The 144,179-nt window shown below is 36.9% G+C and overlaps 1 protein-coding gene across 2 annotated transcripts; it reads left to right on the top strand.

Annotated features, from left to right (window-relative positions):
• The first annotated feature begins 58,596 nt into the window (after positions 1-58,596).
• MTX2 (metaxin 2) lies at positions 58,597-122,407 on the top strand. 2 transcript variants are annotated; one of them, XM_082658687.1, is made up of 10 exons: positions 58,597-58,830; positions 82,072-82,119; positions 83,166-83,212; positions 105,184-105,256; positions 110,262-110,338; positions 111,587-111,679; positions 112,199-112,225; positions 112,611-112,736; positions 113,956-114,032; positions 121,814-122,407. In XM_082658687.1, the coding sequence occupies exons 1-10, from the start codon at positions 58,791-58,793 to the stop codon at positions 121,986-121,988; spliced, it is 783 nt and encodes a 260-aa protein (XP_082514813.1). In that variant the 5' UTR covers positions 58,597-58,790; the 3' UTR covers positions 121,989-122,407. The 2 variants fall into 2 exon arrangements, with proteins under 2 accessions (XP_082514813.1, XP_082514812.1); XM_082658686.1 differs by having other exon boundaries at positions 112,187-112,225; positions 121,814-122,398.
• Positions 122,408-144,179: the final 21,772 nt, after the last annotated feature.

Below are 144,179 nucleotides of genomic sequence, written 5' to 3'. Positions count from 1 at the left end.
GTGGGAGCTCTGTCTCATCCTGGAGGTTCTTTTCTGGTGTGTTTCCTTCTCAATGATACAAAGAGAAGAGAATTGTAGAGCTAAAGATGACACAGCTGCACTGCTGACTTCTAAGCATTTCCTGGAAGGGTGGAATCACTGAGGCTGAGGAAGAGGGCTGGGAAAATAAGAACACTGTTCTTAAGGAAGGGGACCTGGATTTTAGCAGTAGTTGTATTTTCGGATTAAATGGGAAAATAACTTCCCTGGTCTCGGTTTCTCCTATAAAACGAAGGGGGCTGGTCTGGATGATCATTACATTTCCTTATCATCTTAGTATCCTTCCATAATCCTTTGCTGGTTATTACTGAAAAGTTTATTTAACTATAATGTAGCTCTGTAAGATTAGCATCCACAAGAGGCACTTATTGAAGTAATATCTGAGTCTTTGGTAAGTTAACCTACGGAGCTTTAGAATGTATGTGTGGTGTGTGCGAACTGGGTAATGTTTCTCATGGGTCTCGATGCACAAAAAAGTTAACAATGAACAATGGTGATAGCCCCCTCCCCTGAAGTTACCACTTTGCTCTGAACAGATAAATTAGGGTCTACTGAGAAACTTCAAATGGGTGTCAGCGCTTTACATTCAGATTCTCAATCTCCTTGTTCTTAAGTCCATATTTCAAGCTTTCAGAATAAAGAAGTAATTTTGAATTTGTCTTCTTTGAAGATATGTGGGACTCCAAAGTAAATGCTTCATTCTGTTGAAGACAAGAGATATGGATAACCAACTCACTCCTGCTTTCCATTAGTCACCAAGTTCTGCCTATTTTTCCTTCACGGGCTCCATCATCATTCATCTGTGCAATGGATGCCTTCCTTGTCTCCTTGCCTTCAGTCTCTTCGGCCAATCCATTTTAAAGCCACTTCTTCACCATGTTGTTCCACTGTTGGTTGTTTTTTTTTTTAAATATTTATTTATTTATTTAGGCTGCACTGGGTCTCAGTTGCGGCATGCGGACTCTTAGTTGTGGCATCCATGCGGGATCTACTTCCCTGACCAGGGATCGAACTCGGGCCCCCTGCATTGGAAGCATGGAGTCTTACCCGCTGGACCATCCTGTTGTTCCACTTTTAAATCCTTGGTAGCTCCTGGTTGGTTGTCAGTGGGAGAAACTCAAATGTCTTTAGCCTGAGACTCAAGTCCCCCAACATCTGTATTCATCCATGTTAATCTCATACCATTGCCTGACATAAAAACTTAACCCCAGGTAGTGTGATCTGTTCATTCTTTCCCCAAGGCAATTTATGCTTTACTGCCTCTGAACCACTTCTCATTACATTCCTCTCTTGTAATTTTCTCCCACCTTCTCTTTGCCTATCCTACGTCATCCTTTATGGCACAGCTCAAATCCTATCACTTCTGTAAAATCTTTTTGCATCATCCAAGTTTAAAGTGAGCTCCTCTGAGCTTCTGTAGCATTTATTGTTTGTATTACTTGTTCAGCACTTACAACCGCCTGCCATTTTATGAGACCTCTTTCTCGTTCACTTTCTCTTTCCTTCTCCCTCTTCCTCCCTGCCACTGTCTCCCTCTTCCCCCTCCCTCATTAGTTCTCTCTCTATACTATTTGCTGGAAGTTGAATGCAGTTTTAGTAGATGAAGCATACAGTGCTACTTGTTAAGTGCCTCTTCTACCAGGTGAAGAACACTATAACCACTTATTTGCTAAGTACTCTTTATATTTTATTATTTACTGTAGAAGACAAGCTATTCTTGACCACAGGATAAAATACCAATAGCAGGCCAGCAGGTGAAGGAGGGAGAACTATAGACTTCTTTCATTGTGCCCCGAGGCACATTCTTTTGATTGAATACATTGTAAACTAACGAAGAGTGTGAATGTTGTCTAAAACGATCCATTTTATTCTTTCAGACTATAATTTATAATGCACTTTGGTTGTTGTTTGAGGCTTTCTAATATATTGTGTTAATTACTACAGTTACAGTTACTTGAGGACCTTATGGGAGCAGAACCTTTAGAGGAGGATTGTTGAAACCAAACAAGATCTAGTGTGGAGTTTATTAAGAAAGGTCTGGAAACAATTAAATGTAGTGGTTACAAGAGTGGAGGCAGATAGGCTTGGGAGCAAATGCTGGGACAGATGACTCAGTAACACTTAGCTTCTACATTCCTCCCTTAAGAATGGCAATAATAACGGGACTTCCCTGGCAGTCCAGTGGTTAAAATTTCAGGCTTCCACTGTAGGGGGCATACGTTCGATCCCTGGTGGGGGAACTAAGATCGCGAATGCCACGCAGCGCGGCCTAAAAACCCCCCAAAGTAACCATAAAAATAAAATAAGAATAAATAAAATAAAATAAAAAGCTTCTGCACAGCAAAAGGAACAACGAACAAAATGAAAAAGAAAAAAAGAATGGGAATGATAACGTCCTTACTTCATTGACTTTTGGAGATGAACAGAGATAATACATGCAGACTGCTTAGCACAATGTCTGATGCTTAATAAACAACCACTAATTACTAACACAGAATGAATTATGAGAGTTGTAATAGGCAGCCAGAACGAAAAGATGCAGGCTAAAGGAGAGAAATAATTTAGATATACCACAAATATTTATTGAGCTCCTGGGTGCCAGGCACAGAATATTAACAATCAGAATTGAAGAGATATTGAGAAGAAAACAAGAATTGCAGAGAATCAGTTTGGAGAGAATAAGTAAAGTCCTAGGGTTATTGATAAAGTTAGCAAAATTTGGTGGCACATGGTAACAGACTAAGGTAAAACAGCACTTAATGGATACCTGATGAGAGCAGTGGCTGAGAACTCTCTGAATTAAGTAAGAGCCCAGGACCTTAGAAGAAGCCTGGGGGAAATAAAAACCAAAAGGGGCATTAGGGCTTCCCTGGTGGCGCAGTGGTTGAGAGTCTGCCTGCCGATGCAGGGGACGCGGGTTCATGCCCCGGACCGGGAAGATCCCACATGCCGCGGAGCAGCTGGGCCCGTGAGCCATGGCCGCTGAGCCTGTGCGTCCGGAGCCTGTGCTCAGCAACAGGAGAGGCCACAACAGTGAGGAGCCGGCGTACCGCAAAATAAATAAATAAATAAAAATAAAGGGGGCATTAGGCCATTAAACACTGCTTTCAATTTACTGGATCATTCCAGGCGACGCAGAAAACTTAAATCCATCACACTTCTGCTCAATTTTTCTCTATCCAAAGGACATGTGAATTGACATGCATGGTATTTTAAGGGTCAGGTGTCATAAATTAGAAACAAGTGCTGATTTACATGACTTTCCTACATTGGGACACCTCCCTGTGTTGAATGGATCATCCTTAAAAATAGACTCTGGCTGCTGTGTTCTGTTGACTTCAAAGTTAAAATATGATCAACCACGTTTTTTCCTTTGTTACTGCAGAAAGGAGGAATTCCTCTCTTTACCTACTCTGCCAGTGGGGAATTGTGAATTTCTCAACTGTGCATAAACCTATAACTATTTCCATTGTGGGTTTAAGAAAGCCTGCTCTTAACCTAAAACAACAACAACAAAACAAAACAAAACAACTTGCTGCGAAAAGGACACTTTGAGGTCTTATATAAAGTCCTATATAAATAGAAAGTATTTTATTTTTCCTAAATGCCTAGGACCTAATTGTCAAAATAGTGTTAGTATTCAATTGCTTGCATGAGTTATTATTCTACCATATATAAATGTTTATATCTTCTCTTCCATTTGAAACCTGAGCTACATTTCAAATTCATGAATTGTGTTGGCTTCACTATAGGGGGCAAGAAAGAAATTATCAGCTTATGAAAGAATTGTAGAAAAGATAGATTCAATGTAAATAAATAAACTGAGCTCCAAAGGACAAATTAAACTATAATATTTCTCATTCAGATGAAGATAGCATACTATTTGTCCCTAACATCTTCAATTGACTTTAAAAGCAATTTGCATTTTCTTCAGTTTACCTGACAAAAAGCCCAATTTATTCTTCTGTTTTGACTGCAAATAAAATCCCACATGCAATCAGAATAATCTATTTTTCTAGCAGCATATGGTTCGTTTGCAAAATTCAAAAGCAGCTGTGTTTGTACCTCTGAAGACGCTTTGGAATTTGTCACATGTTTACACTATCCAAGAACTAAGTCCACTGTTATCGAAGGTTTGTGATTTTTGCCTTGGCCCTCGATTTTGAAAATGTATATATTTTATAAGAAAATGTTACAGGTTCCTTAACTCATCCCACATAAACACAGGCTATTGTAAGTTACATATTTTGTTATACCACTGCACTGAATAATCTTCATTCTGAATGATCAAAGATAATAAAAGTATTGTTTTATACCTGTCCCTAACTCAGTATGCATCACAAGGACAAAGGCAAGCCAGCCCCGGGTTATTCATAAGTAACAGTTTCATATTTTCCAATTCTGTCCTCTTTCAATTTTAGTTATAAAACATAATTATCATTTGAACTCAGGACAAATAGAATTAACTTAAAGCTTTCTCAATTAAGGTTATGTGGCATTAGGGACACTTTAATAAAATTCAAAAACACATTTGGGTCACTAAAAAATCCAAACTTTTAAATATTTTCTTCCCTTAATGTCAGAAGGCTCTATTAGAAGCTGCTCTCTTAGTGAAGAAGAAACAGTTATCTGTTAGTTTTACCTGTTTCTCTCTTTTGTTAAATTTAATATTTTTATTTAAAAAATAATATGCATGGTATGTAGCCAGTTTTATAAAATTATTTCTGTGTACCAAACTATCTCTCTATGTGTTCATCTATCATTCCTCACATCTATGTATATATAGATGTTAATATTAATGATGATTATTTCTACATAGTAGAATTTTGTTGATTTGTTTTCTCTGTAGTACATTTCTATATTGCTTAAAATTTTCAAATAATGAATCATTAAATGTAGAGATAATAAAGTCGTTACTTTAAAATATATGAAAAAGGGAAAAATGCGTTTGGTAGCCACATTCTTTGCATTTATTTTTGCCGGTGGAAGACCCCAGAGGAATTAGATAATGCATCTCATGTGCCAATTCCTGAATAATTAAATAAAAATGTCTGTAATATACATGGGTGTACACACGAGTCAAATAAATGATAGATAAGGTCTATCATTCATTTCTTCAATAGGGAATTCAGTACTTGGGTGTCACATATGTTCAATTTTCATCCTACCAGTTGGAAACCAGCTCTGAATTGTGCTGATAAAAGCAGAATTCATGACTAGCATAAGAATACCTTTAGCCTAAGGAAAATGGAGAACCAAGAAATATGGAAAACTACACTTCAGAGTATCATTTTTTCCGTACTTATAAAGCAAAACTAAAGAAATATTGGCTTTTATTTTATTATTATTTTTTTTTTGCGGTACGCGGGCCTCTCACTGTTGCGGCCTCTCCCGTTGCGGAGCACAGGCTCCGGGGCCATGGCTCATGGGCCCAGCCGCTCCGCGGCATGTGGGATCTTCCCGGACTGGGGCACGAACCCGTGTCCCCTGAATCGGCAGGCGGACTCTCAACCAGTGTGCCACCAGGGAAGCCCCTGCCTTTTATTTTAAAAGCAAGTTTATAAAGATACAAACAAACTTTTTATAAGAATGCGTATTCTTTTTTTTTTTTGGCTTCGTTGGGTCTTCCTTGCTGCGTGCGGACTTTCTTTAGTTGCAGAGAGCGGGGGCTACTCTTCTTTGCGGTGCGCAGGCTTCTCATTGCGGTAGCTTCTCTTGTTGCGGAGCACGGGCTCTAGGCGCGCAGGCTTCAGTAGTTGCAGCACACAGGCTTAGTAGTTGTGGCTTGTGGGCTCTAGAGCACGGGCTTAGTTGCTCCACACGGGCTTGGTTGCTCTGCGGCATGTGGTATCTTCCCGGACCAGGGCTCAAACCCGTGTCCCCTGCACTGGCAGGTGGATTCTTAACCACTGCGCCACCAGGGAAGTCCCTATGAATGCACAGTTTTAATGAGCTTTGCATTTTCCTGGAGAGCAACACCAAAATATTCTTTAATTTCCTTCTTTCATTTCTGTTGCAGAAAGACAAAATTTCATAGTGGTCTGTGAGATAAACACACAAAAGAACGAGTCTAGTTAAGCCTCTAAGAGGGTAGTTAGGAATTAGATAACCATGATGAGAAAATGCTAGTTCTTTCACTGTTTTATTTCGAAGTTGGCTTATTTCATTAGCAACTTGATACCTCTACGTATGTGTGAGAAAACTTAAAATAGATGCCTATGTTTTTCAAACTGTGTTGGATATCTCCATTTGCCTGAAATTGTGAACATTCTGTGGAGCCTCTGCTCTACAACGGCTGCCGTCGTTTGGTTGTTCTGGGCTGCCCAGTATCCACTTTTCCTTCCCGTAACAGCCCTTCACTTTTCCTTAAGGGAAAGGAACGGTTGATTCTAGTGGCCGTGGTGGTGATGCCAGCTCTGGGGCCTGAGCCTGACTTACTTTCAGGGTGTTCTCAGCCGCCTGTGGAGCCACCTGCAAGCCTAGTTCCATGGCCCTCCTGGAGATATAACTAAAATTAATCTTTTTTGTTTTCTGTTTAAACTGGCTTGAATGGGTGCAATATTTGTCTCTCAGAACCCTGTGTGATGCACTGCCCTCAAGGAACTTATAAACTCAGGAGTAAGGGAGATCAGACGAGTCCAAAAATAACGTTAAGTGCTTTAGGGGAGCTTCACATGCTGCGGACGGTGTCTACACAGCACAAAATGAAGTGGCAGTTGGGCATGCATCCAGTTGCTTTAATAATTTTGGCAGCCCATTGAATACATAAGGCTGCAGGGTGGATCATGAGATCTCTGGAGAAGGGGATCCTACAACCCCTGGGAGCTTGCTGGGAGTTGCTTCACAGACTCTGGCAATGGAGAAGAGTGGGGTTTTTTCCTTCGTCTCTTTTGGTTCTGAAGAACTTTCTGAGCTCAAAGTGGGAATTTTGGACTAAATGATAACAAAGCTCTCACTACCAATTGCTTCTTGCTTGGTTTCATAGTTTGATTAATTTTAATTCCTTCTGTTTCCACACCCTTCTGTGCTCCACTCTGTACTTCATACACATCTTTATTGTATTCGGATTGCTGGTTATTGCAATGATCTGCGTCCACGTCTCTCTCCTCCAGGGCAGGAACTGTAATATGCTCATCTTCCTAACTCTGGATTCTCCACCACACCCATTTTTGCTATGTTTGGTGTTATACTGATTTTATGTACCATAATTACTGGAGAGATTTTTTCTTTTAGAAAGTTGTCCATGTGCTCCACTCTTATCCTTTTAGAAGGTGCTTCCTTCCATGCTTGGGTTAGAATGAAAAAGTAAGACAAGTTTGTCTCTGTATCTCCTTTTTCTGAGGCTCCTTCTGTCATAACTCCCCTGTGGGTCTACCCACACCTTCCAGTCAGTCGTGGATTAAGTCAGCTCTAAAGCACTCACTGGCAATGTTCTGTCTTAACCTGGTTACATGAGTGGTCTCTTTTATTGTTTTTTAAACTGTACCCAAAATTTCAATGCGCCCTTCTCCAATCAAAATAAGTGAAATAATGCACATTAAGAACATGTATCTTGGGACTTTCCTGATGGTGCGGTGGTTAAGAATCCACCTGCCAATGTAGGGGACATGGGTTCGATCCCTGGTCCGGGAAGATCCCACATGCCAAGGAGCAACTAAGGCCATGTGCCGCAACTACCAAGCCTGCGCTCTAGAGCCCGCGAGCCACAAATACGGAGCCCATGTGCCACAACTACTGAAGCCCACGCACCTAGAGCCCATGCTCTGCAACAAGAGAAGCCACCGCCATGAGAAGCCCATGCACCGTAAGGAAGAGAAGCTTCCACTCGCCGCAACTAGAGAAAGCCCGTGCGCAGCAACAAAGACCCAACGCAGCCAAAAATAAATAAGTAAATAAATAAATAAACAATTAAAAAGAAAAAAGATGGGATGCCCAGTTAAATTTGAATTAAAAAAAAAAAAGGACATGTATCTACCACTACATATACTGGGTTTCGCTCTGTGTGAGAGAGAAGACTGTTTTACTACCTTTTAAGCTTCTTCTAGAGGCAAGAACGAGACACTGAGAGTATTAAGCTCTGAGATGACATGGAAAGCAGTGTTGTAAGATGGATTAGATGGGAAGAGATGGAAGTCATCCAGGCCATTTCAGGGTTCATTTCCATAGCATTGGTGAGAGATGTTGAAGTCTTGAGGCAAAGAAGACAAAAACATAAAACAGGCACTTTGGAGGAAAAATGGGAAGGCGTTAGTGACTGATGCAAAAGAGGAGTGATAAGACCAGATATAGACCTTAGAGCTCTAGAAACAGAAATGACTAAAACAATTTTTTTTTATCATGGTAATGTACATAAATTAAAAGTTACCATTTTACCCATTTTTAAATGTACAATTCAGTGGTGTGAAGTACATTCATACTGTTGTGCAATCATTACCCCATCTATCACCAGAACTTTTTCATCTTCCCAAACTGAAACTCTGTACCCATTAAAAACTAACTAACTCGCCATTACTCTTCCCCTCAGCTCCTGGTAACCTCTACCCTACTTTCTGTCTCTGTGAATTTGCCTATTCTAGGCACCTCACATAAGTGAAACATAATACCTGTCCATTTGTGTCTGGCTTGTTTAAATTAGCATAGAGTTTTCAAAACAGATGAGTTTGCTGTGCCTCACCTCCATTACAAGTCACTTAAAGATAAAGTTGTATTTTTCAAAATGACATCCATTATGTATATGCTTAAATTTAAAAAGCCTATTTCTGGGTTTTCTGATTGCAAACTTCTGGATAATTGAAGCCAAACTTTTCTCTCTCTGTGTGTCTGGGGTGAGTGGGGTGTGTGTGTGTGTGTGTGTGTGTGTAGGGGGTACTCTCTGCTCACCTACTAAGCACTCCTCCACTGCTCAGGAGGCCTTCCAACACCTGGAGATGCTACATTTTCAGATCTTCCTTGGACTCACCCCAGATTCAAATGTATCTGGCCAGTCTCCTATTCCCTTTGGGCTCTGTTCTCTGCTAATAGGTCAAGGAGGGTAACAACAGGTTGGTGTGCATTTCCCAGGTTAAATATTTACACTTTAACCAGGAGTATTTTTAATGGACCTTAATGAATCCTGGAGAAAATGTGGAAATGGAAATGTCAGAAGAGAGGCAAGCTGGTGGAGAAGAAGGTGAGACTCATGTGGCCAGGGCAGGCGTGGGGCTCTCCCAAACCTCCCGTGCAGATGAGCACCCAGGATGGCTGCAGGGCCCTGGCACACACCTAAATGTGGAGGTGCTTTAAGTGCCATGAGGTAGGGTGGAGGAGGAGCCCCTCATGGCACAGAATCCTAACTGTTTGGGCTGGAAAAAGCATTAGTGATTGCCTAGTCCAGTTCCAGAATATGGGCTTGGAAATTAGAGGGCCTGAGTTTGAATTTTGGCTTCATGGCTTCGTGCCTAATTTTGGGCATGTCATTTGACCTCTTCTGTGCTTTCCCCACAAGTTGCCTTGTGGGGAAATGAACAAATGGTATCTACCTCATAAGATTGTTGTAAGGATTAAATAAAGACAATCTATTAAAGAGTATTTAAGAATGTTTTTTGGTATATAGTAAGCATTAAATCTATGTTAGCCATCCTTCACTTTACTCTTGAAAAAGACTGAGGCCCAGAGGTATTGCCTGACGGCTCAGTGTAGAGCCAGGGTTGGAGCTACAGGAATAGGAAACTTTATGTGCCCATTAGCTCTCTGGGTTTCTTTTTTTTTTCCTATTGAAATATAGTTGATTTACAGTGTTATATTAGTTTCAGGTGTACAGCATAGTGATTTAGTGTTTTTACATCTCTGGGTTTCTTAAAGCCAGGAGGAGGAAGAATAGCAGGTCATAATCAAGAATGTTTTTATCCAAGTCTGAGGGAGAAGGTGACCTACTGCCCAAAGCACTGCATTTTATTTTCCCACGATAGAAAGAAGGCACGGGGCGGGGGGAGCCTGGTGACGCAGAGGCTGACTGCCAGTGAGACTCTTACGCGCGTGCACGCACACGCACGCACACACACACACACACACACACACACCCCTACCTGTTATTTCGGCATTTTTTTTAAGTGAGAGATTCTGGTTAAAGTATAAATGCCCCTCAAGAGGGGTTATATATTAACCTCCTGCATTAGTTATCCATTGTGGTGTAACAAGTCACTCCCAGACTTAGTGGCTTAAAACAACAATAATCATTCATTAGACCCCCAGTTTCTGGGGGTCAGGAATTCTGGAGCGGCGTGGCCGGACGGCTCTGGTTCAGGGTCTCTCACCAGGTTATGGCCAGACATCAGCTGGGCTGCATCAGCCTGAGGGCCTGACTGAGTCTGAGGATTCAGTCCCAACCCGGCTCGCTCACGTGGCCGGCAACTCGATCTTCTCACGTGGGCCTCTCTGTGGGGCTGCTCGAGTGGCCTCCTGACATGGCTACTGGCTCCCTCCAAAACAAGCAGTCCAAGAAGCCAAAGTCTTTCTGAACAAGCCTCTGAACTGACACACTATCACTTCAGAATGTTCTGTCAGTCGCACAGTCAACTCCACTCGGGGTGGGAGGGGACAGCAAGGTATGAAGACCAGGAGGTGAGGATCTCAGAGGCTGGCTACCACGCCCATCTTCAGCTCCCATCCCAGTCGTGAATTAACCCAGGAATTGGAGAAACATGGAGGTGGTGTGGCGTCTGGAGGGAGGCCTTAAATTGGCCCTGAGGGGGAAGACAGGAAGACAGGAAGACAAGCTTCATCCACCTTTCTCCGCCCTAATAAAGGGTCCGAAAGGCAGCTTGAATCACGAAGGCGTAGCCCCTGAAGGAGGCGACAGACGTCAGAAGCACACTCATCACTGATAAGTACCGATAAAATGTTTCCTCTTTGAAGCAAAGCAGTTAGAACTTTGAAGCTTTTGACAAATGTCCTGGTACTCACTGTCACCTGGCTGGACAGCAGTTTGAGATAGCTGCTGTCGCTTCTGCCAGTCTAATGTGTGTGACATCAAGTCAGTCTCTTCATGTGTTACTGTCTCCATCCCTAGAATGGGTTTGACAATATTAATTCACTGGTGGTTGTTTTGAAGAACAGGTTTATTATTACCAATACACATTATACTTATTTTCATGTTATTATTTTGCTTTAAAAAATTCATTAGTATGTTTAAAAGATAGTACAAAGATTCTCATAGATGCATTAATCAACACACTTACTTGCTCATTTTTCTTTTAATTTTAGTTTTCAAAAATGCCCAAAGGCTACATCCATTACAGGGTAATGGACTGCAAAATGTTATTTAATTGCAGCGAACATATTTACTGGAGTTACGGAAAAGAAAAAATATATAATTCTATGAACTTCTATCAATTTAAAGGAATCAAAACAACCCCTGGAAAGGGGTAAGGGAACGCTTCCTCATGTTCTCACTCTCCCTCTCGCGCCCTTCTCTGCTCATTCACCTTAGCTCCACTGACCTTGAGAAAGCAGGAGACCTTGGGCCAGAGTATCTTCTACACTCAGAAGGCCCGAGACCCGTGGCTCAGAACTCTTGGGAGATGGATGTATCTAACACCCTCCTGGTTTGATTCTGATACAGGGCTTTAGAAAATTGCTCCCCACCAGCAATTTTCCAGAGCCTTCCTCCTCTGCAGCCTGAGAATGCTCAGCAGATAGATCTTCCAGGGACTGGCGGGGGGCAGGGGCTGGTGGGGGGGTGGGGTGAGGGTGGGTGCAGCAGCCACAAGCAATCCCACTCGTTGTGAGTTATTCCAGCGCTTTCCTCACTCACCTCACAGATAGTCTGAGCATTTTTTGGAGGTGACTAACCATGGCCTTACACCAACAATCTTATTTATGATTCTTCAATTATAAAATATTTTAAGGGAAGATTTTCCCCATAAATTTAAAACTGATAATTAAAAATATCAATAGATAAAACACATAAGTTCAGGTATACTTAATATACCCAAATTTTTCCAGCAGATCCTGGTACCATTACATATACGATTATATTTAATTCCATCGAAGATGATTACTTTGAACTGGATTCGCCTGCTGTCTATTTCTTGTTCCTCAGGGATCCTGTGAAAAATCCAAGGAAATTCCTTGCTGATTGGGGAGATATTAGATGCAACATATGGCCCACACATGTGATTAGTATTCCTCCAAGGAGAAACGCCAAGGGTTATATTTAGAATATGGGGTATGTGTTCAGTGGTTCTGGATGACCCAGGGGATTATTAGATTCTTCGTGTGGAATTTTCTGTAGTTAAAAGAGGAATCTGGAATTCTGACTGTGTGTTGGAGCTCATCTGTAGGTTTTGTCAGGTGTGAGGCCTGCCACATTTTCACTATTGTGTAGTTTCTTGAAAGCTATTCCTATGGCTCTTCAGAGATTTTCTGAGTTTCAGGGTCTCTACCATGTATTTTAGAGGAGGCTAAATTTTTACTTTAGAAAGTACACAGGTACTTTCTAAAGTAAAAATTAATAATTCACGAACAGTGTTATTGGCCCCCAAATAAAATGGATTGAGCCTATAATAGCATTGCCAGTTTTGCGCCTACCTTAAATGAAATAATTCTACATTTTATTTTATTGTTTGTCCTGATGTTTCACCACAATGGTGTTTTACTATGCATTTGATCACGGCACTAGAGAATGGGATAGGATTTCTGATAAAATTCTGATGTTCATGTCTCCGTCCTGGGAGGCCACATGCTGGTAAGTCGGGATTTCTGCTGCCTTGGTCCAAGGCCTTGGCTCATCTGAGCACCTCAGATGCTCCACATTCCCTTCTCCATCTCCTGGTAGGATGTCATCTACTGTACTATGAACTCCTAGTTTTCTGTGTACCCTACTTAAGCCACTGAAGTCCTGAAGAATGTAAGGGCTGCCTATACTTGACTTTTCCACCTGAATATCCTACTCTCAACTCAGAATCAATACCCCTGACCAATTTACTCCTCAGAACTGGAGGTTCCCTTTCCCAGTTACCTGACTGCTGTCCCTGTGGTGACACCTACTTCTCTTCACTTCCAGTCAGCCAGATGAGAACTCTTGGGAAGTATACTTTTCTTCCTTGTCTTACACTAATGTCTAAGTCCCTTTACTCACTTTTCTCTTCAAATGTTTGGATTCACTTTCCATGTTCTCATTTGACATTGCATGGGAAGCTTTGATTCTAGCTATTTGCCGTGACTCCTGTGTCCTCTCTCTCTCTCTCTCTCTCATTTGTGCTGCTCCCCTGGCCTCTAGGCAAACTGCACCAAGCTTAACTAGTTTATCTCACTCTCAAGGGCCACCTCTAGTAAGAATTTGCTTAACTCATCCAGCCTGGTTTTCCACTACTGCCAAAAAAAGCTTCACTTCTCTCAGGTTAATTTCCTTTTGTCTTTTATTCATATTAAGATTTTACTTGCTTTTGCTTATTTTTTCAGGCATTTTTTTCTTCCTGAAATATTCCTTTCCCCATCTTTCAGTTCTCCATATTCAGACCTCTGATAACCCCGCCTCACAGTACTTTCTTCTTATCCGGTACTTAAAATTAACGAAACAGATCAAAACCATAAAAATGTGTTCATACTCTTTGATCCAGTAATACCATTTCTAGAACTGTATCCTAAGAAATGAAAAATTAACCAGTGAGAGAAAGCTCTTGGGCACAAAGTTTCCTCTCCCGCACAACATTATTGATGATAATATTGAAGAACTGGAAACAAACTATATATCCAATAATAGAATTAAATAATTATCATACATCCCTCTGTGGAAATTTTGCATGCACAAAACAAATATTATAAAGACTGGAATTATATGAAATTTTATTTAAAATATAAAGTTAACTAAACAATAGAAACAGAATGCATAATATTGTATGTATATAAACATTTAAAGTCAGTCCTTAATGTGCAAATTTTAAACAAGCTTGGGTATTCCTCTTTTTTAGATAATTTAACACTAAAGACGTTACTGACAAAAGAAAAACACATCCATTTACAAGTTTCTATGTAAATAAATTTGAATTTTTGTTAAAAAGAATCTAACATCTCTTATGTGCATATGACATTCTAGTTACTTTATAATCATTTAATCCTTAAAACGTACCCAGTGAGGCAGGTATTATTAGCTCCATTTTGAAAAAAACAAGCCAGGAGAGGGTAAATAATTCTCCCAGGATCACACAGCTAGGAAATGGTAGATTCAGAATTTTCCCAGACTCTGATGCATGATAATCTGAAACAAAACATTTCAGAGGACTTCAATATTAGATAATGTGACTATTATCATCCTTAAAAAGTAGGGGACAAGAGAAAGAGAAAGAGAGTTTTGGAATTACTTACATGGACTTCTTCCTAAGGAGTAGTGGAAAACATCACAGAGGTTAATGACAAAGGCCATGGTGGTGGACAGGGTGTCTTCTGGGAGTCCTTGTTCACCATTCTTAGCTTAAGGTTTATGATTCAGAGGTGACAGTGCTAAAATTCTTCAAGCACTTGAATGGTTTGATTAGGATGCAACCCACCTCAAAATCAGATAGAAGATTGGATGCTACTGTCTCGCTATAGATGGCAATTCAGCTTGGTCCTTCATGAGACTTTGGTTGTAAGTAATCTGTCAGCTTTCCAAAGGTAGTTGGAGCTCCAGACTCAGGGCTGTTTCTGGAGCACAGAGGATCCTGGAGTTATCTCCCATGTATAGGTCATAAGAAGCTGTGAGGTTTGGGCAATCTTTGGCTGCAAGGGATACCTTGATCTGCAGAGAATTTTGCAAAAATAATGTTGGCAAAAAGCTAATTTTACTGAATTCATGGAACTGGTAGCCACCTGGAAACGGGTATTTCAGAGATTCATACATTTTCCTCTGGGACTTAACAGTGTGGATTCCTGATTGAAGAGGACAGGTAAGATGTAGTTTTTGAGCTTCTTCCATGCTCTTCGAGCTATATGGGGGTGGCCTAGGCACCATGGATGCAGCGCTAGCGAGAATTTTAATCTCACAGTGATTCGGTTATTAGGTCAACCTTTGATTCTACCCAAACTGTGCTGTACTTGTCAGAGCCTATGGATAAATAACGCCATTAGTTAAAAAGATGAGACTGTTCATACCTAAAAAACTCAAAATTTGTTTCACATGGCTATGGGCAGAAAAAAGGTCAGTGGCTAGTTTAGTTACTCATAAGCACCATCAGATAATTTTCAGAACAGTCCATGGGGTTAGCATGAATTGGGGAAATAATGCTTAGAGACAGCGCTTTGTTACTAGAGTGACCAAGACAGACAAGGATGGAGTGTACATTTGTTGTGTGGGAGGAGGGTCGAGGTAGGATGGCTGAAGATCATGTACGGCCAACTCTTATCAAGGTAAAAGGGAATGGAACTGCCTTTCCCCCTTTCCCCACACACATTTCAGACTTCATATTATTCATATTGCATTTATATATAGTATGATTCATATATATTCATATTGCATTGTTTTGACATTTTGTTTGCTTTCAAGTCTGCCCATACTGTGTATTTTAACTTGAAATCCACTGTGCAAAAATTCTGGGGTGCGGGAGGTAGTGAGGAAATTTTAACTTCCCCAAGCATGGTGCTAGCTTTTGTATCTCCCTCAGGGTGGCATTACTTTGGTTAAAATTTGCAGTTTTGTGAAATCTGTTCCCTGTTGAAGAGTGAGGAGTCCAAAGTTTAGAAGTGCCTCATGTCCACCAGTAGCCTTAGCATTGTTACCAACATGTTGTTAAATAACTCGGTTGTGTGGTATTTGCTAATGTGGGTATTAAAATTCCAAACAATTAAAAAAAATTAAAGCTTTTAGCGTGAGCAGCTTCAGGGGACAGAATATGCTGAAATTAGCAGAGGGGCATGGAATGACTAAGAAGATCCACCAACCCTTCTACCTGAAAATCTTAATGCCAGAGTAGAGAGGCCTCTTGGATCTTTGTTTTTCTTTCTTTTTTTTTTTTTTAAATTTTATTTATTTATTTATTTATGGCTGTGTTGGGTCTTCGTTGCTGCACGCCGGCTTTCTCTAGTTGCAGCGAGCAGGGGTTACTCTTTGTTGCGGTGCGTGGGCTTCTCATTGCGGTGTCTTCTCTTGTTGTGGAGCACAAGGTCTAGGCGTGCGGGCTTCAGTAGCTGTGGCACGTGGGCTCAGTAGTTGTGGCTCACAGGCTCTAGAGCTCAGGCTCAGTAGTTGTGGCTCATGGGCTGTAGGCACGCGGGCTCAGTAGTTGTGGTGCACAGGCTTAGCTGCTCTGCGGTGTGTGGGATCTTCCCGGACCAGGGCTCGAACCCATGTCCCCTGCATTGGCAGGCAGATTCTTAACCACTGTGCTACCAGGGAAGCCCTGTTTTTATTTCTTTTTAAAAGTACTTTTAAGCTTACCTAAAGTCTCTTTTTATTATGGAAATAACAAATATGCAGTCTAAACTTATATTGAGAATTCTATTCACTTGGATGATTTTCAAGCTAGATAACTGTGATGCAACTTGGATATTTTCTTAGCTTATGTTTTCTGAAAAAAAGATTCAATATTTTGCTTTTGATGTACATCAGATGAGCAAAGAATAGAATATCATATCTCGATATGCTACTTAGGGATTCTATTATGAAGAAATTTTGGAGTTTTCATAGTGGTTGTTATATGAGTGGTATTATTTTTAATAAAAGCATGACTTTTGGCCATCATTTTATTCCCCTTTCACTGAGCTATAAGCAGCATCAGATAACTTTCTTAAGATTGTGAAGAAAAAACCCTATTATTCTATCGGTGACCTTTGCCAGGCACCTGCTCTCTTGAACTGCTTATGTCTCTGGAGTGTCTGACTAAGGTTTCTTCTGGTCAAGCCATCGACAATCCAAATGTCAAACAACAATGTGGCCATTTTTCATCTTGAGATAAGCGTTTCTCCGGTAAGATGATCAATTAGTCTCATTCACATTTTAACACTCCTCCCCATGTATTTTTATGCCATACAAGGATCTCTATAGTCCTATTACCTTCTTATTAGAAAACCTCTTCATTTAAATTTCAGGCTATTAGAACACATAATCAATCCAAACACACCTCATGTATGACCTATACGTGTATTGACAATTTCATTATACCAAAACATCCTGCAAAGGTGGTATTATGAAAAAAAAACTCTCTTCTTAAGGATATGAACTAAAGTCTTTCATAGAAAATGTCCTACTTTATTTCAAGTTCTGGAAATGTTTTTTTTCCTGAAGCAAAACTTATGTTTAATTAATTACAAATAGGATTTTTTTTTACTTGGAAATAAAGCATTTCATGGAATGCTATGTAAGAAAAATTCCAAAATGTATTTGCTTTTTGCTGTAAAGACACTTAAGATGCTATATTTTATTCTAAAGAAAAGTATAATGTGGGAAACATTAGGTGTACATTTTGAGAATAATTCTCAGAGAATCATTACATATTACTTTTGGAAAGTTTGAGTGCTGTCTGGGTTTGCATATATATAGCTATAACCACTGCTTCAAATGCAGCCAGATTTTAAATATGAACTGTTTTTTTCTTAATTCCTTGTTAATGGTTCATCATCCACATCTACCCAAGTTTTTGAAACTGTTTTACATTACAGCTGGACGATTTATAAATCCTGCCCAAGAGATACCTATGTTTTAGAGAGACTTATGAATGCTCTCGTTTTCAGAGAGCTAATTTTTAATTAATGAAATTTAAAAAGACCCTTTCAGAGAATGTTACTTGGGAGCTCAGAGTGCTTACACCTCTGAATATAAACTGTTTCAAGTCATTTTAGGAAGCACAATAAAAATATAGTACTAAATATATATGCATATGTGTGTCTGTATATAGTGAGAGAGGAAAAATAGTTCCATGTCCAGAATCAGTCTTTAGTAACACACTTCAGAAATTTGGAATAGTTAACATAATCAAAACAGCTGGCTTAAAATAAGAAGATACTTTTCGACATTTGAAAGTGAAACAGCAGTTCCAATAGGCATTATAAATAGAATGATCTTCATTGGTTTATTAATTCATTCTTTCCTAAGACAAGCCAGTGACAAGCACCTAATCTGGGCCAGGTAATGTACAAGGCACTAGAGATACAAAGATAAATGACAATCTGTGCCCTCCTAGAGATTTTTTTCCTCTTGGAGTTTTAATGTTTAATTTCTTTTGTGCTTTTATTAGGAAGGAAAGGCAGAAGAGGAGGAAAATGATTGTCTAAAATAGGAATGGAAGCTTGAGTCAGAAGCCTGAACTCATTCCATTATTAGAATGGTCTCAGTTCTCCAACTGAAATGAAACATACACACTCCTTTTCTCTCATGCAAAGGGAGGATGAATAGTAACAAGAAAAGGGCATGGGTTCTGGAGTCAGGAAGGTATGGGCTGGAATACTAACCCTGCTACCAGTTGGATTGTGCGTTTCTGTAATTTACTTAACTAGCCTCCTCGTAGATTGCTTTCTTCATTGCAGAATGGGAATAGAAATATAGGTTGGTCCTTGCTAAAAGCCAGTTCTTTCCCCTCCTAGTGCCTTCCTTTCCCTTCAAGCACTGAATATCACTGATCTGAAAACAAGGCTCCAAACAAAAAAAATTAAAATAATTTGAAACCTGGGAATTATAACTTTCAAACGATGTAGCTTAACTGCTAACCTTGATGTTTTATAAGTTACTGGAGTAAAAATGATGTTGGGGACCCCTAATTTCTTGGTTTGGCTGTGCATGCTTGGCACTGGTCCCAGACTAAATATAGCACATCTTGCTCCTTGGGTCAATATAATTTCTAATCCCTAGGTTGAATGAGCAAACCTTCCCAGACAAAATTTAATTCTCAAATGCATTTAGGTAGACAGTGGATATATCTAACAGTGCATCACCAAGTGAAAACAGGTCATCAACATTAGCTCAGCTAACTGAAAAGAAACTTGCATTAGGAAGCCAGCAATCTCACCAACAATCCTGCTGGGGATTGACTAAACATAACTGTTAATTGAAAAAAAAAAACGAAACATAGAATATTAGGGATATATTCTCCCACATAATTCCCCGAAGTGTAAATGGAAGCTCAGCAAGTGCATCCTCAGAAGAGAATCTACCTCTTAACATCCATGTTTGTCGCTCAAGCTCCATTCACAGACTCTTGAAGGGGGGTGAAAAAGGAAAGAAAATCCCATGGAATTTTCAGGTAAGAGTCCATCTCTTTGCACTTACCAGTTCATCACAACATAGCCTTAGCTTTAAAATGGCTGAACCGTTTAGAGTCACGTGTTCTCATCTCTGGAGGATGGACTTGGCCCTTTACCTTTCTAGAATAGATTAATGGGTTTCATCTCACTTACCCACATGAAGGACAAGGTTTAAAAAGCCAGGCCCCTCTGATTTAGATGGACTGTAAAGCACTTTTTTTTTTTTTTTTTTTGGCCTTGGTCAAAATGTCTCTGAACTCTTAGACTTAAAGCTGAAAACAGGCTTTATGCTCTCAGAGTGTCAGGAGAAGTTAAACGTCTTTATTTTTCCATTCATTTCCCTTGAAATAAACAAGCCTATATTTTCCAGTTTCTTCACTAACTGGAATCAATTTCTGCGGTGGATGAAAGTTACTATCACAACTGAGTGTGAAAAATCAATGAGAAATTTAAGACTGCTGTTTCTGCCACCACTTGTAATGATTACGACAGCAGGCTTAGACTGCCTACACAGTAGTCCTATAAGCCAGGCCCCAAAGAATCCTTATATCTCTGTGCAATCCTTCCTAGTAAAACAACCATTTTAATCTAAATGAGACTGAAAAAGGTATCCTTTAGCAATTTGTTGTTTGGCTTGTGGCTGGTATTAGTTTTCTGTAACTGCCTTAGCAGAGTAGCACAAACTTAGTGGTTTAAAACAATCCAAACTGATTACCTTACAATTCTGGAGGTCAGAAATCTGATGTGGGTCTCACTGGCCTAAAGTCAAGGTGTTGGCAATGCTATATTCCTTTCTAGGGGCCTTAGGGGAGAACCTGTTTCCTGGCACATCCAGGTTCCAGAGGCTCTGTATTCCTTGGTTCAGAATCCTCAAAGCAAGCAATAGTAGGGTGAGTCTTTGTCATATCACATCACTCGACACTGATTCTTCTTCTGCTTCCTGCTTCCACTTTTAAAGACCCTTGTGAATACTGGATAACCCAGGATAATCTTTTTATTTTAAGCTCAGCTGACTAGCAACCTGAACTCCATCTGTAACCTGAATTCTTCTTTGCTCTGGAACATATATCCACAGTTTCCGGGGATTAGGACACAGACATCTTTGTCTGCCACGGGCTGAATAAAACCTCCTCTCAAAACAAATAAAAACAAGCAACAACAAAAAAGGCAATACATTTCCCTTTTTCAGAAGAGTAGAATAAAAACCTTTTTCAGATGAAGACATTTGTCATTTGGTTGGAGCCTTGGGAGCAACTATGTTTGAATCACAAACCCCGAGTGAGCCTTGTCGAGCTGGAGGAGTTCCCAAACTAGTGACAGTCGGAGCTAAAATAAAGTTCTGAGTCCTCTGGGGGTTCACCTCCTGTTTCAAACAGTAAACTGGAGTAAACAATTACTTTCTTACGGGTGTCTGGAGGAAACAGTTTAAATATGTATCATTCTAATCTGAACTGGGCTGAGAGAGCTAGCTGTCTCCCCTTTCCTAAAAGCTTACATTACAAGTTCCTGTACTAGGTGTGAAGACCCTGACTACCGTACTGGCAATCCAGGGTGGGCAATTTTGTAGAGAATGGCTTTGATTGGCAGCTGGCGCATAATTAGATACTTACTATCATTCCATAATTGATACATCTTTCTCTGTCTTTTTCTGATAATTTGGGGATAGGGAGTCATCTTTATTTCCTCTTCTTCCTCCCACCCCTCATTTCTGCCTGATTGTGTCTTTACCCAGTGCCTCGCAAATGGAAGGGTGTAAGTTATCATTCTGTGAAATGTGTGAAGTTTTAACAGCAGAATCCTATGTAACTGAGGCAAATCACCAGACTGGGCTTGGTTTTTCTCTATTGCCTTCTCATTCTTCCTCTGACCGTTTAAAAAATGTGATATAAAGGATCTTTCCCAAGTCAAAAGATTCAAAGTATTTCCATATTGCTATAAAAAATCTTTGTACTTACAACTTTTTATTTATTTACTTATTTTTGGGTGTGTTGGCTCTTTGTTTCTGTGCGAGTGCTTCCTCTAGTTGCGGCGAGCGGGTGCCACTCTTCATCGCGGTGCGCGGGCCTCTCACTATCGCGGCCTCTCTTGCTGCGGAGCACAGGCTCCAGACGCGCAGGCTCAGTAGTTGTGGCACACGGGCTTCATTGCTCCGCGGCATATGGGATCTTCCCAGACCAGGGCTCGAACCCACGTACCCCTGCATTGGCAGGCAGATTCTCAACCACTGCGCCACCAGGGAAGCCTTGTACTTACAACTTTTATTGGCGGCATAATATTCTCGTAAGTGGAAGTACAATAACTTACCTGATTTCCTCGTTCTCTTTGGGCATGTTGGTTACTTTCTATTTTGTTATTTCAATTTGCAGTTGAAAATAACAGCAATTATCGTCTTGTGTATCTCGTGCTGTCTTCTTTTTTTCTTTCACCACTTTGGTTTTTCCTTGGTACAGTTCTCCGTTTGTTGTAGTAAGTCCTCAGATAATCCTCAGTGGTCAGTGGATGGCAAAATTTCTGAGTCACTTCATGTCCAAAGTTATCTTTGTTTTTCTCTTCATTAAATATTAATTTAGATGGCTGTTGATTTTGGGTTGAAAATTGCCACACGCAAATATATGGCAATATCAAACAAGAGAAATTCCATCTCCTCAATAAGAAGATAATTTAAAAGTTTTCTGCTAAAATTGAATATACAATTTTATACATGCAAACAAAATAGGTAATGTATATTTATAATATTTAACTTAATCTTTAATTTCATAACACAAGCATTTAAAACAACATATTAAAAAATTACTTGTTCTTGTTTGAAATACTGCTTTCTTTTTTCTTGTTGAATTCTTTAATATTTTTGTTGTGGTAGAATATACATAACATAAAATTTACCATTTTAACAATTTTTAAGTGTACAGTTCAGTGGCATTAGTACATTTACATTGTTGTGCAACCATCACTACTATCTATCTCCGATTGGTGTTATCTTCCTTCTGGATTAGGAATTTATTATAGGTGTGATTACGTGGTTAGAGGGTTTGAATCACCTGCCTGCTTTGAAATTCAATAATATTGTAGTGTCAAGCGCATGGATTATAGCGTTAGACAAATCTAGATTTGAGTCTTGAATCTGAGTAATATTTTACAACATTGGGGAAGTTATCTAACCTCACTAAATCTCACTTTCTTCTTCTCCAAAGTGGCGGTAATAATGGGACCTAATAATACCTAATAATAATCTGTCTGAAATGATATATATAAAGTACATAGTATGGTGCCTGGCACATAGGAAACACCCATTATTTATTTAATAATATGTAAACATATGTAGTATGTAAACCTATTATTTATCATTATTATCATCATATTCACAATCATATAGAATCAATTATTCTTTGAATACTGTGGCTTCTGGCATTTTACCTCCATATTGTAAGGATATTTAAACAATATTTGCATTTTGAACAAGTTGTGATAGTATCAGGATTATGTAAGGTGCCATTGGGGTGATTCTTGTTAGACTTGAAGGATCACCTTTTTACAGAACATGGAATTAAACCACAGAAGTATTCACAGCACACCACAAGGCAGATTTCAATATCAGATGAAGTGCGGTGGGAAAGAATATAAAACAATGAAAGAGAGAGACAGAGAGACAGGGAAATAGATTGATTTTGAAAAAGTCAATAACTAGGGAAGCTTCTAGTTATTAATCCATTAAGGAAAGCAATTGTAGAAAAAAAGGGGATCAACGTATAATCAAGTCCTGCAAATATCCTCACAATACACTCATGAGACAGTGAAGAGTGTCTAAGCCTACATACAGGAAAGCTTACTATTCCCAGCCTCACACAGCCATTCATTGGCTGATTAGAATTTAGGTTCCCAATCCCATGATTCCATTTGCCTGTGGCTCACTGATTAAGGACTGATTTTAGAAGGAGGTCCTTTTTACTTGGAACAAGTGGGTCTTTACACAGACACAGACTCATGGAGAATAGACAGAGCACAGCTGAGTGGCAGAGCTGACATTTGTCCTATGAGATCCCTGCCTACCCTTCTCCACCTTGCTCCCTGCATCAGAATTGGCAGGCAGAAGTTGCACTAAAGGGCTCTCTCTTTTTTTTTAAATATATTTATTGGAGTATAATTGCTTTACAATGGTGTGTTAGTTTCTGCTGTATAAAAAGTGAATCAGCTATATGCATACATATATTCCCATATCCCCTCCCTCTTGCGTCTCCCTCCCCCTCTCCCTGTCCCACCCCTCTATGTGGACACAAAGCACCGAGCTGATTTCCCTGTGCTATGCGGCTGCTTCCCACTAGCTATCTATTTTACATTTGGTAGTGTATATAAGTCCATGCCACTCTCTCACTTCATTGCAGCTTACCCTTACCCCTCCCCGTGTCCTCAAGTCCATTCTCTATGTCTGTGTCTTTATTCCTGTCCTGCCCCTAGGTTCTAAAGGGCTCTCTTGCCCTCCAACTTTCTGCTGGTTTTGCCCAAGGAGACTGGAGGGAGGAGAGTTTTATCCTTCTTGTCTCCTCCCTGTGGGCTTGGGTCAGGCTGGCTGTGTCCTAGCTTCTGTCTGGCAGCCCTCTGGGCACAACCCCTCAGTCTTCACGTTCCGGTAACTTCTCTACACTCTTGTTAGTGCAGGGTAAAAATAACCCCAGTGCACTATCGTATTGTTCCTTGTTCATTCCTTATACCTTGATCATAACCTTGTAAATAGTCCTTTTACCAAAATCTCCTCAAACAGTCCCCATATTATCAGCTTTCTGCTGAGACTCCAACTGATACACAAGCTTTATTGCTGCTAACCAGAACTTTTGGGGAAGAAAGAGGAGGTGACCTAGCCTAAGAGGGATCTAGATGCTTACCACTCCAGACTGGGTTTGGCCCATGCTGATGGGGAAAGAATGTGAGTGGAGTTATTCCAATAGCTATGAGTCCTCCAGAAAACTGGATCCTTCCTCTTCCAGTCAAAGGGGATATGACATTTGCATTGATGGGGTCTCACCAGGACAAGAAAAGAGACCTGGACTGGGTTGTGTCCTGTTGTCCTGGGCTGTCCTGGAGACTTGGCCATGAGGCCCCTCCCCTGGGTATAGCCTTTTGTCTAGAGTGGCCAGGCAATCTGGAGCTGGGCAGCCCAGGCATTTACTGATTCTTAAAAGTCATAGAGCTAAAAGGCAGCCGAATCCTTACATTTCAGACCTATCATTGGCACCTAAATTACCGTGATTTTTTTGGCCACACTGTGTAGCATGCAGGATCTTATTTTCCTCACCAGGGATTGAACCCATGCCCCCTGCAGTGGAAGTGTGGAGTCCTAACCACTGGACTGTCAGGGAATCCCTAGTATATATAATCAATATAATATCCCAGTATTATAATCAAGCTTTATATCTAAGGCTTTCAGGCTTTGGATACTTTAAGGAACAGTTTAGTGACCAAATAAAGTCATTTGTTTGGAGGTCTCTAGACTCCTGAGAAGAGATTATCCTGGGAAGCCCTACCACAAGACCAATGTTGTCCCATATGGGGACAGCAGCTTTGACGTTGGAGTTGCTGCTTTATGCTCTCTCTTGGGAATGCTTTACACATTTGATAGGCTGCCAGGCTCTAGCCAACAGGGAGAGCTTCTTCTATTCTGTACGAAATGGGAAAGCCCAATTCTAACCTTACCTCCAAACCCCTTGACTATCATTTAGCTATCTTCGCTTCTCTAACTGCTTCAGGCTTTAATTTTCTACCCCTCACTTTGGTCGCTGACTGTGTAGAGGCTACCTTTTGTTGTTACTTCAAAGGTGTATGTTCATTTATTTATTCAATTATTTATTGAGTGGGCAGGGACTGGGCTATAATGGGCAACTGTGAATATGATGAATATAATCTCTGCTGTCCTAGAATTTATAGTCTAGTGGAAGATACAGATACATGGAAAGATAATTACACATGCTTGTTCCTTGTTTTGCCAACTTTATTGTAAACAAGAGGCAGAATTCATACCTACTGTTTTGTGTCCATCAAGTACTAAGTACATAGTAACATTCAGTAAATACTTTGTTTTATACATTTCCTGTTAATAGTTCAAAGTTTGTTACTCTGTGTATTCTTTGGTGTGAAAGGCATCAGATCTGGCCTCTAGGCAAGGAAGGAAATCAGATTGCAAACTGATGCTTTCTCAGCACTCTCTCTACACTCCGGGACATCGGTCAAAGCAGACTAGCTCGCTTCGGGTGTCTGCTAGACCTGGCCAGCTCCCCCATTCTAAGCCTTCTTCCTGGAGGTACCCATGCTCCCTCACTGATGAGCCTGCCCACCACACTGGGAAGAACTATTTTACAGTAAGGAAAAGAAAAAAAGAGGAAAGAACAGAAAGCTCTGTAGCTAAACCAGTTTCATCTCTCAGGGATAAAAAGCTGTTCTCCAAATGACTTCATTGTAGGGAATGGGAAAGGAGTCTATCTGAGGCTCACTGGAGTTCAGCCACTATCTCTTACTTTGGTTTTCTTGCTACATTCTGGATATGTATTTCCACTGCTTGATGTATTTTACTATTGCTCTTTTAGGAACTAAAGCCCAGTTATTCCAACTAATATATTCTAATATTGTTTGGGAATGGTTAGTTTCAATTATTAATTTAATTTCCAACATTCTTGACATTTTAAGACTTTTAATTAAGATGAATTTGTTAAATGCATCAGGATTTGCATGATGGAAATGGTTCTTTGCGAGGTTCTTTTTAAATTGAGTGGTTTTAAATGGACAGTAGCCCTTATATTGGTCACTATCATTTAGTATTAGTACTAGCCTTTCCATCTAGATCAAATTAAAGACTTAAATCAAATGCAAATTCAAAAGTTAAATCAATTATAGTTATAATTACATTCATAAATTTCTTCAAAATTTTATTTTTATGAAGTTACCCACTTATGTAACTTAATTTTCATTCATCTTAACCAGTTATGATTTTTATTTAAGATTGTTACCTTAACCTGCCAGCATGTCCATCTTATATTTGTAGTAATTTGTTCATGATCTTAGGCTTTATTATGTATGTATTTATTTACAGTTTTATTGAGAAATGATTGACATATAACACTGTATAAGTTTAAGGCGTATAGCATAACAGTTTGATTTACATATATTGTGAATAGGTTCAGCTAACATCCATCTTCTCATATAGACACAATAAAAAGAAAAGAAAGAAGAAAAGAATAACGGAAAAAATATTTTCTCCTTGTGATGAGAACTCTTAGCATTTACTGTCTTAACTTTCCTGCCTATCACACAGCAGTGTTTGCTATAGTCATCATGTACATTACGTCCCTAGTACTTATTTATCTTATAACTGGAAGTTTGTACCTTTTGAAAACTTTCCTTCAATTTCCCCTCACAAGTCTGATCTCTTTTCTATGAGCTTGGTTTTTTCTTTTTTTTAGATTTCCCATGTAAATGAGATCACATAGTATTTGTCTTTCTCTGTCTGACTTATTTCACTTAGCAAAATGCCTTCAAGGCCCATCTGTGCTGTTGCAGATGGCAAAATTTCATTCTTTTTTACAACTGAATAGTATTCCATTATATACACACACACACACATATGCTGTATCTTCTTTATCCATTTATCTGCTGATGGACATTTAGGTTTCTTACATATCTTGGCTATTGTAAATAATGCTGTTATGAACATTGGGGTGCATGTATCTTTTTGAATTAGTGTTTTTGTTTTCTTTGGATATATACCCAGGAGTGGAATTGCTGGATCAAATAACTGTTCTATTTTTAGTTTTTTGAGGAGACTTCATACTGTTCTTCACAGTTGCTACACTAATTTACATTCCCATCAACAGTGTACGAGGGTTCCCTTTTCTCCACATTCTGGTCAACATTTGTTATTTGTGGTCTTTTAGATGATAGCTATTCTGACAGGTGTGAGGTGATGTCTCGTAGTTTTGATTTGCATTTCTCTGATGAATAGTGATATTGAGCATTTTTTCATGTGCCTGCTGGCCATCTGTATGTCTTCTTTGGAAGAATGCCCATTCTGGTCTTCCGGGTTAGACTTATTTATAATTTTGAGGCCACTGGAACTTCTTCTAACACTGTCTGCAGGGAACGAGGTAAAAGGCTCCTCTGCTGTTTACTCTGCTGCTAGACTAAATCCTAAACTACTCTTCTAGACCCAATCTGGTGCTCGCCGATCCCACTGAGACTTTCTCCACAGGTGACTATAACTCATTTATCCATATAGTTCATTTATCCATCTAGTTCTTACCTTGTCCTTCTGTCTGGAAGTGCTCCAGTTGTCTTCTGGCTTACAACTTCAGCATCTCCTAACTTCCCCATTCCAGCAACAACTTCAATGGCTACCACAGGAAATGTTCTCCCAACCTCCACATTGGAAGGGAAACGATGCTTCCATCAGACTTGTCCCAGGCTTGAGATGGAACCCAGATGCCCTGTTCCTTAAAAACAAATTTTTTTTTTTTTGCTAATTAAATGTTGAATTGTGGAAACTGGTGGGATGGATTGGATCAGAAACCAACCTAGAGGTGGGCTTAGGGCTGAATGCTTTAGATAGAATTAGAATATAGCACGCTTTAGCAGAATTAGAATATGGCAGAAAGCCAATAACTGGTATTTTCAGCTATTACTTTAATGTTTGCAGCTATTCTGCTGTTTAAATCCTTTTTATAACTAGGATGAATTAACCAGAGCTGTGAAAAGCATAATTTTTCTCAAGGAATCTCTAGGAGAAGGAGTAATGATTTTCAAGGTAGAGAAAAAAGTATTAAGTATTAAGAATGAATTCACCTAAGATGGAATAAACCAGGAATCTATAAGAAAATACATCAGTTAGGTTTAGACCTTGTAGCAAGTAACAGGAACCCAAAATAATAGTGGCTTTACTTAAGTGGAGCTTTATTTCTCTCCATGTAAAAATATTTCTCGATTTCTTGATTTCTACTTCTGTAGACAGTCCTTGAAGTCATCAGGGATTCAGGCTCCCCCGTCTTTTGGCTTTACTGTCTCTAGTGTTCCATTTCCTGGCCCAAAGTGGCTGCTAAAGCTCCGGCTGTCACGTTTGCATTCCAGCCAACAGGAAAGAAGGCTATTACATATATATATTACTTTATCACATTAGATATAACTTAGTCATATGGCCATACCTAGCTGCTAGGGAAGCTGGGAAATGTCTTTTACCAAGTGGCCACATGCCCAGCTAAAAATCAGTACTATTGCAAGGAAGAAGGAAAGATGTTGGGGAATAGATAAATATGATGTAACTGGGGACTGTTGGGGGTAAAAGGATCCATGAGCATTCTATGAAAACAACTGCCGAAGAATTTCTGCCTTCTAACATTAAGCAAATAATTTAAAATAGATGTGAAATCATTTTCTGGAACATTTTTATAATAGAACTACAGCACAACTCTCAAGAGCCCAGTAGTAAAAGCACATGACAAGTTATAACTCTTAATGTAGGTGCTGAGAATGAAGAAGAGTGAGTGACTGTTGAAAACAAAGACCTCAGAGACTTTCGGATGAAGGGACACCAGAAGTGTAACAGCAGCCTGTCACAACGTGAGGAATGGTTTTGATCATTGTCAGAAGAGTACCTCTGAATCGCAGATTTGGGACTTGCAGAGTTTTATTTGGGTCAGGTTCTCATGGGAAGCATTTCTGTACTTAGATTTTCAAATCAGAGAAACTGAAATCTCAACTCCAGAGGATACCAATTATTTTCAAAGTAGCATTTTCCTTCCAAATGAGTCAATTTCAGTCCCTTCTTGCCATTTCCTGAAGCAATAATATATTTATCCAGTGTACTCCAAGTTAACTTAATGTGCTTAATTTGTCATGAGGGAATGATTCATGTACCCTGAAAAATAGAATTCACTAGTTTGAGTGTGGGGAAAAAATCCAAAAGAATGTTCCCTATGAACCACCAGATCACTTACCATCACATTTGGCCTAATTTGTTCCCTCTGGAGGACTTTCAGATCAAAATCTCTTGAGGCTAGGGAATCTTTCTATTTCACTTGGTATCCCAAGTGCCTAGCACAGTGGCTTTCACAGAGCTAGCTCTCCATAAACATTTGTTGAAATAGTCTGAAGATGGTTCATCAGAGACATTGACAGAAAAGCACAGAATCAAAATTAACAACACAGCTCTTAGTTAGTCTTGGGTTGTTTTTAGTACTTCTAAGAGAAAAGAAAATTCACAGCAAGACGGCCCTGGGAAGTCTTGAGCTTTTGTAAAGAAGTGATGAAGGAAAAATATTTATTTGACAACTGCTCTTCAGTGTGAAAAATCCACAGCTGTAAACCACAACGAAGCAAAGAAAACCTAATCTATAAGAGCTTAAGCATTTTTCCATACTACATGTCAGGATACACGATTATTCCTTTTGCTACTTCTGTTTGCCAGTTCTGCCCATTTGCCAAAATAAAGACGTTCTTTCTCCAGCCAAACCTCAGCTGTGAGAGTGAACTAATGACTTAAGAATGGAAAACATGTTTCCTGCAGGAGGATTCCTGGGGAAGACAAAAATCATGTAACTAGGACCAGTTATAGAGTTTGTGAGGCTCAGGGCAAAATGAAGATGTTGGGGCCCTTTGTTCAAAAGTCAGGAAAAAAGTGCCATTAAAGTTACTAAAATATAAAGCTTTTTCCTTTCTTCCACCGCCTCTCTCTTGACTTGTCACATTGCTTTTTTATTATTACTTAGTTTTGCTTTAAGTAAAGAAGAATTAGACAGTTTAAATTACTGGTATGATTTTTACCATTCATCTTTTTATCGTGGAATTCCAGTTTTTTTTTTTTTTTTTTTTTTTTTCCGTTACTAGGGCCTCTCACCGTTGTGGCCTCTCCCGTTGCGGAGCACAGGCTCCGGACGCAGAGGCTTAGCGGCCATGGCTCACGGGCCTAGCCGCTCCGCGGCATGTGGAATCTTCCCGGACCGGGGCACGAACACGCGTCCCCTGCATCAGCAGGCAGACTCTCAACCATTGCGCCATCGGGGAAGCCCTCAACTGTTTTTTATTTCACTTCTCGATACATGCACATTCTACCAACACTCCACAGAAGCCAATGTCTTCCATAAAATGCTTACCTTGTACTTGCTTTGAGTCCTGCTGAACTCCCATGCTGAGTCCACTAGAATTCTGTGCTCATGCAGCACCAGGACCGCTACATGCAAATGGGCTGGCAAGGAACTATGGACACACATATATTGTGCATATCTGCTTATGCTGCACTATGCTGTGCCTTTGGACTTCACTTACAAAACACAAGTTCAAAGATAAAATTATTATGAATTTCAACACAGTGACAGTAGCACATTAAACCAAGTATGGGGCCCTTCTGAATGTGGGGCTATGTGACTGCCCAGGTCACACATCCATGAAGCCAGCCCTGCAAGTAACCAAAGTAAGAGTTACTCTTTCTTTTTCAATAAGTTGAAAAATGTGTAATCATAGGAGGAGCACAAACAAAATGAGCACATGGCAATAGGGGCAATATAAAAAAATAGTACTGTGATGGGTAACTCAAGCATGAGGTGAATCTTGAAATATTTAAAAGAGTTAATAGGAAAAAAAGAATCTGAAGGCAAATTTCAATTGAGAGACATCTGAAGTGCAATAATAGTTGTGTGGAAAATTGTGGATTAAAAATTTTTAAAGAATTAAACATTTTTGTTTATTGCTGCAAACCTTACAACTTTTAAGAACTGAAGTTTAAAAATTACAGAGCGGTCGTATTAAAAAACTACTCACAATTTTAATATATTTTGAAAAATTTGTTGCATATATCTCTAACATAACCATGTTTACTCCTAAATCAGGGAGATGACTTAAGAATAAACAGTCTTGTTCTTTTCATGCACTCAAATTTTGTATAACTTTGTCGATGAGAGTCAGCGCCATAACAGCCCCAAAGGAAAATCCATCTAAACATTTTCAACTTGAAGAATTTAAAGAAACAATGATAAAGAAGCCATTAATTTGTTTTCATTTTAATGTATCTTGTTTTATATTAGGGTGAAAAATTCATCTATATATTCAAATGATCAATAAAAATAGAAATAGCTATATTAGAATGATACAGAAAATCATTTGTGACAAGAGGGCCATGATTAAGTTGTATGAATATACAGCTCTGTGAGTATTAAAGTGTTGCTGCCAAATAAAGATGTATTATACACTCACTAATAATATTTTATAATAAAATTAACCAAAAGCCAGATTGTTCTTGTGCTTAATCAAATATTCCTTAAAAATAACTCTTCCAAACACATACGCATGCGTGCACGTACACACACCCACACCCACACCCCCACACACTTGACTATGCATTGAATATTTCTAAAAGAACGTTCAAGAATGTGTAGTTAGGTGGTTCCACACCTCTGGGAGTGAGATTGGGTGTTGAGAGAAAGACTTTTACTTTTCACCATTTCCCTATCTTCTATGCTATTTGGATTTTTTGTCAGGAACTTGATTTTGTTTTAATAATTTAAAAACTGGTTAATTAACAAAGGTAGTCATTCAGTGTGTATACACTAAAACACAGTCTACAGGCACACAAGGAAGATACATGTTTCTACCTTGCCTTCATTTCTTTCTTAAGTTGGTTGCAGCCAGCCTCTAGCCAGGGGGGCATCTCTGCATGAATAATGTCATTGGGGGTCCCCAGAGAAACAAGCGTCTGCAAAGGAGAGGCACTTCTTGCAATAGAAAGGCTTAATTGTCAATCATGAGGAAGAGCAGTATCCATGAACCTTTTCCTGTCATATGTTGTATGTAAATGATATTCTCTCATACTTTTAAAACATTTTTTAAATGGAAAAATTCAGATATATACAAAGGTAGAGAGAAACGAGGCCCCACGTATCCATCACCCAACTTCAGCCATGGTCAACTTACGCACAATCTTGTTTTGTTTATACTCCCACCCATCCCCTCCTCCCAACTGAATTATTTTGGAGCAAATCCAAATATCCTATCTTTTCATCCATAAATATTTCAGTATGTATTCCTACGAGGACTATAAAAAAATAACCACAATACATTATCACATCTAAGAAAATTCTCAGGAATTCCTTACTATTGTTAAGTATACAGTTACTCTTAAAATTTCCCTGATTGTCTCATAAATGTTTTTTATGGTTGACTTTTGTCTCTGTTTTTTTCCTTACCCTTTATTTGTTGAAGAAACCAGGTACTTTGTCCTACAGAGTTTTCCGTAGCTTCAATTTTGCTGATTGCATCCCCGTTATCAACATGTTTTCTGTCCCCTGTATTTCTTGTAAATTAGTAGTTAGATCTGGATGTTTGGTCAGAGCATCTCCTATTATTGGGGAAGACTACTTCATAAGTGGTACTGTGTACTCCCTGCTACATTACCTCGGAAGCTGCATCATGCCTGGATGTCTCTCTCTGTGTGAGGTTAGCATTGACCGGCAGTTTAGGGGCTGTCAGTAGAGCGCACTGTAGTATCCTTCTCACTGGTCTCCCCACTTTGCCCTTGCTCCCACTCCATAAGGGGTATTTTCTGGGGAGACTGAGCTGTAGGTTGGCTCGGTGATTCTACTGATCTCTGTGGGTCGGCTGGGCTTGGCTGGGTGATTTTTCTGGGCTCATCTAGGGCTCACACACTAGTTGATCAACTAGCAGTCTGATCTAAGGTGGCCTCCAGTGGGATGGGATGAGCCCAAGCATGTTCTCATGGGTAATTACAAAGGTCCAAGAGCTTTCCATATTTGATATAATCTGAGTCATTAAAAAGAGCAATCTTTCTTAGAAAATTCTTCATTGGGCTTCCAGTTAGTTTTCAATATGAGCATTCAATACAGATATACTATCTGATAGAGCTGACCTTTCTGAAGTTTCGGCAGTTCATTTTGTTTCTTATGTAACAGGATAAGGTTTATCATTAACGTTTTCTTGTTCTTGTACTTACATAGTTTTATAGACTTTCTGACGTGATTAAAGGTCTTTATCATTTTATTCTTGAGCTTGTCAGTTCAGTCCGCACCAGAATTCTTTATTTCCTTTAATTTGTCTCATTGACTCTTTTACTTCCTGAACAATTCTTTTTCTTTTGGAAGCCCAAGCAGATTTACAGACATTCCTGTTTTAGCTGTGCTGGCCTGTTTATTCAATTTATCCTTAGGAGATTCAGGTGAAACCTGTTGCAGTTAGCTTATAAGCTTCTGTGATATTTACTTAACAAATGTGGCCTTTAGGAGATCAAGGTAGGCATTGACTGAGTTGACAAATAAGAAAAATAGTGGGATGGCAAACTCAGGCACAGGTAGAGGGGACAGTCACTCTGGTATGATGCTTATATGAGATGAGGGATATTTTCCCCCCCAATGTTGGAAGCAGCTCTGCCAAATCATTCATTTCTTCAATAATTTACAACTTCTTGGGCCTCTTAGAGTATAAAAATTATATCTATATCTATTTTTGCCCCCTTGGCTTGACCAAATATATCTTATTTGTTGCTTCATACTCTTCAAACAATTTTAAAAGTAATAATTCACTTCATAGTGACAAAACCTTGTGTCATACATACTTCAGGAAGTATTAATTCAGAGGCAAAAAAAAAAAGACCCTAAAGCTCAGGAAGATGGCTTTCCTCTAGCTCATGGCAGAGACGAGAGCACACAAGCCTAACTCTGTGCTTACAGGCAACCCCTTACTCACCCCATATGCAAAAGCAGGTAACTTACAGCCTGAACTTGAAGGATGTTGCATAAGAAAGTATTTTGCTGGAAATTAAGAATTGAAAGCCTTGGATGGATTTTGCTAAACAACACAGTGATCTGTGAATGCTAAAGAAGTGGAAAAGAGAAGCAACTCTTTTTTCAGAGCTTAGCCAGCCTTATGTGGACCCTAAGGGACAAGCTCAACAATAATTAAAAATGAGAAAGAGCTTGAGTGTCTTACGTTATAAACAACCTTACAATCTGGGAACTTCAAAAAGCCTTCTGGAATACCATTATGACGAATCAGTTAAAAATATTATCAGTTTAACACTGATCAATAAAACACTCTCAGTTTAAAAATATTTCTTGAATGTCTTAACACTGTGTTTGGTACTTCCAGGGAAGGCAGATGAAAAGAAATTGGCCCTCATAACTTTTTAAAGAGACAGTAACCTCTTTTGAGTCACAGACTACTTAAGGATCATTTGAAAGCTATGAATTGTCTCCTCAGGAAAATGCACATCTGAACATACACTCCAAATTTTACATTTGGTTTTGGGGAGTTTAGTGGGCTTTCCAGAAGCCCTTTCATGGATCCTCTTGGGGTGAGTTATGGACTTCAGTTGCCCCTAGTGCACTGGGAAGAAACTAAGTAGGAGTCAGATATTCCCCTAACTTGCCATTTGATCTTGGTGAAGTCATTCATCATCTTCAGGACTCAGTTTCTCCATCTGTGGAAAAAAGAATAATGGACTCAATAACCTTCTTTACATAACGTCCTCTGTCTTTTGGACAGTAATCTGGCTGGAAAGTTAAAATGAACGCTCACAAAAATTCAAGGCAAAATTTTCCCAACATTTATTATGAAAACTGTTAGACAAACAGTGAGAGAGAGCGCCGAATCCTAACCACTAGACCACCAGGGAAGACTAGACAAACAGTGAAAAGGGGAGAATTTTATAGTGACCACCCATATCTCCTTCATTTGAATTCTACCATTAAGTTTTATCACATATTTATGCACTTAGTAATTCCTCTATTCATCTATCAATTCATCTCTTTAAAAATGCATTTCAGGGCTTCCCTGGTGGCACAGTGGTTAAGAATCCACCTGCCAATGCATGGGACAAGAGTTCGAGCCCTGGTCTGGGAAGATCCCACATGCCACGGAGAAACTAAGCCCGTGAGCCACAACTACTGAGCCCTCAAGCCGCAACTACTGAAGCCCATGCACCTAGAGCCCGTGCTCTGTAACAAGAGAAGCCACCGCAATGAGAAGTCCGCACACCGCAACAAAGAGTAGCCCCCGCTCACCGCAACTAGAGAAAGCCTGCGCACAGCAACAAAGACCCAATACAGCCAAAAATAAATAAAATTAAATAAATTTTAAAAAGTGCATTTCAAAGTAAATTAGACATCCCTACTTTCTAAGTTCTTCAGTACACATATCATTAAGTTGAATTCAACATTTGTTTGCAGTTTTCTTCTTTTGGTGTGAAATTTACATATAAGGGAATGCACAAATCTTAAGTTTACGTTTGTTGAGTTTTGACAAACTAGTCACTCTATAATTGATCACTTGCTACACCCCAACTCTTCTGTCCCTTCTCTGTTTATTGTACTCAGCTGGAGAAACAAAACTCTGCTTAAATCCAGCTCTCCAACCAATAAAAACTTATCTGTGATGCTTAATGAGATGAGACAGAAACAACTATGTTGACTGTGTGTTTTAAATTCATGATTACTAGCATCAAGTGGGGGCATCATGCTTCCTAGCAGTTACACTGTTTGCTTAGTCAGTTTCTCCCACATTTTAAACAAGTGTTTTTCAAACTATCTGTGGTGAAGGGCCAGTTTCTTATAATTTAAAATTCATTTTAGAATAATACTTTTTTTTTTTTTTTTTTTTTTTCGGTACGCGGGCCTCTCACTGCTGTGGCCTCTCCTGTTGCGGAGCACAGGCTCCGGACGCACAGGCTCAGCGGCCATGGCTCACGGGCCCAGCCGCTCCGCGGCATGGGGGATCTTCCTGACCGGGGCACAAACCCGTGTGCCCTGCATCGGCAGGCGGACTCTCAACCACTGCGCCACCAGGGAAGCCCTAGAATAATACTTTTATAAAATACAACTGAAATGGGTTACAAGAAAAATGAAATAAAGACATGCAAAATGCAAATTCTAAATTTGTCTAAAAATTACTCTGTCAAATTGCTATAAAAGATTCTAAATGCTTACTCTTAATTTCTGTATTTATCCTTTCATGGACAGGTAACAGAGAATTTGCAAGAAAGCACTGGTCTGCGTGCTACCCTTTGAGTAGCACTACTGTAAGTGTCTAGACTATTTTGTACCTTCTCTCCTCAAACCGCCACCACCTCCTTGCCTTTTTTTACTCTCAGTTGATGACTTCCCTTCACCAAGACACTTGAATGAATCAGAAGAGAATTTTCACAGTTCTCACCATCTACCTGTATCCGCATCCACATGCACTGTCCTTTCTCATGTTACTGTGGATGAAGTGCCACATTACTTGAAAAGGCCAATCCTTTCATCCATTTACGGCGTCACACTCTGAACTCAAGGGTGTTGCAACGGCAATTCTCTCCCTCTCTTCTGCATCGTTGTTCCCCCTCCCTATCTCTATATATCATTCCCATCAGCACACAATCATGTTGTTATTGCTCCCATCTTAGAAAACCTCCCTTGGCCCTCTCTTCCTGTCCAGCTACACACTTATCTCTCTGTCCCTTTCCTGCAAAACTCTATGAATGAGTTGTTTATACCAGCCCTCTCCAATTTCTCTCCCTAATTCTCTCTTCGACCCACTTCAGACAGATCTTCACCCCCAGCACTGCATTGAAACTGCTTTTTTTAATGTCACCAAAGGCATTCGCATTTCCAAACCAGTAGTCATCTCTTAGGCCTCATCTTCCTTGACCAACTGGCAACATTTGACAGTTGATCCTGTTTCTTAGAACACTTTCTACCGTCTTCCAGGACATCACTCTAGTTTGCCTTTCCTCCGACTTTTCTGGCCTTTCCTTTGGAAATGTTTGAGTATCCAATCCTTGGATTTCTCCTTTTTCCTGTCTCCATTTATTCTCTATATGATCTTAGTCAAATTCATGACTTTAAATATCATCTATAGGCTGATGAATCTGAGGTTCTCGGAACCTCTCCCCTGAATCCCAGATCACCTGCTTATATCTCTCATTGGGTGTCTAGTGAGCAACTGAGCATTTCAAACTTAACATGTTCAAGCATGGCTCCAGATACATCCTTCTGCCCCCAAATGCTTTCTCAGTCCTCTGTATTTTAGTTAATAGCAACTCCATCCTTCCAAAGCCCTAAAACTTTGGCATCATCATTGGCATTTCTCTTTCTCACACACCACATCTAATCCCTCAGCGATTCTTGTTAGGTATCTCAGTTTATCCAAATGATTAAGAGTTTTTGCATAAAGATTGAAGAGTAATACTTTTTAAAACAGAAATACTAGGAGAATGCCAATATAGCCTCTGTGCCCATTGCATATGGGGATGGAAAATGAGCAGCCTCCATTCCAGAGGGCTGCAGAGGGTTGCTGGGGCACAGAATGTTCTCAGATTCTCCACAGGCAAGAGAGGAGTCAGATTTTGTAAACAGACTGAGGATGAGAGGAATTTGCTAACGTTAGAATTACTGTTCAGAGGGCACAAAGGAGAAGACTCAGGAGATAACACTGGGAGGTTATGTCATCGCCATCATCATCACCATCATTGTCGTCATCTCCGTGTAGTCTAACAGCCTATTAGAAGAGTAGTAGGGATACGTATACATATAGATGCATTGGGTTGGACCCTAACATCTTAAATGTGATATACATGTGGCAATGTTAACTTAATAATTTAATGCCAAGGCCAAGTAATCAATAATGAAGTCCCAAATTGTAGCTAATTTATAAGAATTGAAGAAAAAGGACAAATATTGCATGATTCCACTTACCTAAGATACCTAGAGTAGTCAGATTCATAGAGACAGAAAGAATGGTGGCTGCCAAGGGCCACGGGAGGAAGGAGGGGAGTTAGTGTTTAATGGGTAGAGAGTCTCAGCTTGAGAAGATGAGAAAATTCCGGAGATAGATGGTGGTGGTGGTGATGGTTGCACAACGATGTGCATGTACTTCATGCCACTGAACTGCACACTTAAAAATGGTTAAAATGGTACAGTTTATGTCATTTATTTTTTACCACAATAAAAAAATTGAAGCAGTGTGCACTTTAATCCAAGTGAGTTCACAGAATGTCAATTGCACACACTAATAGGGGTCTAATGCTGTGGAAAGTGTTCTACTCAGTTCCTTTTGTTTAATCCTCACTCAGCCTCATCAGGGAAGTATAACTATCTTCATAGAAAAGGGAAAACAGAGAACCAGAGAGTGTTCCTTTTTTTTGTTTGTTTTCTGTTTTAGTTGATTTATAATGTGTTAGTTTCAGCAAAGTGATCAGTCATATGTATATATATATATATATATACACACACACACACACATATAAAATATATATATAAAAGAATCTGAAAAAGTATGTATATATAATATAGATTATTACAAGATATTGAATATAGTTCCCTGTGCTATACAGTAGGTCCTTGTTGTTAGCCAGAGAGTATTCTTATCCAGTCATATAGCTGGTAAGCAATGGAGCTGGGAATTATATCAAAGCAAACGTGTCTCCAAAGTGTATGTGCTTTCTACATGCTAATCCCATCACACTGCAATAGGGGAGATGTCAGTTCTGTTTTTAAAATGTTCTGAGGTCCACATTTAAGCATGTGGCACAGTAGCGGACCGCTGGCAAACACTAGCAACAGACAGTTAAGTCAGCTTCTTGTAGACAAAAGCCAGACTGTGCTCAAGTTGAGAAGCCAGTGCTGTGAACCAGAGCAAGTTCCAGGAGAAGTGACCGAGGCTTTTAATGAAAGAACACTGCTCAGTGGGAACACTGCCGAAGGACTCACCAACATACATCGGATTCCTCAGCCATCTCTGCACACACAGGCAGTAATTGCTGTCATGGGGCATCACCTCTGGATAACGCACAGCCAAAACACGATGTGCTCAGAGGGAAAATTAAAAGTTTATATCTGTACTTTATAAATATAAGCATTTCATAAATACAAGGCATGAAAATGATTTAGATTTCACAAAGCAGTGTGGGAACAGGAACGGTTTTATCAGATGCGTGTCATAAAGTTCATGAACTGCCAAAACAACGGTGCCCGAAAGGAATTAGGTACAGACCACTCAGGGAAGCTTTGTATAATGCCACCTTGATTTTTTTTTTCTTTTTCCCGCCAAAGCATGTTTTGGAAAATCTATGCATGTATCCTATTGTATAGAAAACTTCAAAAGACTAAAGTGGACCACTGCAGAAACCTCAGAATACTGTCTTGAGAATACTTCAAATATTTTCAAAACACATCAGTATAAAACATCTGCACTGTAAGTTAAAGATGCCAATTGGGTTGCCAGTAAGGGCAAAGTTTAATATTCCCAGATGTTATTATACAGTATCTGTGATATGCTGGCTGAGTAGGGTATTTGAATACCCTGTACCACATGTACACTGTGGTATTTTTTCAAAATGTAAATCTAGTCCCTGGAGATATAACAATAGCAAGACTGAATAAATTGTCTGAAAAGTAAAATTCATATTTCTTTTTTATTGTTAGTTTGAAAGATGGGGGAGGGAAAGAGCAAGAGAGCTAATTCCGCTATTAAACAATATACTTTTCTTATCAAAATTATAAGTAAATTCTTAATAAGCATAGATGTGAAATGAATAGTTTTTAATTTTGGCACTGAATATTCCTATTACAGATCTTCAGGAGGAAGTAATGGAAAGTAAATATGCTAATTTACTTAATAAACTCTCTTGTTGTGGTATTGACCGTGTTATAGTATACTCCATTTTTAAAGCTTCCTATATTTTAAGACAATTGATTGAATTCTATCTAAGATGTTCAAAACAAAACAAAGCATGGTGATTTCACAACATCAAAAAGCCACACCTATATTACAGAAGTATTTTGGAGAATCCATAACATCCTTCCCCTTGTGGGAGTTGGTAGCGACGATAGAATAGTAAAAGCAGTTTCATTCTCGAAACTTTCTCCTACTTAACTCCATTCAGAGTTGAGATTCAGTGATAATAACCACAAAGAACATTTTTAAGTGCAAAGTTATTTTGGTTAACCCAAAGAAAAATTTTTATCCAGTCACTGTCTCATTCAATTATTCGATAGATTTTGAACTCAAAATATCATTATAGAAAGCAGAAAGGGAAAGTTATCAAGTTGTCCTTCATAAAAGTAATATAGCTAATGTACCAGTCTCCAAATATTCTGGCATTATGCAAAAACCTTCAAGGTATAGATCAGTAAACAAGATTTCTAAACTCTAACAGTGGGCAGTTGTGCAACATTGGAAAAGTAATTTTAGCTTTTTGGAACTATGCTTCTTTATCTTCAAAATAAGAAAGTTAGGTTAGACTGATGAAGTTAGCTTTATCATCAGAGTACCTCATTTCAGCAGTTGTCAGAGGTGTCCTAGTTTGGAACTTCTAATTAGCTTATGTAGTCAATCTGAGGACAAATGCACAATGTCTGTTTGATGTTAGGCTAGGATGAGGGGGTTTTCAAAGTTTCCTTCCATCTCTAACCACCTATGATCCTATGACTTATTTGGTGGCTATCTTTCAATCATCTTCAACAACAATGTGTTATGGGTGTTATTGGGCTAGGCAAGGAGGATACTAAAAAGTTTAAAAGATTCCTCTTCAGTCTAATTGGGAAGATAGGTTAGATAGATAAAATTAAGGGAACAGAATAGTGTGTACTGGTTGGGAATGACGCTCTAGGACCAGAGTGTTGAGGAAGGCCTTCACAGATTGGACTGGGAAGAGTTAACAAGGTAGAAGAGGGTGGACCTGTGCGAAGGAGTGATAAAGCCTTTCTAGGTGGGATAAACAGAGTCACTGGGAACATAGGAGCAGGAATATTTAATGTCTGTCTTGGAATAATGCGTAGGCCAGTTCAGCTGGAAAGAATTGTGTTATTATTTAATGAGTGTTTAATCCCAAATTGTGTACAGCAGCTTAGCTGTTATTTTAGCAAATGTGGTAGTTATTATTGCTATGTTTAGCCAGCCTGTGGTGCATCAGACTATCCAACTGTTTACAATTACTTTTATTAACCCTAGGGAAATTATTGATGTGTCTCAAAATCTAACATTGACACAATGGAACAATCGACAAATATTTATTGAATCCATATAGCGTGCAAGTCTTTATGGGGCCTAAAGCTGGATTGGAAAGTTTCTGGCCCTAAGGGAGAACACTAGCTGCTGTTATAAAATGCCCTCGAGGAAAAGCAAAATAAAATACAAGACAATATAGCCAGTTTAGCACCTTAAAAAATAAACCTTCAAGCCACCTATACTTACAAAAATGATCTTACTCATACCCACGATGCGAATGATTATCTTGGTATGCTGATCGGTCTAAACCTCTAGCTCTGGTCCAAGTCACTTTTTTTTTTTTTTTTTTTTTTGGCTGTGCTACATGGCTTGCGGAATCTTAGTTCCATGACCAGGGGTTGAACCCAGGACCTCGGCAGTGAAAGTGAGGAGTCCTAACCACTGGACTGCCAGGGAATTCCCCCAAGTCACTTCTTACCCTCATAAGCTCTGAAACAGCATTTCCTTTATTTTTTTCTACGGATCTCTACCTGGTATCTCACAAGCATGCCAAACTTTAAGCTCCAATAGATTTTGACATAATCTTCTCTCCCCAACACAACATCTCTCTCCCAAACAAAATATAACAAAAGCAGAAACCACTACCATCATAAAAAAGCAGCCACTAAAAAACTCCAAACCAAACAAATCCAAACCCATCCTTTCTCTGGCAATTCCCACCTTGGTGAATGGCACTACTTCCAATAACCCAGTCACTAGGTCAGAAATTTTGGACCCTGTAAGAAGGGCATGATGAGATGAGGGAGTATGGCATACACGAAGGGGGTAGGGATAAGGAACCATTATGAGGCCAAGGGATGTGCCTGTCTTAATCACTGTATTTCTACAGAATCTGTCACTTAGTAATTGTCCAATAAATGTTTGTTAAATTAAGTAGAAAGTTGCCCAAGAGCAGAAATTATTGCTTTATCAAAAGGGAGGAGTAAATTGTTATTCATCTTTTTGCTTTTTTTGGACAGCATAAAATTTTGACCCACAGATTCTTAAACTGGTCCTGAGCTCTTGGGTTCAGTTTCCTTAAAGGCTAAGTAGACTTCTGTGAGCTAGCTTCAAAATCTACACAGATAAAAATGAACTTATTTACAAAACAGAAATAGACTTACAGACTTTAGAGAACGAATTTATGGTTACCAGCGGGGAAGGGTAGTGGGGAGGGATAGTTAGGGAGTTTGGGATTGACGTGCACACACTGCTCTGTCTAAAATGGATAAACAACAAGGACCTACTGTATAGCACAGGGAACTCTGCTCAATATTATGTAACAACCTAAATGGGAAAAGAATTTGAAAACGAATAGATACATGTATATGTGTAAATGAATCACTTTACTGTACACCTGAAACTAACACAACATTGCTCATCAACTATACGCCAATATAAAATAAAAAGTTAAAAAAAATCCAACCAGCATTTATAATCTGACTTCTGAGGGAGATCGTATTCAGCATTTCAAGCAGCCAATTTATAAAGATATCTTTGGAATACAACTTGTTTGTAAATTGGGGATTCTTTGTACTCTATGTGACAATGATGGGTGAATATTTGAGATGCTAGAACCTAATGGTGTACTCAGAGGGGCAAGATTCCTTCCAGGGTGTAGGTGAGAGAGCTTTTCAAGATGAAAGATTTGAATAGAAACTTTAAAAAATGGGCAGGGATTGAAAAGGAATAGAGAAGGAAGACGGGCATTCTAGATGAGAGTAAAATTATGAACAAAATCAAGAATTAACAAGGAGTACAGGCGGATAGTGAGTAAATGTCTAAGTTGTATAGGGAAGTATGAGAGAAATGTAGAAAGCATGTCACTCAAAGAGCAGCTTTTTAGGAAGATTAATCTGGTGGTTACCTGTGGCATGATTTGGAATTGAGAGAGACTGGAAATGGTAAAATTGGTTGAGTCTATTTTATAAATTCCGGCATGAGGTACTGGCCTGAACCAGGGTGATAGTAGATGTACAAGGAATATGAAAAAAGATAATAGGAAATGAATGATATTTTATTATTTCACAGAGCAGAAATTATATCCTAAGCCTTCTGATTTATAACTAATATATAAACTATAGTGAGACGTTCTCTGAAATACATCACTGTAAGATCTTGTATTATTTTTCTTGAAGGTACTTTTAAAAAAAAATTATTTATTTGTTTGTTTTTTTTGGCTGTGTTGGGTCTTCGTTGCAGTGCCCAGGCTTCCCATTCTCGTGGCTTCTCTTGTTGCAGAGCACGGGCTCTAGGTGTGCGGGCTTCAGTAGTTGTGGCACAAGGGCTCAGTTGTTGTGGCTCACAGGCTTAGTTGCTCCGCAGCATGTGGGGTCTTCCCGGACCAGGGCATGAACCCGTGTCCCCTGCATCGGCAGGCAGACTCTCAACCACTGCGCCACCAGGGAAGCCCCTCCTGGGCCTTTTGACTCCATTGGTTTGGTGTTCTCCCTAACCCTCAACAGCGTCCCTCTCGTCTTCAGAGCACCCTCCTGCTCCCCCCAAGCTCACAGGTGCCGGCTTTAGAGTAATTCTCAGCATGCTGTTCAGCTGGGGCTGCGGTGTGTCAACACTAGGAGTACTCTGGCAATCTTCCAGGGTAGGAAAGTTCTGTTTCCTGTAAAATAAAAATAAAATTCCTAGATTCTGTGTTTGACTTTGAAGGCAGAGAGGAGGCTGAAGAAAATTGGTTTACAGTGTGCTCTAAAATTTCCAAAGTGTATTCCAAGATACATCTCGTCCTGAGGATCCCTTTGGAAAAAAAGATTGGTTAGGGCATCATTAGGTGGGACTTCCCTGGTGGTCCAGTGGGTAAGACTCCGTTCTCCCAGTGCAGGCGCCCGGGTTCCATCCCTAGTCGGGGAACTAGATCCCACATGCATGCCTCAACTAAGAAGTCTGCAGGCCACAACTAAGAACTAAATATACTGCATGCCACAACTAAACATGCTGCAGTGAAGATCCCACTTGCTGCAACTAAGACCCGGCGCAGTCAAAAAAAAGGCATCATTAGGTTAATTTACTACAAAACGTATGCAAAATATTTCTTTTTGCACATAGTATGACCTCTATTAAAATGAATGCTACAACTCAATGAACAGATTTTTGAGAAATCCATCCAACTCTTTGTTATCTGGCTTCCACTGTTACTATAATTTCTTTAACTTTTAGTTGGTTAAAAAAAAAGTGTAGAGATCTGCATACTGTTCTCTCTTATGGGAATTCATAATCCATGGAAGTATGTTAACAGCTCTGAGAAATCCTGTTTAATTTTGATTAATCCAATGTTTTTCAAAACTTTTTGCTCTCCATTAACATTTTTCGAATAATACCTGTTATCAGCCTGAAGGAACTAGAATGCTGGGAACTGAGCTTTGGGAAACACCAGAATTACCTGCATTCAATGGCGTTTGCTCAGGCCTCACTGACTTTGCAGCTTCTGCATAGAGGCTCACTTTTACTCTCTGGATCTTTCTTCTTTCTTGGCCTCTGTGACTTCCCTTAGTCTGATGTTCCTCCTACCACTGTGTGTCCTAGGCCTGGGTGTTCTTCAAAGTTCAGGCCTCAGCTTCCAGTTTTCATCTTCTTTTTAAAAACTCTCTTCCTTTGGTATTACATTCCCTCTCCTGGTTTCAATTATCATCCATACCTAGATTAAAAGAAAAAAATTCAGTCCCTAATACTTCTCCTAGCTTGAGTCCTGCATCTCAAAATGCCTCCAAAACATTTTCACTGCCACCTCAAATTCGACATGTCTACACTTCTCTTCCCACAATATGTGCCCCTTTCTGTGTATATACACAAACAATAACCAGTTACAGTTTATAAATTTGGAGAAAACCCCATTTTAATAGCAATAAAGAAGATTAAATACTCAGGAATAAACATAATAAGAAATGTGAAAAACCTAGATGTGAAAAATTTAAAACACTCCTGAAAGCCAAAAATGTAGACTTGAACAAATGGAAAGACATTCTCTATTCCTGGATAGGATGAGTCAACATTATAAAGATGTCAGTTCTCCTTAAATCAGTGTATAGATTTAATGCGATTCCAATAAAAATACCAACAAGCTTTTTTTTATGGAGCAATATAAGTTGATACTGAAGTTCATGTGTAAAAATAAACATGCAAGAATATACAGGATAACATTCAAAATTTATGAGAAGAGAAAGACACTGAAGAAGATAAGTTACTTCATGTAAAAAGGAAGGAGGTTTTAAGAAAAGAAACATTTATCTGCTAACTTCTACAAAAGAAATGCAGGAACAATAAACCAGAAATAATGAGATTGGTTACTTATAGGGAGTGGATGAGAATGGGTAGAAAGAATGTGTACTATGAATGAGGGAGACTGACATTTCTCTGTGACCGTCTTTTTATATTGCTTTGACTCTTAGAACCACGGTAGTGTTTCACTTGCTCCCCCCTCCCCAAAACAAATAATTGAAATAAGCCAGGACTTGGGGGTAACCTCAACTAGAACATGAAGAGCCATAAATGAACCTAAATGTATTAAATGAATAACATAGTCACACTGAAATGTGTGGGGAAGAAAAGAACTAACTTAACTAACCTGGGAAAAATAGTTTTTTAGCTATAAACTATAAGGCTAAAGCCAAAAATCCTGCACAGAAATATTGTACTCTATTTAGTAAATTTGTTTCCCATGGAGATATGGCTTTGCAATTCTGAAACTACTTTATGTGTACACTATGATTGAACAAATAAGAAAATATATTGTGGATAATGCGAGCCAGGCTTCTCACTGTCAGAGAAAGAAGTTACAAATAAGGAAAGGGAGGAAGGCTAAAATGAATTTTGTGGTGTTGAATTAAAATTGAAGGTATCAGTATGAACTCATGGTTTTATATATTTATAATGTATATTTTATATAATGTATACATATATGTATTGTGAAAATAAAGGAAACCTCATTTGAACTGGAGTGGGGAAGTCCTGAAGGAGGAGCTCTCATATACTACCATTTGCCACTCCTTGCAGACTCCAGCAGGAAGAAGCTTGCTTTACACCTCTGCAGAAGGTGGAAAGATTTTTCTCCTTCCCTAGCCAATGAGAAACCACTACACTCAGCCAACCAGAAGCTACCACCACCCTGAACTCCTGCTCCCCTCCAATAAACTTTTGTGGCAGACAGCCCCTCCTAACCTCCTCTTTTTCTCTGTAAAAGAAGATGGCTTCTCCTCTGTTCTCTAGATTTGTCTATGTATGGTTCACCATGGTTTGCATGTCCCGAACTGCAATTCCTCTGCTATTCCTGAATAAACTTAATTTTGCTAGCTAAACCACTTACCATTTTGTTTATATATGTTGATATATATATATATATATACATACATACAGATATATGTGTTGATATATTCACACACACGGATGAATAGTTTTAGAAATAAATATAGGTGTGTGTGTGCATGCGTTACCATACACACATTTATTTCCTACCTTTGTTCACTGAGTGGGTCTGAAAGCAATAAAAACCCAGTGGCATTGGGCATACCTAGCAACCAGATCTTGATTTCTAACTACCACTCCACTAAAAGAAATCAGGCTTCCTTAGAAAATGATTGATTCCATGGCTGGAGCAGGGAAAATACAAAATGAGCCTGGAACATCTTCTAGTGCTAGAAAATAAGGAAATGCTCAAAAAATGATAGAGCCATTTTGAAAAGACACAGGAATCAACTTGAAAGATCTACCAATAGCCAAATCTGGGGAAATTTGAGCAACAAAATAAACTATGATAGCTTTGGTTTATAACCAATAGAATAAAATTAATATTCATGAATCCATACTGATATAAATGAAAAATCAAATGAATAAATAAATAAATTTAAAAAAGAGGAGAAAGCACAGCCCTTTCTCGAAGTAGGATTCTATTTATAAATGTGAGAGGAAAGACAAAAGTAGAAAATCACCATTAGGCAAACATCAAAGTAGTAATTGTTGCAGGCAAGAACCATCAATGGGTATCAAAATTAGTGGACAGAAGTATGATCAGAGACAGGATTTTGTATAGTCTCAAAGTATCTTCCACAATGTACTTATCAATTACAAAATAAAATGTAACTGTGCAGTGGAGAAAACTCAGTATCTTAACCAATGATCGGATTGAACATGACCAGTAATAAGATGTATTGATGTCTACCCCTCATATGATGTATTGAAAAAGACACAACATCACTTCTGGGAGACTCTTGCCAAAAACTCATAACCTCAATTTATCATGGAAATATCAGAGAAATTCAAATTGAGAGACATTGTACAAGATAACTGAGCAGTATTTTTCAAAAGTGTCAATGTCATGGAAAACAAAGAAAAAGAAAACCGGAGAAACTGTCACATATTGGAGGAGACTAGAGACATGACAACTAAATGCATGTGAGAGCCTGGACCAGAAAAAGTAAGTTAGTAGGAAAACTGGAGAAATTAGTATAGGTCTGTAGATTCGCTAATGGTATTATATCACTGTTAATTTCCTGGTTTCAGTAATTTTATCATGTTTTATTTTACATTTGCAAATGCACATACATTTTACAAATACATTACATTTACAAATACAATTTTGTATTTACATAAAATATAAAATTATATTTTTCTCTAAGATATTAACATTAGATAGAGCTGAATAAAGTTTATATGGGAACTCTGTACAATTTTTGTCACTTTTCTGTAAGTCTAAAATTATTCAAGACAATAGTTAAAAACAATTAGATAAAAGGACTTAACTACAGCTACTAGGAAGATATACTTCAATACTCAGGAATGGAAATTTTAAAAATACTGGGAAGGCTATGATACTAATTTTAATTTTAGGCTTGTTATTGTGTGTTTTAATCCAACTTACACTTTCCTTAATATGCTTTCTTACCACAAAATGATCAGGCAGTGCTGGTAAGCTTAAAGTGTTTTCCAGTGTGCCATTCTTTTTCTAAAAGCCTTATATCTTGCTGTTAACATACACTTCAACATGATGGACATTAAAGAAAAGTTGAAAGATATATTTTTAGCTTATCATAGGAATATATTGGCTACTTATATGACCTTTAAGTTGTTAGATACCAAAGTAAATTTATTATTATTAAAAAAAGTTCTCTTAGGTATCATCTTTTTTCATTCTGTCTTCATCGCATCTTAAGATACTGAGATTCGTTGTTTTTCACACTTGTGTTTATGTATGTGTGAAACTACATCTTTCTAGATACATTATATATGCAGGTTCTCTTTCTCAGATATGGGGGAGTTTAGCTACAAATCCTCTGGAGAAAACTGGATGAGGGAGTCCTGTGCAAAGAAACTAAATTCTCTTATCCCTCCTTAGCTAGTGAAAGGCCTTCCTATTTGAGTTTTTAATACTTCAGCTTTAGATTACAGTTGAGATGCAACTAATGTGCTTTGAGTGCTCCTCATACAGTACTTTTTCTCATGATTTTGGAGTAGTAGCCTAACACTGCTGGTGTTATAAATACGACTTTAAACAAAGCAAAGGCAGTTATTCTTTGTGATTTTATAGTTGGAATTAGGTTCTTTACTGACAGTAATATACAGACAAAACTAAATAGAAGATCTCAGTAAAGTTCACGTGGGCTCATGCGAATGACCGGGTTCAACAGCAAAGAGAGGAATATTCAGTCACTTATTAAAAACTTTCCAGGAAGAAAATGGGAAACATTGCTGTGATTGGTGAGAAGTGCTGCTTTCCAATATTAGTTGCTTCTATTCCTTTTGAGTTCCTGTGTTTTATTTCTGGGATACTGTTTTAAAAAAAGGGAAGCTGGTAAGATACCAAATGTTTCATGCTGAAATTTGAGCTGACCAACAGCTTAAAATCGTTGCTTTTAATTTTGAGGAGTATATGGTGAGATGTTTTCATTTTATCTAGAAAGGAAAAAAATAATGAATTGCCATGAACAGAAGCACGTTGTGCCCCTGAGAGACTGTGAGGTTCACACATGTGCCAAAATAAGGTTGCTCGTTACCCCTGTGAAGGCTAAGATATTTGATGAGTTTTCAGGTTACTGAAGGTGTACTACGTACCAGCCTAAGGAGTTAATTTTCAGACATCTAATTTCAGAAAGGCATTTGGTGTCCTGGCAAGGGCATTTCACTTACCCTGAAGAGTTGTGGTAGCTATGGCAACACAGCAACTTAAAATATTTCTTACGTCACATTGCCTGTGACTTTGAATGGGTTTGGACACTCATAACGCTTGTTACACTGTTGAAATGGCTTGTTTGCTTGTGCATCTTCTCAACTGGGTCCATCTCAATTAGATGGTAATTCAGAGCAGACACTGAATTTTGTTCACCATAGTATCTCCATGATCATGTTAAGGGCCTAGCATTACAAAAGGGGGGCCAATAATTACCTGATGAATGAATGAATGAGTGAATAAATCTCATGCTCTAATACAGATTCTGATTTGAAAAAAGGGCAAAGGAAAACAGTGGTGGCCATGTTGATGGACATAATCTTATAGATGCCAACTTTATATCAGAGGTGACCTATTTTTCCATAATGAGAACCTTTTCCTACAAGTGTCTCCAAGTGTTCAAGGGTCCTTTCAAATTTCTGCTGTCTTAGGCCCATTCTTTACCAGTTGTTGGTGACACACATGTTGTAGACACTCTTGCTTCAGGTTCCTTAACCACTTTCCTCTTCAGCTTTGTTTAAGGGTTATAAGGTAAAATATGAAAACTCAGACAAAGTTTAAAGTCAATGCCAAACCATCATCAAAAGCAAGAGTCTCTATAACTAGTCTACAAAGTTTGCTGGTTTCTCCCTATTCAATGCACCAATCAGTATTTGACGATAGGAGTCACGCTTTGAGATATATCTTGTCCAGGTGTGTGCAGCATTGACTAAGGACATGCAATCAAGCAGTAATGTATTTTGGATGTTGTTCTGTCTGCACGTGTTCTTTTCTCGTTACCGTAGCAGTGAATCTCTGCTATGGAACATGCAACTTGTTAAGGCAGGTTCTCAAGAGTATAATTAAGGCCGTGGAGACCTGTACTTTGAGGCCTGCATGTAGACAGGCTAGCGTGCTTGTCCTCTTAGTCACCTTCTAAAAAGTTCTACTCAGTGTGATAAAAACACTTTTTTCCTAAGTTGTAAAAGTGGTAGAAAATATGACAGAAAGTTTAGAAGACAGCCAAAAGAAAAAAGATCAAAATCCCATCCCTATGTTGCGACAGTTTTACCACATATGAGAAATCCCACCCAGTTTTTTTGTGCATATTTTTACATCGTGGTATTCACAATAAAATACATTTCACATTCTGCTCTTATTACTTAACATTGCATCATTCATATTTTCCATGTTTCCATGTTGTTATATTCACACATATTATTTATAGCTTCAGAAAGCGTATATCCTTGTTAGCCCGCTCTGGAAGGATAATATATACACCAAGGGATGAGACAATTGTGTGTGGGTTTTTCGTTTTGTTTTGCAAACCTGTAAGTTTACTGCTCTAGTGATTTAGGACTGAGTTAGCTTATTACATTTATGTAAAAGTAATTACTTTTCCGTAAGTATAATAATGTCATAATAAATATATATAAATAATAAATATAACTTGTTGAAGGTATCCTCAGCTCTTCCTTTTAGTTAACACAATCATCAGAATTTCTCTCTCTTTCCCCCACCTCAGAGACTGTAGTTAAGACGTCATTGCATTTTATTATCCCCTTTGTAGAAATAAAAAAATACCAAAGAGCTTAAATGGCTTTTCTAGTTTTAAAACAAGTGGCAGCCACAGTGTAGCACTCTTGAGTCTTACTGTAGACTGTGGTACTATGGTTTTGGCTCCTAGCATCTTTTCTTCCATTTTTACTTCTTATAACACGTCCCATTTCTCCCTGGCCTGGTTGGTCACTGAACCCATTCACTTGGACAAAATATTAATCCAGAGGTGAGAACATCCAAGCAATTATCATTCTTCCCTGGGATTGATTTAAGGAAGTTGGGGTTGCCCGACTAGGAAGGTGTTAAGTCGGTGCTGCTGGCAGCTATCTTTCCTGCCATCTGGGAGAAGGTGTGTCTTCAATTTAAAAAAAAAAAAAAGCTGAACAGAGATGAGAGGTGGTGAGACAGAGAGCTGAAGCACTAAGGTCCTGGTTCCTAGAGCTCTTCATTCAGTTCTGGGAATTACTCTCGTGTCTTTTCTGCCACTATGAGGCAAAAAACTTAAACTTTCTTATGTTAGGTTTAATTGTGTTTTTATAACTTGCAACCAGAGAAGTCCTAACTCATTCAGTTCCTGTAACTGTAGATAAGACATTTATCCACCACCAGTGAAGAGCACCCTCAGTAGATACGGTTAAGAGACTCAGCTCCCAATAATAATGGAAAGCTGTGAAAATGAGGTAACATACATATTCTGCAGAATATTTTGGAAATTAAGCATTTTCACTTCTTTTGATAACCAGTTAATGTTTGAAGAATCTAGGCCCACTAGAATCGATAATGTAGATAGTTCCCAAAGTGTAGGCCAATAGACTTGCAGTTCATATGAGGGTGTGCTAACATAAAATGCAGGAGGGTGGGATCAGAAAGTGAGAAAAAGGTAAGAACCTAATAGTCCTGGATTGACCGTGATTTCTTAGGAATTAAACAAAATGCGGGAAAGAGGGGTTGAGAGAGATAAGAACCAACGGCTGTCACATTTCTGTACCCTTTAAAAAAAAATCTCTGTAATATATTAGATTGCTTATAGTTGCCTACAGTTCCATTGTTTTTAAAGAAGTAAAAACTGTTAACAGATGAACAGAAAAGCTCTGGTGCATAACATGGTTACCTTAGTGTTTTAAACTATATTAACACTCTATTTGGATTGATTGAATTAATCATAGTTAATTCTGTTGATGGGAGTTGGGGGGGAACTAATTTGACAAAAAAGACCTGATTTATTATATCATTGTTAAGTAAATAGTATAATTTTGAAGAAATCTCAGCCTCAAATTTTCTCTTGCAGGCATTTTTGAAAAAAGAAAATATTTACATTTAAAATATTAACATTCTGCTACAGAAAAATGAAATGAAGATAAAATGCCTTAGTACTTTAAGCTTAATAAAGCATATATTCATCATGATCACTATATACTTTTAATTTAACATGGTAATATAAAATCCAGATTAAGACTTGAAAATGACATTGACAGAACAGTTTTGCAAGAAAAGTGATTTTGTTAGGGCAAACAGTAAGGCTGTTAGCGTCATGCATTAATATTTTATTTTAAATAATTGTGTGATTATCCTTTTAGTAACATATGAATTCCCTAGCACTTTTGTTTTATGACCTCATTCTTAGAAATTCCAGTGGCTTGTTTTCTTGTATGTTCCCTAATTGTGGTGATCTTAAACAGATCTTCAGTTTTAAATCTGCCAGTTGTTCTAATACAGATGCATAAATATATTTTCTCCAGTTGGCTATTTATTACAAAGACAGCTTGTTTGTGGGCACCGTCAGGACATCTGCATTTTATTGGATTTAATTTTTAGTAATAAAGACCTCCCACATTTATAGATTCTTTCCAGCACAAATTAGCCTGTGTGGGAAGCAAAGAACTATCAGTCAGGGAGAAAAAGTGAATCCATATGGTGCCAATGATTCTGTTTCCCTGGCTACAATGAAGAAAGAGTTGAGCGTAGACGGTTTCCCCTAGCAGATCTTTGTTTTTTTCTCAAAAGCTTGCTAGAACAGGATTGGTGTCAGTCCCAATGCAGTACCTTTCAGCCAGCCCAGCTCATCCATGTACCACACATCAGGTCATAGATGCTCAACTGAAATATCGAGGGTGAATTCTCCTCTTCTTCTAATCTTGTTCTGTTTCTCTTACATGTGTGCCCAGTCCCTGGCTCTTGCCATTCTCTTCCATTTTGGGGCTCACCTCTGCCCTTTGGACTTGTTTTGTTTTTGCCAATCCAAATCCTCAGCACTTTCTCAGGGCTTTGGTTCAGGTTCCCACACAGGGTCTATGATATGGAGAAATCTTTAAAAAAAAACGTGCTTGTGTCACAAAGCAGTCAAAACATTCTATCTTCAGCTTTTTAAAGGTGACAAACTAAACTTGGTAATAGAACTTGAACAGATGATGGCTATTCTTCACTTTTAAAAGTTATATATAATTCCCTGTTGTGAGAGAACAGACAGGAACTGAAAGTTTTTCTTTCAGTTGACACCAAAGTACCCGGAACAGTTCATTTCCCTTGGTCAATGTCATCCAAGGGATGAGAAGGAAACTGGGCATAGCATGCATACACTTTACTATCAGTGTTAAGTCCTTCAGCACACGAAAAAACCTATTATCTCTGCCTCTTGGCAACTCTTAATCTCAGCCAGAGAAGATGCTGCTTTTTTTTTTTTCGGTACGCGGGCCTCTCACTGTCGTGGCCTCTCCCGTTGCGGAGCACAGGCTCCGGACGCGCAGGCTCAGCGGCCATGGCTCACGGGCCCAGCCGCTCCGCGGCACGTGGGATCTTCCCGGACCGGGGCACGAACCCGTTTCCCCTGCCTCGGCAGGCGGACTCTCAACCACTGCGCCACCAGGGAAGCCCGATGCTACTTCTTAAACACTACTATGTTTATGTCTCCGTGAGATTTTGGTAAATTTAAATTTAGTTTAACAAGTTTCCTAGCTGTAGAAGGTGATACAAATATTGATGACTTATCCTTAAAAATTTATTATCTAGTACAGTGGGTAGAACTGTGTTCCCTACCCCCCACCCCCAATAAGATATGTACACATTTCTAAACGCTGGTACCTGTGCATGTGACCTTAGTTGGAAATAGGGTCATTGCAGATGAAACCAGTTTAAGATGAGGTCATACTGAATTAGGGTGGGCCCTAAGCCAATGACTGGTGCCTTATAAGAAGAGGGAAATGTGCCCACATAGATACAGAGGGAGAACACCGTGTGATGACGGAGGCAGAGATTTGAGTGATGTGTCTATAAGCCAAAGAAGGCCAAGGACCGATTGCTGGCAACCCCCGAAAGCTACAAAGAGGAATTCCCTAAGAATTCTTCCCTGCAGCTTGGAGAGAAAGCATGGCTCTGTTGACACCTTGATTTCAAACTTCTAGCTTCCACATTTTTGAGAGAATAAATTTCTACTGTTTTTAGCCACTCAGTTTGTGGTTATCTGTTATGAAACTACTGCACTAGTTAAGGAGGCAGAAATGTGAACAATAAACTGTCACACAGTTTTAGAGACCTATGGAAGCGTAAAGAAAGGAGACATTGCTTTCTAAATGTCATGGGCAATAATTTTTGGAACATCAGGTTTCTTTGCAGAAACTTAGTAAGCTATCTGACTTTTAAATGTACTGTGTGATTCTTTTTTTATTGAGGTATGATTGACATACAACATTGTATGAGTTTCAGATGTACAGCTAAATGATTCCATGTTTGTATGTACAGTTGCAAAATGATCACCACAATAAGTCTAGTTAACAGTCTGTCACTATACATAGTTACAGAAGTTTTTTCTTGTGATGAGAACTTTTAAGATTTAGCAATTTTTAAATATGCAATACATTATTGTTAACTATGGTCACCACGATGTACATTATATCCCCTTGACGTATTTTATAACTGGAAGTTTGTACCTTTTGACTCCCTTCAGCCATTTCACCCAATACTTACACCCCACCTCTGGCAACCACCAATCTGTTCTCTGTATCTATAAGCTTTTTTTCTTTTCTTTTCTTTCTTTCTTTTTTTGAGATTTCACTTACAAATGAGATCATATGTTGTCTTTCTCTGACTTATTTCAGTTAGCATAATGCCCTCAAGGTCCATCCATGTTGTTGCAAATGGCAAGATTTCATTATTTTGTATGGCTGAATAATACCCCATTGCATGTATAAACGAATACCACATTTTCTTTATCCATTCATCTGTTGATGGACACAGGTTGCTTCCAAATCTTGGCTATTGTAAATAATGCTGTGAACATGGGGGTGCATATATCTTTTCGAGTTAGCATTTTCCTTTCTTCAAATGAACATCCAGGATTGGAATTGCTGGTTTGTATGGTAGTTCGATTTTTAATTATTTTGATGAAACTTTATACTGTTTTCCATAGTGGCTACACCAACTTACATTCTTATCTACAGTGCACAAGTTTCCCTTTTCTCCATATCCTCACCAACAATGTTATTTCTTGACTTTTTGATGATAGCTGTTCCAACAGGTGTGAGGTGTATCTCATTGTGATTTCGAATTGCATTGCCCTGATGATTTGTGATGTTGAACGTCTTTTCATGTTGGCCATCTGTATGTCTTCTTTGGAAAAAAGCCTGTTCAAGTTGTCTGACCATTTCTATTTTACTTTATTTTATTTTATTTTGGCTGCACTGCACAACCTGTGGGATCTTAGTTCCCTGACCAGGGATTGAGCCCGGGCCCTGAGCAGTGAAAGCACAGAGCCCTAAACACTGGACTGCCAGGGAATTCCCTCTGCCCATTTTTAAATTATATTTTAAAAAATATTGAGTTGTATGAGTTCTTTATGTATTATAGATATTAACCCCTTAACAGCTATATGATTTGCAAATATTTTATCCCATTCAATAGGTTGCCTTTTCATTTTGTTGATTGTTTCCTTTGCTGTGCAGAGCTTCTTAGTTTGATGTAGTCTCACTTGTTTATTTTCACTTTTTTTTTTTTTTTTTTTGTGGTATGGAGGCCTCTCACTGTTGTGGCCTCTCCCGTTGCGGAGCACAGGCTCCGGACGCGCAGGCTCAGCGGCCATGGCTCACGGGCCCAGCCGCTTCGCGGCATGTGGGATCTTCCCCGACCGGGGCACGAACCCACATTCTCTGCATCAGCAGGCGGACTCTCAACCACTGCGCCACCAGGGAAGCCCTATTTTCACTTTTGTTGCCTTTGCTTTTGGTATCAAATCCAAAAAAATCATCACCAAGATCGATGTCAAGTTGCTTACTGCCCATGTTTTCTTCTAGGAGATTTATGGTTTTAGGTCTTATATTCAAGTCTTTGATCCATTTTGAGTTAATTTTGGTGTATGGTGTAAGGTAGCGGTCCAGTTTTATCCTTTGCATGCAGCTGTCCAATTTTCCCAGTATCATTTATTGAAGAGATTGTCCTTTCCCCACTGTATATCCTTGGCTCCTTTGTCATAAATTAACTGACATATACATTGGTTTATTTCTGAGCTTTCTATTCTGTTTTATTAATCCTTGTGCCTGTTTTTATGCTAATACCATTCTCTTTAGATTACTACTGCTTTGTAATATAAATAGTTTGAAACCAGGAAGCATGATGCCTCCAGCTTTGTTTTTCTTTCTCAAGATTACTTTCGCTATTTGGAGTTTTTTGTGGTTCCATACAAATTTTAGAATTGTTTCTTCTATTTCTGTGAAAAATGCCATTGGAATTTTTATAGGGATTGCATTGAGTCTGTATATTGCTTTGGGCATTATGGACATTTTAAAAATATTAATTCTTCCAGTCCATAGCACAGAATATTTTCCATTTATTTGTGTCTTCTTCAATTTTTTAAAATCAATTATTATTATTTTTTATAAGCTTATTTATTTATTTTTGGCTGCGTTGGGTCTTCGTTGCTGCACACGGGCTTTCTCTAGTTGTGGCGAGTGGGGGCTACTCTTCGTTGTGGTGCGTGCGCTTTTCATTGCGGTGGCTTCTCTTGTTGCGGAGCATGGGCTCTAGATGAGTGGGCTTCAGTAGCTGTGGCATGCGGGCTTAGTTGCTCCGCAGCAGGTGGGATCTTCCTGGTCCAGGGCTCGAACCTGTGTCTCTTGCATTGGCAGGCCAATTCTTAACCACTGTGCCACCAGGGAAGTCCCTATTTTATTATTTTTGATGGAATTGTAAATGGGATTGTTTTCTTAATTTTTCTTTATGACATTTTGTTGTTAATGTATGGAAACAACAGATTTCTATGTATTTATTTTGTATCCTGAAACTTCACTGAATTCATTTATTAGTTTAAAATGTTTTTGGTGGTCTTTAGGGTTTTCTACATTTAATATCATAGCATCTGCAAATAGTGACAGTTTTTCTTCTTCATTTCCAAACTGAATTTCTATTATTTCCTTTTCTTGCCTAATTGCTATGGCTTGGATTTCCAATTACTGTGTGATTTAAAATGAGTCACCTCATCACTCTGAACCTGTTTATCATCAGTTAAAGAGGGGCTTTGGCCCTCCAGATGATCTCTGAAGTCTGTTTCACTTGTAATATTTCATTCCTCTAAATCTGTAATATAGTCTGAGTTTTCTTGAATTGTTTATGTATAATTTAAAAAGTTATTAGGTTAAGGGGTAAAAAGTCATCTATGGGATTTAGGTGTCTCCACTTCCTGCCCCTTTTACCCCTGAAAGGGATGAACTGAAGTGTGTGACTAGAGTATTTTATTCTCCAAGATGAGCTTCATTTCAGGTGCACAGAGATGAAGGGCAAACTTTTAGCTTAGGTGCTGCTCAAGCCGCCTTCTCTCTGGCAAGCATGTTTGAATAAAGAAATAAACACTAACGTCTGTCCATGGACTAATCAACCTAACAGTATAGTTGAACAGAGGAAATTAATGTGGGTTTGAATCTGGGCTTGAGTGGACTCCCTGCGCAGGCAGTTTAAAATCCCTAAGCCTGTTTCTTTATCTGTAAAATTGCAATAACATCATCTTATTGGTCATCTAGAGGATGACATGAAATAGAATACTGTACATATTTTTTAAGTGCCTAGTATCCAGTGGACACTTAAAACTGTTACTTGCCTTGATGATACCCCTTATTTGTGGAATCTAAAAAATACAACAAATATTGTATTTGTGAATATAACAAAAAGGAAACAGACTCACGGATATAGAGAACAAATTAATGGTTACCAGTGGCGGGGGGTAGAGGCAATACAGGGGTGGCGGAGTGGGAGGTACAAACTACGGGGTGTAAGATTAGCTACAGGGATGTACTGTATCAATACAACACGGGGAATATAGCCAATATTTCGTAATAACTGTAAATAGAGTTTAACCTTTAAAACTTATATAAAAAATAGAATTAAAAAAATCACCAACCTATACAAATAAGAGCAAACAAATGCTTGTTGTTTGAAACGACTTTAAAAAAAAGTTACTTGCTTACAAAATCCTCGCTTAGAAAGGAAACTGAAAACCTCTGGGGTACCCCCGCCTTCCGGGTAGGCTGGAGTCGGGAATCAAACACCCTTCTCCCCTCTCCCTCCCCTCCCCCGCCCACCGGCGGCCCCCAGCGGCCGTGAGCCCGGAACAGCACTGCCGGGAGGAGTCAGAGGCGGGGCCGGCGGAAGTGCTTGCTCGCCGCTGTCAGCTGCGCCGGAAGTTCCTGGCCTGGCCTGGAGGTAACCTTAGGGTCTTCGCCGCACGAGCAGGCACGGCCGCCGCGGGGGTGGGCTTTGCTAGTCCGAGCCTCAGCCGGTGCCAGGTCTGTTAGGTACCAGGAATCGCCGGGGTGCGCAGGAGTTCGCTGAGGTTCCCGGGGAGTAGGAACCGCGGGCGCAGGGCCGCCCAGCCGACATGTCTCTAGTGGCAGAAGCCTTCGTCTCGCAGATTGCAGGTAGCGTGCATGGCCGCGGACCCGGACGGAGGCGGGGACCGGCGTGGGGCAGTCGTGGGGAGCACTGTGGGCTTTAGGACTGCAGGTTTCCTCCAGCCTTGCAGCATTAGACGCTGAACCCAGGCCTGGGGATGGAGGTGGGCACTGACTACCAGCCGCATCTCATAGATGAGAAAACGGAGGGGGAGAAATTTGGCCAAGGTCACCCGGTAGGACTGGGAGTTCCAGCTATCTTTCCTGGGCACTGCTTTGTCCAGCTGCCCACTGGGTCTGGACGTGTTGGGGTGCGTGGAGAACGCCGTGGGTTGGAATTAAGGTAGGGGCGTGGCCACAGGGGCAGGGTTTCCGAAGGCTTCAGTGATTAAGTATGGGGGCAACCTCGGTGTGGGACCTGAAGTTTAAGGTGATTGTCACTAGTGAGTCGCCATTGTCATTTGAGTGGCCACCGAAGTTTCCTCTCCGAGCAGCACAGTATTATCATTTGCTCCGTCTCTAGGATTCGTTGACACATTTTAAGTCTACATGAATTTTTTGAAACACCTTTGACTTGACGGACTGAACATGACTGATGTAAATAGATTTATAATGTATTTCTGTTATCGAGGTTCTTATTTACTGTAGTGAAAGAAATTACATATTGTTGAGAAAGTGAGGAGACTATTGTAGGTGTAGGTTGATGGGTCATAGTTAATCTTTAAATGGAGTTAATCTTAAACAGCCTAGCAGTATTCTCACGGTGAGTATGGTAAATATTCAGTCATGAGGATACATAGGTACATTTACAATAAGGTAGTATTTTTGAAATGGAAAGTACTGAATGTGTTACAGAATTTGCCAAAATGTTTTTCATTGCATTTGTGTGAACATACACTTCTTTTTTTCCTTTTTTCACTTAAAGACTGTTTTCTAAAAGAGAGGGAAGCTCCCACTAGATTGCAAGCTTCGTGAAAACTGGGATAATACTTACTTTGTCTCTAGTTTCCTTTTTTCTTTTTAAAATTTATTTATTTATTTTTGGCTGCCTTGGGTCTTCATTGCTGCGTGAGGGCTTCTCTCTAGTTGCGGTGAGCAGGGCCTACTCTTTGTAGCGGTGCGCAGACTTCTCATTGCAGTGGCTTCTCTTGTTGCAGAGCACGGGCTCTAGGCATGTGAGCTTCAGTAGTTGTGGAACGTGGGCTCAGTAGTTGTGGCTCGTGGGCTCTAGAGCGCAGGCTCAGTAGTTGTGGCGCATGGGCTTCGTTGCTCTGCAGCATGTGGCATCTTCCCGGACCAGGGCTAGAACCCCTGTCCCCTGCATTGGCAGGTGGATTCTTAACCACTGCACCACCAGGAAAGTCCCTGTCTGTAGTATCTTGAGGACCTGTCAGTTGGTGCTCAGTAAATATTCGTGACCTGAATCAATGAATAATCTTGAGATTTCAAACAACGATATTTCTATTTATACCATTTATGTTTAAAACAAATTAGATCATTAATTTAATTTAGATTGCTGCTATGTTAAAATATTTCAGTGTATGCTGATATTAGTATACTGTATTCCCTAATGTGTGATTTCTTTTTTTTGTGTGTGTGTGTGTGATTTCTTTTAAAGAAAAAATGATGAATATCTTTTAGTATGCTTTTAATAAGTTTGGAACTTTGCTTCCATTAGTGAAATTTAAGAATTTCTAGGAATTTTATCAGTCTGTCAGCTTTTTGGAGTGGTCACTCTAGGAGGAGGCGTTTATAGATGGATAATTCAATACATGGTGTTGGGACAACTCGTAAGTCATAACATTGCTAGAATAAATTTCAGATGAATTAAAGATTTAAGTGTAAAATAAGAACAAAAACCAAATTGTAATAAAATAATTAGGAAAAAATATAGGAGATATAGCGTAGGAGGCCCAAGCAAGACACAGAATTCAGAGTTCATGGAAGAAAAAAATTATGGATTTTATTGCACATAAATTTAAAAACCTTTGTACAGTGAGAGACATAAGTTTCTACAAATTAAGAAAAAGACAGTCCAACAGAATCAAAGATAAAGGACAGGAACAGGCAGTTCACAAAAGGGGAAATGCAAATCAGCAGTGACGGTATGAAAAGATGCTCTCCACTAATTTCCACTCAGTTGGACCCTCAAAGTATTGGTGAGTCTGTAAGAAATCACTGCCTTTTGGGAACTTAACATAGCAATATTTATTTAAATGCTGTTACTTGACCCAGAAATTCTTCTTAATGAGATTTATCTGATAGAAATAGAAGGACCAGTATTTAAAGAAATATACAACAGTAATAATTGTAGTATTATTTGTAATAGCAAAAACCCAGAAATGTCCTAAGTTACGGCATGCCCACATTATTACAGATACTAAAAATGAAGAGGTATATCTGTTAAATGTATTGGTTTGAAAACTCTGATTATCTTAAGTAAAAACAAGTTATAGAATAGTGTATGTGTGTATATGTATATAGTATGAACCCACTGTTGTTAAATAAATGAACCCTGTATAAACATGTATATGTAAGCAAATAAAAATGTAGAAGGATATTCAACTAATTTTAACTAGTAATGTCAGGGTAATAAGGTTAGGATGTTGGTGGAGTGAGAATATTTTACTTTTGAATTTAAATGGTTCTAATTTAAAAAATTTGAAAGATTATATTTTGGCAACAGCGAAAAAAGGGTGGCTATACCAATAATTTATATGAAACCTTGTATTTGACTTGTAAGTGTGACTCAAATCTAACAACTAATCACAGCAGTCTGCTTCTGGCAGTAATAACGGTTTTCTTGGAAGAGATCAACCTCAAGAGATTAGAGATATATATCTACATAGTCCCGTTATAACTTAATAAGTAAATGTGAATCTGTTTTTGTAGTTGAGAGCTCTGTTTTTTAATGTGTTTAACACTTTGCTTATTATTCTTTCTTTCAGTGGGCCAACAAACTGGTATTTCTTTTGGAAACATTTAACGACTTCTTAACATCTATCTGTGCTATTCATGAAGTGCCTTCCTTGAGAACCTCATTCATAAGGACATCTTTTTGAAAGCCTTCTCTGAACTCCCCCATTTAAATGAACCTTCTGTCTCTTTACCACTAGTGTATCCCTCACCAAGCCCTCTCAGTTCTTACTCCTTATTATGACTCAGTAGCTATTCTCTCCATCTCCACTGCTATATTATTACCTTAGTTTACAGCTTTGTTATTTCTTGCTTGGATTACTGTAGTAGTGTCTGAATAGGTTTTCCTGCTTTCAGTCTGTTCTTTTTCTAGTACAGCCTCTACACTGCAAAGCCTCTGTGGGTTTTTGTCTGTTTGTGTTGTTTTATTTTTATTTTCCTAAAATGCAGATTTAACTCCTCTCGTTTTAACACCTCATTGGTTCCCCACTGTCAGTAGACTGGAGTGAGGCATACAAGAGCCTCCGTGAGTTATTCCAAGTCTGTCTCTCCAGCCTCATCTCTCATCACCCCTTTCCTTGAACTCTTGCCTTTCTAAACTATTAGTAAATAAATAAACTATTAGTAGTCTCCATTTTTGGCAAATGTTGCCTTTTCCCTGAACTGTCCACTTTGCTTGGATAACTCCTGTCTGTCCTTTAAGACTCTGAGCACATTTTAGCCTGTAAGTCTACCTGACATTTTTTTCCTGTGTAATAAGAAAGGTTTATTATTTTTTTCTTTTTTTCTCATAATAAAACTGATACATTACTACTGTAGAAAATGAAAACAATCCAAAAGAATACAAAGTAAAAATCACCTAAAATCATAAATTTAAAATCTCATCCTCATCATTAAAACTTTGGTGAACAAAGCTACCTCATTTACTCTCCCTACAAATAAAAAAAATGAACATAAATAATATATAATATGATTACTTTTTTGTAATCTATTTAGTCATGTAGCATATCGAGATCTCCTTCCGTGTCTATGAATGGACTGACATATATATCATCATTGTTAAATGGTTGCATTAGTATTTCACGGTAATGAAGAAATCATAATTAGCTTATCTAGTCTTATTATGATGGGTATTTGGGTGTTGTATTAATTCGGCCTGAGAAGCAGAAGTGGTAGGAGCTCTAGCGCTACTTCTAGCTCTGTGTACACACACACACACACACACACACACACACACACACACACACAGCCCTACCTCATGCACGCACGCACGTGGAACTGGCTTATGCTGTTGTTGTGGGGTTGGCCAAGCAAATGCTAAGTCCGAAGGCAGACAACCCTTAAGGGGGTCCAGGAGGAGGAGGGAGCACCTGCCGCAGGTGCTGCTTGCAGGGCCCGAGCTCAGGGAGGACTTAGGTCCTCTGTTGGTAAGTTGGGCCCACCCAGGATAATCTCCCTTTTGATTAACACAAGGTCAGCTGATCCTGGACTTTAATTATATCAGCAAAATCCCTTCACAGCAACGCCTAGATTAGTATTTGAATAACTGGGAGGTGTTTGCTACAAAATGGCTGTTGCCTCCCTTCTGTCTTCCCAACACCTGCTGGAGGATACCCCTTGTAGCTCACCCTAATAAACACTAGAAAGGGTATTCTGGCAGATGTAGTTTAGTCTAGCCAGTTTCATGTACCTCAAAACCATCACAGGTGTATATGACTTTGTAAACAGTGCTTACAAATACATATTTGTGTATCTGAGTAGTTTCTTTGGATAAATTTCTTAAAGTGGGGGAGAATTTTGAATTTTTCTTTTAACTCAGTGACATGGAAATAAATGGTAACTTATGATTTTGAATTAATAGCTTGGATCTCTAGATAATGATATGCTAGATTAAGAACTTTAAAAAGAGGATGAAAATAGTCCTGGATATTGAGTGGTTTTCAAAATCTTTTGTAATAGCCTATGTATTTTAAATTTTAACTTGTTTTTTTAACTGGCAAAATTTTCCAATACATTAGTTGAGTTTCAGGTTAAAAAAAAATTATTTTTTTCAGATAGTTGGGTAGGCACATATCCCGGGGAAGGATTGAGTATTCCCATTTGGGTTGTATGACCATATTTGGAGTAGTCACTGTAGCCGAAAGGACAGAGTACTGTGATGGACAGGCCTGACTCACTTGCCCATCTCTTTACCAGGAGTGACTCCAGTTTTTAGGGCTCCACAGTGCCACCAGATACACGCAAAAAGCTTAGAGAGGTGCTGAGCGCTAAACTGCAGGAATCTCCTACAGTGTTGATCACTTCCTTCACCTTGCTTTCTTCCTGTGGACTTGGAAGTGAGAGTCAGACCTGGGTTCTTATTCAGCTACTTGCTAAATGTGTGACCTTGGGCAAATTACTTGCCTTTTTAAGCCTCAGGTTTCTTACTTGCAAAGTGGTAAAGATAATTATAGATTATTTAAGGAATAGATGACAAAGGATAGAAAATGCTTGGCATTGTGTCTGGGACATAGTAAGCACTCAATAAGTGTTCATTAATATTATTAGCTCATTTACCTATCAGTTTTTCTCTTTTACTGGACTTTGCTTCTGTCTTCCTGTGTGAAGATATAAGTTTGGTAAAGCTTTTAAAATTACCTATAAATAGAATACATAATTTATTTCAATAATATAAAACATCTGTAAACAGTTACTTTTATTAAAATTACTCCTGTAATAAATTATTCTAAGATATTTGTTTCAAGATTATACCTTTGATAAGTTCCCGCCATATTTATCTTCATTATATGATTGGATCTTCAGTATAGGTCATAGGTATAAATACTCTGAGACTTTTTCAGTGGTGATTTGTTTGTTAGCATTGCCAAAAGGTTTTAGCCTTAAAAACTTAGCTGCTAAGTATCTGGTTGATGATAAGAGTAAGGGTCCTTTTTTTTTTTCCTTTTCTGCGGTACGCAGGCCTCTCACTGCTGTGGCCTCTCCAGTTGCGGAGCACAGGCTCCGGACGCGCAGGCCCAGCGGCCATGGCTCACGGGCCCAGCCGCTCTGCGGCTTGTGGGATCCTCCTAGGCTTGTGGGATCCTCCTAGACCGGGGCACGAATTCGTGCCCCCTGCATCGGCAGGCGGACTCTCAACCACTGCGCCGCCACCAGGGAAGCCCCTAAGCGTCCATTTTTGACCCACTGTGCTAGATGATATATTGATACATAGTTGCTAGTATTAACAATTTGATCATGTTAGGCATTTTTCTTGTTTTATGGATGAGGAAATTGAAACTCTGTTAGGTAATAGAGTATAAAGGTTAGGAACAAGGCCATTGGAGTGAGACAACTGAATTCTAAGCTCAGTTCTGCTTTCTGTTTTATGATCTTGGGCAGAGCTTTCTAGGCCACAGTTTCCTTATTTGTGAAAAGGGGGTAGTATATTTTATAATGTATTCTAATCACCTAGGGTAGTACATGGTATGTTCAGTATGTGGTAGTTTGTTACTGCTTTTGTTCCCTAGGTGCCTCTGAGGATGTTACCTTTGTACTGTTATCCCTTTACCATTTTGGTCAGCAAAATATCCAAAGTGTCTTTATTTTTATTAATTTCTATACCATCGTTTCTGGGGCTTCCCTGGTGGCGCAGTGGTTGGGAGTCCGCCTGCTGATGCAGGGGACACGGCTTCGTGCCCCGGTCCAGGAGGATCCCACGTGCCGCGGAGCGGCTGGGCCCGTGAGCCGTGGCCGCTGGGCCTACGCGTCCGGAGCCTGTGCTCCGCGACCGGAGAGGCCACAACAGTGAGAGGCCCGCATACCGCAAAAAAAAAAAAAAAAAAAAAAAAATATACCATCGTTTCTGAATGATCTTATTACTTCACTAACGTGTTGATATAGTTTAAGCATATTAGTTAATTTCATCATACTATGATTATTAATCTTTTGAAATCAGGACAATATCTGTTCTGTTCTTTATTTAGAAGCTCTGTAAACTATGTAAAGGATGAAAAAGAAGACTTGGAATATTTCATTTATCTCATTGTGGGCATGCAGGTGCTTAATTATTTAAATTTATTATTAATTTCATTCTCGCAGTTGCATTAATTTATGGTATGATCTAGGAAAGTAGTTTTATAGGTTCCATGGCACCGATACGTAAGCATTTTGAAAGTAAGTATAATCAATATAGGCATGTTTAAAAAATTTTGTTTTTATATCAATAATAAAGTGCTTATTATTCCATCTTTCTTCCACATGAATACTGGGAAATTTGGACTTTGAAAGCATCTCAGAAGCGTCTTAGAGGCCCAAAGTGGAAACTATGGGTTAAAGGTCCTTTGTAAGATAGAAGTGATGCTATTGCTCACAAGATTTATTAAGAGTGAAGAAAATGATAGTCAAGGCTCTTACATCTGTATATCCAATATCTAATAATTGCAACAGATATTTGAAAAAATACAATGCATTCAATTCTTTTGCTCTTGAAAATAAAGATATTTTGTTAGTTATTTGTAGTCCACATTCTGAGGATTCTCCAGTATTGAGGGAGGCACGGAGGAATTATTGAGAAGTTATTGAAGTGGCCATTACATTTCAGAGAATCTTTTTTCATTTGTATTAGTTGTATGAATAGACTCACCATAGTGCTTATCACCTTGGCACATGTAAAGTTGATATTGAAGGGGCAGATGGAGAAGCAAAACAAAGACAAAATAGGTTATACTTTAGATTAGAGGCAAAATACAGTTTATTGACAGCAGTGTGACCTATTTTCTTTTATCATATGAACAGGTTGAAAACCAAATTCTTAAAGACAATGTTTATTTCCTTTTAGAAAACTTTGGTATGCTGTTAAGATCACTTGGAAAGCTTGCTTTTGATCTTGTATAATAGTCCATATTAAGCATAATGTGAGTTTTGATTTTCTTGTGTGCTTCATTAACATTCTGTACTCTGAAATTACATGATTTTTCATTTTTAACTTAAAAGATTTTGGTGATGTATGCCCCATAAAATTTGTCAGTCTTTCTTCTGTGAAGACTTTTTTTTTTTTTTTTTTGCGGTACGCAGGCCTCTCACTGTTGTGGCCTCTCCCGTTGCAGAGCACAGGCTCCGGACGCGCAGGTTCAGCGGCCATGGCTCACGGGCCCAGCTGCTACGCAGCATGTGGGATCTTCCCCGACCGGGGCACGAACCCGTGTCCCCTGCATCGGCAGGCAGACTCTCAACCACTGCGCCACCAGGGAAGCCCCTTCTGTGAAGACTTCTGAGTTATTAATGTTAGCTCAAGCCTTTCATATATGAGTGAAAATTGAAAGAAAACATCAAACTTCTTAACATTTTTCAAACATTTTTGATATTTCTTGATAAGCAGTTTTCAGATGGGCCGAAGATGTCACATGAAGATGAGATATTAAATTCAGGCTTCTCATTTTTTGTTCAAAGACAGAAGTTATAATATTCAGCAAATCCAGCCACAGACATTTATGTGTAGAAGTTTCTGCCTTGCCAGTAAGAGAAATGCACATTTTAATTTTTTATTGCTTTGTAAATGATCCTGTACTCTATTCTTGAACACTTCTTATTTTTGTACGCTCTATAAATGAATCATGGTTTTGAACTTTCCTACATCAGTAATAAAAATGAAATTTGATTGGTTAGTAATAAAGAAGTTTCTTTTCATAAAAACAATCATTTTGTCATGGCAATTCCCATTAACTGTAACTGCATTAGCAAAATAGAAACCATAAAAAGCATTTCATTATGCTTATACACTTAGCTATGTTTTTGTACTGATTATATATATATATATTTAAACATCTTTATTGGGGTATAATTGCTTTACAATGGTGTGTTTCTGCTTTATAACAAAGTGCATCAGTTATACATATACATTGATTATATATTTTTATCTCTAAGAACTTTTATAAACCAGAGAAGTTTCTTCATGGCTTAACCTGAGATGTTATCATTCCTAATTTGGTTAGATGGTTTTATTTCCAGACTTACAGCAATTTTTTGCTGTCAGATATCTTTTAGGCTTTAGATAGCAAAAGACCTGCTTGTATTTTCCACAGAATATGTTTTTAGGTTGAGTATCTAATTTGCATTAGGTGCTCTGCTAAGTGCTGGGGTACAAAAATGAGTAACAGTTGTTGCCTTTGGTGAACTTATATTCTTGTGTTGGTCAGATCCATTGAAACAAATACAAAGTGGTGTATCCTGTAATAGAAATGCTAATTTACTGAGCCTTTTACCTCCCTTCTCTCAAACTGAATTAGGGGTGTTAGATATTTAGTGAACATCTCAACTCCTCTCCCTGCCCCTCACCTTCTGTCTAGCGCACTTGTGATTATTTTTTTTTACCCAGTTCGTATTTCGTCTCCTCTCGTGAATTCTTTCCTGTCTTCCTCAAGCTGATTGTTATTTCTTCAAGAGGATTCCTGTAGTGCTTTATACATCCCTCTGGTCTGATGCTTATATTAATAACTGTTACTGAGTACATTCTGTGAGCTTAGAGACTGTATATGGCATTTACGTAGTTTATCTAATTTTATTCTTCCAAGAACCTTACAAGGTAGATGATATTTCCCGTTTTTACAGGTGAAGTAAATGAGGCAAGAAGAGGCTATGCAACTTGGCTAAGGTCACTTAGGCAATAAGTTGTAGAGTTGGGAGGGGAACCTGGGCATGTCTCACTTCAAGACTTATGTTTTTTCCCTACACCACCTGTATTCATTTATTGTATTGTAAATGGTTATGTGCATCTCAGTCACCTCTTCTCACTCCCTCTGCTCTGTGCCCCCCACCCGCTCAACAAAATTAGATCTTAGAGAGCAATGGCAGTTTTATATTCATCTTTGTCCATTTATCATAGTCCCTGGTACATTTTCCAAGTTTAATAACCTATGGTTGTTTAGTTAAGTGCTTTAATATATTTTTTTCAGCCTCTCTGAGGATTTTCTATCCCTGTGCTTCTGTTCATGAAGGGATTCTGTGATGGTTGGTCTATGTTATCTTATTTCTTGTTTGTTTTTTCCTTTTTTTTTTTTTGTTGTTCTTGGGGAATCTGGCAATTCTGCCAAGACTTCTGCAGGTATAACAACAGATCAAATCCTCTGTAGGGAGTCATCTGTTTCACGGCTAGCTGACAGGAGTGAGGGAGGAGGAATAGAGAGTTCTTTGGTTACCTAGCTTGATATGAGAGTGAGTATATGTCACGTACTAGAAAAGGGCAGATACTTAAAATAATAGGTACTATTGTTACAGTGATTGTAATTGGTTTAGAGTAGTGGAGAGGATTGTTTCTTAGTTGGAGGGACATTTATTTTCCATTTTCTAGGATCAGATTTAGAGAACCATTAAATCTTGAAGGTTAACACTGTTAACAATGTTGAGGTCTGATACTTGTGTGGGACTGTTTGTCTTCTCTCTGTTTTTTGGCCAGATACTGCACTTCTAATCTTAACCAGCTGTTTTTGCATAGTTCTGCTATCGATCTCATATTCATCTCTATTTCTGAGAAAAGTTCAGACACAGTGTCAGTGTTTCCTCTTTTATGAATTACAGATTACCATTTTTAAAAAGAGAATTCAAATTTTGAGCCCTAGCTACAAGGTTCATATCTGTTCATAGTCACCTGGAGTTGGCCTGCTGTTTATTGGAAATTAATGAAAAATGGTGAATCTTTTTTATAATGGGGTGAAGTCTAAATATAGCCATTTGAGAGGATGACACATGAATCCTTACTAAGAATGGAAGGTTTTCAGTTTAACTTGTATTCATTTTAGCCTGAGTTATTGCCTTGCTGATGCTGTGAATTTGTTTTCTTCACCCTTGTTAACCTCCGGAAGTTTGTCAGTTTTATGAAATTGATCCTTGAATACCATTTTGAAATTGATCTCTAGTGTCACATAGATAGGTTCAGATGGCTCACGTTCAAGTCTCATAACTACTAACTTAATTTTACTTTCCTTATTGATTACATCTAATGGAAAAACTATCATTTAACCACTTTTTGGTTCCAAAGCAAGTGCAGCCTCAGTTCATTAGTCTTAAAAGCTTATTCTGGAACACTATTAAATTGCAACATGTTACTAAAGCATGTTTTAAAACATGGCTTTAAGCCATATCCACAAATACTTAAGTAGAATAAGATGGGTAAAAATCTTCTTGAATAAAATTAATCTACATAGATCCTTACTGCCACATTCTATGAGGCAAGTGAATAAAAGGGGTGAAAAGAACTTAATCTTATTTGAAGTGTACTCCATGTCCTGTGGACAGTACTTTTTTTTTTTTTTGTGATGGTGGTCGCAGACCATCTGCATCAGATTTACTGGGAGTGTGTGTGGCAAGTTTGGATTCTTGGCCCTCGTTTCTACAGTATCAGAATATCTGAGTTTAGGGTTTGGTGGAAATATGCAATTTTACAGAGTTCCTTAGCGGATTCATATACATTAATGGTTGAGAAGCATTGTTGTAGGATGATTGTAATTTCTTTAGTTATAATTAATTAATTATTATAATTATTATCTAAGAACGTTTATTTGTGGGCTTCGTAAGAAGTTAGCTAATACAGTTCTGTGTTCATTGAATCTGGAGCCAGACTACCTGGGTTCAAACCCTGGCTCTTGTCACTTATTAGTCACTGTGACTTTGGCAAATTACTTATGGTTGTTCCTTAATTTTCTTATTGTAAAATAGGGATAATAATAGTAGTGTCTACCTCATAAAGTTGTTGTGAGGTAGTTACTATGTCAGGCACTTAAGTGCACAATAAATGCAATAAGTCTTTTAAAATCTATTTCAGTTTTACTGAGGTATAATTTATATACCCTTTTAAAGTGTACAATTAATTTTTAAAATATATTTGCAGAGTTGTGATTATTACCACAATCCAGTTGTAGAAGAAACATTTTCATCACCCCCAAAAGAAATTTCTTGCCTGTTTACATTCCCATTCCCATCCCAGCCTGAATCAACCGCTAACCTACTTTCTGTTTCTGTAGATTTGCCTATTCTGAACATTTCATATAAATGGAATCATACAATGTGTTTTCTTTAGTGACTGGCTTTTTTCACTGGGAATAATGCTTTTGAAGTTCATCTATGTTGTAACAGGTATTAATGCTTGGCTCTTTTTTTATTGCCAAATAGTATTCTATGGTATGGATATACCGCATTTAGTTTATCGACTCATCAGTTGATGGTCATTTAGGTTGTTTCCACCTTTTGTTTACTGTGAATAACACTGCTGTGAACATTCTTGTACAAATCTTTGTGTGGATATGTTTTTCCATTTCTCCTGGGTGAATACCTAGGAGTGGAATTGCTGAGTCATAATGGCAATTCTGTGTTTAACATTTTGCGAAACCTCCAAACATTTTATACTCCCACCAGCAATGTGTGAGAGTTCCAAATGCTGTATATCCTCTAAACATTTGTTATTGTCTGTCTTGTTGATTAAAGCCATTCTAATGGGTGTGAGGTGGTGGCATCTCATTGTGGTTTTGATTTGCATTTCTCTAACAACTCATGATACTGAGTATCTTTTCATGTGCTTGTTTGGCCATTCATGTATCTCCTTTGGAGAAATATCTATTCATATCCTATGCCCATTGAAAGGATTGAGTTATTTGTCATCTTTGTTATTGAGTTGTAAGTTTTTTATATATTCTAGATACTAGCCATAAGGGTCTTAAGGGACTCCTAACTGCTGTCACCATCCCCCCCACCCCCCACCATTATCATCTGCCTCAGTAGCAGTCTAGGTAGTTTTTGACCAGAAAGAGGTAGATTCTCATTATTCTCTAGTTTCATTTGGGCACCGACTTTGGTTGTAAGAGAGAAGTTCTGCCCTTTACAAGTTTTCCTAAATTTTCAATCTGTTTTGCTTTCCTTCTTCTGCCTCCTGAATGGCAGGATATTAGAACCCATTTGCCTTGGATATTAATTCTAATGTATCATTCATTCATGTGCCCTCACTTTGAATCATTTTAGTCCTTTGTTTACCACGTTGTTACAAATGAATAGGTGGTTGGAGATATTGATGAGGGATTTGTGGGGTTGATGATTTGTCTGCCATGGGCTCAGTAAATTGGCATTCATTTGGCATTCTGGAGATTGTGTGCTGTTTTATGTAATTTTTTTTCTTAGCTCTGTGTAACATGTAGACAGAATTAAGCCTTGTTATGGGTGTATCAGATGATCTTTATTGTTATTTTCAGATAGGCTCCAGTATTCGTCAGAGTTTTAAACTTGAAACATTATAAAGATAACAGATAGGGAGATGGGCCATATGGTACCACTAAAGTCTAAGTGCCTTAAAGGCAGTTACTTGATTTTCTTTATAATTTTATCCCTAGTGCTTAGAATGGTACCTGGCACATTATATTCAGGGTGTGTGTGTGTGTGTGTTTGTGTGTGTGTGTGTGTGTGTGTGTTCTGTGAATATTTATTGAACGACTGATAAAACGGATTTGTAGAATGTGGCTTAATTTACTTTCTAAAATGAGAGCTATGTACAGTTTACTACACATACTTATATGCAACAAGCAATAAAGAATATGCAGTGGATTCTGATGTCAATCAACAAGTTTTTAAGGACTGATGATAACTTGTAGCCAAGGGAATGGTTCTAGTGTGAATCTTCTTCCAAAGTTTGGCAATCCCTTTGTATTTTTGTCTTACACTTCTCTAGTCTGTCTTAGAATGTCTGCTCCTTGCTTCAGGACCCTTATTTGAATCTAAGGTGTTTTTTTTTTTTTTTTTGGTGGTATGCGGGCCTCTCACTGTCGCGGCCTCTCCCATTGCGGAGCACAGGCTCCGGATGCGCAGGCTCAGCGGCCATGGCTCACGGGCCCAGCTGCTCCGCGGCATGTGGGATCTTTCTGGACCAGGGCACGAACCCATGTCCCCTGCATTGGCAGGCAGATTCCTAACCACTGCGCCACCAGGGAAGCCCTAAGGTATTCTTTAATCTTTCTATCTGCACTTCCTTGCAGTATATATTTTAAGTGGCTCCTGTGATCTGAATGTTTGTGTCCCCTCCAAATTTATGCATTGAAACCCTAATCCCAAGGTGATGGTATTAGAAGGTGGGGACCGTTGGGAGGTGATTGGGTAATGAGGGCAGAACCCTCAATGATTGGAATTAGTGCCAAGAGATCCCAGAGAGCTCCCTAGCCCCTTCCACCATGTGAGGACCCAGCAAGAAGTCGCAGTCAGTGACCTGGAAGAGGTCTCCTACCAGAACCCAACCATGCTAGCACCCTGATGTTGGACTTTGAGCTTCCAGAACTGTGAGAAACAAATTTCTGTTGTTTATAAGCCACCCAATCTGTGGTATTTCGTTACAGTAGCCCAAGTGGACTAAGACAGAGAGTAGCCTTACCACTGTGTTACAAAATACTACCTGTCAGTATTTTAAATATTGGAACTATTTTAAGTTTATGGAAATGACAGCATGGCACTACACCTCTCCATTCTCTAACATGAGCCACTTTCTTTAAAATTTTTAAAAATTGAAGTATAGTTGATGTACAATATTGTATAAATTATGAGTGTACAATATAGTGATTCACAATTTTTAAAGGTTATATTCCATTTATAGTTATTATGAAATATTGGGTATATTCCCTGGGTGTACGATACATGAGCCACTTTCTGACATGAACATTGATCTCCAACTGTTGAGGTGATGGGAGAATGTTTTTGTTTTTTTTTTAAATAAATTTATTTATTTATTTTTGGCTGAGTTGGGTCTTCGTTGCTGTGCGCGATCTTTCTCTAGTTGCAGCCAGCGGGGGCTACTCTTCGATGCGTTGCTCGGGCTTCTCACTGCGTTGGCTTCTCTTTGTTGCAGAGCACAGACTTTAGGTGTGTGGGCTTCAGTAGTTGTGTCACGTGAGCTCAGTTGTTGTGGCTCACGGGCTCTAGAGCGCAGGCTCAGTAGTTGTGGAGCACGGGCTTAGTTGCTCCGCGGCATGTGGGATATTCCCGGACTGGGGCTTGAACCCATGTTCCCTGCATTGGCAGGTGGATTCTTAATCACTGCGCCACCAGGGAAGTCTGAGAATGATTTTAAATTCTTATTGTGTGAAGAGTCATGTCCTGCTTACACATCTTTGAATTGTACTATAGTTTGCAGGCTGAATTGTTGAATCTAATATATAGCTCTTAAAATTCTAGCTTTGATAAAGTCACATGTCATCATATTTTAACTCTGAACATCTTAAAAATCTACTTTAAATGAAGGCTTCATATCATAACTGCCTAAAACTTGACAGGTGTTGAACTTAGTGTCTATGTTGATATCACTGAGATCATCAGTATAGTATTTATGTCAAACAGTAAATTTATTTCCTTCCTTTCTCTGTGTGTCTTGCAGTAACTTGTCCATGTTTAAGAGCTGTCAAATGTTCTTTGAGCATTTTGTTATATTAGTCGTATTTGCATTTACACCTTTGGCAGAACGACATCCAAATTTGGAGATAGGTTGCATGCGTTTCTTATTCCTTTAGACTGTCTAAATAGTCTTTGGAAGCGGAAGAGATAACATCAATGAGCTTTTGGAATCTAGTTGCCTAAGGATAAACTGGGTTTGACTTCATTAGTGCACAAATGATAGTTTTGTGTACAGTTATTATAGCATTAATCTACTTGATGGATTGGAAATATGACAGTACTGAAGCAGCATGTAATATTAGTGCCTATTATCCTACAAATTATGTCTTCACCTACATTCATGTGCCAGAGGAGTCATGTTGTACATTAAGAATGAAGAATTAAAAAAAAAAAACCCCGACAACAGAGGGCATCTCTTTTTATGGCCCTTCTCTTGTCCTTTTAGATTAGATCATCAAGAGATGGACTTTAGAATTAGACTTGTTTATTAGGTCATAGCACTTTCATACTGTGAAATACCCTGAATTGAATGGAATAGATAGATCATTTGCCACCAGAATGACTTATCACCCAACTTGATACTGTAGAAAATACTGCAGGTAAAATGGAGTCTTTAAGAAACCTAGGTATATACATATGTGAATTTGTTGGCCAGTAGTCATTTCTCTAAAAATTGTAATGGTTTGTAGTAGAGAATATTGATGTTTTTGTTATATTGGTTGATAAAGCTTAAAAATAATAGGTACCTGGGGCTTCCCTGGTGGAGCAGTGGTTGAGAGTCCGCCTGTCGATGCAGGGGACATGGGTTCGTGCCCCGGTCCGGGAAGATACCACATGCCACGGAGCGGCTGGGCCCGTGGGCCATGGCCGCTGAGCCTGTGCGTCCAGAGCCTGTGCTCCACAACAGGAGAGGCTGCAACAGTGAGAGGCCCGCGTACCACAAAAAAAAAAAAAAAAAAAAAGGTACCTTAAAGATAATTAAATGAGAATCAAGTATGTATTTCTGGGGGCTATGGGTTTTGCTTTATCATGTGTGTATTTCTAGCACAAATTCATTTATTTGTGTATTGTTTATTTTATTTTATTTATTTATTTATTTTTTGTGGTACGCGGGCCTCTCACCGCTGTGGCCTCTCCCGCTGCGGAGCAACAGGCTCCGGACGCGCAGGCTCAGCGGCCATGGCCCATGGGCCCAGCCGCTGCGCGGCATGTGGGACCCTCCCGGACCGGGGCACGAACCCGTGTCCCCTGCATCGGCAGGCGGACTCTCAACCACTGCGCCACCAGGGAAGCCCTGTATTGTTTGTTTTATATTAGGGCTTTCAAAAGTCCAAAAGTATGTGTTCTCTCTCTTTCTAAGCTTTTTCCTCCTCCAACATAAATACTTGTGGGAGGTAGAAAATATCTTTGAAAAATTTAAAAACATTCCTTTGCATAAAAAAAGCTATCACTAAAGGCTGAGACTTTAAGAGGAATCACCTTTGCTCCTGGTAAAAGAGACACTAGTGTAAAATACTCAGGGCAGTTTTACCTGGGCAAAATTGGAAAGAAAGTAAAGGATAAAGGGGTTAAAAGACCTTTAATAATGTTATTTGGATAGAAAGTTATGCGGTGTTCTGATATTTGCTTTATTTCTAGATGTTTTTTATTTATACCTGTAAAATGGGAATATATTTCTTCTTTATAAAAAATGATAAGCACTTTCATGGACCTTTTGCTAGGGAATAAGAAGTCATTCTAATTTTCAAGAATGAATGTAGGTCACTAAGAGTATCTTGGAGTAAGTTATTGCTTTGGTATGAAAATGATATAGTAGTTTCTGATTGTGAAAGAATTAATTTCTGAAAGGTGGGTAGTTTTACTTTGGAACTCTTGTGGTAAAGATTAGTTTTAAATGATACTTGGACCAAAAAAATTTAAATATTGCTTAATTTGAATTTCATATTTTGGCATGTATTGTACATATTATTATAAATGCCATATTCAAGTTTGGAGCAATTGAGAAGCCTAGTCTTTAATAAATAATCTCAGGACCATAGGAATTTTCACATTCTAGGAACTTAACTGCCTAGAAATGGAGATAAGATATTGACATAATAATAGAATAGAGAAGAAAGCAATATATGATATAAGACAAGTACAAACTGCTATGAGCAGTATAGATAAAGGAGAAATTAGATTTGTTTAGTTACAAAAGCCTTCTTGATAGAGGTAGCATTTTAAGCTTGGTCTTGAAAAAGGTGTAGGATTTGGGTATGTGGTAGGGAAGGAATATTCTGGACAGAGGGGAACAATTTGAGCAAAGTCACTAAGGTGAGGAAGTATGAAGTATATGGGGGAAATTTTAAGTACTCTGGTAGGATACAAGGGTACTATTATTAGGTAGATGGGTAGGCAGGTATTCCCCCCCCCCCATTAATTTGTGTGTGTTTTTTCCAAGCTTTTTTCGTGGTCAAAAAAGGTGATTTCACTAGAATAGAGGAGGACTCTTCTTTGTTCAAGGGTACGTGAATGGCTGGGTTCCCTGCTGAAACTTCAAATAAGTAGTTATTTAATTAGAACAATGTTTTCCAAGGTGGGGTGAGGTATATATACACCCTGTTTTATGCAGGACAATCCTTTGAAGTACAGGAAGAAAATATTGGAACTTAGGTTTCAGTTTATTTTTAACTGGTTTTTTTTTTTTAGTGTATGTTTTATAATGTGCATGATTTATTAGCTTAGGAATACCAGCCATATGATTTCCAAATCTATTTGGGTCTGCATACTCAAGTATTTCTTTTTTTTTTTGGCTGCGTTGGGTCTTCCTTGCTGCGCGCGGGCCCTCTCTAGCGCAGCGAGCCGGCGCTACCCGTCGTGGTGGTGGGCGGGCTTCTCATTGGGTGGCCTCTCCCGTTGTCAAGCACAGGCTCCAGCAGCCGCAGCACGCAGGCTCAGTAGTTGTGGCTTGCGGGCTCCAGAGTGCAGGCTCAGCAGCTGTGGCACACGGGCCCAGCTGCTCCGCAGCATGTGGGATCCGCCCCGACCAGGGCTTGAACCTGTGTCCCCTGCATCGGCAGGCAGATTCCCAAACACTGCGCCACAGGAGAAGCCCCCTCAAGTATTTTATTGATGGGGACATGAGATTTTAAAAAGTGATATATTAGAGTTAAAGAATATGGAAAGGGGAATAGTGAGATGACTTGTCAGATGGTTGAGGGCCTTGTGTTGGTCTTAGGAGCATTTCAACAGTAATATCCAGTGAAAATTGTATATTTGGTATAAAACATAGAAACAGATTTCCAGTTTTAGGGTCAGTGCATAGGTAAGTTTACAGGATTAGATTCTGCCAACTATTTCAGGCAGCTGTTTAATATTTTCATAGTTGTGCGATTGGTTGTAGTATTGGAGTTCTCTGGGTAAAAGTTTCCCTTTTTTTGGCCAGGTTGTGTAGTTTTCTTATCTTCCCTGATTCATTCTTAGCCTAAACAGTACAGAATCATAATAATGATAGTAGTAATAGTAAACACAAACATTTATTCAACCAGCATTTACTGATTGCCTGTTTGGTGCTAGGTTCTAGGAATTAGGTGGTAAGCAAAAGTCAGACATGAACACTGGATTCATGTGCTTATTTTCTAGTGGGGGAGGTAAACAAGTAGTCCTCAAATTCCTGTAAAAATGTTGACTGTGATAAGTGGTTCAAAGAAGTGTGCATCTTATTCAGGCTTGAAACAGAGAGGGTTTGAACTATTCCGGAGGTCACTGAAGTCTTCCCTGAGGACAGGACCAGCTACATAATTTGTAGGGCCCAGTGCAAAATAAAAATATGAGGCCCCTGTTTAAAAGAACAGGGGCCTCAAGACTGGCACAGCAGAACATAAAAGCACCCATGGAGCCCTTCTAAGTACGGGCTCTGTGCAGCTGTTCAGGTTGTAAGTCCATGAAGCTGGCCCAACCTGAGGAAGTGATGTTTTTGCTGAGATGTAAGGACACTAAAGGAGGGGAAGATAGCTCCAGGGTAGAGGAAACAGCTTAAATGAATCTCTGGGGCAGGAAGGAACGTGATGCATTCAGAAACTGGGTGAAGGCCATTGTGGCTGGTGTATAGAGTGGGTAGAGAGGAATGATGAGGCCAGAGAGGGAGAGAGGGTGATGTGTAAGGCCAAGCCTTTATTCCAAGAGCCACACAAACTACTGATGTGTATGAAGCATAAAAATTACTTTTGATATGCAAATAATACCAGTAATTGGCACCTTGACAGTGTTGGACAACGTTGTCTCTCAGTCCTCATTTTCTATCAGTCTCCTTTTCAGAAACATTTATCCTCACCTTCTATATTTATTCTAAGCCTGGCCCTTCCCTAAGGCAGGTTTAAAAAGGCTCTTCACATCAGGGAGAGATTTTGGTGGTAGAAATTGAAAATAGGATAGGTGAGTCATGAAATTTTATTCACTATTGAATTAGTCTGTGGTCTAAAACATTTTAGGTTGGCTAAAGTAAAACTAGTAAGAGATGAAAATGTTTTATTATTTATTTTTAAAGATTTTTCTTTTTAAATGAGGCAGATTTTTAAGGTCTGTTGTCAGTACTATTATTTTGAATTCTTAATCTCCCTCTCTTTTACACATGATCAGGGACAAGGGTGGATATTAACTTCCCTAACCTTGGGAAAGAGGAGTGGGGAAGAAATTGTATTTTTGGACTTTGTCTTTCACATAACAGGCATTCTCAGTGAAAAGGCTTTAATTAATATTACCCAAACCAAGAAATAGGCTTTGTACTTTGTTATGTGTAGATAATGTTCATGATTCATGGACTTACTTATGAAAGCTCATTTCCTAGAAAGAAACCTACATGGTTGATTTGTAGATCCATTGCCATGCCACACAACTTAGTATTTTCACTATTGTCTCTCTGTTGAATAACACACCAGCCATTTCTTCTCCCATGTCATTCATTCCCTGATCATTCCCTGCATACTCTGCTATTTCTTGCCTCCTGGACTATGGATATATTGGAATTCCAAGCTGCTAAAATAGCATGGTTATATAGGTTTATATCCGCCTACTTGCCTTCTCTTTTTAAATGATAGGTTCTGTTTGTGAAGATAACATCAAATGTTTTGGCAGAGTTACTTTCTGAGAATTTACTTTCAATAATAATTCCTGAGTTGGAACATAGTCTGTATATTGGAGCAAGGAAAATATACTCCGTCATCCCCATTTCCAGCTTTAGGTTCTTAATAACAGAGCTTTTAGTATTTGTAGATAACTCCTTTGTTCTTACTTGCAGTCGGGTAATATGTTGCAAGATTTCTGTTACTTTTACATATGTCGGTTGTATTATATCAGGAGAAAGGGGGTGATGATAAATGAACTTTTAACTGGAATTACTGAACACAGAAGTTCCTATTCATATGAGAACTCTGATACTGCAGAGTAGTGAAGTAGCTTCTGATTTATCAAAGAACACTTAAATTATATTCAGCATATATTTAATGCTAAATGTATGTTTTTCCATTGTTTTGAAAATTTGTAATTCATGTCTAATATGTACACAAAATAGCTAACCGAAAGTTAAAATTACCGGAATATTTAATCAGAGCACCCTATTACTTTAACATAGTTGATAATTAAGTTCAGTAAAACTTTGATTAGCCAGAATGTTTAGGAGATTGACTGGTAGGTTTCTTTCCATGCACAATTAATGATCACCAACTGTACGCAAAACATGGCACAGTGTGGCATACACAGATGCATATGACATATTTGTGTCCTCAAGGAACTTAATTTCAATGTCTTTGGAACTTCTGTAAATTTTATTCCTCTGCCTTATTGCTTTCTTTAATAAGATTAATATAATGCATATAATAGAGTCTTTGATGATGTAGACTCTTATAATGAATGAACCTCATTGTATTGTTTCTTATATAGATGTAAACAGTGTAGGTGTGCTGATCATACAGTTTATCCTAAAAGGTTATTTTTCAGTAAATTGCTGATGTCAGCTTGTTTTTGTTTCCCTGACTTTTATTTTTAAAACTGTTACACAGGTTAATTGGGTTCTTATTGAAATTTTACTTTGTTAAAAAGTTTACAGTAACATATAGTAATATTTAGTTGCACTGCCTTTTTGGTATGTGAGTTGAAATTCAGTAGCCTTTACATATATGTATACAGACAGTCCCTAACTTACAACGGTTTGACTTACGATTTTTCGACTTTACGATAGAGCAAAAGCAATACGCATTCAGTAGAAACTGTATTTCAAGTTGTGAATCTTGATCTTTGCTTGGGCTAGCGATATGTAACTAGATACTCTTGATGCTGGGCAGCAGCAGGGAGTCACAGCTCCCAGTCAGCCACGAAATCACAAAATCGAAAGGGTGAACAACTGATACGCTTACCACCATTCTGTACCCATAAAACCATCCTGTTTTTCACTTTCAGTACAGTATTCCATAAATTACATGAGGTATTCAACACTTTATTATAAAACAGGCTTTGTGTTAGATGATTTTGCCCAACTGTAAGCTAATGTAAGTGTTTTGAGCACGTTTAATGTGGGCTAGGCTAGGCTATGATGTTTGGTAGGTGAGGTATATTAAATGCATTTTCAACTTACAGTGGGTTTATCGGGATGTAAACCCATGGTAGGTCAAGGGAGGTCTGTAATACTGTGGATAAGAGTGTGCAAAACTGTGTATGGTCCATTATTTGCTTGGTGACTTCATGTATTATCCCTAAGTATGAGTTTAATTTTGTGTAGCCCAGACCAAACCAAAATTTATAATTTACAATAATACAATGTTTTTCTTTTCATTCTAAAGTGGAAGTAAAAGGAAATTAAGGTGTCCACCCCTCCCTCCCACTCCTAAGACTGTTTTAGTGCATCTTAAATGATCAGTCTTAAGAAAAAAATGCTTCATGTGTATAAATTTCTTTTTTAAAAAACCAGCTGGAAGTATATATTAAAAAAATAATTTGTTACTGTGTCACAGAGACTGTATTAATTTAAACACAGTAAGAAAAATACCAATTATTATCAAATTTCATATTTGACTTTCTTGCTGACAGCAAATATAGTTAGAATGTTAGAATTGGTGATTCTGATGTTTTATGGCTTTTACAAAGAAGAATTCAACCAATGATATACTGTATATTCTGTCAGTGGAGGCATTGCTTCTTAAGTGCAGTTGATTAGACAAATTCAATCTTAGTGCTTTTTCCAAGCACTGGTAGGTTGCTAATATTCTCTTTGTAGTTGGAGTCTTCTCTGGATGAGAGATTGAGTCAAGGTCAAGCCTGGCTTCAGGCCTAAAATTAGCTTTAGTAGCTCTATTTCACATTGTAGGTACTTAACTGCTTCATCATGTTACTTCCCTTTGTTTTTGTGAGATGGTATTGGTGAGGTCAAGGCAATGAAATGTAGACAACAACAGGATTCCTCTGTCTGTTTAAATACTACCAGCTTATGAGGAAAGATGCACAGCCTGATACAGATGTATTTGATTCTTTCATACAGTGTTGTCTTTTGAAAATTTACTTTGTTAAAAGTTTACAGTAAAATATTATAAATATTGCTTCACTACTTTTCTTTTTGATAGTGAACTGAAATTCAGTATCTTTTTATATGCATGAGTAACATTTTGGATATATCTGTGTTTGAAGGAGGCTAAAGGAATAGTAGCATTTAGGCTGTTTTATTTTTTTAATTTTCCCTTTTGATTGGGCAAGATGTCTTCCACCTCCTCCCCATAAAAAATGAAACTGCCACCAAACATTCACTTAAAAGAAATTATCTAACCTGCTTATATAGGTTCCCATAGAATCTAAAGTAGTGTGACTAGTTGCCATATTTAAGGTATCCTTGGCAATTGACTTTAAATGCTCTAGGCAAATGTATGTGATTATTAATTTGGTTGGTCATTGATATGTTTTTACCCTATGTGCCTAATTATCACTGCTGTGTTTCCACAGCTGCAGAACCTTGGCCTGAAAATGCTACATTATATCAGCAGCTGAAAGGTAGGTACTTGTTCTCAGTTAAAAATGGCTTTGTATCAAAATATATTTATTACCAAAAACACCCTTCAATAATAGAATCCTTTGCAAAGAGAACATAAAATATAAAGAAGGAATTCCCTTGTATAATTTGTCTAGGAGATTTTACCTAAATTTATATCTGCCAGTGTAAACCAACTATCATGGCCTATAAGGTCCTTAGTTTATTATTGACTCATTATATTGGCTGCCGTAGGCAGTGTAAAATGATGTGGTTGCAGGAGCAGTTGGCAGATTTACTGTGCCAATAGCTGACACAGCAGATTTTTGAAGTCCTGTGGTAAAGTGGGCTCTCAGTAAAAAGGAACTGTTAAAATGTATAGGCTAGGATGGTTCAGGCTCCCTTTAGCAGCTCTTCATATATCATCAGGTCACATTATGGACCCCATTTGGGGCTCAGCAGCCTGCTACAGTTGTCAAAAGACTGCAAAGTAATGAAGACTAATAGGCAGCAGCCCTAGTCTTCTAAGCATGGAATTTTTATTGCAGCGAACTTGTCATCTTTCTTTTGTGTGACAGACCTAGACACACTGTGTAATATTAACTGTAAGCTGGTTTTATATGATTTTGAATGCTTTTACTTTTAACTAGAGAGGTTTGAGTAGAGATACTATTTTACTTAATTTTAATGAAAAGAAGAGGAGTTTCTTGAAAACTTGGAAAACGAATTTGTTTTTAAGTGAGCGATTTTCATTATATATTGTTGATAAAATACAGTAAGTGATCAATTAGTTTTAGAGGAAATTGTTGATAATATACAATAAGTGATCAAATAGTTTCAGAGTAAATAGTTTTGTTTCATTGTTATTTACATACTATGATAATTTAATCAAAATTATAATCACACATTGATATAGACATATAGACACAAGAGCATTGATATAGAACTTCATGATTACATTTTCTTTTTAGAAATAGGAATAGTTTTTAAAAATAAAAACACTTATAAATGTATTTTACTTGTTTAGCAGTTATGCTTTTGACTCAGACCTTTCATTGTATTTCCACAGGGGAGCAAATTTTGCTTTCTGACAATGCAGCTTCTCTTGCTGTGCAGGTAAGTATGTAAATAATGTAATTTTTTAAATTTTGAGTTGCAAATTTTTTTTCCTCTCCAGCCTGATACTGTATGTTTAGAATTTTTTATGATCTATCATTATCAATATTACATCTCTTTGTGAAGTATAATTTTATTATGTAATATTATTCAGGTAATTGTTGCCAGTATGTAAAGTGAACATAAAAATCTTCATTATTCATTCTTTTTATAAACATCACTTATGTTGCGGGTGCATTTTCTTTATTTGCTGTTTTGCTTTTGGCTAGATATGATGGTATTGATTAGTTGGGGTGATATGTTCATTTATAGGCACAAAACTATTTTCTAACTTATTTGTAAAGTTTTATTCACTACATATTTTTAAGCATCATTCTCTCATTCTAGCCTTAATCCATTTGGTAATCATGAAGCAAACATATTCTTCTCCAGCCATTCCTTATATATTTATCGATTACATTAGTGTCTGTTATCCCCAGACCACTTACTGAATATAATAACTCTTCAAGTTGTATATCACAGTTGTGTAATCCAAAAGATTAGTGGCCCTGTAAACTTTAAACTGCACTATAGGAAGAATAGGGTACTTGGGAATTGTTTGCCTTAAAAAAAAAAGAGAAATGTTTATGTAGATTATGGAATTATAATTATTGAAACATTTTACATATTTAGTTGCTGTTTGGTTAGCTTACATAGTTTGAATCACAAAGAGGATTTTATTGTGTAGCACTTAAAAGAGAAATCTAAGACGTGACATTTGTTGGAGATGAGACTGTGAGCTTCTTGAGGACAGAAAGAAAAGGAAGAAGAGGGACTGCTTTTGCTGCGTTCTAGGCATGATGCTAGGCACTTGGTCATCTTGTTTTTTTTTAAATTCAACTTGATAATCATCTGGGCTTAATAACTATGTCTGATACATAGTTTGTCATTCAGTACATTTTAGTTTTGTTTAAGGGAGGGAAAGAAAGAAAAGACAGAAAGAAATGTGTTTGGACAATAATTTATTTGTATGAGTATGAGCTTTTTTAAGTTTCTTTCTTTTAGAAGATTTATATATTTTTACCAAGAATATAAATTTTGTTTATTTTATTTACTTACCTTTATTTTATCTTTAGGCACTAGTACTATAACTAGTGTATTTTCTTTCTTACGGTAATCTTTGAGAGGCAGAACTTCTTAGTTGGTTATATTTAATAAATATGGACTTTATACTGCCTTTTTGGCAGGAGGGATAAGGAAGTTGAAATTTAACTTTAGTTTTCAAATACTAATGACACAGTGCCTAGCTTATAAAATGTACTCACTAAATATTTGTTGAATGAAGGGTTTATAAGTGTGGTAGAAGCAATCTTGCTTGATAACTGATAGCACAAGTAAATTATTTGCTGTGTGTGAAATAGTGTCTTCAATCTTTATACTTTTGAAAAGATAGCTTCAGGGCACAGTGAATTTTTTTTTTTTAACATCTTTATTGGAGTATAATTGCTTTACAGTGGTGTGTTAGTTTCTGCTTTATAACAAAGTGAATCAGCTATACATATACATATATCCCCATATCTCTTCCCTCTTGTGTCTCCCTCTCTCCCACCCTCCCTATCCCACCCCTCTAGGTGGTCACAAAGCACCGAGCTGATCTCCCTGTGCTATGCGGCTGCTTCCCACCAGCTATCGATTTTACATTTGGTAGTGTATATATGTCCATGCCACTCTCTCACTTTGTCCCAGCTTACCTTTCCCCCTCCCTGTGTCCTCAAGTCCATTCTCTAGTAGGTCTGCATCTTTATTCCCGTCCTGCTTCTAGGTTCTTCATGACCATTTTTTTTTTTTTTTTTTTTTAGATTCCATATATATGTGTTAGCATACTGTATTTGTTTTTCTCTTTCTGACTTACTTCACTCTGAATGACAGACTCTAGGTCCATCCACCTCATTACAAATAACTCAATTTCGTTTCTTTTTATGGCTGAGTAATATTCCATTGTATATATGTGCCACATCTTCTTTATCCATTCATCTGTCGATGGACACTTAGGTTGCTTCCATGTCCTGGCTATTGTAAATAGAGCTGCAATGAACATCGTGGTACATGACTCTTTTTGAATTATGGTTTTCTCAGAGTATATGCCCAGTAGTGGGATTGCTGGGTTGTATGGTAATTCCATTTTTAGTTTTTTAAGGAACCTCCATCCTGTTCTCCATAGTGGCTGTATCAATTTACATTCCCACCAACAGTGCAGGAGGGTTCCCTTTTCTCCACACCCTCTCCAGCATTTATGGTTTGTAGATTTTTTTGATGATGGCCATTCTGACTGGTGTCAGGTGATACCTCATTGTAGTATTGATTTGCATTTTTCTAATGATTAGTGATGTTGAGCATCCTTTCATGTGTGTGTTGGCAATCTGTATATCTTCTTTGGAGAAATGTCTGTTTAGGTCTTCTGCCCATTTTTGGATTGGGTTGTTTGTTTTTTTGATATTGAGCTGCATGAGCTGCTTGTAAATTTTGGAGATGAATCCTTTGTCAGTTGCTTCATTTGCAAATATTTTCTCCCATTCTGAGGGTTGTCTTTTCGTCTTGTTTATGGTTTCCTTTGCTGCACAAAAGCTTTTGAGTTTCACTAGGTCCCATTTGTTTATTTTTGTTTTTATTTCCATTTCTTTAGGAAGTGGGTCAAAAAGGATCTTGCTGTGATTTATATCATAGAGTGTTCTGCCTATGTTTTCCTCTAAGTTTTATAGTGTCTGGCCTTACATTTAGGTCTTTAATCCATTTTGAGTTTATTTTTGTGTATGGTGTTAGGGAATCAATCTTCTAATTTCATTCTTTTACATGTAGCTGTCCAGTTTTCTCAGCACCACTTATTGAAGGGGCTGTCTTTTCTCCATTGTATATTCTTGCCTCCTTTATCAAAAATCAGGTGACCATATGAGGGCACAGTGAATATTTTAGCTCAAGCACTAATTCTTAACCCTTTTTTAAAAAAAATATTTATTTATTTATTTTTGGCTGTGTTGAGTCTTCGTTTCTGTGTGAGGGCTTTTTCTAGTTGTGGCAAGCGGGGGCCACTCTTCATCACGGTGCGTAGGCCTCTCACTATTGCGGCCTCTCTTGTTGCAGAGCACAGGCTCCAGACGTGCAGGCTCAGTAGTTGTGGCTCACGGGCCAAGTTGCTCTGCGGCATGTGGGATCTTCCCAGACCAGGGCTCGAACCCGTGTCCCCTGCATTAGCAGGCAGATTCTCAACCACTGCGCCACCAGGGAAGCCCCCTCTTAACCCTTTTTTAGTTGCCATTTTTGGGATAACTCTTTCAGGATCTCATGAAAGCTACTATTGAATGTTTCTCTAGGAAACATTCCAGTGCGTATAGAAGTATAAACATACCCAGGCAATTCTGCATGTGGTTTCAGGAGGCTTACTGATATCCCTGCTGAAGGTATCTGGGGGTCCCTTGTTAAGAGCCTCTAAAACTAAAGAATAGGAGTTTAGGAAGTACTGAAGTAATTTTCACCAATAGGAAGGTTATTTTGGGTAGGAATAGACCAGTAGTTCTTAACTGAGGGAGGATTACTACCCCTCAGAGGACATTTGACAGTGTTTAGACATTTATTTTTTTTTTAACATCTTTATTGGAGTATAATTGCTTTACAAACTTGTGTTAGTTTCTGCTGTATAACAAAGTGAATCAGTTATATGCATACATATATCCCCATATCCCTTCCCTCTTGCATCTCCCTCCCACCCTCCCTATCCCACCCCTCTAGGTGGTCACAAAGCACCGAGCTGATCTCCCTGTGCTATGCGGCTGCTTCCCACTAGCCATCCATTTTACATTTGGTAGTGTGTATATGTCCATGCTACTCTCTCACTTCATCCAGCTTACCCTTCCCCGTCCCCGTGTCCTCAAGTCCATTCTCTACATCTGCATCTTTATTCCTGTCCTGCCCCTAGTTTCATGAGAACCATGCTTTTTTTCTTTTTCTTTTTTTAGATTCCATATATATGTGTTAGCATACAGTATTTGTTTTTCTCTTTCTGACTTACTTCACCCTGTATGACAGATTCTAGGTCCATCCACCTCACTACAAATAACTCAATTTCGTTTCTTTTTATGGCCAAGTAATATTCCATTGTATATAGGTGCCACATCTTCTTTATCCATTCATCTGTCAGTGGACACTTAGGTTACTTCCGTGTCCTGGCTATTGTAAATAGAGCTGCAATGAACATTGTGGTACATGACTCTGTTTTGATTATGATTTTCTCAGGGTATATGCCCAGTAGTGGGATCGCTGGGTCATATGGTAGTTCTGTATCAATTTACATTCCCACCAACAGTGCAAGAGGGTTCCCTTTTCTCCACACCCTCTCTAGCATTTATGGTTTGTAGATTTTTTGATGATGGCCATTCTGACTGGTGTGAGGTGATACCTCATTGTAGTTTTTTTTTTTTTTTTTCTCATTGTAGTTTTGATTTGCATTTCTCTAATGATTAGCGATGCTGAGCATCTTTTCATGTATTTGTTGGCAATCTGTATGCCTTCTCTGGAGAAATGTCTATTTAGGTCTTCCGCCCATCATTGGTTTGGGTTGTTTGTTTTTTTGATCTGGAGCTGCATGAGCTGTTTGCGTATTTTGGAGATTAATCCTTTGTCTGTTGCTTCATTTGCATATATTTTCTCCCATTCTGAGGGTTGTCTTTCCGTCTTGTTTATGGTTTCCTTTGCTGTGCAAAAGTTTTTAAGTTTCATTAGGTCCCATTTGTATTTTGGGTAGGAATAGACCAGTAGTTCTTAACTGAGGGAGGATTACTACCCCAAAGAGGACACTTGACAGTGTTTAGACATTTTTGATTGTCACAACTGCTAGGGAGGCTGCTTTTGGCATCTATTGGGTAGACACCAGGGATGCTGTGAAACAGTGCATGAGATAGTCCCTCCACAGAAAGAATTATCCAGCCCCAAAATGTAAATGGTGTCAATGTTGAGAAACCCTAGAATAGATGGTTTAGCTAGTTTTCAGCCCAAACCAAGATATCGTTATATTACTGTTAAAAAAAATTAACATTTTAAATAATCTGGGGAAGGAAAGAATAAAGAAATCTTAGTGTGTACCTTATCTAGTAATTCTGTTTTTATGGTTCTTATTAATTTCCTTTCTCACCATGGCATCTCAAATCACAGTTGCAATTAAAACCAGAAAATAAGAACCTTTTAAAATGCAGAATTTTGCATAACTGTTTTAATTTTTTTTGTTATCCTACGTATGTCACTTAGATGATAAATTAACCAGCATATATTAAAAATTCTTGGTTTTCTTCAATATTCTTTGACTTGACAGCTGATAGTAGCCATGACTATAAATGTGACTTTTCCAGATATCTGATGTAAACTTTATGGAGTAATTTTCTTCTATATAGTGGACCAGTATCCGTTTAGAAGAATCAGTTAAATGTATAAAATTGATCAAAACAATGTGATGGGTATCCATAAACTGGTTATTTTCTAGAAGATATCAGATATCAAGCATCGGATATTTTAGTAGTCTGCCAGTTAAGCCATCAGGAAATTTAAATTTTACTTACCGCATAGAATTGGCATTTATTATATTCCTGGAACTAAGTGGTTAGATTTTTTTTTTTTTTGTTAAAGGAACTTTTATGATTTCAGTTTAAAAGAAAATAAATTTTTTTTCCCCCATGGCTGTTATTTCCTCTTAGATTTGCTTTCCTTCTTTCATCCACAAAGTATTGGTATTACCTGAAGTGTTTGCCTAGTCATAAAATAATCTTGTATGTTGAATATTTTGAAGTATTAGAGTAGCGTGTTCCTCTGGTTCTCATGAGCAGTGTGTGTGTGTATAAATATATATACACACACACACATATATGGCAAGGTGCACATACACAGTATTACATACACAAACATGGGGGAGAGAAATCTTCTATTTCATAATATTACTTCCACTTTGAAGCTTGTAATGGTTGGTAAAAGAATTTTGATAACAATTCTCTGTTGCTATCCTCTCATCCCCTAAACCTAAATCAACTGTCCAGTAAATATATAATGTATATAATGTTGCCCATATATGTAATTTAAAATTTTGAAGTAGCCCCACTAAAAGAAGTAAAAAGAAACAGGTGAAATTAATTTTAATAATATATTTTATTTAATATTATCAAATATTATCATTTTAACATGTAATCAGTACATAATTTATTAACGTGATGTTTTTTGGTTTTTTTATATTAAGTTCAAAATCTGCTGTGTATTTCACACTTACAGCACATCTCAATTTCTGCCAATCACATTTCAAGTACTCTGTATGTAGCTGGTGGCTCTTGTATTGGGCAGTACATGTCCAGAAATACTGTATGAGCAAATGCATATGGACTTCAAAGTTTTCTGCAGAAAATGTTTCATTTGATTTTTCTTCAAGAAGTTTATGTCTTTACTGATTCAGTATATGTTGTTTTTTATAGCAGATTCCACAAATGAAAATGGGTGGTTGGTCTCTGTTGCAAATACCTTAAACATTACTCTTTGTTTCAAGTTTCCTCATCTGTAAAATGGAGATGTAATAGAAGCTATCCTACTGGGTGTCATGAAGACTGAATGTGTTAAAAAATATGTAAAATATATATAAAAATTAAAGCATTTAGAAAAGCACCTGGCATATTGTAAACATGCAATGAATATTGGTTATTATTTCCTTCTTTCCTGATTCTTTGACAGAAATATACATAATCAGTGTCAGCATCAGGAATGGAAGCTTGCAGGCTTTGTAATGCCTAAAGTAATTAAAATAAATGTTAGGTGTAAGAATTATTTTTGGACATATTTAAAGCTGTATGAACATTAATAATTTTTATATTCATTGTTTCATTCCGTAACTAAAAGTTGTTAATATAGAGTGCTTGAATTCAAACAAACCATTATTTTAATAATACTAAATAAGGTTTGTTTCAAAGTTGAGTATTTATTGAATGCTTTTATTGTCTAAGGCACCTTATTGAGAGCTTTTATGTGCGTTATCTCATTCTTTACCGTAACCCTAGTGTAGGGCACTATTATTAAGCTCATTTTAAAGATGTGGAAACTGAAGCTCAGGAAAGCTCTGGCCAAGATCATAGAGCCCACAAATTGAGGAGGTAAACAGACACCAACAGCATTGGTGGAGTGCCTACTATGTACTCATCACTGTGCTGAGCACTTAATTCTTATGAACTCATTTAATCCTTATAATAACTCTGTGAGGTCAGTGCTGTTATAATCCCCATTCTGCAGATAATATTAATAAGAACAACAGTAATAACTGAAGCTAAAATTTACACAGCACTTACTCCATGCGCCAGGTCTTGTTCTGTGTACTTTAGGTATCATAGATAATGTTTACACACAGGCACCATATGAGGTAGGTAGCATTGTTATTTCCATTTTGCATATTAGGAAGTTGAGGCAGAGAGGTTAAGCAATTGGCCCAAACTTATATAATTAGTAGTTGACAGAGTTGGAATGCAAATCCAGGGAGTCTGGGTCTAGAGTCCACCCTTGTAACACTTTGCTGCATACCAGTCCAGTCCAGTGATACAGACCTTTGGAGTTTTATCCAAAAATAAGTAGACACTTAATTCAAAAATCATTTCTGACATTTCCTAGCAAATTATATCTTACAGTTTACGGATTACATTAAGATGTGAGAGATAGATATGTTGCAGCTTTTGGATCTCTGAGATGTGATAAAGGTAGTATTACCTATGTTATGGGTTATTAGGAAGTTCAAGTTAGGTAATAAATGGGAAATTCTTTTGAAAAAAGTGAAAGCAATAGAACTACAAGATGATGTTGAATGCTGAGTTAGTGCCTATTTTTGCTTCAAAGATTTATATACATATTTTGTGAATGTCTTTATATAATAAAATGTTACTTCTAGTAAGTTTTAGAAAGGATTTTTGTTTATTATATATGAAGCCAATTTAAAAAGAAACCTGTTTTCCTTTTTTGTATGGCTTAATCTAAATATTGTAAAAGTTTAGTTATTGAATTTATTTTTTAGAGAGTGTCTCAAACTGATGATTATTAGAATGCTGAATGAAAAAGTAGTCTTACTTTTTACTTCTTCATTTTTTAGTTACTTCAAGTAAGAATAACATTTAAGCTCAGGTTAAGGGAAATAATATTCTTATTTTTTCCTATCCTTCGTGAATAAATACTTAATCTCTAAAAATGAAAGGGAACACACAGAAAAAAACTATATTCTTTCTGTTGAATATGTTGTTTTTTTTCCTTCAGGTTTTGTGGTTTTTATTAACACAGGCTGTTACAAAAAAAAATTTGTTTTGCTTTTTTAAAATTATATCTAGTCATATAGATAGACTAGAAAGAATTATTTACTATTGGTACAAAAGGAAATAAACTGGGAGACCGAAGTCCTATTTTAACAGTAGGAAAATATAGTTTAAGCTGTTCCATTGAGAGCCTGCCTCTCTGTATGCTCCCCCAAGTTTAATCATTAAAAATGTCAGCATTTTTATAGGCCCCATTAATACTGGGCCATGAACACTAACATGTCAGATCTGCTGATAAGCAGTTAGCTGACCCTTGCTTTTTCCTTTTCACAATTGATGCTTTTTAGGTGGACATATTAATTTGAAGTTAAATGATAACATCCTAATGTAGTGATTGGGGAAGAACAGGAAAGAGGAGTATCTTTCCTTCAGGACTGCAGGTCAATTGTTGCATTGGAGAAAGAACTGTGATTATGAAATTACAGCTGTTGTAAACTTGTTGTGTCATTCAGATGGTCACAGTGGACAACTTACCTATAGAACTTTAGAGGAAATGATTTTGAATTTTCAGTTTGGTTTAATACATTTTCTACTTTAAACAGCTTGTTTATGGTTGTATGTAGTTTCTAAGTGTCAGTTTAAACCTGATATAAATACAATAGGTGGGAATGCAGTGATACATTCATTTTAATAGAGAATTAATAGAATACTATTTTATGTAAAACATTTTTAAATTGATATAACTTTCTTAAAGTTTTATAAAGTATAAAATTTTAGTTTTTTAAAGTATGTTTATCCCTTCCACTTGATCATTTTCTGCAAGATGAGGCTTCTGTGTTCACTTTCAGGATTTGGAGAAGGAAAGCTAAGGGATAGAGAGAATTTAGTGGATCCTTTTCAGTGTTCTAAAATGAGCAAAATAAAGGCTGCAGATGTTTCCTTGATATCACTGAATTTAAATTCTTCAGATTGAATGTGTTACATTACATTACCTTTTTTATATCAGAAGTATTATAAAGCATTTTGGTGATATATGCATATAACACCTGGAATGATTTAAATGTATAAAATGTGACCTTTAGGAGGGATGATTGTGAACTTAAAGTGCAAATAGAATTTAGCAGATTAAAAAAATTCTCAGTGTTAATATTAATCCCTCAACACATAAATGGTATGGTGTATATAAAACATTTAAATTAATCTTACAGATTTGTGAAAATGAAGTATATTCAAAATAGAATTAGGTGGCTATTAGAGTTGTCATTTTTAGTAATTAGTGAAATAATGTAAAGTGGTTATACAGGATAATGGTTTGCTAATATAAATATCTATTTAACTTAGCAGAAATTTACATTTCTGTAGTTCTGAGAGTTTGCAAGTTAGAGTATCAACCGTATACTTTTCTGTTTAAAAAGTAAATAGCAAGCAGGATTTTAAAATTTGTTGCTGTTAAACAGAACAATAAAGACATAGCAGTAAGATGAAAAAAATGACAGTCTATTTTTTAAACAGAAAAAGGCTAGAATTCTTCATGATTAGATATACAGTATCAACGTATTCGATCTAGCAGCATTATATTTGAGCTGAAAATGCACTTAAATTTGAGACCATACACTACCCCGTGTGAGCGAAACATCTTTCATATAGTTCTAAGATGAAATTACCCTTGAATGAATAGCATCTTCATTTATCTTCAAACCTCTTCTGTGCTTTTAGTGAATCTACTCTTTCAACATTCTACAACAAGAATTACATTATACCATTATACCAGAGTATTTCTACAGTGTGAAATAGATTGGTTTGGAAAATGAACCTGGCTTTGATATAAATTACATTGCCAGGTACAAAGGAATTTGTTATTTTGTTTAAAATAGTCACAAATATAATTAAGGTCTTAATTTATGTTAAACTACAAATATGGCTATTACTTTAACTGGATTAGGAACTTAATCTGTCACTTCAAGAACGATACCTAACACTCTTCATTTGTAACCTTAGATACATTATTTCAATTACAGGGTCTGCAGCTGTTTGATATAAAAAGTGAATTATTTTGTAGATAGATTTGTTCATGGTTTTTAATTTTAAAACATGTCTCTTCAGTAAGGTGGAAAATAATCCTTCAGTTGTTGTCACAGATTTTCCTTTGTGTTTGGGTAAAACAAGATATGAATTAAAATTCAGAACCATTTTTATTTTGTGCCCTGAAAATGGTATTGCGTGCTTTAGAATAGTTCTTAGTGAGTTCTTACCTAAAATATTTCAAATTTAATTATGAAATGAATAGAAGCTTTGTCCTAAAGAAGAAAACCTGAGGCCTGCTGTCTAAGGATAACTGGTAATGGTTGGACTGAAAATGGATTTTTTTCTATTTAGAATTTGGATAATTTTGTTAATGTTAAGTTTACATACATTTAGAAACTATGTTTATAATACCTTAAATTCTACAGTGTTAATCAATTTAAAGCACTCAATCTTTTAAAAGGTTATTGAGGACAATTCTTTAAAATTTTGAGTTCTTTTAATATTTTTATTGGCAAGCAATGTTGATTTTATTGCTTAAGTGCAATTAAAGAGTATTGTTATATATTTAACTTATAAGATAAATGTTCATTTTATTTTTGGAATAGAGAAAAGAAGTTAATTGGTGTTGTTCATTGGTAAATGATTCAGTATCGAGTTACCATTAGGTTATTAAAATGAAATGAATACATTTTATATTGCTGCCATCTACTATTTAACTTATACTAAGAATTTTAAATTTAGTAGGTTTTGTTGTTGTTGTTATTTTTCTCAGTTGGGAATATTTAATCTGTAAATCACAAAACTTTACAACATTCATTATAGGAACTCAGAAAAAAAGTAGTTTCCTGTCATTACTCCCAAATTGTTCATTGAGTGCCAGCTCTGTGACTGGTACTATATTAGGTTCTTGGGTTACAAGAATTATTCTTTCTGTGTCTTTGACTATTTTATAACTCTTTTACTTAATTTTGACCCTATGATTTACTTTTATTTATATTTAATTCTAACAGGGAAAGCTTATATCTTTTCCTATTCTGATTATCTTTTTTGTTGCTTTCTTTCTGCACTTGATTTTTTTCTACAGCTGTCAGATATTGATATATTTAAACTTGAGTCATATATTCCAAGAGTGGTTTTCAGGTGAGAGTTGTGTTAATTAGGAAGGTCCTATTTTCTGATGTGATGTTTCGTATGTGCTCCCAATAGCATTTCATGTTTTTGGTAACAAACTTGCTCTATTTAGAGCTTTTTGTGCATATTGAATTGTGGTTTCTGATGATTTCTGCATAGCTAATTTTTTAAGAAGTTGAATTCCTGTTATTGTTTTTCTAAAACATACCTACTTAAATACCTCTGAATTTAACAGGAGTTACATTGATCTTTTTAATGCAGTGAGCTTTGGTAACATAAAATAACAAAATGCTAATCTTTGTTGTAGCTTACTCGTTTTCTATGAACTTAGGTATGTTTGTATTTATTATTGTGAATATCTGTGTCTTATTCATTAAGCAATCGTTTATTGAGAACCTGTGGTGTGCTGAGTATAAAGTAGTGAACAAGATAGGCGTGGTCATCATGTACTAATGGAACTTATGTTCTGTAGGGGGAGGCCTTTTATCAGTTTCATCAGTGTGTATGACTTTGAAAAATTATTTGTAAAGTAAAAGTTTATGTCAATATCAAAATGTCTTCAGTTGTTTTTGCCTTGTTGAGAAGATTTTATATTGTATAAGCTTTTGGTTATGTTCCCTTATTTATTCTTTTAATATCTACTTAGAGATTTCTGTCTTAGTGCACAATTTTTCTATTTTGATTATAAATAAATATAACTAAGTTACAGTATATAATTATTATTTGCCCTTTTCTCTTAAGGAGGTGTTTAATAGGTAATAAAATAAGTGAAGTTTTCTTGTGAAATCACCAAGGTTAAATAGTCTTTCTTCTTTTGCAGATAGCTTTATGAGTATTTATTATTACTAATATTATTACTACTAATTTTAATAATAATACCTTATATTTATTGAAATACTATGTGCCAGACAGTATGTAAAGTGTTTTACATACAACACTTCAGTTAATTTGCATAATAAGGTGTCTTCATTTTAGAAATGGGAAAGCTTACAAGGTAAAGAAACTTTCTCAGATTAACACAGTCATCACCAAGACTCCACCCAGAGCTGTCTTACTGCTCTATTAACTTTTTTTTGTTCTATATTGACTTTTAAGACTGATGCAGGGGATTCCCATTTTTCAAAAGACACTATAGTCTCCCACTTCAACAGTTTGCTTCTTAAATCTCTACTCTGTTAGGATCCATTAGGTTCTGCTAGGGCACTTAACCAGTGACAAATAAGGAGTGAGAGTGTGCTAATAGTAGCCCAGTCATAAGAGTGGTATGGCTTATGAGTCAGCAACAGAAAGTCAAATTACTCTAAATGATGGTAAGGACAGCATCTCAATGAGGCAGCATCTTCCATGTGCAAATGCAGTGACCAGGGTGGGCCTGTTGTTGGCTGGCTGTGTTTCCATTCAACCAGTGTTGAGCCCTTTACACCATTTCATGAACTGAATATTTTTAATTACCTTTTTGGTTGTTGTTAACATAATGCAATTAAAACAAAGGATATTTGATATTTTAAGGTTTTTAAGGTTGTAGATTCTATTTCCTTACTTTTGTCAGGGACCATCATAATTATTGTTTTCTGTAAAAGAAATTGATGACTTTTTTGCTTAAATTTAATTCCACTGATTTCCCTCTAGATTTTTTCTGGAACACTATTTGAGATGTTTTGTTTTGTTTGATTTGCTCATTAATGTTATTCTGCTTACCTGCTTATATTAATTGTGAGACTTGCATGCTTATTTTAAATTTTCTGACAACTGGGACATAGTTGCTGAGATTTTAAAGGACTCCGGCTGACAGTGGCTCCTTCATGTGTTACTTCTCAGTAAATTTTCAGAAGATAATACTGTTCTTATCAGATGGTTTCTTAGCTTCTTAAAGCTTCTTGTTTAACCAGGTGTTAAATTGACTTTTCAGTTTTTAAGCGTGGTGGGCTATAGATGCAGAAAAGATCAAAGATTAAAACTGTCCTTGATTGTGTTTTTATTCTGCATAATATCTGTAGCTCTACCCATTTCTTAACACCTTGATATTACCATACTTGCAGGAAAGTGTTGACAAAGATGATACTGTAGGTATTTCTGTCACCTTTGTTCATAAAAGAGATGGGGTGGCCTTTGAGATTGGGCTTCTTGATGTTTCATTAGAATCTGTTTATCTGGTTTCAAAGCATATAACTGTGCCATTTGCAACTCCAGGCCTTTGAAAAGAGAGCAGAGTTTTCTGCTGTTCATTGCCTGTCAGAAGTCTAACGGAGAAGCGGTAATTAGAGAAGACCATCTAAAGACCCCTGAATCCTCCTCCTCCCACCAAAACCTGCTCATCCCACAGTTTTTCCTATTTTGGTAAATGGCAATTCCGTCTTTCTTATTGTTTATGTGAGAAACTTTGAGTCATCTTTGGAGTCCTCTCTTTTTTTGCTATGTCCACATCCAGTTACCAGCAAATCTTTTTGGCCCTACCTTGAAAACATAGCCAGAATCTGACTTCTTACCACCTCCAGCTCTCCTATCCTGGCCTGGGCTGCCATCATTTCTTGCCTGGATTAGTGCAAAATTTTCTTAACTAGTTCTTGTGTTTCCACCCTTCTACTCTTTACAACCTAACCTCTGTATAGTGGTTTGTAATCCTTTAAAATGTCAGTCAGATTCCAGCAATCCTCAGCTCAAGCCCCTGTAATGATTGTTCGTCTCACTCAGATTAAAAGCCACAATCCTTACAATTATCTATATGTCCTACATGATCTCCTGGTTGTCTCTCTGAGCTCGTCTCTTACCACTCACTTCCTTAGTCTGCATTGTCACACAGGTCTTGTTGCTGTTCCTCAAACACTCCAGTTGAAGCACAGAACTGCTTTGAACTTGGACTGCTCTTCTCCTAGAAACCTACATGGCTTGCTCCCTAACTTTCTTCAGGTTTATGCTCAAATGTTATGTTACCGGTGAACGCTTATCTGACCATCCTACATATAGTGGCAATACCCTCACACTGCTTTGTATTTCTAAGTAGCAGGAATCACAGTGGATCTATTCTTGTTTATTTGCTTATCATCTGTCTCCATTAGAATGTAAACTCCATGAGGTCTGGGACCACTCTATTCCCAGTGTCAAGAACAGTTTCTGTTATTATAGCACGTGCTCAATAATATTGAGTGAGTGAGTGAATAATTGCTTTCCATTCATTCTTCTAGATATTCAAAATTATATCCTCCTACCAAGTTAGTTCACAGGAAGCTATGCAATGGACCAAATAAATTAGCTTTTTGCAGGCCTTATTAAGCTATGGTTTAAGTGATTTGCTCCAGGCCTTTAGAAGAAAAATAATACAAAAAGGAATTCTGTCTTATGTCATTCAGTAGCCCAGATGAGAAATGTCTTTGGAGTTTAGTGTGAGAAGTTCAGTTGAGGGGCAACCCCATTCTCTTTTGAAGGCTACAAATATTCCATTAATAGATTCACCACAGTTTATTGAACCAGTCTCTTATTGATGGATATTAGGCTATTGTTATAATTATTACTTTGCTACTATAAATAGGGCTTAGGTGTGAATATCCTTATATATATCTTATATAATCTTATGTAAATATGCCCATATGATATATTTCTAGCAATACAATTACTGGGTCAAAGGCTATGTGTATTTAGAATTTTGGTAGATGTTACCAATGTGCCCTTTAAAAAGATTACATTGATTTATACCCCGACCAGTGGTTGAGTATAAATTTTGTTTTGAATTTTGACAAAATCAGCCTTTTTTTCCCCCCTGTGTTTTTATTATCAGAAGTTTCTATTGTTTCATTTAGAAAAGTTCATGTATGATTAGAACTAGGTGTACTGAGTTTTGGATTCTCTACTCTTTGTTTATTTTGTGGTTTACGTATTGTTCAGAATTTTGTGTGTTTGTTCATTTATTCATTGAGCTGATAATTATTATCTGTTATGTACCAGGCACATAACTGGGAATTACAGCAGTAAAAGCTAGTTTTAGAAGACAGAGGGTTCTGAAATGAGAAGAAAGAGGAATCAGAAGCCTTGCCACTGTGTTACTGAAGGATTGCTGTTACAGGATCCCTGTCTTTATTTCTGACATTCTTTTTTTAAAAATTTATTTTATTGACGTATAGTTGATTGACAATGTTGTGTTAATTTCTACTATACAGGAAAGTGATTCAGTTATACATATATATACATTCTTTCTCATATTCTTTCCCATTCTGGTCTATCACAGGATACCGAATGTAGTTCCCTGTGCTCTACAGTAGGACCTTGTTGTTTATCCATCCTATATATAGTAGTTTGTTTCTGCTAACCCCACACTCCCAGTTCATTCACCCCTCCCACTGCTGCCACCCCCACCCCACCTGACCCCAGCAATCACAAGACATTCCTTTATCTGCAACATGTGTTAGGTTTTCCCCCAACATTTAAGATGCTAGTTTTATGATCTAATAAAAGGAGTGGCACTGTTATCTAAAATAACTTTAGCATATAGGATTTAAAGTATTTGTAAGGGTCAAATTGATTGGTAACAGATTGTTCTTATTTCTTTAGACTCCTGGCCTTAGTTTCAATTATATGTAAATGAAATATATTCTGTTTCTCAAAACTAGTTTTTACAAAATATTTGAGCTGTAGTTCCCAGAAGATATGATTCAGAAGTAGTTACTGAAGAAATAGAATTTAGAATCTTCATGGATTATCATAGGTGTTACCTTCTGGGATTGTTTCTAGAATTTCTCTGATTTAAAAGTTGTCCAAGTATGCTATTTCTAAAGAATTTAGAGTTAAGAAAAATGTGTAATCTTTTTATATTTTTTGCTTTTTTATAATAGCAATTGGTAACATTATATATCCTTTTTAGCTTGGAATTAGGAATTTTAGAGTTGCTGCTCATGTTAACGGACATTTGAGTTCCTTTATTTGATTATATGGACGAAGTTGCTGGGAGCATTCTTGTATGTTAGTGGCTATATGCCTCGTTTCTTTTTGGTGTATTTCTGGGAGGGGAATTGTTGGCTGACAGAGTAGGCATCTGCTTAATAGTCAATATTACCAAACAGTTCAAAGTGGTTGGCTCGTTTACCACTCCCACCATCAATATATGGGAGTCTTATCACACACAGAAAACAGTCGACTGTCCCACCCTTACCTCACCCCAAATCCCGATACCCAGAAACAACCACTTTCTGTTCTTTCAGCTGTATTTTTTTCCCCTTGGTATTTACCTCTATATTTCTAAGTAAGATGCTTGTGTTGCCATTTCATTTTTTAATTTAAATATATCTATTGAATTCCACTATGAAATTTACCATTTGCAGCTCTCTTCCGCTTCTCCTTCTCCATCTTCCCAATAGTTCTTTAACTTTTGTTAAATTAATATTCAGTGTTTATATTATAATTAGAATGTAAATATTGACCCCAGCTGAGTGGCTTAGTGTACAATGAACATATTCTTTCTATATGATTTTTTTTCCATTGAGTAAATAATTGCTTTATTTAATTCATTTGGGTAGTTTTCTCTCCTAAACTCTTTGACTGAACTGTAAAACTCCCCCTCACAATGGTCAAACGCGTCAGGTCCTTTATTTATTTATTTATTTCTTGGAACTATTACCTTTGAAAGCCCTGTTCCTTCTACTTTAATTGGGACAGTTTCTTACTTGGTTGGCGTCATAGCTCGTTGTTAAGACTGCTGTTCATCATCATTCAGGGAATTCTTCTTGCCTTCCTTTTAGGTTGGATTCCCTAATTTTCTGCATCCTATGTTCTTTTTTTCTTGGTTTATTATTTTTATTTTAGGCTTTTAAAAAAGACCTTGCTTGTGTTATGTTTTTTTAAAATTCTATCTTCACACCTGATTGATTCCTTGGCCACATGTAGAATTTTAGGTTGGCAAGATTTTTCGTTAGAATTTTGAAAGCCTTTTGTCATCCTTTAGCTTTTGGAGCTTCTTTTGAGACATTCAGTGTCATCTCAGTCCTTTGTATGCTTTGCTTCTTTTCATTTTCCTTTTTTCCCTTTTTCTTTCTTTCTTTTTTTCCTTTCTTTCCCTTTTTCTCTCCTTTCTTCCCTCCCTCCTTTCCTTTCTTCCTATATGCCTTGAATAGATTCCTTGACCTCCCTGTACTTCTGTTTTCTCATCTTAAAATAGGGATTTTTTTTGTACCTACCTCATAGAGTTAAGCTCTTATGCAAGTACCTGGCACATAGTAAGTGCTCAATGAATATTAGCCATTATAATTTTTCTTTGAAGTTGCTGTCTGCATTTTCTGTTTCCTCTCAACTACTTTTTTTTGTAGTTTGTTTTGGCTCTGTATGTTTGAGGCTTTCCTCAAATATCTGTTGATCTCTGCTAACAATTTATATTTAAGATTGAGGCACTAAAAAGCTGATGGGGCATTGAGGAACTTTTTGACATGCGGGCTTCACTATAGACTGATTGCACAGTGGCCATTTTTTGGCCACTGTCCCTACCCCTCACTAAAATCATCAGTATTGGTAGGTGTTTTCTATGGAGGGGTACTCTGGAGGACTTACTGTGGCTGCCAGTGTTTGGGAGCTGAGAGGGAGAGGGTGCTGTGGCTCTCTACAGTGTACATACTTTCCCTTAACCTTCCTTCCAGTGTGACCCTCTACCCAGGGCCCTCTGCTGTGCTTGGGTCCTGAGTCAGGAGCCTCTCTGGTTGGGTTTCTCCAGAGAATGAACCCCTGTCTCCTGCCAGATTGGGGGCAGGCTAGTTGTCTGATGCTTTTACAGACTTTCATCCAATTCTCCTATTTGTAGTCCTTTACCTCACCTCTGCCTTCTGTGGTACTTGGTGCCTCCAGTTTCGGATTCTTCCCAGTTTCTGTGTTGCAAATGTATTGATTTCCTCCTCTGCATGCCCTTAGGTTTCAGCTTGCTCTGCCCTGCTAAGTCTGCTTTTTATCTTTAAAAATGGGTTGACATCTCTGGTCTGCTTTGGTCTCCTCTTCCATTCTTTGTGTTTTTCTGGGTTTACACATTTTCTGCTTCTTCACTGTTACTTCATTGGATTTTTTGAAAGGTTGCAGAGATAAATGTGTAAGTTCAATCCTTCATGTTTAACTGGTTCTCGATGATCTAGTATTACTTTTTTCCTTTGAATTTTTTTGTGGAAATAAAAAAATATACAGACATACCCTTCAATGAACTTTTTTGACGCTATGAACTTAATTAATTCACTCAATATGTTGAAACTACATGAAGCTGATTAAATTTCAGGGTCTTAGACTTTAGGTACTGGGTATTATGTTCTGTGTGCATGTGTGTGTGTTTAAAAAAGTCCTACCATATCATATGTTTAGGTACTCAGTAAATTTATATTCAAAGAATATATTGATTGGCTGTGCTTTAATTTATTCATTCTAAAGTTCTTAGTTTTCACATTTTAATAAACTTACCTGACCCATTTTGTCAATTGGGGTTGCTCAGCAAATGAGTAAACCCTATATTAGTTCTTTCTGAAAATTGAAAATATTATGGTGTTTAATGTCTCACAGTCATCACTGTAATACTATACAGGTTGTTTTTATAATATTTAGCCTAATCTCTTTCAGATGATGTCAGCCTGTTTTGCTAAGGTATCTTTAATGCACTGATTACCATTGCTATTGCTATTGCTATTACCATTGCTATTGCAATAGACCCACAGTGTCCAGTAGAACTTTCTGTGATGATGGAAATGTTCTGTTATTTGTACTGGCCAATAAATATGGTAGCCACTAGCCACATATGGCTATTGAGCATGTGAAATGGCTATTGAGCATGTGAAATGGCTAGTGTGACTGGGGAACTGAATTAAAAATTTTATTCAAATTTAATCAATTTAAATTTAAGTTAAATAGCCACAGGTGACTAGTGGCTACCATACTAGACAGCACAGTTATAAATCATTTTTCTCATAGGATGTGCTAAATTTTTTATTTAAATTATTTTATGTTGTCAATCACTTGAATTAGTTTGGAATAATGTATCCAACAGAGGAATAGGAGTTGGCTGAATTTTCCTAACTTTCCTTATTATGATTAGAACTACATTTTTCTTTGTATTTACATAAGAATAAAAGTATGCAGATTGCTATTCAGAATTGAAAATAAAATGTGTTTTAGGTTGGTGTATCACACCTGTTTTAATTAGAGTATTTGAGGTGCTGATAAAAGATTGAAAATGCAAGTGAAAGGTGAAAGTCCTATTCTGGAGCCTCAGAGATTTTTCTCCTGTGCTACAAGAGAAAGAAGAAATACTGTTGAATCAAAGTCTGTTTTGGATTTGGAATTTTTATATTCTTGAAGACAGTAATGGTAATGTTTTGGTTTGCATTTTTAATGTTTGGATGAAAATACTGTGTTTGTGACATCAGACTTCTTTGTGATTAATTCAGATTAATTCAGAAAATTTCTTTTGAATCAGGGATGAAGAATAATTGCAGTAAATGCCATAAAATTAATCTTTGGCTAAGTAGAATTGTGCCATCAATTGAGGTCTGTGGTAAGTTGAATGTTGTTAAATTGGTTAAAATTAAGCCAGTTATTTTTTAGTAAAGAAGTAAAAAATTCACAGGACTGGAAACATGGCTTCAATTGTAGAACGTTTCAATTTTGCTTAATCTCTTTTAGTGAAACACAGCTTTTTGGAACAATGATTAGTACAGTTACCAATATACATGGAGGTTAGCAAAATATACCATATTTACTATTTTATATAGTACTATGATTGTTAACTAACAACTGAGTATTATTCTGACCTTTGAGAAGATGCATTAAGCAGTTCTTTCAAATTCTTTTTGTTCTTCTGAAGGCCTAAACCCCCTCTTGGTCCTACATTCTCGGCAGACGGTTTTTTTCTCCCATTTCACAGAATATGAGCACTCCCTCATTTTCTTGTCCTTCTCACTTATCAGCTTGCAGTCATCATCACTGATGCTGACCACCCCTTGCAAGTACAGTGGAAAAAGTGTCCTGTTTCCTGAAAAAAACAGATGCTTCCACCTGTGCTCTTATTTCATTCCTTTTTATCTTCTCATGGATCTTGTATGTCAGTTATTTTGCCTGGTTCTTGTCATTTCAGCCTATTTCCTATATAAGTTTTAACGAGCTCAACCTTTTTCCATCATTGGGTACAGATACATATATAATAGAAGGGAGCTGACCCTTCTTAATTCCCTTCTTCCTTCTCAGTCTTCTTGAAAGGTCTCTTTATACTTATTCTAATTCTTCCCTTCTTAGCAATCCGTGTTTTAACAAGCCTTCCACATGACTTTGATGGTACACTGAAGCTTGAGAACCACTACCTGGAGCCCATACTTGTGGGCCAACCAAGAAGCTCACTATTATTGTTATAAATTGGGAGCATAGGTTATAGTATTTAGAGGACTGTTAACTATACTTACATAGACATAGAGGAGTCAACTTTTGTTTGGGTGAGGTGCTGTTTAAACCTAGAAACAGTAATTGTTGGTAAATTAGTCAGGATTAGGTTTGGCTGTGAGTTATGGAAAACCCAAAATAGCAGTGGCTTAAAAAGATAGAAGTTTCTTTCTTTTCTTTCTTTCTTTTTTTAATACAAGTAATCCAGGTTTGGGACTGAATGATTATCAAAAACTTAGGCTTCCTGCTTCTTCTTGTTGCTCTACCATCTTCAACACTCAGCTTTTACTGTGATTCAGTTTGGCTACGGCGGCTGTAAGTCATCTTTTTCACATTCTAGTCAGCAAGAAGGAAAAAGAGGAGAGGTCATATCTCTTCTTTTTAAAGAAACTTCCCGAGCAGTTGCCCGGAACTTTGAGTCCCGTTGGCCAGAATTTAGACATTGGTCACACCCAGTTGGAAGTAAGCTTTGGAAATAAAGTTCTTATTTCAGGCAGTCATGTGTGAAGATATAATTAATGATTTTAAAAAATTGTTGTATAAAATTATATGGTTTGCATTTACCATAAATAATTTAACAGTTCCCTATTGTTAGAAAATTAAGTCACTTATAAAATTTTTGTTGTTATAAACAAAGTAAAAATAAACAATTCTATACCTTTAAAAAGTGAGTTAATAAGCATGAAAGCTACACATTAGGATGTTGAGTATTATTGGAGAGAACTTTGAAGGAGTAAAATTAACATTTTGAGAGTTTTCCCCTAAGACAGGAAAGATAAGGATTCTGTAAAGAGTAGTGGAAGTTAGTAATAGCTTATAAAGTTTGGACTTTAGTCATCTGTTAAAGAAAATTAAATAAATACACAGTATTGCTGACTTACATAAACTAATGCAGTAAAATAAGTGGATAATTTACATTTGTGTGTATAAATGCTTTAAGTTTTATACATTTACTGGTGTCTAAGTCATATTGATTTTTAGTATTGAAATGACATTTTATTTTTGTCTTAGAGTACAAATCTTTCACTTTAAGTTGATTCATTCTTTTTCTTTTCCTGAGCTATTAAGTTTGGAAAAGAAATAAATAAAAAGTTGTGTTCGAATATGCATATACTTTCACTAGACTTACTGTAGACTTCTCTTGGTTGACAGGCCTTTTTGCAGATGTGTAATCTGCCCGTCAAAGTGGTTTGCAGGGCAAATGCAGAATATATGTCTCCATCTGGTAAGTGTTTTTTAGTTTTGTTTTTCTTCTCTGTTAATATTCTGCATTGATAAAATTGCAGTGATAGTCCAGTTTGTACCTAGATTTTTTAAATGCCTATATTTTTTGTTTACCCTTTGAAGAATTTTCCCATTCTATAAAGTAACAGTTGCAAACTTGACAGTCTTGGGGTGACATGTCTACTCATTTCAACTCTGTGGTCAGAGATGATTACTGGAAAGTTAGGGGAATTGTTTCAAATAGTAAATGTTAAGAAAATACATAATCTCAGATTTCCCCCAGTCTTATTTACATAAGACTGTTCCTTCTTCAGAAAACAGATTTTAATATGTGAATCCATTTATTATTAAATACACTTCTCTAAATTGTATTCTCCCATTATGCCAATGGAAGAAGAGAGATTGTGGAATAATTAAATTAATGTGTCATAGATCTGTCTTTGAATGTCTTTGGTCTTTGGTTTCTGATTCTTTTTGTTTCATTTTAAGTTTTTAAGTTACTTTTTCTTACTAAGGTTTTAGCCTTTCTGTTATTTTTTATAATCAGTATTGCCTTTTCTGTGTATCATGTATTAGTAGATTAAGGTACAGTTTTAAATAAATGTGATTCAGGTAATTTTTAATATAAAAATATAGTGCCACCAAATCTGATAAATAAATAGAATTGGTATGGGTTATTATAATTATGGTTTTGCTGGAGCAATAATAACACATAGAACCACTGCTTTATGAATAAATTCGTTGAATATAACTGATTGGTACAAGTGTATTACGTTGCTTTTTAGGGAGACATTTATCGATCTCTTTATTGTGATGATAATTTAGGAATGACTTGGATCGTTAGGAATGACATTTTTTTCATCATAAACTCTTAAGGGTGGTAATAATTTTCAACAGTTGTGAAGACACCCTCTCTATACACACTGAAAATTCTATATGAATATCTCTACATTTATAGGTTTATGAATATACATTTTAAAAACGTTTCAATAAAATAATTTTTAGACTTATAAACATATACATCTTTTAGATTCTTGAAGGCTATTAATTGAATCATTTTGTTTTAAGTTTATACATAGGTTTTATAAACTTTATTGAATTCTGGTGAAATGAATTATATTGGGTTCTGTCCATCTTCTTCCTCTGTGTAGTCATACAAAGAGTGTAGATATACATATAAAAAGGTTAGTAATCTAATACTAAAGTTAATATCTTTGACAAATCAAGGAAAAGCCATATAGCTTATCCACCTATTTCCTAAAATGACTGTACTATATGTAGTATTACCTAGGTAGTTATCCATCTTTATAGATTCTAGGAAAGACAAACATAAATAGTATAGAGACTACAATACATGCATATATACATATATGCATAGGAGAAGTCTCCTATAGGTAGATGAAAATGACACTTTCTATTAAGGTATTTAAATTTCATCATCTCTAGTGTTTCTTTCATCATATGATTTGGGTGACCGTGGGAATGTGTTATATTTTATTTGCTTGTTTGATCTGGTTGTTGGTAGATTTTTAAAGCAGAGAACATCATGGAATAGACCACTTGGCTAAGAGTTAGGAAATTTTTAGTCTAACCATTCTGTGACTTTGTCACATGTTAACAGTTTTCTTGGGAAATTTCACTTCTTTTCTTTGAGCCTCAGTGGCTTCATCTGTAATATGAGATGGTTGCATTAGATGACATCCAAGGTCCTTTCTATTTCTAATATTCTCTGAATAAATAAACTTGCTTGGCAACATCTTGCTTTCTTTAAATATAAAAGTTCCAAAAATGATTATTCTGCCTAAAATGAGAAGCAGGGCCTTTGGGGTTTTTTTTATGACCTTTGATTGGTGCCAGAGAATAACTGTCTCACTCTGCTTTTGCCTGATCACCTCCAATAATAAGGATATAACACTGGCTCCACCTTAAGTCAGGCTAGTGACAGAAAACATTATTTACTTCTAACTTGTTGCCTTGATTTTTTAAAAAAATTAATTAATTAATTAATTTTTTGGCTGCGTTGGGTCTTCGTTGCTGTGCATGGGCTTTCTCTAGTTGTGGCGAGCAGGGGCTACTCTTCATTGCGGTGCACGGGCTTCTCATTGTGGTGGCTTCTCTTGTTGCGGAGCATGGGCTTTAGGCGCCTGAGCTTCAGTAGTTGTGGCACGTGGGCTCAGTATTTGTGGTTCGCGGGCTCTAGAGCGCAAGCTCAGTAGTTGTGGAATGCGGGCTTAGTTGCTCCATGGCATGTGAGATCTTCCTGGACCAGGGCTCAAACCCGTGTCCCCTGTATTGGCAGGTGGATTCTTATCCACTGCACCACCAGGTAAGTTCCTTGTTGCCTTGATTTTTATTTATTTCTTTGTATTTAGAGATATATGAGTATTCAATTGGCTACCCACACTGCTTCCCTGCTTCAGAATCTACAATGCTCAAAGTATTTTTAAGAAAAGAAATAAAATACAGGCATACCTTGAGATACTGTGGGGTTTGGTTCCAGACCACCACAGTAAAGCGAATATCACAATAAAGTGAGTCACATGGATATTTTTGGTTTCCCAATGCATATAAAAGTTATGTTTACACTGTACTGTAGTCTGTTAAGTGTGAAATAACATTGTGGCTAAAAAAACACTATACATATCTCCATTAGGAATATTTTATTGCTAAAAAATGCTAACCATCATCTGAGCCTTCAGTGAGTCAAAACCTTTTTGCGGGCGGAGGGTCTTACCTCCATATTGATGGCTGCTGGCTGATCAGGGTGGTGGTTGCTGAAGGTTGGGATGGCTCTGGCCATTTCTTATTGTTTCTTTCATTCATTAATTCATTCACTCATTGATTGATTGATTGCTGCGTTGGGTCTTCGTTGCTGTGCGCGGGCCCCCTCCAGTTGCGGTCAGTGGGGGCCACTCTTCGTTGTGGTGTGTGGGCTTCTCATTGCAGTGTCTTCCCTTGTTGTGGAGCATGGGCTCTAGGTGCGTGGGCTTCAGTAGTTGTGGCACATGGCATCAGTAGTTGTGGCTTGCGGGCTGTAGAGTGTAGGCTCAGTAGCTGTGGCGCACGGGCTCAGTTGCTCCTCAGTATGTGGGATCTTCCCGGACCAGGTCTCGAACCTGTGTCCCGTGCATTGGCAGGCGGATTCTCAACCACTGTGCCACCAGGGAAGTCCCTGGCCATTTCTTAAAATAAGACAGCATTGAAGTTTGCCTTTTCGATTGACTCTTCCTTTCACAAACGATTTCTCTGTAGCATGGAATGCTGTTTGATAGCATTTTACCCACAGTAGAACGTCTTTCAGAATTGCAGTCAGTCCTCTCAAGCCCTGGTGCTGCTTTATAAACTAAGTTTATGTAATATTCTAAATCCTTTGTTGTCATTTCAACAGTCTTCACAGCATCTTCACTAAGAGTAGATTTTATTTCAAGAAACCACTTTCTTTGCTCATCCATAAGAAGCAACTCCTCATCCTTTAAAGTTTTATATTTATAACAAATATAATAATAATGAAAATGTTTGAAGTATTGTGAAAATTACCAAAATGTGATACAGAGACATAAAGTAAGCAAATGCTGTTGGAAAAATGGCACCAATACACTTACTCAATTCGGGGTTGCCACATGCCTTCAGTTTGTAAAAACACGCAATATCTGCAAAGCACAATAAAGCAAGTACAATAAGACAAGGTATGCCAGTATAAACTCTGTCTTCCAAGAACTCCAAACTGGATAATGAAAATGAGAAATATACTTTGATCTCAAAATGTACCACCACAAAATACTCTTCGGTCTAGACATTCATTCACAAATCGTTTTCATTCTTTGGTCATATTATCTCAGAGGACCTGCACTATTTCTATCAGTATAGTAGTTACAAAGATATTATCCTAAGTTTAAAAAGAGTATGATCTAATTCTTAATGCAGATAAGAAATTTTTTTCTCTTTTGAAAGATTTATAAAGCGGTAGAAAAAAGGAATGCAGAATTCAGTGTTTTTATATTGGTAAATGGAAATGTCTTCTAAATACCTCTGTTGAGTTGTATTCCAAAAGGCCTGCCTTTCCTTTGTAATGTCCTGTGGACGCAGATGAAGCTTTTGTTGGTGCTGTGCACCTCATCCATTACCCTCAGGCTGTCTAAGCCAGAGAGGAGTGAATCTCTTGAAAAGGACCACGAAGAAGCCAGCTGTTAGTGTGAACTCTATTTGAACTAGGTCTGACAAAGTTTCATCCTCTAGCATTTGAGGTAGACTTTATTGCTATTTGGAGATCGTCATCTCTGATAATTTCATCTATTATTAGTATTTAAAAAAATGAAATATTACTTTTTTAATGTGGCATTTATTTAGGGAAACCAGTTTTTGTAAGCATACTAATTCTTTTTTCCCCACATGTGTTGGGAGCATACTTTGTATTATAATTTATAAGCTAGCATACCTTCAAAGATTGTTATTGTCTTAATTCCTGAAATTTTTGAGTCAGATAACATTTATTAATGCACCATTATGTGCTTAAACAATTGATCTGAATGGGTACCTGAGATTTGAAAGTAGTAGATGTAAAAAAAAAAAAATAAGCTTCATAAATGTAGCTTAAATATAGATTGATTCATTGTACTCTGAAGGGAAGGCCTAGTTTAATTTTTTCGGATCTATCAGTGGTCATGAACCAATGACTAGGCTTGGTTCATATAATTTGAATAATTAGTATTTACTGCTATATAGTGATTTATTAGTGTTAGCTCTGAAAAGGGAATATTTTGATCTGTTATTACATATAAGAACTCTAGAAATGAATCTCCTTTTTTTTTCTTTTGTTTTAAAATTAGTAATTAATGTTTAAAAATTTTTAGAATTTAACATACGCATTTAACTATAATTTTCAAAAGTCATGGTGTTAGGAAACTGTGTGTATTAATAAAACATATCCCAGTTTTGTGTTGATTTCCTTTTTAGCACAACCTTTAATTTATGAAGAGTGTTTTCACATTTTTTTTCCCCCTCAACAGGTAAAGTACCTTTTATTCACGTAGGAAATCAAGTAGTATCGGAACTTGGTCCAATAGTCCAATTCGTTAAAGCCAAGGTAATAAAAAAGATACTAAATGCATTTGATCACAGTTACTTTTAAATAAGTCATTCATCATTCTTTAGGGTGTTGTAACATTTACGTTGATTTTAACCTAGTTTTACAAAATGCTGATATAAACTACCAGAGAAATATTTCTAAAGAGTAAGTTTTTCCCCCCATAATGTAAGTCAGTGGCAGAAGAGGCCATTTGACTTTTACAAAGTGATAGATAATTTTCTAACTCATGCTTAAGAGAATTTTGGTCACAAATGAAAACTCTTCATTGTTGTAAAATATCAGGTTAACCTTTGAGAAGGGAGTTATAGAATATGTTTAAAAGTTGAATGTATCAATGCTAATTTACCCATTTGAATTATTATTCAGTTTAGATTTTAATAGTTATCAAAGAACAACCTCCATTAACATTTTGGGGAACATGCTTCCAGAATTTTTTTTTGCATATGTAGAAAAATACAGGTCATACTATTATGTATTATTTTGCAAACTGCCTTTTAAAATCATCAGTGTGTTTTGAAATTCTTCCATTTAATGACTATAGATATATGTTATCCTTTTAAATTGTTGTATAATATTCTATCATATGGATGTATTATGATTTATTTAAGTCTTTATTGATGGACACTGAAGTTGTTGCCAATTTTCTGCTGTTATTGAGTGCTAATACAAATATTCTTGTACGTACACCTTTGTACACTCGTTATCTCCTTAGGATAAATTCCTAAGAGTGATAATACAGTGTTATAGGGTATGCATTTTAAAAATCTTACAACTAAAGCTTATACTATTTTATGCATCTACTCATTACTATACTGTATTAGAATTTAAAAATTAGTGTCTATTTCCCTATCCTTTACTAATAACATTTAAGAAAATCTTTGACCACTTTATAAGTAACACATGTCAATCTTTGGAATTTATTTTATTACTAAAAAGGTTAGTCTCTTAAAAAAAACAAGGTTTACTGACCATCGCTCTTTTCTTCTTTTGTGAAATAATAATGTAATTTTGTCTCTTGAAAGATACATTTTTATAATGACAAGTAAATACTTATTAATATTTTGTAGTGATAGCAAAGTATTATTTTTTCACATAAAATAATTATGTTTTAGGGGGCATTTTGGAAATGAATCCATTGGACATTTACAGTAAAACATTGATGTTGTATTACTTGGTAGTAAGATAACTGAAAGTTTTTGTATATTTAATATGATGCTCTTTTAAAGTTTTTTAAATTCCCTTTAGGGCCATTCTCTTAGTGATGGGCTGGATGAAGTCCAAAAAGCAGAAATGAAAGCCTACATGGAATTAGTCAACAATATGCTGTTGACTGCAGAGGTATAATAGAAGATAATAGGCCTTGAAAATAAGCTTTTTCTCTCATAAAAGATCATTTTTCTTATGGGTTATGTTAAAGTTACTGAAAAATAGGAAAACAGTCAAGCCACTTCTAGGGCTAGTGTCGTTAACCAAATCATTTGATCATTATCATTGAACAAGTTGCCTGATATTATCATTTCTAGTTTTTCTGTTTGTAAACAGGAGTGACTCTTGCCCACTCATTATTTTATTTTGGTCTTGTGAAATTCACTTAAATGGTATCTGTAAAATACTTCAATGGCATTTAGAGATGTATTCTATGAATAAGAAATATTTTTATAGGTACCACCATTAAGTTTAATAATTCTATGTAGCAACATTAGCCAAGAAAAAACAAAAACAACCCTCACATATGTGACTTTTATGACGTTAGCTTATAAAAAATTACCCTGGCAAGAAGTAACTTTCTTTATCCATTTTCTCTTTGATACTTTAAAGTTTTGGTGACTGTTTTTTTTTTCCTAGTTGTATCTTCAGTGGTGTGATGAAGCTACTGTAGGGGAGGTGAGTGGTTCTGCAACATTTATCTTAATTAAAATTTAATGAAAAAACACTTTTGCTCAGAATCATAAGTCCCTGCTCATAAATGAAACATTGTGGTTTATACCATTAGTGATATAGTTTTTCACTTTAATTTTGCTTGCACATACGTTTTAGGGAAGCTGTGTGTCATTGTTTGATATAACTGGTTGCAGAGTATGTGAAAGTTTATATATTTTTAAAGAGAATGGTTTAAAATTTTAATTTTTAGATTGCAAGCTATGTTTTGTTTTATTTTTTCAGATTGCTCTGTTTGTGGTCTCTGGAAATATATTTCCCTTAGAATTTTATTTGTGAAAACAGGCTATGTCTTTAGAATCATGTTTTTAACATAATCTTTTTGCTTTAGATCACTCATGCTAGGTATGGATCTCCTTACCCTTGGCCTCTGAATCATATTTTGGCCTATCAGAAACAGTGGGAAGTCAAACGTAAGATGAAAGCTATTGGATGGGGTAACAAGACACTGGACCAGGTCAGTTCAGATTGAAGTTGGTAAAACCCTCAACTTTAATACATAAAGAAAAAAGATTTTTAATTGTTGGTCCTTTAAAAAAAAATCCCAGGGGACTTCCTGGCGGTCCAGTGGTTAAGACTCTGCACTTCCAATGCAGGGGGTGCCAGTTCCATCCCAGGTCGGGGAGCTAAGATCCCACATGCTGCGCGGCGCAGCCAAAAAAACACACTAACTCCCAACATAATAAAAAAAATTAACAAAACATTTGCTCTTATTTTCTCTGACATGAAGTACTTTTTTGTTTTATAAAAATCACACATGCTTATTGTAAAACAAATTATGTAATACCAAAAACTTCAAAAACGGAATAAAAGTTGGCTGGAATCCTACCATCTAGAAATTGCCACTGTTAACTATATGGAGAACATTCTTCTAGGTGTCTCTTAATAACATTTTCTTTAAATGGGGTCATAGTATAACTGCCACTCTATAACCTAATTTTTTTTATCCATTCAGCAATACATTGTGGACATTTTTTTATGCCAATAAATATAGATCTGCAGCATCAGGGCTTAAAAAGAAAAACCCAACCCTATTAGATGCAGTGCTTAATATACCTGCTTTTCTTTGGTCTTAAATTTACTGAAGTAGCAAAATTATAAAAATATATATCTTGTCAAGGTCATGAGTTTGAGCATCATTAAGCTAATTAACGTCTCATTTTCAAGGATACCCCTAGTCCTAGTCAGCCAACTCATTGATGTGTGCCGTTGGCCACAAGGGGGATTGGGTAAATGAAGAGAGATGGAGTAAATAAAATCTATTTCCACTAGTGGGAAAACAATTCAAATGATTTTTACTCATGGTAGGTCAGCAGTGTCATCTTTATGAAGCAGATTTTTTAATATATGTGAAGTCATTTGATTATATGGATTCAGGAAAACATTTTTGTAGGGAGTAGAATTTTGAGATAAAAACTTTCTTGATCATAATCCTTATAAGTAACTTAAATGTACTTGTATTTAAAGGAAATTTGCTTTCAAATTTTCTTCCGGTTTCTTGTATAGAAATTATTACGTATGTTCTCTATGTGGTCTATAGTCTGATTTAAATATACTAAAAATGGTTACCTAAATTTATATTTTTATTATAAACTATGATACATATTAAGTTTTAGATACATTTTATTGCTTTGCTAATTTAAATATTTTTCTCTGGGGTCTGTTGCTTGTGTTAGGTCTTAGAAGATGTAGACCAGTGCTGTCAAGCTCTTTCTCAAAGACTGGGAACACAACCGTATTTCTTCAATAAGCAGTAAGAATTTATTCTTTTTAGTTAGTTTCTTTTCTGTATTATTATTTTATCATACATGTCGTATCAAACATTTTATCATAGAGGAATTGTTTTATCAAGAAATATTTACGAAAAGATTTAGTTATATTAAAGTTCATTTTTGCATTCATTAACCATTTAATTTCTTGGGTGTCAGGCATAGCACTAGCTTCTGGGAGACCAAGATTTCTAAAATGCAGTGCTAGCTATTAAGAATTTTCTCCTGAGGGTAGACAATGTAAACCAGTCATTATTGTATGATATGATAGAGGTTCTACTAGAGGTAGTTCAAGGTGCTTTGTATGGAACTATGACATGTTAACAAAATCTGAGCTTGCAAACTACTATTAAAACGTGAAGTGTAGCCATACTTGTCTGTAAAGGATGATACCCTGAGGACTAGAAAAGTGAATAAAACTAAACTGTAAACAATATTGTTGGATGGACAAGCATTATGATGAACTTTTCTTTTAAAATTTAATGAAAATATTTGTAAAGCATAGAAATAATTGTGAAGGATATAGATTGAATATATGTATGTGTATATATGTAAATTGAGTAATTCATGTTTTATTAAGACAGAATTTTTTTGTAATTTGGAAAATAATATCTAACATAGGCAAAGAATGAATTTTCCTTTTTTTTTTAAAGTTACAATTTTAGTATATCAGAATCAGCTATCCTGTGATCCAGTTTAAGATGGGTTTAAATTAGCATTTTAACCTCATTGGTTTGCTTAGAATTCTAATCTTTTCTTGGCTTTTTAATAAAAATCTCTTGACTTTTAGATTGATAATTTTTTTTTAATTTTTTTAATTTTTTATTTTTTGGGGTACACGGGCCTCTCACTGCTGTGGCCTCTCCCGTTGCGGAGCACAGGCTCTGGACGCGCAGACTCAGCGGCCATGGCTCACGGGCCCAGCCGCTCCGCGGCATGTGGGATCTTCCCGGACCGGGGCACGAACCCGTGTCCCCTGCATCGGCAGGTGGACTCTCAACCACTGCGCCACCAGGGAAGCCCTAGATTGATAATTTTTAAAAAGGTTTATTTGTTATTATTTACATCTTCATAGGCATTCATCTATAGCTATATCAAACATCTTTTGGTAGAGATGTTAATATTTGTAGCAAAAATGGCTATGGTGATAGCTTGGAAATATTAAAGTTATATTAATGTATGTGCTATACAACTGATATTAAAATAAAATTGGGCTCTGTTGATCTTTGAAGCAGAAAGGTCATAGAGTTCAAACCATGAAATCCTGGTAGGTAAAGTTTCTACAGCTATGTTCTTATTTCTAGTGATGTTTGCTATGCTGATTCTAGTTGTTTCGTCTCTAATACAAAAGAAAGGTATCAAAATGTTAGTATTATGTAGTCCCCTTTCTTTCTGATATAGGAATTCTTAGGAGCTGAAAAGCTCAGAAGGGGTGCATTTTATTGTTTGAAGTGCATCACTCTGTTTTAGGAGTTAGTTTTGTTATGCACCCTGTCTCCATGGGAAGCCAGGATAATAGATCTAACTTATTTTTCTCCTCATTGAAACTCAGTGTCAAAGAGTTAGTAACCAGGTATCATTTGGCATGTGATTCAGTGGAAATACCAAGAAATATTTTTCTTCATAAGGGTATAATTATTATTATTTTTAACAACCTTATTGGAGTATAATTACTTTACAATGGTGTGTTAGTTTCTGCTTTATAACAAAGTGAATCAGCTGTACATATATCCCCATATCTCCTCGCTATTGCATCTCCCTCGCATCTTCCCTATCCCACCCCTCTAGGTGGTCACAAAGCACCGAGCTATTTTACACTACCAAATGTAAAATAGATAGCTAGTAGGAAGCAGCTGCATAGCCCAGGGAGATCAGCTCGGGTATAATTATTTTTAAACTTGTAATGAAAAATTCAAAATTTAGAATAGGTACAAAAACAATTGAGAAACTGTTTAACTGGTATTAAGATGTAGGTTTTTGAAATAATTTTACCTTATATGAGACTTAGATAAACATTTTTATGATTGAAGTATAGAATAGTTTTAATTTTTAGTTTTAATTTTTAGTTTTAATTGTTTAATATTAAAATTTATTTCCCTGTGTATCCTCTCCTTACCCTCTAAAATTAGAATCAGCTTTTTTTCTAGCTTACCTACTAGACATGTTGAGAGGCCTCATGAAAGAAACTCAGTAGCTTTACTTGATGTGAGAAAGGGAAAGATAGTTGAGGGAGATCTTGCAGCAAGAATAGTAATTGGGAAAAGAAGACAAAGAAGCTAAATGGTGGAAAGGAAAAAGGAAAGCGAATTTGAAAAAAATTAGAAATAATACAAAGTAGATACTAACAATTGTCCTTTTTATCTTTCATAATATATAGTTGGTAGCTTTTAAATATTTAAATCATATTTCTAAAATGCAGCTCAAACAAAATCTGTGTTATCTGTTGAATCTGTGATCTTGCTGATGTGATATCTGTTAACACACCTACACAAAGACTGGGTAATTTATTCCCTTTCACCTGGTGAGTGCATTTGGAATAAAAAACCAGAACTGTTCTTGAAGTGATATTTTCATGTTACCTTTTTAATAAAGGGGAAGAAGAAGAAAAAAATAATTTTTCTAAATGTAATCAGAATAGAAAGAGTTAATAGTACTCCAAAGCATTTATGAGCTCCTTGAGGGTTTTTGTTTTCCAAACAAAACCTATTAGAGGAAGCTCAGTAAATGTTGGTTAAGACTAGATTAAATTGAATGAGAAATTGGAAAAGGAGTTAGGTTTGAAAAAGAAAAAGTACTGCTATTAACCATTAAGTAAATGGTAAAATTTGAAAATATACCTTCATATACTGATAGGAAAGTATTTTGAAGAAATGATGCAAAAATTATACTTGGGAACCTTAAGAAAAATTTCAGGGGGTAATGGGATTTCATTGAAGTTTATTCAACTGAGAAATCACTAGTTAAGAAAATTAAGGGGAAATTGCTCAAAAATATCCAAAAGCAAAATATAGCAAAGTTGATGGCAAGGGGCTTGATTTACAAATTTGAATGATAGTCCCAAAGATCAGTGATTGATACATAAAGAAAGGATATGTAGATTATTTCTGTTAGTATGAAGAAATGACAAGTTAATAGTATAATGGGAAAGAAAAATTGGGGAACATTCAGACAAAATTAATGTTTTTGAAACTAGACTGTGAAACGTATCAGAAAGAGAGAAAGAAATATGGAACCATAATAATTGAAGAAAAAGATAAGTACAAAAAAATTTTTAGTGGGAAAGGTTAGGAAAACATTTGCATTTTATGGTACTGTTTTTATTTTGATATTCAAATGAAAGAATAGTAGATAATCGGTGGATGTTAGCTGAACCTGTTGTGGCAGCGATTTTACAATATATTTATGTAAATCAAACCATCATGTTGTACACCTTAAACTTACACAGTGATGTATGTTAATTATTTGCCAATAAAACTGGAAAAAAAAAGAATAGTAGGTAACCAACAGAAATGTGGAAAGAATGATAATGCAAGATGAGAAGGCAACAATGTGAAAGTTGTTGAAGGTCTTAGGAGGAGAGTTGCTATCTATATCCAAATTACAATCTACAAACTACTTAGTAAGCAGAAGGGTGGAAATGTTATGTTTTCTCTCCATATTGTATAGAAAAGGTAATTAAAACTGGAGGTACATGAAATCTTGGCTTGATTAAACAATTCAGTGGAAGTATTGGCTAAAGTGTAATTTTTTGTCCTTGTCTCTCATAGGAGTTGCAAATATTTTTCTGAGCTTATTGCTTTTTTTAAAAGTCAGGTTTATCGTGGCATAATTTACAAAAAGTAAAATTGACGCTTTTATGTATATAGTTCTGTGAGTTTTAGCAGTGGTATACAGTTGTGTCCCCATTACCACAGTGTACTTTTTTTTTTTTTTTTAAATATATTTTTGGCTGTGTTGGGTCTTTGTTGCTGCGCACAGGCTTTCTCTAGTTGGGGCGATCAGGGGGCTACTCTTTGTTGCGGTGTGTGGGCTTCTCATTGCAGTGGTTTCTCGTTGTGGAGCACGGGCTCTAGGCGCGTGGGCTTCAGTAGTTGTGGCACGCGGGCTCAGTAGTTGTGCCTCATGGGCTCTAGAGCGCAGGCTCAGTAGTTCTGGCTCATGGGCTTAGTTGCTCTGCGGCATGTGGGATCCTCCCGGACCAGGGCTCGAACCCGTGTCCCCTGCATTGGCAGGCGGATTCTTAACCACTGCGCCACCAGGGAAGCCCACAGTGTACTTTTTAAAAAGAAAGAATTGTGGGAATTGATAACATATATGTCAGAGTCAACTAATATAAGTAGTTGCTGAAATTTGTAAGGATTACAAAAAATAGTAAGTTATGTATGTGTTATGTATGTGTTTTGTTTGATTTAGTATAGTGTATTCTACTTCTTGTTAGATGTTCTAAAAGTAATTTGTCACGAAGTTGCTATCTTTAGGTAACATCAGATCAGTTTTTGTATGCTCATTACCCTACATAATTCAGCACCTTTTGAGTTATGTGGATGTATATTTGAAGCAAATAATATTTTGACCACTTCAGGGGTACTTCTAGACTACTCTGGTTTGAACATACCTTCATTCCTGAGCTCATTCAGAGCCTTCCCTTATTGATAAAAGATGCCCATCTACCCTACTGGAAGTTGCATCAGAGAATATATTCACCTTTTCTTAGGCTCTTGTACAAGAAGCAGAGGGTAGTTAATCCTAAATAAGGATTAGGAAAATAAATCCTAAATTGGTAAGATACACGTTTTAAGAAATATGTTTAGGGATCTGGAAGAGTTGGTGTTTATATTACTTCTCACAAAGTGCCTCAGCTCAATATTTATCCACCTTCTACATCCTTGGTTTTTCTCAGGTATCCATTTGTTATTGATTCTTCATCTGTAATGCTAGGATCATGGTGCTATTAAGTCCCAGGACACTTGTGAGTTTTTAAAACTATCCTATTGACTACCCTCTTAAACATGGCCATAAATTGCACATTTGACTTTGATTAATACTTCATGAATGTGTCAAAAGAGGGAAGGCTTTGGAAGAATGTGAATAACTACTATTGAAAAATTAAATATCCTATACAACTTAGGCAAGATGCTTTCTTTCTCTTTCGTGTATTCATTCAGCAAATAACCATTCAGTTCCTTAGATACTTTGCTAAGAACTGGGGTTATAAAGATATATGCAGTGTTATCTTTAGAGAACTTAGAGTATAATGGGGGAAACATTAAGTAAACAGTTATAGTATGGTATGAGAAGTACTTCACCTTTTTATCGATTCATTAAACAAATATTTATTGAGAACCTACTTTGGGCCAGGCATTGTTGCAGGTGTTGGGGACACAGCAGGAAACAAGTAGACTATGTCCTGGTAGAAAGAGATAGACAGTTAATTAAAAACAAATATTAGATAGTTTTAAGTGCCATATAGAGAATTAAAATAGAATCACATCACAATAAGCGGCTATATGTCCACTTTAGTTTGAGTGGTCAGGGGACGCTGACCACTCAAACTAAGATGTGATATTTAAGTTGTATTCTGAAAAACAAGGAGGAGCCAGCAGTATGAAGTCAAGGGCAGGGTGTTCCAGGCAGCAGGAATAGTTGGGTCAAGGCCCTAAGATTGGCTAGAGTTTATGTTCAAATGGAAGAAGCAAAACCATTTATGGTTGTGTGTAGAGAATGGTAGGAGATGAGGCTGAAGAGGTAAACAGGAGCCAGATCTTCTAAGATTTGTATGTTTTGGATAAGGAGTTTGGCATGTTAGTGTAAGTGGAGTGGAAATTCATTCCAATGTTTTATGCTTGGAGGAGATATAGATAAGTGGTGGCATTCAGGACATATTTTGGTGGTTGTGTCTCACCAGGCTTGCTAATGGATATGGGAGGGTAAGAGAAAGAGAGGACTGAAGAGTAACTCAGATTTTTGGCTTGAACAGGTGGTGGGTAGTGGTGACTTTTATTTTGGGAAGATGAGGGGACAAGCAGGTTTGAGATGCTTATTCAGCATTCAAGTGGAATTGTTATATAGGCCTTTGAATGTATGATTCTGGACTTCAGGGGAGAGATTCAGATTGGAGATAAATATTTTAGGAATTAGTGGCATGAAGAGATACAAAGCCATGCAACTATTAAAAGAAGTCATTCATCAGTGGCGATCAAGGCCACATAGCTAGTAAGTGACAGAATTAGGATTTGACGGACCCCCAAATCTGTTTTGCCAAACCAGATTACTGCAACATATTTTTACAGTTTAGGTCGACTAATATGTTTTCTCAGTAACTTTTTCACTGTAGGGCTGACAGCAATAATTAGTTCATAATAATGATGGTATTTTCCCCTTTTGTAATATTGTACTAGTACAGTACAATGAGGGGGCTCAGGGTGCTGACCCTTTGCTGCAGCTGAAAATCCATGTATAACTTTACAGTCAGACCTCTGCATCTGTGGTTCTACATCTGCAGATTCAGTCAACCCTGGATTGTGTAGTATTGTAGTACGTATTTATTGAAAAAAAACCTGCGTGTAAGTGGACCTTCACAGTTCAAACCAGTATTTTTTAAAAATTAATTAATTAATTAATTATTGGCTGCGTTGGGTCTTTGTCGCTACGCACGGGCTTTCTCTAGTTGCAGCGAGTGGGGGCTACTCTTTGTTGCAGTGCACGGGCTTCTCATTGCAGTGGCTTCTCTTGCTGCGGAGCACGGGCTCAGTAGTTGTGGCTCAGGGCTCTAGAGCACAGGCTCAGAGAGGTGTGGTACATGGGCTTAGTTGTGGCGCACGGGCTTAGTTGCTCCGCGGCATGTGAGATCCTCCCAGACAAGGGCTCGAACCCTTGTCCCCTGCATTGGCAGGTGGATTCTTAACTGCTGCGCCACCAGGGAAGCCCTCAAACCAGTGTTGTTCAAGGGTCTACTGTAATTATTTTAATGTAATATAGATTGGTGATGTCCCATTTATAGACCGTTAGTAGCAAGGTAGATAAATTTCATCTTTTTATTAGTAATATATAATTAAAGGGAAAGAAAACATAGAAAAAATTTTGTTGAAGCCATTCTTACATCTCCTTCAGAAATCTAAGTTTACTTTTAAAATGGTAAAATTAAAATTAAATCATGTTGTAATATGATGATCAGGTAATCAGGTATCATTCTGTTTTCCTAGCACCACAGTGAAATTCTCTGCTTTGACAGCATTTTGGTTATGCATCTACAAAAGCACTTACTAAATTGTGTTGTGGTAATTTATGTTTTGTGTCCATGTCTTAGAATATCTTTCTTGCTTTTATATCTTTAGCATCTGGCATAGTTCCTGGCACACTGGAGACCTGTTGTATATATTTAGTGAATAAATTAATGAATAAAATGAATATGATCATTTACACCAATATTATTATTATTTTAAGGTTACACACTATATAATTCCATTTGTGTGACATTCTTTTTTCTTTTACACCAATATTATTTTAACACAATTAAATGATGCTATTTAAAAAAGCAAGTCACACAACTAGCAAATCGTAGTTTAAAAGATCTTTTTTTCTTTCATATCTTATAACAGAAACTCCAATAAAATAGAATAAATTCTATCAAATTGGGGTAGGATTTATTGCTTACATGACTTTTTTTCTTTTAAATAGATGAATAAAGTGTTTAAAAAAATAGTATGTAGTCTACCATACAAGTTAAACACTGTTCATGTTACTCTCATTTCTGCTTTTGTCTTAGGCCTACTGAACTAGATGCACTGGTATTTGGCCATCTGTACACCATTCTTACCACACAGTTGACCAATGATGAACTTTCTGAGAAGGTGAAAAACTATAGCAACCTCCTTGCTTTCTGTAGAAGAATCGAACAACACTATTTTGGTAAAGTCAGCTCATCCATCAGATTGTCTTAGAGTTATGTGTTAATTTAGCTATTATTTTTAAAAAGTTTAACTTTTGAAATATATGTTACTTGAATGATATAATAGATAATAGTATCAGAATTTTACAACCAAAAATACTGCTTTTCACAACCTCAAAACAAATTACGTAATGTATCGTATACGTGTACCTTATACTGCTATTTGTGTATACATTAAAATAATTTTGAATGATTTCATTTGATATGTTGTACTCTATATCTTGAAATTTTTGGTTTCTTTGACACATGTATGCATATAAAAATAAAGCTCAAACAACTGTGTGGCCGGTGTATTTACTTTCTTTCCATCTTTCTGAAAGCTACTCTCTGAGCTTTATACATGGAATAAACAGTGTCTTTTCTAAGGCAATAATTTGTATTCCATACTCCCAAGATTACTTTGTAGATGTAATGCATGGTAAACCTGGTCACGGGAAGAATGTTCTTAACGGTGAGCACTTAGAAAATGCGCATGATTACAAAGTGATTAAATCCTGGAACAGATTACCATTTAAGAGCATTTTTCTTATCTAAACTTTATTGAACTTAAAAACATTTTATCAGAGCAGCTATAATTTACATTTGATAAAGGGATAAGTTTCAAGGACCTTATTTTTTTGAAACTTCTTTTTGGAGAAAATAATATTTTAATAATGCTGTTTTATTCCTTTTGTGGGGAAGGGAGGATAGATTTCACAGAAGTATCAATTTATACATAAGCATAAAAGATTATATGCTGTATTTCTTTCAATTTTTCTAATATTTTATGTAAAGCCAGAGATGCTATAAAAGAGTCAGATGTACAAATAATTTCTTGAAAATGTCTAGAATAGTAGTACTTCTATATTCCTTTTTATGTACCAGACATTTTAACTCATTTAATCCTTACAAAAACTATGAAGGTTATTATTCCCAGTTCACAGAAGAGGAAATGGAGACACAAAATGGGTAATACCTTGCCCAAGTTCATAGGGTTAGTAAGTGGTAGAGTTGGAATTCAAACCTAGGTGTCTGGCATCTGTTTGGCTTTTAAAGAAAACTACATTTTTTTTTTTTTAAGATTATAGATTTATACCTTATAAGGGATGTATTAGGTTGTCCTTAGCCCAAGTCCCACATAAACTTTGGGTGCTCCCTTTTGACTATAGTGCTATTTATTATTCTCCTGAACTAATTTTGTAATTTGTTTTATTATTAAAATAAAAAATTCCAAGTTATCTGTGCTTTTGTACAATTTTTATGACAGTTTTTTTTGGTATGTATTTTTATATGCTTGTTTTATACTGAATGATGCTCTTTTAATAATGCCATAGGGCTTCCCTGGTGGCGCAGTGGTTGAGAGTCCACCTGCCGATGCAGGGGATATGGGTTCGTGCCTCGGTCCGGGAAGGTCCAACATGCCGCGGAGTGGCTGGGCCCGTGAGCCATGGCCGCTGAGCCTGCGCGTCTGGAGCCTGTGCTCCGCAATGGGAGAGGTCACAACAGTGAGAGGCCCGCGTACCGCAAAAGAAAAAAAAAAAATAATGCCATAACGTTCATTTCATAGAACAAGTACCTTCTGTACTCAGTATATAAAATCTAGACTTTTTTCTTCGAGCTTTTTGGATATAAAGATATTACAACAACATGGGCTCTGATATTTTAATCTTAATCATTACAACTGGCTGGCTGTATCATCTTAATATGAGAAACTTTGGCAGACAATGGTTGTTTATTCCAAGTTGAGATATTTACTCTTATTTAAGACTTACTGACTATGGATCACTTTGATAGAGGTCTTGTTTTTCTCTAGTGTTGAGTGAATCACCCTCAAAACAGAATGTCTTAAAAAGTAGAAAACTTGACATTCAGTTGTGGTTATTTAATACCTGCTTTTATCTTTTAAATTTGGGTCCATCAAACCAAGTCACAGTAGCTAAAAATTACCACTGAAAAGCTAGTTTGCTGACCAAAGAGTTAAAGGTTTTGCTGCCAAAACACTTAGGTGTGTACTGAATTTTAAAGTAAGTAGCATGATTCCTTATTTAAATTAAAATTTAAGTCATAAGTAGTGAGAAACTTTAAATCAAGATGGGTATAGTCTACCCTGTCATTTGATGACTTCTGAATGATGTACATTGTTGGGTTTAAAATAACTACAGTCATCCAGGACCTCCCACAAATATCAAGATCTTTGGATGCTTAAGTCCCTCATATCAAATGGTACAGTATTTGCAATAACTTACACACATTCTCCCATATACTTTACATCATCTCTAGATGACTCGTAAATGCCATGTAAATAGTTGTAAACACAATGTAAATAGTTGCTGGTGCTAGGCAAATTCAAGTTTTGCTTTTTTGGAACTTCCTGTTTTTTTTTTTTTTTTTAATATTTTAGGTACGCAGTTGGTTGAATCTGCTGATGTGGAAATTGCAGATATGGAGGGCCAACTGTATCTTCTATCAAACCCTTTAGAAGCCCAACTTGTTACTTTTTTAATTGATTTGAATGTTGGATGAGTAGATATTGTATTAATTCATTCCCTAAATCCAGGAAAAGGAGAAATTATAAAATATGTCAATCTAAGAGACTAATATATTTTGATACTTTTTTGATGAATAGATAACAAGTAGTTTTCTTACTGTTGTTTATGATTGTCGTTTAGTGAGAATGAGTAAAAAGCAGTTGTACATTGAGATATTTCAAGATACTACGTTCTAAAGTAAAATTTAAGATATAATTTTTTGCACTTATTTTACTTTCTTGTTTTAAAGTATTACAACCAGTTGCTTCTTATGAGATAATTTGTAAATTTCATTGAGTCAAAAGGAAATATTAAAAAGTTTGATTAGATCGATAGAAATATTTTCCTAATCTATTTTTAAGTTCCTAAGAATTGGGATCGGATTTCTATTTTTCATTTTTTTTTTACATTTTTATCAAATTATGGTAATTGAATTTGTCATAAGACTGTAGTAGAATCTCTGGGTATTTCTCCGTTTTTTTGGCCACGCTGGCTTGTGAGATCTTAGTTCCCTGACCAGAGATTGAACCTGGGCCCTCAGCAGTGAAAGCACAGAGTCCTAACCACTGACCGCCAGGGAATTCCCAGTCTGAGTATTTCTACTTAGTCTTGTTTTCTGTGAATAGAAATAATTTTATTTAATACTTAAAATCGGTATGCCTTTTGCTTGTTTTGCCATATTGCAGTAGGACTTCCAGTACAGTGTTGAACAGGAGTAGTGAGAATGGACGTCTTTGCCTTATTCATGATCTTAGGAGGAAAGTATTCAGTCTTTCACCATTAAGTATAATTGTAGGTTTTTGTAGTTAGTTGCCCTTTATCAGGTTGAGAAAATTTCTGTTTCTAGTTTGCTCAGACTTTGTGTGTGTGTGTGTTTCAATCATGAATGAATGGTGTATTTTATCAGAAGCTTTTTCCATATCTGTTGAGGTGATTATATATATTTTTTCCTTTAGACTATAGAAATGGTGAGTTATGTAATTGATTTTCAAATGTTGAATCAACATTAGTTTCCTGGGATAAACCCCATATGGTCAAGATGTATTACTCTTTTTATATATTGTTGGATTTGATTTCCTAGTATTTTGTTAACGATTTTTGTTTCCATATTCATGTGGCATGTTGGTCTCTGGCTGTCTTGTAATGCTTTTTTCTGGGTTTGGTATCAGGTTATTGCTGGTCTCATTAAATGAGTTAGGAAGTATTCCTTCCTCTTCTATACTCTGGAGTTTAGATTCGGTACTACTTTTTCCTTGAATGTTTGGTAGAATTTACCAATGCAGCTAACTAGGCCTGAAGGTTTCTTTGTTGGAAGATTTTAAGCTTAACATTTTTATTTACTTAATAAATTTAGGACTATTCAGATCATCTGTTTCTTCTTGAGTGAGCTTTGGCATGTGCCTTTCAAAGAATTTATTTTCTCTAAGTTGTTGAATTTATGGGCATAGAGTTGTTCTTGGTATTCCGTTTTTATCCTTTCTGTGGTACCTGTAGTGATGTCCTTTCTTTTATTCTTCATATTTGTAATTTTTATCTTCTCTTTTTCTTGGTCAGTCTGTGCTAGGTTTATCAATTTTTATTGATCAGCCCCCTCCCCAATCCAGCTTTCGGTTTCATTGATTTTTCTCTGTAGTTTTGTTATTCTCATTTTCTTGTCTACCCTTATTATTATCTCCTTCCTTCTTGCTTTGAGTTTAACTTGCTCTACATTTCATAGTTTTTAAATATAGAAGCATAGACTGATTCAAAGCTTTCCTTTCTAATGTAAGCATCAATGCTAAAAATTTCCCTCAAAGCACTGCTTGGAGGGAATTTTGAAATGCCATGGTTTTATTTTCATTTGGTTCAAAATATTTTCTAATTCCCTTGTGATTTCTTCTTTGACCCATGGGCTATTTGTAAGTGTATTCTTTAATTTGAAAATACTTGAGGATTTCCCAGGTATCTATTATTGATTTCTAGTTTAATTCTGTTGTATTTCTAGAACATATTTTGTATTTCAGTTCGTTTAAATTTGTTAATATTTGCATTATGGTCCAGTGTATGGTTTATCTTGGTGAATGTTCCATGTGTAATTGAAAAGAGTGTGCATTTTTCTGTTATAGTATGGAGAATTCTATATATGTTAAGCTCATCTAATTGGTAGTGTTGCTCAGGTCTTTTATATCCTTATTAATTTTCTGCCTACTTGTTCTACATTGCTGAGAGAGGAGTGTTGAATTATGGCTTTTTTTCCCCTCCTTTTATTTCTATCAGTTTGCTTCATGCATTTTGAAGATCTTTTGTTAGGTATATATATATTTGGGATTATTATTTCTTCTTGAAAAATTGATCCCTTCATTGATATATACTGTCCTTCTTTATTCCTGGTAATATTTCTTGCTCTGAAGTTATTTGTCTGATATTAATTTAGTTATTTCAGTTAATTTAGTTATTTGATATAGCTACTCAGTTTTTCTTTAAAGTTTGCAAGGTCTATATATATCTTATCATTTTTCTTTTAGCCTTCTTACATACTTAAAAAAATTTTTTTTTATAAACAGCTTAGAATTGGATCTTGGATTACCTGACAATTTCTCTTTTAATTGTTTAAGGTGTTAACATTTAATGTAATTATTGATGAAAATGGGTTAAAATATATCGTCGTGCCAGATATTTTCTATTTGCTTTTATTCTATGTTTCTTTTAATGATTTCTTCTTTCTTTTGGATTGATTGAGGTGTTTTATAAAATGAGGCCATTTTATCCCCACTATTGGTTTATTATTTATACCTTAATTTTTTTTTTTTGTAGTGATTACCCATGGTTTACAATATATATCTTTAATCAGAGCCTGTGTTCAAATAGTATATACTGCTTTACTCCCAGTCTGTGGCTTGTCTTTTCGTTTTCTCAGTGGTGTCTTTGGGAGAACAGAAATTTTTAATTTTGATGAAGTCGGTTTATCAAGTCTTTCTGGATTATGCGTTTGTTGTTATATCTAAGAAATCTTTGCCTAATCCAAAGTCCTAAAGATTTTCTTCCATGTTTTCTTTTAGAAGTTATATTGTTTTAGCTCTTATATCATTTAAGTCTATGATCCATATTGAGTTAATTTTAATGAGGTGAGGTAAGAGTCTTAAGTGTTTTCTGGAGGTTTTTTGCATGTGGATATACAACTGATTTGTTGATATATTTGTTTCATGTGAGAAAGAGGGAAGAAGGATCTAGGTGGGGGTTTTGTGCCTTTCCTGTAATTGCTGCTATTCTCCTCTCCAGGGAACCACACGGGACACTTTCTCAGATTCCCACCATGTCTCCCGTTTGGGGTTTTTTTTTTTTTTTTTTTTGGTGAACTTCCTGTGAGTTCCTTCGAGAAGACCCTGTGAGTAAATGTGAATTCCTCTTTTCGTTTGTGGCCTCCAGGGTTTTGCTAGGCTTTTGTTAGCTCACACTCAGCCTTTAACCATTAGTTTAAAATATTAGCTAAGTTCTTGCTGTTGTCCAGTAGTGTCTGTCTCAGGTAAGCAAGTGCTTATGTCCCTTTTCTCCTTAGATTTTGGGTTAGTTGGCCCTGCAACCTCAGCTCTCTGCTGCTGGGTACAAGAACCAGAGTGAATTTGCAGATTGTATGGTGTTCATCATTACTGTAAGGGGGGGAGCAATGCTCTTTTTAGCCTTCTACATTCTAAAATGGGAGATCTGAGTTGCTTTTTATTTTTTGAATTTTATTTATTTTTTATATAGCAGATTCTTATTATCTATTTTATACATATTAGTGTATATATGTCAATCCCAATCTCCCAATTCATCCCACCACCCCTCCCCCCGCTTTCCCCCTTCCTGTCCATACGTTTGTTCTCTACATCTGTGTCTCTATTTCTGCTTTGCAAATGGGTTCATCTGTACCATTTTTCTAGATTCCACATATATGCGTTAATATATGATATTTGTATTTCTCTTTCTGACTTCACTCTCTATGAGTCTCTAGGTCCATCCATGTCTCTACAAATGACCCAGTTTTGTTCTTATTTATGGCTGAGTAATATTCCATTTTATATATGTGCCACATCTTCTTTATCCATTTGTCTGTTGATGGGTATTTAGGTTGCTTCCATGTCCTGGCTGTTGTAAATAGTGCTGCAATGAACATTGGGGTGCATGTGTCTTTTTGAATTATGGTTTTCTCTGGGTATATGCCCAGTAGTGGGATTGCTGGGTCATATGGTAATTTTATTTTTAGTTTTTTAAGGAACCTCCATCCTGTTCTCCATAGTGGCTGTATCAATTTACATTCCCACCAACAGTGCAAGAGGGTTCCCTTTTCTCCACACCCTCTCCAGCATTTGTTGTTTGTAGATTTTTGGATGATGCCCATTCTAACCAGTGTGAGGTGATACCTCATTGTAGTTTTGATTTGCATTTCTCTAATAATTAGTGATGTTGAGCAGCTTTTCATGTGCCTCTTGACCATCTGTATCTCTTCTTTGGATAGATGTCTATTTAGGTCTTCTGCTCATTTTTTGATTGGGTTGTTTGGTTTTTTTTTAATATTGAGCTGTGTCAGCCATTTATATATTTTGGAGATTAATCCTTTGTCCATTGATTTGTTTGTGAATATTTTCTCCCATTCTGAGGGTTGTCTTTTCGTCTTGGTTATAGTTTCCTTTGCTGTGCAAAAGCTTTTAAGTTTCATTAGGTCCCATTTGTTTATTTTTGTTTTTATTTCCATTACTCTAGGAGGTGGGTCAAAAAAGATCTTGCTGTGATTTATGTCGAAGAGTGTTCTTCCTGTGTTTTCCACTAAGAGTTTTATGGTGTCCGGTCTTACATTTAGGTCTTTATAATCCATTTTGAGTTTATTTTTGTGTTATGGTGTTAGGGAGTGTTCTAATTTTATTCTTTTTTATGTAGCTGTCCAGTTTTCCCAGTTATTGAAGGGGCTGTCTTCATTGTATATCCTTGCCTCCTTTGTCATACATTAGTTGACTGTACGTATGTGGGTTTTTCTCTGGGCTTTCTATCCTGTTCCATTGGTCTTTATTTCTGTTTTTGTGCCAGTACCATATTATCTTGATTACTGTAGCTTTGTAGTACAGTCTGAAGTCCGGAAGCCTGATTCCTCCAGCTCTGTTTTTTTCCCCTCAAGATTGCTTTGGATATTCAGGGTCTTTTGTGTCTCCATACAAATTTTAAGATTTTTTGTTCTAGTTCTGTAAAAAATGCCATTGGTAATTTGATAGGGATTGCATTGAATCTGTAGATTGCTTTGGGTAGTATAGTCATTTTCAGAATATTGATTCTTCCAATCCATGAACATGGTATATCTCTCCATCTGTTCATGTCATCTTTGATTTCTTTCATCAGTGTCTTATAGTTTTCTGAGTATAGGTCTTTTACCTCCTTAGGTAGGTCTATTCCTAGGTATTTTATTCTTTTTGTTGCAATGGCGAATGGGATTGTTTCCATAATTTCTCTTTTCGATCTTTCGTTGTTAGTGTATAGGAATGCAAGATATTTCTGTGCATTAATTTTGTATCCTGCAACTTTACCAAATTCATTGATTAGCTCTAGTAGTTTTCTGGTGGCATCTTTAGGATTATCTATGTATAGTATCATGTCATCTGCACAAGTGACAGTTTTACTTCTTCTTTTCCAGTTTGTATTCCTTTTATTTCTGTTTCTTCTCTGATTGCCGTGGCTAGGACTTCCAAAACTATGTTGAATAATAGTGGTGAGAGTGGACAACCTTATCTTGTTCCTGATCTTAGAGGAAATGATTTCAGTTTTAACCATTGAGAATGATGTTTTCTGTGGGTTTGTCATATATGGCCTTTATTATGTTGAGGTAGCTTCCCTCTCTGCCCACTTTCTGGAGAGTTTTTATCATAAATGGGTGTTGAATTTTGTCAAAAGCTTTTTCTGCATCTATTGAGATGATCATATGGTTTTTATTCTTCAATTAGTTAATATGGTGTATCACATTGATTGATTTGCATATATTGAAGAATCCTTGCATCCCTGGGATAAATCCCACTTGATCATGGTCAACGATCCTTTTAATGTGTTGTTGGATTCTGTTTGCTAGTATTCTGTTGAGGATTTTTGCATCTATATTCATCAGTGTTATTGGTCTGTAATTTTTTTTGTAGTATCTCTGTCTGGTTTTGGTATCAGGGTGATGGTGGCCTTGTAGAATGAGTTTGGTAGTGTTCCTTCCTCTGCAATTTTTTGGAAGAGTTTGAGAAGGATGGGTGTTAGCTCTTCTCTAAATGTTTGATAGAATTCACCTGTGAAGCCATCTGGTCCTGGACTTTTGTTTGTCGGAAGATTTTAAATCACAGTTTCATTATGTGTGATTAGTCTGTTCATATTTTCTGTTTCTTCCTGGTTCAGTCTTGGAAGGTTAAACCTTTCTAAGAATTTGTCCATTTCTTCCAGGTTGTCCATTTTATTGGCATAGAGTTGCTTGTAGTAGTCTCTTAGGATGCTTTGTATTTCTGTGGTGTCCATTTTTCTTTTCTAATTTTATTCATTTGAGTCCTCTCCCTCTTTTTCTTGATGTGTCTGGCTAAAGGTTTATCAATTTTGTTTATCTTCTCAAAGAACCAGCTTTTAGTTTTATTGATCTTTGCTATTGTTTTGTTTTTATTTCATTTATTTCTACTCTGATCTTTATGATTTCTTTCCTTCTACTAACTTTGGGTTTTGTTTGTTCTTTCTCTAGTTCCTTTAGGTGTAAGGTTAGATTGTTTATTTGAGATTTTTCTTGTTTCTTGAGGTAGGATTGTATTGCTATAAACTTTCCTCATAGAAATGCTTTTGCTGCATCCCATAGGTTTTGGATTGTCATGTTTCATTGTCATTTGTCTCTAGGTATTTTTTTATTTCCTCTTTGATTTCTTCAGTGATCTCTTGGTTATTTAGTAACATATAGTTTAGCCTCCATGTGTTTGTGTTTTTTACGTTTTTTTCCCTGTAATTGATTTCTAATCTCATAGCATTGTGGTAGGAAAAGATGCTTGATTCGTTCAATTTTTTAAAATTTACTGAGGCTTGATTTGTGATCCAAGATGTGATCTATCCTGGAGAATGTTCCATGTGCCCTTGAGAAGAAAGTGTAATCTGCTGTTTTCAGATGCAGTGTCCTGTAAATATCAATTAAATCTATTTGGTCTATTGTGACATTTAAAACGTGTGTTTCCTTATTAATTTTCTGTCTGGATGATCTGTCTGTTGGTGTAAGTGAGGTGTTAAAGTCCCCCACTATTATTGTGTTACTGGCGATTTCCTCTTTTAGAGCTGTTAGCATTTGCCTTATGGATTGAGGTACTCCTATGTTGGGTGCATATGTATATATAATTGTTATATCTTCTTCTTGGATTGATCCCTTGATCATTATGTAGTGTCCTTCCTTGTCTCTTGTAACATTATTTTAAAGTCTATTTTATCTCTTAAGAGTATTGCTACTCCAGCTTTCTTTTGATTTCCATTTGCATTGAATATCTTTCTCCATCCCCTACAGTTTCAGTCTGTATCTGTCTCTAGGTCTGAAGTGGGTCTCTTGTAAACAGCATATATATGGGTCTTGTTTTTGTTTCTTTTTTCTTTTTTGCAGTATGCAGGCCTCTCACTGTTGTGGCCTCTCCCGTTGCAGAGTACAGGCTCCGGACGCGCAGGCTCAGCAGCCGTGGCTCACAGGCCTAGCTGCTCCGCGGCATGTGGGATCTTCCTGGACTGGGGCACGAACCCGTGTCCCCTGCATCAGCAGGCAGACTGTCAACCACTGCACTACCAGGGAAGCCCTGGGTCTTGTTTTTGTATCCATTCAGTGAGCCTGTGTCTTTTGGTTGGAGCATTTAATCCATTCACATATAAGGTACTTATCGATATGTATATTCCTGTTACCATTTTCTTAATTGTTTTGTGTTCATTTTTGTAGATCCTTTTCTTCTCTTGTGTTTCCCACTTAGAGAAGTTCCTTTAGCATTTGTTGTAGAGCTGGTTTGGTGGTGTTGAATTCTCTTAGCTTTTGCTTGTCTGTAAAGCTTTTGATTTCTCTGTCACATCTGAATGAGATCCTTGCTGGGTAGAGTAATCTTGGTTTTCGGTTCTTCCCTTTCATCACTTTAAATATATTGTGCCACTCCCTTCTGGCTTGTAGAGTTTCTGCTGAGAAATCAGCTGTTAACCTTATGGGAGTTTCCTTGTATGTTACTTGTCGTTTTCCCTTATTGTTTTTAATAATTTTTCTTTGTCTTTAATTTTTGTCAGTTTGATTACTGTGTGTCTCAGCATCTTTCTCCTTGGGTTTATCCTGCCTGGGACTCTGTAATTCCTGGACTTGGTGGCTATTTCCTTCCCCCAGTTAGGGAAGTTTTCGACTATAATCTGTTCATATATTTTCTCAGGTCCTTTCTCTCTCTTCTCCTTCTGGGACCCTTATAGTGTAAATGTTGGTGCTTTTAACGTTATCCCGGAGGTCTCATAGGCTGTCTTCATTTATTTTCATTCTTTTTTCTTTATTCTGTTCTGTGGCAGTGAATTCCACCATTCTTTCAGGTCACTTATCCGTTCTTCTGCTATTGGTTCTTTCTAGTGTATTTTTCATTTCAGTTATTGTATTGTTCATCTCTGTTTGTTTGTTCTTTAATTATTCTAGATGTTCTTTAATTCTTCTAGGGCTTTGTTAACATTTCTTGCATCTTCTCGATCTTTGCCTCCATTATTTTTACCAAGGTCTTGGATCATCTCACTATCATTATTCTGAATTGTTTTTCTGGAAGGTTGCCTATCTCCACTTCATTTAGTTGTTTTTCTGGGGTTTTATCTTGTTCCTACGTCTGGTACATAGTCCTTTGCCTTTTCATTTTGTCTTTCTGTGAATGTGGTTTTTGTTCCACAGGCTGCAGGATTGTAGTTCTTCTTACTTCTGCTGTCTGCCGTCTGGGGGATGAGGCTATCTAAGATGCTCTGCAAGCTTCCTGTTGGGAGGGACTGGTGGTGGGTAGAGCTGGGTGTTGCTCTGGTGGGCAGAGCTCAGTAAAACTTCAATCAGCTTGTCTGATGAGAGGTGGAGCTGAGTTCCCTCCCTGTTGGTTGTTTGGCCTGAGGCTACCCAGCACTGGAACCTACAGGCCTTTTGGTGGGGCTAATGGCTGACTCTGGGAGCGCTTATACCAAGGAGTACTTCCCAGAATTTCTGCTGCCAGTATCCTTGTCCCCATGGTGAGCATAGCCATCCCCCGCCTCTGCAGGAGACCCTCCAACCCTAGCAGGTAGGTCTGGTTCAGTCTCCTATGGGGTCATTGCTCCTTCCCCCTGGGTCCTGTTGCACACACTTACGTTGTGTGTGCCCTCCAAGAGTGGAGTCTCTGTTTCCCCCAGACTTGTCAAAGTCCTGCAATCAAATCCTGCTAGCCTTCAAAATCTGATTCTCTTGGAATTCCTCCTCCTATCGCCAGACCCCCAGGTTGGGAAGCCTGACATGGGGCTCAGAACCTTTATTCCAGTGGGTGGACTTCTGTGGTATAAGTGTTCTCCAGTTTGTGAGTCACCCACCCAGTGGTTATGGGATTTGATTTTATTGTGATTGCGCCTCTCCTACCGTCTTATTGCGGCTTCTCCTTTGTCTTTGGATGTGGGGTATTTTTTTGGTGAGTTTCAGTGTCTTCCTGTCGATGATTGTTCAGCAGTTAGTTGTGATTCCAGTGCTCTCACAAGAGGGAGTGAGCACACCTCCTTCTACTCCGCCATCTGTTTTTTACTCTTGAGGCAAGAAATGCTCATTAAGAATTTTAAGTGCTGACTATTTAAAGCATTTTTATTATGGAAAATTTCAAACATACAAAAAGAAGAGAAAATAAAAAGAACTCCCATGTACGTATGAACCACTACCTCACTTCAACAGTTACCAAGTCAGGGCGGTCTGTACTCCCATTCTTTTTTATATGCTTTATTTACTTTATAATATATGTTGCCCAAAAGTTCATGTAAGTCTGCTTTTGAAGATGTAATATATAAACATGTTCTTAAAAATATTTTGTTGTTATGTAGATTATATCCACACCTAGGTTAAAAAATAGAACATTACTGGTATCTTAAAACCTCTATTTGACACTATTTTCATCTAATCCCAACTCCTTGCTCTACCACTGGAGGTTCCCGCTATCCTGAATTTTGTGTTAATCATTCCCGTGATTTAATTTTTTACTTTTGATATTTCTATAAATGGAATCATACTATATGCATTCTGCTGTGTTTTTCTTCTTTCACACAATATTACGTTTAAAATTTTCATTCATTTTGTTGCACCTAGCAGTGGTTAATTACATAGTATTCTTTTACATGCAAATACAACACTTTATTTCTCTGTTCTGTTGTCAGTGGGCATTTTGGCTGTGTACGGAATTTTGCTGTTAAAAAAATGCTGCTTATGAACAGTTCTGTACATATGTTCTGATATAAATGTGTAAGAATTTTGCCAGGGTATATACTTAGGAGTGTAATTGCTGGGTTGTCAGGTATGTGTCTTTCACTAGGTAATTCCAAATTGCTTTCCTAAATGTTTGTGCCAGTTTACACACTTACACTTACCTACCACTTTGCAGATATTTGGAATTATTGGACATTTTTTTTTCCATTTGGGCTTTAGTTAGTATTTTCCAGATTACCAATGAACTGAGTACATATTTATATTTATTGGCCATTTTCTTCTTCCATTTTTGTTTTTTGAAATGACTCTTCCTAGTGGCTTTGCCTATTTTTCTGTTGGGTTGTTTGCCTATTCTTATGATTTATGGGAGTCCTATTTGTATTATAGATATTAATGCCTACTTGGTTATAAGGGTAACAAATATCTCCTAGCTTGTTGTTTGTCTTTTCACTCCCTTTATGGTGTATTCTAATGTACAGAAGTTCTCAATTTTTATATAGTCAGTGATGATCAATCTTTTCCTTCATGATTTGAGATTTTTGTGCCTAGTTTATACAGGACATCCTTCCCAATCCTTATGTATAAGTCAGGCTTCAGTCTTACAGTCCTCTCATTCATGGGACTCCAAAATAAGGCCTTACTTTTTTTTCCATGGGAAGTGACTCCTAAAGCCTTGTGGCTAGTTTACTTTCTGTATTTTAATCAGTCCAGTGCACACAGTCTTGTGAACCAGTATGGTTATGGTAGGTCTCAGTGTCATAGAGCGGGTAACTGGAAACTATACCCATTGTATGATGTTAAAATATTTCCATGTATTTATTTTAGTGTTCCCCTTGTAAGTTCTTGCCTACTTTACCAACTGAGTGGAGACCTTAAATGAGATGTTAAAGGTAATACCACAAAGAACACTTTATGAAATTCCTAAGCACATTCAGTTTACTTTTTGTTGAAATTTGTGGAGAAAGACAATGGGAAACTGACAGCAGATATGTTGAGAAAGGTATAATTTTCAACTGCATAGCACTCCTATATAAAACTTAAGGAAAAGAAAAAAAGTCAAGTTCTTCAAGAACTGGTTAGCTTGAAGAATTGTTCTACAAAAAACTAAACTCTGTCTACCTGGCTTCTGTGTTCTATACAGAGTTTTTTGGAGATAATTTATGATGACTCTATTATATTGGTCTATTCCATGTATGGCTATCCTACTTTGCATCAAAATCAAGTTCTCTTAATTACTATAGTTTATATAAAATTTTGATATGTGATAATGCAAATCCCCCATTTTATTCTTTATCTTCATAAATTGAAGTTGGACCTTTGCCCTTCAATGTCAGTTTTAGGATCAACTTTTAAAATTCCATCAAAAACAAGAAGAATTTTGATTGTGTTTACATTGAATCTCTGGATCATTTTGGGAAGAATCACTACGTTTACAAAATTGAGTCTTTATATTCATGAATGTGTCATGCTTCCACATATCTCTTTAATGTCCTTCAGTAAGGTTTTTCTCCATAGAGGTTTTGAACATCTTTGGTTGATTTTGTTTCTATTTTTTCACTCTATTTTTAGCCATTATAAATAACAATTAAAAATTTAAGTTGTTGATATAAAAAATGTTCATGACTTTTGTATGAAATCTATCCAGTAATCTTTTGAATGTTTTTATTCTAATGATCTTTCTAAGGATCCTTTTGGGTTTCCTATAGATAAAATAATATAATGCCTAGATAATGGCAGTTTTGTTTCTTTTAAACTTTCGTTTCTTTTACTTGTCACATTGTGGTAACTAGCACCTCTACGTTAATGTTAAATAAAAATGGAAGATCCTTTTCTTGTAGATTAATTAGATGGGAATTGACAGATTAAAAATATTGAGTTTCTGCTCTTAAAACATGGTAAATATCTCCATTCATTTAGATTTTCTTTTGAGTACTTCTTGAAAGTTTTATATTGTGCTGCATATAAACTGATTTTTTCCCCCCTTGTTACAAGTTGTATTTTCCTGCTTCTTTGCATACCTGGTAACTTTTGATGTCAGATATTGTTAATTTTGTCTTTTGGGGGGCTGGATATTTTTGTATTCCTATGAATATATATATATATATTTTTTTGCGGTAAGCGGGCCTCCCACTGCTGTGGCCTCTCCCTTTGCGGAGCACAGGCTCCGGACGCGCAGGTTCAGCGGCCATGGCTCACGGGCCCAGCCGCTCCGCGATATGTAGGATCTTCCCAGACTGGGGCACGAACCCGTGTCCCCTGCATCGGCAGGCGGACTCTCAACCACTGCGCCACCAGGGAAGCCCCCTATGAATATTCTTGAGCTTTGTTCTGGGATGCAGTTTTCAGTTGAATTTGGGTGTCTTTCTCTCATGGAATTGGTTTTCTTTATATGTTTGCCAATTCTTCATTGTCTGCTCGTCTTTGTTTTTGAGAATTGCTACACATTTCTTTGTGGGTGCTAGTTATATTACCTTGTCTGATTCTTCTCATTTTCCATGATGTGCTTCTAAATAGAGTTTGGTGGCAGTTTGTGAGTGTGTTTTTGTTCTTCATTCTTGAGATTAGTTGTTACTTGTGTGCTTCACTGTCCCTCTAATCTCAGATCTATGTTCACTACATCATTCTGAGAGCAAATACTATATTGCTGTTGAGCACCTCTTTCTTAGCCAAAGCTGGAGATGGAGGAGAGCCCCATTAGCCAAGGTGCTCTGAATTAATTTTCCTAATTAATCACTTGAATACCTAAAATCCCTTCCTGCAATTTGAATAATAAGGTGGTACCTACCAGCGGAGTTTCCTTGGACTGTTGCCATTTTTTGTGATAACCTTCTGCTTCTACTTGGAGCTTTGGTTTCCTCCAAACTTATTTCTGTGTAAATCTTATGCCATCTGCATTATTATTATTATTATTATTATTATTATTTTGCGGCAAGCGGGCCTCATACTGTTGGGGCCTCTCCCATTGCGGAGCACAGGCTCCGGACGCGCAGGCTCAGCGGCCATGGCTCACGGGCCCAGCCGCTCCGCGGCATGTGGGATCTTCCTGGACCGGGGCAGGAACCCATGTCCCCTGCATCGGCAGGCGGACTCTCAACCACTGTGCCACCAGGGAAGCCCCTGCATTATATTTTAAAGCACAATTTCTTCAGAATTTCTGCCTCTCTGGTAGCCCTTTTTGTTTGTTTGTTTTCCACTGTTGCTATAGATATATTCTTTTAAAATACTTATCTTTTCTGACAGTTTATGGGCTATAGGGTAGAATATTGTGGACACGTGTTCAGTGGTTACATGTTTCATTATATGAAGGTGTACCATAAGTAGTTTATCACCCTTATTAATAAGAGATTTAGGTGGTTTACAGTGTACATATGTTATATTGTAGTAAACATTCTTGAACATATATCTTAAAATATGTAAATATTTCTGAAGGGTAAATTTTTTAATGGAAATTTTTTGTGAAAGCATATATGTTTCTTGCTTTTGATAAATTTTAAGAGTATACGTTGTCAAATTATCCTTCTAAAAATGTGTATTTACATTTGTTCAAACCCAAAGAATGTATAATACCAAGAATGAACTGCAAACAGTGGACTTTGAGTGACTATGATGTGTCATTGTAGGTTCATCAGTGGTAACAGTTGTACCACTCTGGTGAGGGATGCTGATAATGGTGGAGAAGCTCTGCATACTTGGGGGCAGGGAATATATGGGAAATCTCTGTACTTTCCCTTTAATTTTGCTGTGAACCTAAAATTGCTCTAAAAAACAAAGTCTTAATTTTTAAAAGTGTATTTATTTAGTAAAGACTTATAGTAGTTGCAGATGTGAGTCATTATTCTAAGCTCTTTACAGATATTAAATAATGTGTTCTTCTCAATAACCCTATGATGTAATATTATCCCCATTTTAGAGATGAGAAAACTAAGGGGGCACAGAGAGATTAAGAAATTTGTTCACGGTCATATAGCTAAATTATATCAGTTCACATCACACGAAACTGTGTTTCACCATGAAACATTTAAATATTTGCCAATCTAACTGAAAAGTAGTATTTCATTACTCTTTCATTTTGTATTTCTGTATAAGTGAGATTAAACATATTTTCATATCTTTATTAGTTATTTGTAATGTCTAATTTTGCTCATTGTCAATTAGATTGTTTCTTTTCCTTATTGATTTACATGTGATCTTTGTGTCATGCATAAATTAACCCATTGTTTTCATAGGTATTGTGGATCTTTGTCCTCAGCTTGCCATTTGCTTTTGACTTCATTTTTTCCAGAAGTAAGTTAAACTTTTTTAAATGTATTGTCATATATTCTTTTTTATTATGGCTTGATTTGTATGCTTATTTTGGTCTAACTGGAAGTTATCTTGAGGCAAGAATTGAGAGAGTTAAGGATTTGGCTTTATTATTTGTATGTTCATTTATTTACCTATTCATACAAATGGCTAGCCAGTTGGTCCAACAGAATTTTATGAATTCGCTGATTAGAAATGCCATACTTATCATACTAAATTCCAATTTGAAATTTTGTCCAGAAATGTTACACTAACTTTTGTTATTATGGTAAATTACAGTATTGCTTGTTACATGGATTTTCAGTTTTCAAATCATTAAAATGCAGTAGGATGTAATTAATAGTGAAATAGCATCAGGCATAACTTAATTACTCAGAATGAAGCAGAAGGTATTCTAGGATATTATAATGCTTCAGGTTATTTTTATGAAAATCAGTTATAATTAGAATGAAGAATTTTAGTGCCAATTGATTATATCTATTGCTAGAATGCTAGATACATCATAATTATTAATATTTATAAAGTTCTAAAACATAGCTTATTTGATTTGCTCGCATTCTATTTAAACACTAAAGGTATAAAGTATTCATTTTATCCTCACCTGCCTACTTCATGAGATCGTATTGGAGGAAAAAATATTGATTCTAATTTGAAAAACAATGTTTCTCCCTCCTGAGTCCTAACTTCCTCCATTAGTGAGAGAGAGTAAAAGGCTATACCTTAAAAAACAATCATACCCTTTGTATTTACTAAGTATTTTGAAAACTTTACCAAATTACAAATATTACCTAATATCTTAGGTGATGGATTGTTAATTTATACTGAGTATTAGATCAATGTCCCAAGTTTGGTGTGTTAGATATTATTCAGTATGTTTGTGCATTTCACACCCAAATATTTAATATGTGAACTTTCAGTGATTATTTAGTTGAAACTGGGGAGGGAAGAGCATACTTAAATCTCTCTGTGCCCACATAACATGTGTATTTTGTTAATGTTGAACATGTAATTATTTCATTTTGGTTTAATCATACATTAAAAAGAAATACCATTTATAGGCACAAAGTTGTTTCTGGGGGATTAGCTCCTTATTGTTTTTCATTGCCTAGGTTTTAAAACTAAACAAAAGTTATTTTAAAAATAATGTATAAAAGACTATAATATAGCTTAGACCAGAAAAATGACTAATTTTATGGGATTTTAATCAGAAATGTTGGCTTACCGAGTTTAATACAATGTACTTTCATCAGTGTAATGTTTCACTCCTATAAAACCAGAGAGCATTAAAAATAAAACAGTAAGGATATTGCTGTTTTTAGCTTTTTATTGTAAATATTTAGTTTGAATTCCCAGTTCTCTTTACTTTTTTCTGTTGGAATAAGCAAGATATGTACTTAAGGATATCATTGAGAATTTGTATCACAAACAGGGAAACTGAAAGACAAGAAGAAAGTGCATGAGAAAAAAAAAAGAGAGTCTCATTATTGACCATACATGGAGTTTCAAAATGAAAAGACAAAGCTAATTAATTAAATTAAGTCAATTGAATTTTTAAAAATTTCTAGGCTTTTAAATAGGAAAGATCTTTCTCCAACTAGCTAGTTGTTTATTATGATAGTTGACTATTTATTTACTTATTTATGTATTTATTTGGCTGCATTGGGTCTTCATTGCTGCGTGTGGGCTTTCTCTAGTTGTGGAGAGCAGGGGCTACTCTTCGTTGCGGTGAGCGGGCTTCTCATTGCGGTGGCTTCTCTTGTTGCGGAGCACGGGCTCTAGGTGTGCGGGCTTCAGTAGTTTCGGTGCGCAAGCTCTAGGGCACGCAGGCTTCAGTAGTTGTGGCTCAGGGGCTCTAGAGTACAGGCTCAGTAGCTGTGGTGCACGGGCTTACTTGCTCTGTGGCATGTGGGATCTTCCCAGACCGGGGATCGAATCCCTGTCCCCTGCATTGGCAGGCGGATTCTTAACCACTGTGCCACCAGGGAAGTCCCTGATTTTTTAAATAGACTGGAAAGTTAGTTAACAGTCTATGATATGTTCCTGCATATAAGGCTATAATTGTGTAAACAAGAATTTAACACATTATTCATATGGGGTAGATCTACTGTATCATTTATTGGCAGTCATTTGACTATGTGATGTTAAAAGTTTTTTCCAACTAAAAGCAGTATCAGATTAGGCATCCATTATCTGTTCCCTTGGAGAATTTAGAAGTGCTGAATTTCTCATTAGCACAAGAAGCATTATTTTGGCAAGTTCTTGAATACCCATGTAGTCTTTGTCCCTTGGTATCAATCATATTCTTCATCACTAGATTAATACTCTTGAGAGTTAAGTTCTAATCACATTTCATTTGTACATTCCCCCAAAGTGCTTATATTCATTCATTCAGTAAACACCTTTAATTTGCCAGGGACTGTGCAAGGTTAAGTAGTCAGGATGAAGATCTGCTATTTTCCTGTCCCGTATCTCCAGAAACTTACTAACTTGTTGAGCATATGGCAGGTGCTCAACAAATAGTTTCCGAGTAAATTTAGGTCATGGATAACCCCCAAACATTTGGAAATTAAACAAAACACTTCAAAACAACCCATGGTCAAGGAAGAAATCACAAAGGATATTAGAAAATGTTTTGAATTTAGGAATAATGAAAATATATCCAAGCTCATGTGATTTAATTTAAGCAGTGCCTAGTCGGAAAATTATAGCTGTACATGCTTATATTAGAAAAGGAAAAAAGTTTACAATCAGCTATCTCCGCTTCCATCTCTAGAATCCAGAAAAAGATGAGCAATTAACCCCCAATAAGTACTATGAAGGAAATAACAAAGAATGAAAATCAATAAAATCGGAAATGGACAAACAATAGAGAAAGTAAACCCAAAATGACATAGAACACAGAGACAAGATAGAGAAAACCAATAAAACCCTAGATAATTCAAAGGGGAGAATAGATAGGTTTTTAGATAAATGATTCTGGAACAACTCAATATCATATGGAAAAAAAACCCCCAATATTACCTCAAGCATAAGAAACAACTCAAAATGTATTATAGATCTAAATGTAAAAGTTAAAACTCTAAAACTTCTAGAAGAAAACGCTGGGGAAAAATCTTTGTGTCCTTGGGTAGGCAAAGGTTTTATAGATAGGACACAGAAAGCACTTACGAAAAAAAAATATTGAAAAATTGGACTTCATTTAGAACTCTGCGCTTCCAAAGACACTTTATAAAATGAAAAGGCTTGCCACAGATGGAGAAAATATTTTGTAATAATATATCTGATAAAAGTCTTGTTATCCAGAACAGATAAATAACTCTTAGAAATTAATAAAAAGACAACCCAGGTTAAGAAGTGAGCAAAAGACATAACACAGACATTATACAAAAGGAAAGATATAAATGGCCAATAAATACATGAAAACAAGCTTAATGTCATTAGCCATCAGGTAAAAGTAAATTAAACTACAAGATATCACTACACACCTATTAAAATAGCTAAAATTGGAAAGTTTGACATTACCACGTGTTGACAAAGATGTAGAAAAATTGGAATTCTCACACACTGTTAGTGGGAGTATAAATTGGTACAAGCATTTTGGAAAACTGTGTTTCTTAAATATGCATTTACTGTATGATTGAGCAAATCCACTTCTAAGTATTTGCCCTAGAGGAATGAAACCACGTCCATATAAAGATTTGTACCTGAATGTTCATAGCAGTTGAATTCATAATAGCCTGGAGTTTGAAAAAAAAAAACAAATTCCATCCACAGATGAATCGACAAATTATGGTTTATTCAAACAATGGAATACTACTCATAGTAAAAGGGACAGAGTACTATGACTTACAGCACCCTGGATGAATCTTAGAACCATTACGTAGGCTGAAGGTAAGAGGCCAGAAGTGAACATACATACTCTATGTATGGATATATGAAATTCTAGAATAGGGAAAGTTAACCTATATTGACAGCACATCAGTGGTTGCCTGGGGTGAGGTATTTTGGGTTTGGGGGGTTTTTGTTTTTGCTGGAATACAGAGGGGCACAAGGGAGATTTGGGGGGGGATGAAAAAATTCTATATATTTTGATTTTGTTTATAAGTTGTATACATTTGTCAAAACTCATCAAACTGCATTTTATTCTATGCAAATTGTACCTATATAAAGTTGATATAAAGTTATGAATTAGATGACACTGTTCTCTGAAACTTATAGGGATTGTCATTCTTAAAGGTTATTGGATTTGGGGGAGGAGTAGATTTTTGACTACCAATTCAATTTATATTATTTGTATTTAATTTATTTAGATTTTATATTTTCATTTAAAGAGAAAATCAGTGATGAATCAATAGTCTAGAATTTCAATTTAAGGTACTTTTCTTCACTTCTTTTTTTTATTATTATTTATTTTTTTTTTTTGCGGTACGCGGGCCTCTCACTGTTGCGACCTCTCCCGTTGTGGAGCACAGGCTCCGGACGCGCAGGCTCAGCGGCCATGGCTCACGGGACCAGCCGCTCTGCGGCATGTGGGATCTTCCCGGACTGGGGCACGAACCCATGTCCCCTGCATCGGCAGGCAGACTTTCAACCACTGTGCCACAAGGGAAGCCCTCTTCACTTCTTATTAAGCGTTATGAGATGTTTGGTTACTGAGGGAAGAGGGTTCTTGTTTCATTCTGTTTCTTTCTCCATTTATTTCAAACCTTGGCTAAACTATTCTTAAGAGTTATCCTGAGAGCTAGGCTGGGTTATGTTCTGCTCTTCTGTGTTTCCATATCACTTATAACATTGTGCAATTTTCAAGAGATCTTGATACCATGCCAGGCATTGCTTGTTTAGGTAGGGCAGAGGTAAAATATTTCTTAACTGAAGAAATTGATGCTTAGATAATTTGTGATTCTTGAAAAATCTCTGGATATATTTAGCCACATATCTTGATCCAGGTTACTTTCTCAGT

The sequence above is a fragment of the Grampus griseus genome (genome assembly GCF_964374135.1).
Source record: "Grampus griseus genome assembly, chromosome: 7".
In the NCBI taxonomy this organism is placed as follows: Eukaryota; Metazoa; Chordata; class Mammalia; order Artiodactyla; family Delphinidae; genus Grampus; species Grampus griseus.
The sequence above is the reverse complement of the archived record's forward strand: the minus strand, read 5'-3'. Positions and strand labels throughout refer to the sequence as shown.

What these genes read in the sequence shown, in the direction of transcription:
- MTX2 (XM_082658686.1), top strand. Translation starts at nt 58,791, where the DNA reads ATGTCTCTAGTGGCAGAAGCCTTCGTCTCGCAGATTGCAG. An exon ending in ATTATATCAGCAGCTGAAAG is followed by an intron (nt 82,120 to 83,165) that starts GTAGGTACTTGT and finishes GTATTTCCACAG; the next exon opens with GGGAGCAAATTTTGCTTTCT. An exon ending in CAGCTTCTCTTGCTGTGCAG is followed by an intron (nt 83,213 to 105,183) that starts GTAAGTATGTAA and finishes CTTGGTTGACAG; the next exon opens with GCCTTTTTGCAGATGTGTAA.